At 63.6% G+C, this 123235-nt stretch overlaps 5 protein-coding genes across 6 annotated transcripts; 2 read left to right on the top strand and 3 right to left on the bottom strand.

Annotated features, from left to right (window-relative positions):
• Positions 1–11740: 11740 nt before the first annotated feature.
• SLC6A19 (solute carrier family 6 member 19) lies at positions 11741–27341 on the top strand. Its single transcript, XM_045565686.1, is given in 14 exon segments — positions 11741–12008; positions 17883–18023; positions 19525–19662; positions 20580–20629; positions 20631–20762; positions 21935–22045; positions 22223–22335; positions 22691–22796; positions 22798–22820; positions 22907–23063; positions 24253–24457; positions 24540–24699; positions 26323–26485; positions 26978–27341. Coding segments are annotated over 14 exon segments (1905 nt in total). The 5' UTR covers positions 11741–11806; the 3' UTR covers positions 27182–27341.
• Positions 27342–28153: 812 nt separating this feature from the next.
• On the bottom strand, positions 28154–79277 carry TERT (telomerase reverse transcriptase). The gene is made up of 18 exons (XM_045565940.1): positions 79059–79277; positions 77590–78928; positions 73843–74035; positions 70086–70266; positions 69409–69588; positions 68812–68970; positions 65876–65971; positions 64993–65078; positions 62826–62939; positions 61625–61696; positions 61123–61311; positions 57412–57538; positions 56436–56497; positions 54181–54305; positions 53233–53370; positions 52674–52800; positions 30061–30259; positions 28154–28473 (listed from the first exon to the last, which is right to left on the bottom strand). Exons 1-16 carry the CDS (start codon positions 79275–79277, stop codon positions 52697–52699), a joined length of 3384 nt encoding a protein of 1127 aa, XP_045421896.1. The 3' UTR covers positions 28154–28473; positions 30061–30259; positions 52674–52696.
• Positions 30561–46006, top strand: SLC6A18 (solute carrier family 6 member 18). Its single transcript, XM_045565941.1, has 12 exons — positions 30561–30803; positions 35898–36038; positions 36344–36481; positions 37918–38099; positions 39827–39937; positions 40726–40838; positions 41741–41869; positions 43749–43905; positions 44400–44604; positions 44924–45083; positions 45268–45430; positions 45681–46006. Exons 1-12 carry the CDS (start codon positions 30620–30622, stop codon positions 45873–45875), a joined length of 1878 nt encoding a protein of 625 aa, XP_045421897.1. The 5' UTR covers positions 30561–30619; the 3' UTR covers positions 45876–46006.
• Positions 79278–86945: 7668 nt separating the features above from the next.
• LOC123648543 lies at positions 86946–89117 on the bottom strand. Its single transcript, XM_045566394.1, has 5 exons — positions 89097–89117; positions 88577–88766; positions 88343–88401; positions 87370–87980; positions 86946–87168 (listed from the first exon to the last, which is right to left on the bottom strand). Exons 1-5 carry the CDS (start codon positions 89115–89117, stop codon positions 87129–87131), a joined length of 921 nt encoding a protein of 306 aa, XP_045422350.1. The 3' UTR covers positions 86946–87128.
• Positions 89118–90913: 1796 nt separating this feature from the next.
• Positions 90914–111616, bottom strand: CLPTM1L (CLPTM1 like). Of its 2 annotated transcripts, none has more exons than XM_045565732.1 (17): positions 111242–111616; positions 110829–110929; positions 108752–108941; positions 107196–107344; positions 106181–106259; positions 103480–103597; positions 103157–103251; positions 101576–101660; positions 100351–100454; positions 99330–99395; positions 98224–98274; positions 95919–96001; positions 95245–95279; positions 94253–94308; positions 94131–94175; positions 93283–93398; positions 90914–91499 (listed from the first exon to the last, which is right to left on the bottom strand). In XM_045565732.1, exons 1-17 carry the CDS (start codon positions 111401–111403, stop codon positions 91415–91417), a joined length of 1620 nt encoding a protein of 539 aa, XP_045421688.1. In that variant the 5' UTR covers positions 111404–111616; the 3' UTR covers positions 90914–91414. The 2 variants fall into 2 exon arrangements, with proteins under 2 accessions (XP_045421688.1, XP_045421689.1); XM_045565733.1 differs by having other exon boundaries at positions 107196–107341; positions 111242–111580.
• Between the last annotated feature and the right edge of the window lie 11619 nt (positions 111617–123235).

Below are 123235 nucleotides of genomic sequence, written 5' to 3' on the forward strand. Positions count from 1 at the left end.
CTGGCATGTGGCCCCCGGGACCTTCTGCACCGGGACTTCATCCTCTGGACCTTGGCCCCAATCCCAGGAACACACCCGACCTCCTCCCTCACGTGGGGGCAGCCACGCCTGCTGTGGAGGGACATCCCGGCCCCCAGCCCCCAGCCCGCCCATCAGCGCCCGGCTGAGAACGCGGCGGCTCCACAGCTGACAGACTCGACTGTGGGAGGCGTTTCCTAGTCTACGAGGAGCATCAGTACAATGCAGTTCACCTTTGATCCTGCTCTGTTTGTGAGGACACAGCACGGAGGGGTCATCCAGCGTCGCGATAACGCGGGGCTCCCGCAGGGAACCTGCACTCGGGGCGGGGCTCCCGGGAAGTCGGTCTAAGGAAGGCCGCGCCAGGCAGGAAACGTTCCCAAACTGATGCTGGGCGCGGTGGCCCACGCCTGCAATCCCAGCACCCTGAGAGACCGAGGCGGGAGGCTCTCCTGTGGGCAGGAGTTGCAGACCAGCCTGGGCAATGTAGCAAGACCTCACCTCTACAAAAATAAAAAATGACTGTTATTGGTGAACTCCGGATTTTGTTCATGTGATAAGTGTCCCCCCAACTGTATTTCCTTCCAAACGCATGCATTTCAAAGCCCAGCTGCACGGTCACCTCGAGTGGCTTTAATACCAGCCTGCACTCTGCAGCTGCGAGGCTCTGAGCACAACCAGGCCACGTCCTGCAGGGCACGGGTGGGCATGGTAATCACATGGGCAGCTCCAAGGTCGCATCCCTAGTGGACTGGGGCGGCAGGGAGGGCAGCAAGCTCCTTCCGCCCCTCGGTTTCCAACGCTGCTGCCAGAGCTGCTGGGAGGCCCCTCAGGGCCACCAGGACGTGCGGGAGGGGTGTGGGGCAGGAACAGGGCAGCTTGGCCCCACCCTGGCGGGCTCTGCATCGTCTTTGTCCATCCACGGCCCCCAGACTGGCAGCCCTCAGATGGGGCCCAGCCCACGCAGGGCTCCTCGCCGGGACGGGGGGGCTGGGGGCCGCCTGGGAGGGCTCTGCGTGTCACAGAGCTGGGCCGACGTGTTGGGCTGGGTAGGTGGCCCGCAGAGGTGCTGGGGCTGGTCGCAGGCCACCCTGGGGGTGGAGGAGGATGGAAGGTCGTCCCAGGAGCCTGGACTGGCAGGAGCTGGGCCCGGGGCCGCGGGCAGAAGGCAGGAGGCCCTGAGGGCAGGCCCCCTGGAGGGGCTCCTGGACAGCCGGAGGCCCTGGCTGCGCTGCCCGGGGTTATCTACGCGGACGCTCAGCTGGGGGTCAGGCTCCTCTTGGAAAAGTACCGGCCGGGGAGTCCACTGGGAAGATGATTCTCGGTTGATGGTTAATCAGGAGACTCTGCTTGAAAACAATTTTACAAGCGTCTGAAACTGCCCTGAGCAGGAGGAGCTAAGTGACAACTGGGGGTGCAGCGGGGTCACGCTGTGACCTGTGACGCCTCCCTCGGTCCAGTCCATGAACACGGTGCCCAGGAGGGCGGACTCTGGGTGAGACGCAGACGGGAGGCCCCCAGGGCCCCGTCCCGGGGTCAGCCGCTGACCAGGCCCCCCTCATGCCAGCAGGCCTGGCGGGCGCTGGCCCCCAGGTGGAAGGCGGACGGGTCCTCGTCCTGGGTGGGCTCCGGGAGGGGCCGCAGGGAGGGAGGAGCCCTGGGTCTGGTGACTCCCGGCCTCCAGCCTGAGTGGTCTCGGCACCACGGACTCAGTTTCCTTCCTCGCAGGGGCGCAGAGTGCCTGGAGGGCCTGTGTGCATGGCCCCACCCCGCCCGCCCCATCCTCTCACAGCCTCTGGCAAACCCACGTGCGTCCACCGGAGGCTGAGCCTCCTCTCAAAGCTTCCTTCGCACAGAGAGCTGCAAACTCACTTAAGATGTCGCGGGAACCCAGAGACACGCGACTCTGGCCACGCCGGCCCCTAGTTGTAGAAGCCCTGACATGGGTCCGGCCCACTGTGGCGTCCTGGCCTCCCCGGGTGCTGGCTTCATCCGGCTGATTTAGCGTCTTTAGTCCAGCGGCTCCCCACGGGGACACACGGGGACACACGCGGGATCCATCCCCACTGCGCCCTCAGCCCCAGCCCTGGCTTCCCTCCCTCGCACCGGAGCCTCCAGCCCCAGGCTCGGCTCAAGGCCGGCAGCAGCCCGGCTCCCGTCCGTCCCAGTCCCGGCCGGCTCTGAGGACAGTGTCTCTCAGGTGCACAGTCAGTGCCACCAAGGCGGCCGTGTGGGGCTGCGCCCCCGGGCTCCGGCCACAGGCCCAGTTGCGCTCACAGGACCTCAGTTCCGTGTTCTACCGCATGAAAACCCGCTGTCGCGGGCAGGCCAGAGCTGCTGGGCAGGCGACCTCCTGCCGGTGGGCCCGTCCCCCCGGGCCAGGGGCTCCCGGGTGCACTGACCGTCCCCTAAGCTCAGCTGGTGGGGGGTCCCTGCGCAGCTGCGGGCTTGGCACTGGCGCTTCCGGAAGGATGTTCAGACTCTTTACCCAGCCCTGACCGGTCCCTCACCCTCTGCCTCAGAGACGAGTCCCCGGGAGCTGGCCCTGGGGGCTGGACTGGAACCGGCACCGTGCCTGCCGCAGGACGTTGGCCGTGTGCGTCCCAGAAGAAACAGCGCCGGCTGGCTGTGCCCGTCGTGAGGGGTGAAATGAGGAAAGTTGTCACCTGTCTCCTTGTGTGTGTCTGCATTTCCAACGACATTACAAAAACATATTATTTTCATAATCACCAAAGTCATGAAAATATAAATTTATGCCATTATTATTTATCTGAAAAAACTACCGTATGACCCCTTGCCAGGTGAAGGCCGTTCATCTCCTGTCCCCGACTGTGGAGGCTGCGCTGGACGCGGGCGCCCGGAGGGAGGGGCCGCCCCAGGGTGGCCAGAGCCTGGGACCAAACCGTGGGGTGGGGGCGGCTCCCTGGACGGCCATTCAGGGCAGCGAGGGCCCCAGAGGCCACCTTGGGGACTGGGGACGCCAGTCATGGTGCTTCCTGCGGCTCAGCTGTTATCTAACCCCGAGCCAGGCAGGCGCTTCCTGTCCCGTCCCGTCTGGGTGCTGTCCTTGACAGTTAGGAACCCCCAGTGTCCTTGACAGCTCAGCAGGGACAAACACGGCAGGAACGTGACTGGAGGGAGAGGGAGCCACAAAGCCAGCATCTCTGGGAGTCCCCATCCTTGGAGGGCGTTGGGGACAACACTGCTGGGTGCAGACTCTCCCCTCCCCTCCCCTCTCTTCCTCCCTCCTGTCTCTCTCTGTCTCTCTCTGTGTCTCTCTGTCTCTTTCTGTCTCTCTATCTCTCTCTCTCTGTGTCTGTCTCTGTCTCTGCTTTTCTCTCTGTCTCTGTCTCTCTGTGTCTCTGTCTCTGTCTCTCTGTATCTGTGTCTCTGTTGCTCTGTGTCTCTCTCTCTCTTTCCGCTTCTCTCTCTCTCACTCCACCCCACCCTGGCCCTGCCCTGGCTGTGTGTCCTTTCGGCCCTGCAGGGACAGGAAGTGCACACAGAGCCACTGTCCACAGAGGTGACGCTAATCCTGGGAGTCTCCTCTGGGCCCAGGAGTCAACAGTCCCAGCTTGGGCGGGGGAGGCCCAGGGTCTTGTGACTTCGGGGGCAGCTGCTCAGGGCTGCAGGAAGCAACGCGGTTCCCCCGCGGAAACAAACCACGCGTTCCAAGCAAAGGTTAATGATCCTCCGATCATGAGATTCCCGCCCGGCCGCCTGGACTCAGAGGGTGTCGGAGGCGTCCCCCATAACCAAGTCACATCCTCTGTGCCTCACTGTGGTGGGGCTTGGGGGCACCTGTGTTTTTAGGATGCCTCTGCCCGGTCCCGGGGGATCCCCAGGATCGGGGAACCTGCCTGTCTCCCCGCTTTCCTCTCTGGGGCCCAGCACGGAGCACATTGGGGTCCCTCGTGCCTCCTCGGGGGGCCTGTGCTTGACTGTGGTCACTCCAGCCCAGAGCTGCTCAGACCCCAGTGCTTACGGGGCACACTGGTTGGCACCTTGCCCAGGTGGCTGCTGTCATCTTCCCGGGGCCATCTGCAGGGACCGTCCCTCTGCAGGGAGCAGCCAGCCGTGTGGGAGGCTTCCGGCTTCCAGCTACAGCCGCCTCCCTGCCAAGCGCCAGGGGTCCTGGGGGGCGGAGGGAGCCTGGCACTGGTTCCCCCGTCCCCCTGGCAGGCCCCCCGACAATTCCTCTGGCCCCCAGCACCCTGGTGGGCCGGCAGCTCCGCATGTGCCTCCTGAGGCCACCCGAGCCAGGCAGGCGCCCTGAGCACACTGGGACTCCCGTGGTCCCCTCCAGGACGTTGCCACACGACACAGGCTGCATCCTCTGCGAGGAGGGAGGCCGCCCCCTGGGGAGGGACGGGCTGGGACCCGTGGCCAAGAGTGGCGCTGGCCCGTGTGGGGCTGTGGTGACTGCAGGCTGGCCGCGTCACGCCTGGCTACTGGCCACCCAGCCCGGCAGCTGTGGGGAGCTCTCACGGCCGCCTCGCTCGGGCCCCCCCGCCCCCGGGCCTCAGTGGGACTCGCCTCTCGCCTCCTTGGGGGAGCAGGTGCGGACGTCAGACGCGCTTTGGGTGGTGGAATGTGGCAGAAACGGCTCGTGCCCGGTCCCGCTGCTCCCTCCTCAGCCTCAGCCGCCGTGGACACGCAGCTGCCTGGGGGTCACCGGCCGCAGGACATTGTCCTGGACAGTTGGGGGTGTTGGTGACTGAAGCACAACCCAGCTCATGCGAGCAAAACGCCGTCTTTTCCAGATGGTTGAAAGGTGGGGCCTCTCACACCTCTGCTATGCGGAACAGCTGAAGCTGAGAACCCCAGTCAAATAGTCTCACAGGCAAAAACACTAACTTGATTAAGGATCAGGCCCCTCCTAAGGGAGTCAGTGAGCTCTCTGATGCACTTTAACTGCGTGTGTTTAAACTTATGAAACTAGCCACGGTTTCAGAGTGAAAACAACATCTACTGCTAGTGAAAGCCCAGCGAGGAGGGTGTTCTCAGCTCCTGCTGGTGGGGGCACAGCTCCTGTCTCACGGGGCGGTGCTGGGGTGTGCGTTCCCACCGTGTGCCTTCCCACCGTGAACACGGGGTCGCCTGTGCCTCCCTCATGGCAGCCTCTGCCCAGGGGAACCCTCGGAACCGTGGCTTGGGCCACACAGCCAAGGAACGTAAACGTAAAAACTCTGAATGAATTTGTGGCCAGTGAGTGGCATAAAAATTGTGCGTCACGGACAGGCTGGGATCATTGCAGGCACGCGAAGTTGGTTCCACATCCCAGTCGAACTGCAACCCCCACACCAAGAGAGCAAGGGAACAATCTTTAGTAAACTCCGTAATGTAGGAAGAACTTCGTAAGACTTATCCCCGATTTGTGATAAAAAAAAAAATGCAGCCTCACGGAGGGAGGTTGGGGGTTGGGGGGGTGTCTCTTTTTCGGGTGATGAGAATGTTCTAGAATTGATCGTAGTGATGTGGCACAGCCACGCGGAGGTGCTGAGAGCCACGGAACTGTGCACTTAGAATGAGTGAGTTGTACGGTGTGCGAGTCGATAAAGCTGTCACAAGAAATTAAGAGAACCTTTGAGTGAGCCAAGAGCAGAAGGGAGATGGCTGGATCCGACAAGCGTTTGCACAGAGCTGTCCCCCGCGCTCCGCGAGACGCTGACGGCCCACAGACGGGGACGCGAAGACGCCGCCGTGAGCACGGTCCCACACTGTGCGGGACACAGCGCGGTCAGACAAGGAAAACTACAGGGTAACAGGGTGAGGGGGGAGAGGAGTCAACAGAACTGTCATTCCTGTTGGCTTAACCTCGTCTTAAAAATACAGAAAAAGATCAGTGGGTAAAAGTATTAGGAAAAGGTTTTGGTATAAGGTCAACGTACAAAAAGTAATCATATTATTACTGTCAAACCCAAATAACAGAGACTCCCTAAAAGAAAATGACATTTATCCAGGAACAGGCACATATGGGAGCCTGCGTGAACCCCCTCAGGGCGGCAGAGGAAGACAAAGGTTTTCTAGGAAAAATGAGGCGGCTCCGTGAGTCGCTCTGAAGCGATTATCCTTGGCCGCGGATGGGTGACGAGGCTGGCGCCAGCCCAAGGCCAAACAGGCGGTTTCTGGGCAGAGGTCCTTGGAGAGCGTTTTTGTGGAAGGCTGTGTGTTCTGCAGTCTTTTGTGATCATTCTTGCTTCGGACATTTGTGCGTGAGACCCCCCTTCACGGTCTTCCCGGGCTGCCCCGTGACAAGGCTGGACACGGGTGACTCGTGTTGATTCTGACACTTTCACATTAGTGCACCAGCAACACACCAGTAACAGGTGAACATCTAAAAAGCAATACCATTCACCATACATCAAAAAGTAAGCACCTACGAATAAATGTAACAAAAGATCTTTAAGACTTTTACAGGAAAAGCTATAAAACATTACAGAGAAAAAGAAAGCCCAAATTAATGAAGGAATATACTATGCCTGCAAAACTTAATATCACAAATATTTCCATCCAAATTGACTTATAGATCTGTAGATTTAAAGCACTTTGGTCAAAACCTCAGGAGGCTTTCTGGGGAAACTCACAAGCTTGCTGTACAATGTGTATGTTTTTTTTTTTTTTCTTTTTTTTTTTGAGACAGAGTGTCTCTTTGTTGCCCTGGCTAGAGTGAGTGCCGTGGTGTCAGCCTAGCTCACAGCAACCTCAGATGCCTTGGCTTAAGCGATCCTACTGCCTCAGCCTCTCCAGTAGCTGGGACTACAGGCATGCGCCACCATGCCCGGCTAATTTTTTCTATATATATTTTAGTTGGCCAGATAGTTTCTTTCTATTTTTAGTAGAGACGGGGTCTCGCTCTTGCTCAGGCTGGTCTTGAACTCCTGACCTTGAGCGATCCACCTGCCTCAGCCTCCCAGAGTGCTAGGATTACAGGCGTGAGCCACCGCGCCCAGCCTGTTCTTTTTATTTATTTTTATTTATTTATTTTTTCTGAGACAGAGTCTCACTCTGTTGCCAGGGCTACAGTGCTGTGGCGTCAGCCTAGCTCACAGCAACCTCAAACTCCTGGGCTCAAGCGATCCTCCTGCCTCAGCCTCCTGAGTAGCTGGGACTACAGGCATGTGCCACCATGCCCGGCTAATTTTTTCTATATATATTTTTAGTTGGCCAGATAATTTCTTTCTATTTTTAGTAGAGATGGGGTCTCGCTCTTGCTCAGGCTGGTCTCAAACTCCTGACCTTGAGCCATCCTCCCGCCTCGGCCTCCCAGAGTGCTGGGATTATAGGCGTGAGCCACCGCGCCCGGCCAAGTGTGTATGTTCTTGAAGAACAGTGACGTTGAAGGACTTCGGCATCAGATATCAAGGCTTACAAAGCTCCAGGAACGAGACAACGCCCGGCCACTGCAACAGGAGACAGAACGGCCAAGGGAAGGGACTAGAAGGCGGGAAACAGACCACACAGACGCCGGCCGCAGGTGCCCGGCCCAGGCTGCGCTGCAGCAGGCGGGGATGGGCGGTGAGAGGCTGTCGGGGACCCCGCGGCACGCAGGGGTGTCTCTGAAGTGCAGGGGATCAGGCTGCTCACACCTGGCAGCTTCTCTCCATCGGAAGATGTCGCAGGGGGGAGGGAGGGCAGCAGAGTGGGAAGAGGTTTGCGAAGCATCTTTTCCAGAACACAGGAAAATGTCCTGAGAATCAACAGGTGTTCCACGGAGGACAGAGAATGATGCTCAGCCTCAGTGGCCGCTAGGGAGGCACAAGTCAAACCACAGCAATTCTGCCACGTGCTTGCCCTGTGGGTAAAATGTGGACAGGCTGGACACTGGCCGCGGGTACGGAGGGCGTGGAAGGTGCACAATTCCAGGGCGGCCGGGGGAAGGTGCCTCAGCTGTTCCGGGGAACCGACGGGCGGCTCTGTCAGGCTGACACGTGCTCGCCCCAGGTGGCAGCCGCAGTCGTGGTGTACCCCGAAGAACTAGGCACGTGTGTGCAGGAGGCAGGAATGGACGATCACGGCGGCTTCCTTACTACGGCGCAAACCGCATGCCTGCCCCGCAGCAACGGAACGCGGAACCGCTGCGGCCCCTCAGCCAGGAACATGGCACAGCGCTGGCAGGGAGGGGGTGCTATGTGTGCCGTAGTGGCACCCCCAGGGCTGCACCCCACCCCCTGGCACTCCCCAGGGCTGCACCCCACCCGGCGGCACTCCCAGGGCTGCACCCCACCCCGCGGCACCCCCAGGGCTGCACCCCACCCCGCGGCACCCCCAGGGCTGCACCCCACCCCCTGGCACCCCCATGGCTGCACCCCACCCCCTGGCACCCCCAGGGCTGCACCCCACCCCCTGGCACCCCCAGGGCTGCACCCCACCCCAGGGCACCCCCAGGGCTACACCCCACCTGTGGCACCCCCAGGGCTGCAGCCCACCCCACGGCATCCCCAGGGCTGCACCCCACCCCGCGGCACCCCCAGGGCTGCACCCCACCTGTCGCACCCCCAGGGCTGCACCCCACCTGTCGCACCCCCAGGGCTGCACCCCACCCCGTGGCACCCCCAGGGCTGCACCCCACTCCGTGGCACCCGCAGGGCTGCACCCCACGCAGCGCTGAGCCCCAGCACACGATGGCCTCTCGGGATGCTCCAGGTCTGCGGGGCGGAGCTGTGGCCTCAGAGCTGGAGACAGTGGTTTCTTTACGGAAGGAAGCAGGAGCGCTTGGCAGGGGGCAGGGCCTCGGGGGTCTGGAACATTTTGTGTCTTGATGTGGTGATTGTTGCATGGATGCTTGATTTGTGAAAATTCATCAGCGCGCTGCACTTTCGATGTCACACATCAAAAAATTGAATGAAAAATTTGAAAGAAAAATTTAATAAAAACTTAATTTAAATATTAATTACAAAAAATTTAATCAAACAATTAAAAATGTAATAAAAGGGAAATTTTTAAGACGTAATGTTAGTTACAGTCACGCACAGGCGGCAGCGTTTCACGTAGCCAGAGTGTCTCTCACACGTCTGTGCAAGCCACAGAAGGACGAGAGGCGTCACCTGTTTTTGTCCAGCGGTGGGAAAACTCCGTCCACTTTGCTGAGCGTCTTGCTCTTGCGTTACGTCGCTGCGGTGAACGGTCCTCCAGTCCCTCGCGGGCCGCGGTGGGCGGCGCAGGCTGGAGGGCCCGGCCGGGACAGGCCCCCTCTGCTGCTCGGCGGTCTGCCCAGGGGACCTCTCCAAGGGGCGCAGGGGGGCGATGTCACGGGCCCCGGCGTTTCCAGACACAATTCTAGTAAAAGCAAAAGGCTCAAGTAGGGCCGGCCATGCCCTGAGCTGCCCCGGATGTTGGAAGGGAACTTGAGCCTCGTCAGAGCGCGGTGGCCCCATGGTCCCCCCATGGTCCCCCAGCGCATTGGCTGGTCTGACACCCGCAGGCTCGGGGCTTTTCTGGGAGCAGAGGAGACAGAGCCCCCTGCCGGACCACCCCGTGTCCTGGTGGGGAAGAGAGAGAGCTAACCGTAACCCCAAAGCGAGCCCTATTGGGCGGCGTGTCAGGAAGGAACAGTTTCGAGAGCGAAGGGGGGATGACGGGGGACAGTGGCTTGGCAGCGTCACTTGTCCACGAGGGCAATGGGGCAGCGTCATGGCCAAGGGGGCAGGGGCAGGCCAGGCATGTGCCAGGACCCCCGGGGGCCTCGTGCTGCGGGGCGAGGAGGTCAGTGGCCACAGACGGGCAGGGCTGGGGGGACCCTGCTGGCCACCCGGGGGGTGAGGGCCTTTGCCCCACAGACGGGAGGCTCTGCGCAGGGGCTTGGCCACACCACCCGGGGGACACAAATGCTCCGCTCTGGCCTCCTTGGCCCCCGTCCGGCCTCAGAGCCCGGGAGAGAGTTCTCTGGGTACCCCTGGCAGAGCTGTATCTGTCCCTGCATCTGAGGAATGCTGCGATCACAGGGGCCGCCTCCAGCCCACAGGGAACTTGGCAGATGGCCCATGAGACCACGGCAGCGTCACGGAACCGCGCCCAGAGCTCCCTTCACTCCCGGCGAGAGGGCTGGCATGAACACGGAGGCTGGGTGGGCTCCGCGGCAGGAGGCCGGGCCCGACTCCCAGCAGACCGTGGCAGGGCCCGCTGGGGCTGAGAGTTGGGGGCGGTGGCGCTGCCGGGACCCTCCCCGGGGCTCCGGCACAGGAGCAGAGCAAAGGCTGCCCCTGGAGTCCCTGTCGCGAGGCTCAGGCTTGGCGGCGGGCACGGGGGCTCTCTGCCAGGGCTGTTTACAGATGCTTCTGCAGGAAACAACCGTGCAGTGAGAGCTCACGTTTGTGTTTTACAAGGGAGAGTCCCGGCCTTAAGGCTGTAAGATCCCTGGAGCCTCAGTCGGGGATGCGGGTCCAAGTCCGGTCCGTGCCACTCCCTGGCTTCTTGGGCAGAAGCTCCCAGAGGGTTTGGGGGAGGAGAAAGTGCAGGGGCCACAGTCAAGGCCTGACTCGGTGGAACCTGGGGTGCCTGGGGGCCTTGCATGGGCAGTGACCCTCCCCCGACACCCGGCCCCAGAGCACTCTCCCTGGCTGGCCCCGGGGGTCCGGCAACCCCTCCTCCCCATGCCCTCCCTGTCCTGCCCTCCCTGTCCCGGGTGCCCAGCACGACCCTCCCCTCGTCCTGTCCCCTCTGTCTCTGTCTCTGTCTCTGTGTGTGTCTCTCTCCCCATCTCCCTCGCACTTTGTCTCTCCCTCCTCCGTCTCTGTCTCTGTCTCTCTTCTTCCTGCCCCCCCCATGCTCCCAATCTGTGCTCCCCCCAGAAGCCAGATGTTCCTAACCGCAAACCTGATCTCTTCCTTCCGGCCTCTACCCTTTCTGAGTTTCGGCTGTGTCCTGAGGACAAAGGTCAGGCTCCTGAACCTGCCCATGGGGGGTGGGAGCAGCTCCCTGCAGGTGGGACCACCCAGATAACAGGCGGAGAGGCCTGAAGGACAGTGGGGGGGGGCTCTGGGCAGGTGCTGCCACTCAGGAGGGCCAGACTGTCCTTGTCCCTGTTCCTCCTGGGCCCCTGTGTCAGCCCACGGTTCCCTGTGTCTCCCGCCAGCCCCCAGCCCAGGGCTGCCCCCACAGTGCTCTGTGGAAGGACGGGAGTCCTGCTGTCACCCGGAAGGCAAGGGGTCTGGGGTGGCTTCAGGTCCAAGGGGTCTGGGGACCCAGAGGTGGCCAGGGTGGTTCTGGGCCCTGTGATGAGTCCGGGGCCTCCGTGCCCAGCCTGGAGAGCCCCCCTGTGGGCACCCTGGGTCCTGGCGGGAACCCCTGGCCCTTCGAGCAGCTATTTAGTGCCCAGGGCCCGGCGGGCTGGGCTGCGAGGGGCGATGCCACCCCCAGGCCACAGCCCCACCAGGGCCCCAGCGGGAGAACTTCCTGCAGGTGAGCCTGTGCGGCCAGGGGCTGGCGGCAGGGGCTGGGGTCCCGCTGAGCCAGGCGGGTCGACAGATAGAGCCTATTTGCCTGGGATCCTTCCCCAGGGGAGTGTCCACGGGGTCACCGTGGCCGGGAGGGCGGCTCACCTGCGCGTTTGCACAGGGGGAGGGGCGGCCAGCGCCCGCACAGCGGCCGAGGGCGGGCGCCCCGCAGATAAGGCATTAACAGTCCCGCTGGACGCGCCCTGCAGATCTGCTGACGCCTCCTTTCTGCCCAGGTGCCTGGGCTGAGGTGCCAAAGGTTCTCTATAAAGTGCTGGGGCTCTCAGCCCACGGCCACTCGCCCTCTGCTCCCGTCTGCCCACACGGTGCGAGGGACCGGACCCGTGACCACCATGGTGAGGCTCGTGCTGCCCAACCCCGGCCTGGAGGAGCGGATCCCCTCGCTGGACCAGCTGGAGACCCTGGAGCGCGAGGAGGCCAGCTCGCGGCCCCAGTGGGACAACAAGATGCAGTACATGCTGACCTGCGTGGGCTTCTGCGTGGGCCTGGGCAACGTGTGGCGCTTCCCCTACCTGTGCCAGAGCCACGGAGGAGGTAGGCCGGGCGGCGGGCGGGCAGGGGCGGGCGGCGTGCCGGAGTTCACGGGAGACGGTGCCACGCCGTTCCCACCCCGGCTCTCTGGCCGTGGCTGAGGCAGCAGAACCCTGCGGGGCTGCAGGGGGGGCCTGTGCCACCCCGAGAGCGAAACCTGCCCTGAGGGCGGGAGGCGGGACCAGCGGCCCCCCAGGCAGAGGGAGCAAGGCCAGCCCCTGGGCACACACCTGGTGAGGCACCTGTGCATCCTCCTGCCCCCTAGCCATGGGGGGGTGCCCTGTGGCCCCTGGGACAGAGGCGAGAGCTGGGCTGGGGCAGGTGACCCGGATGGACGGGCGGGTGGCCAGAGCCTGTGCTGCGGGACTCCAGGCCCAGAGCAGGGGGGCCGCTGAGGGCCCCGCTCTCCCCAGCTGATCCCCCGCCACCCCAGCTGCAGGACGTCCCTCTGTCCAGCCTCCTGGTGGCCCCTTGGGGGCACGGGGGGCACCTGAGTGTTTCCCTCGGGTGCCCTCGTGCGTCTGACAGATGCTTCCAGGCCTGTGAGACCCCTGGCCCCTGCCCTGAGGTGCTGCCCCTGGGACCCGGTGGCAGAGGTGGCCTTGGGCCCGGCGGGCACAGCTGCTGCCCCGTGTGTGGGTGGCCAGTCTGGGGTGTGTGCACAGAGGGTGGCCTCCTGCGGGTTTGTAAGGGTCTTCTTTTAAATGACGTGCACTCGATAGTGGTGGCCGTATCTTTCCTAACCTTGAAGGACTCTCACACGGGGTTTGTGACGTCAAAGTCCCCGACGAAGAGCAGAGAGGGTCGTCCTGAATCGGTCCTGCCTCCTGCTGGGTCAGGGGGTCGGGTTTGCGTGTTGGGGTGTGTGCCGTCCTTCTCTGAGCCGGCGGGGGTCAGCCTGGCTCCCAGGAGCGTGGCGTGCTCGCCCTGACCCCAAGGTTGTGCTGTGGGGGGTGTCGCCGCAGAGCCACACTCGGAGCCTCTCGAGGACAGATGCAGCAGGGCAAGGACAGACGCGGCAGGGTGTCCGGGGCCCTGGTTCTCGGGGCGGGGCCTGGCAGGGCTGGGCCTGGGTGCACAGGGTGGGCCCACCTCCCCCCTGCGGGCCATTCTCCCCGGCCCAGACAAGCAGCACCTGCACCGGCCTCTCGCCTGCTGGGACACTAGGTCCCCTGCTGGACTTTGAGGGCCACTCGTCACTGGGTCCCCAGCTGCGGTGATGGCAGGTGGCACCCAGGGTCAGGCCACCCCTCTGGCCTGGCGGAACACAGGTTGCTCTGCTGTGTGCTGGCCAGGATCCCCCAACCCAGACCCTGCAAGGACTGAGGCCCCCGAGGGGCAGGACGGGGACACTGTCCGAGGGCTGGTCTGTGCTGCTTGGGGACTATCCCCAGCGCACCTGTGTAGTGACGAGGGTGACCCGGGTGTGGCTCTGGCCGGAGCAGGCAGCTTCGTCCTGTTTGGTCCTTCGGGATTGGAAAATCCCCACACAGGTTTCCAGTCTCCACAGCCTGACAGCTTTGCCTTCCCAGGCGAGCACAGGTGGCCCGGGACCCCCTTTCCCAGGGCGGAGCCTCTCCAGAGCCCGCTGCGCCCACCCGCCCCGGGGCTCACCTGGAAACAGGCATTGGGGTGTGGGGTGTGGGGGCGGCAGCAGGAGGTCTCGGGACGCGCCCACTTGCCCCCCCTACCCCCGGTCAACTCCGCCCTACGTGCTGGTCCGGTCACCCACGGTGCCCGAGAGAGCGGCACAGGTGGCATCACCTCCACCGTTCTCCACCAGCGTCCCCGACGCAGGCCTCACGCTCAGGCACGCAGAGCCCACCGCAGTGGGGCCCAAAGCGCCGCCCAGCGGGAGAGGCGGCATGTGGGGGGCCCGGGGCCTCCCCTGCGAGGACCCCGCCTGCCCCGCCTCACCCGTTCCCGCTGCCTCCTTGCTCCCCAGAGCCCGGCTGCCCAGCCCCCACCCAGGGCTGCTGTCCTCTGGTCCTGGCCCCACGTCTCTGTGCTCAGCAAACCATCCCGCGTTCACCGGGCGCCCCAGACACCACCTGCTGACAGAGGAGGGGACAGCTTGGTCCCCGCTCTCAGAACCTGCAGCTGCCCCTCTCCCTGCTCCTTCCCCTCCTCTTCCCTCTTCCTCCTCCTCTTCTCTCCTCCCCCTTCTCCCCCTCCCCCTCCCCTCCCTCCTCCTCCTCTCTTCCCTCCCCTCCCCTCCTCCTTATCTTTCCCTCCTCCCCTCCAGTTCTCCTCCACCACACCCTCTTCCTCTTTTTCTTCTCCTCCTCATTTCCTAATTTTTCAAGAAAAGAATGAACTATGTTTCTGTGCCGAGTGTCTTTTTTCTTCCGGGCACTGTCTCTTGTCCCCGTCCTACCGTTATCTCTGCCATTTGCTTCCAGCTGTGAAAGACAAAGACCAAAGAGGCGGTGACAGGAGGTCCTGGTCTCCGGGGACCTTTGGAACCACCGCCCGCCTGGCAAAGCCTCCAGCTCCCGGGGACACCGATGGGCAGCTCCGCGGCACCTGCCCCACAGTGGGAGGAGTAGGGCTTTACGGAGAAAATCTGTCCCCCTCGGGACTTAGTCACTCAACATCCTTGAGTTTCTGGAGGGAGACTCACTCCCGGGGCTGAGTCCCTCGTCCCAAAGGGGAGCGCTGCCCCCAGGGGCCCCAGCCGAGCCAGCAGCTGCCTGACTCCCAGGCCAGGCTCCGTGTGGGCGCGAGGGAGGGCCTGGCACACATTAGGGTGCAGTGGGCGTGTGTCAGCCCGTCCTTTCGTTCACTGCTCTGTTCCCAGCCTGACCCACAGAGGTCAGAGATGGGGCCCTCTTGTCCCAAGGAACTTTCAGCAGGGAGGACCGTCGGGAGCAAGGGGCCCCAGCCAAGGCATCCCAGAAGAGGGGGCATCGAGTAGGGTTTTCATGGATGAGTAGGAGTTTTCCCAACAAGTGTTTAGGGTTGGGTCCTGGAGGGCAGGGGATGGAAGGACATTAGGGAACCAGGCACTTGTTTCTTCCTGGTAGTTTTGCCCAAAAGAGTTGCAAATCTAGCCCCTGGCGCTGTTGCTGGGATCTCAGGTGTCCCTGCGGGTGAGCCTGCAGCTGCGGCCCCACCCCTGGGGCCTGGCTCGTGGGTCTGTCCTGGACCCTGTCACTGCTCTCTGCTTCTACCTCGCGGACGAGCCCAACGTCCGGCCAGCATGTTCTGCTCCCCTTGCCCCTCTGGGGTCCCCGAAGGAGCCGGTCACTGGAGCCCAGGTCAGAGAGGGGCTGTGGTCGCTGGCCTGGGGCCAGGACACTGCAGTGACAGGTGATGGAGGGAGGAGGAGAGAGAGGACAGAGAGGAGACAGAGGTAACCTGGGAGAGGGAGGATGAGAAGGGATGGCAAGGCCACATGGGAAAGTCCCTGAGCACCTGGGCTCCCCCCTCCCCCGTCCCGGGGAGAGCACCAGCTCAGGGTCAGACGGGGGGGGGGGGGGGGGGAGGGGGACAGGATGGGGGGACGGGGGCTAGGGATTGAAGAGATTTGGCGGGACACAAGCAAACAAGTTGGCGGGGATGAAGTGCTGGCTCTGCCAAGAGGGTCCAGGCTGCACAAAGTGGCACGTCGGGGGTGTCCCTTCTATGACAGCGGGGTGAGGAGGGACCCCTACTGTGGGAGCACGTTCTCAGCCCTGCCCTCTCTGGGCCGGTCACCCCGGCACCAAAGGGTGGTCCTAGCAGAGAGCCCCAGGTGCCAGGGGAGAACCCAGCCGCGGGCTGGGCTGTGCTCTGAAGGTGGCGGCTCAGCCTCAGCTCCCGCTGTCCTGGCCGAGTACTGGTGACCTCCGACCTCCCTAACCACAGCGCTGCTGTCTCTGGATTGTGCTCTGAGCCTGCACCTGTGGCCACCCCGCCGGGGTCGGGCGCACGGGACCAGCATCTCCCTGTGGCCGGCACCTTCCTGCCCTGAAGCCACAGGATCCCTGAGGCGGGGGAGGGCTTGCCGCATGCGGCTTTCATCCTGCGTGGAGACGGTGGCATGCACGTGGTGGCACCGTGTCCCCGTCCCCCACTTGTCCACTCCTGCCATGGCCGGTTGGCCAGTGCTCCGCTAGGGCCTGGGTGCTGCGGGGCCCACGGGCCTGCTCGCCGCCAAGGGGCTCGCGGACGAGCCCAGCCCCTGCAGCTGCCCGGTGACTGCAGCTCTGACAGGAAGCTGACCCTCTTCCCAGCTGGGGTCTTTCCAAAGAGACGGAATTTAAAGGGGCGGGCAAGCGTGCGCGTGAAGCCCTTGCAGACCTTACGATGCTTTGCGACTCTCACCCGCGTCAGCGGTCCTTGCGCCGGCTTTCCTAAGGACGCGTCCAGAGCAGCACGCCCGATTGTCACAGAAATGGAGCATTTCCCCTAGGGTTAGCGGATCTCTATCTTTCATGTATTTCAAAGCAGTCCCCGAGCAGCTTTCCAGCCCACGTAGACACCCACGTGGACCTCGGCGTGGCCAGGAGGGTGGGGTCCTGCCACGTGCTTCCCCTGGGCTGTTCCATCTCCTCTCGCCGGTCACCAGATCCCAACACAACCCAAACGTCACCACCGGTCAGTGTTTGCTCCTTGACAGTGCCACGTTAGAGCCCACGGTGACGGCCACGTCTCCTGCGGGACAGAGCCCGTGTCGGGATGGAGGCAGACGTGTCTGAACACGGTTCTTCTTTTCAGTTTTCTGTTGTCATGCCCAGAACACACATGACATACAACTTGCCTCTGTAATCACCGTCACACGCCTGGCCCGGGGTCCTACACCCAGAGCCACAGGCCCGTCCACCAGCCTCCTGCAGACGCTTTATCTTGTCCACTGTGGTCCCCGTGTCCACCTGTGCCCCTGAGCACCCCACCTGTCCGAAGCCACCGTGGAGGGGCCCATACCATGTCTGTGTTCTGTGGCGGGCAGATCCACTCAGCGTAGGGGCCGCAAGGCTCACCCGTGTGGTGGCAAATGACAGGGCCGCCCTCCTGGAGGCTGACCGTGCACCGTGCGTGGATGGGCCACGCCGCACTCACGTGTCTGTCGGTGGACGGTCGCGTGGCCTCAGCTACACGGAAAGCGCTGCTCTGAACACGGGGATCTGCTTTCAGTTCCCCGGGGACAGCCCCAGAGGGCACTGCCGTGTCCTGCGGTCATCCAGTTTTTACTTTCCGAGGAGTCACCATGCAGGTTTCCACGGTGGCTGCACCGTGGACCTCCCCGTGTGGCGCCATGCCAGCTCCTCCACGCTCTGCCAGCCCTGTTACCGTCTGTTTGCATGACGGCAGCCGTCCCAGCGGGTGTGAGGTGGCCCCGCACTGTGGTTTGATTTGCACTTTAAGATAAAGGACATTTGGTGTCACAGACGAGCCACTGCAAGCTCAGGGATGATCCTTGTGACAAAAAGAGGACGGGTCTCCTTCCAGGCACGTAGTGTCGCCAGGGAGCAGCCCCTTTCCCGGGTGAACTGCCTGGCAGAATGCTCTTGGGCAAGAAGGGGCCGGGGTGCGGCTGGCACGGCGGGTGGGCGCGGCCCTCTGCCGTAGGGCTGGCCGGCTCGCAGGCCAGCTGCTCCCGGGCAGCAAGGGGACCGGCGAGTGTCGATTCGGTGTTACCACGAGGGCGCCCGCTGCGCTGTGCTGTTCAGTGCATGGGGATGTTGGTGGAGCCTTGGCGAATGGCCACAGCTCCCCAGGGTCCCACAAGTGGTCTCAGCCCGTTGGATGGCTGGGACTGTCCGGCTGAGCCGTCCTTCCGGGACGTGAGTCAGCTCTGACCTAGTGCAGTGGACGGGCCCTCACGCCCCAGCTCTGTCCAAGCCTTGGGGGGCCGCTGCCGACCCAGACCGAGCTCCCACGCCCCTCCCCCAGGTGCCTTCATAATCCCCTTCCTCATCCTGCTGGTCCTGGAGGGCATCCCCCTGCTGCACCTGGAGTTCGCCATCGGGCAGAGGCTGCGCCAGGGCAGCGTGGGCGTGTGGAGCTCCATCCACCCGGCCATGAAGGGCGTAGGTGAGTCGCGGGCCCCCACCGGGGCTGCAGAGCCTGACTGGGCGCCCTCCCCGTCTGCCCGTCTGCCCGGGGAGCGGAACATCCCGGGTCCGTCCCCACCCCAGGCCTCTGGGAGCCTCGTTAGAATCTACGGGCGGGCACTTGGCAGTGTCTGGGCCGGGCCACTCCTGGTCTCCAGGAAACAGCCAGGGCAGCAGACGCCACTCGAGGCCCTGGCGGCACAGGCACAGGGCACTGGGGGACAGCAGAGAGACCACTGCCGGCCCAGAGCAGGCTCCACCAGGGCCCGGCACCGGTTGGGCGCTGGCCGCCTGGTCTCCCTGCCCCCATCCCCTGCCCAGACTCAGGGAGGAGGCCCCCGCAGTGACCCTGACCCCAGCTGTGGTCACTCACTCAAGCCCTGTGACCTGGGGGTGGCCCAATATGGCTCACTGAGACCTCAGGATACCCATAAAAGAGCTCCAGCTGGAGGAGGGAGCAGGGTCCCCCAAAAGGGATTCTGAGCCCAGGAGGCATCGGCCCTTTGGAAGCCTGGACGCCCACGCCCACCTCCTCCCACGCCCACCTCCTCCCCACGCCCGCCTCCTCCCCACGGCCACCTGCTCCCCATGCCCACCTCATCCCCATGCCCACCTGCTCCCCACGCCAGCCTGCTCCCACGCCCGCCCGCTCCCCGCACCCGCCCCCTCCCCACGCCCACCCGCTCCCCACGCCCGCCTCCTCCCCACGCCCCCCTCCCCGTGCCCACCCGCTCCCACGCCCACCTGCTCCCCACGCCCACCCGCTCCCCACGCCCACCGGCTCCCCACGCCCGCCTCCTCCCCACGCCCTCCCGCTCCCCACGCCTGCCGGCTCCCCGCGCCCGCCTCCTCCCCACGCCCACCCGCTCCCCACACCCGCCTCCTCCCCGCGCCCGCCCCCTCCCCACGCCCACCCGCTCCCACGCCCACCTGCTCCCCACGCCCGCCTGCTCCCCACGGGCACCCGCTCCCATGTCCACGCCCACCTCCTCCCCATGCCCACCTCCTCCCCACACCCACCCGCTCCCATGTCCATGCCCACCTCCTCCCCATGCCCAGCTGCCCTGGCCTCCCGTTCAGTTTTCAAGGCCTCCTCACTCTGTTTCTCCCTCTTTTGTCCTTCCCCATCTCAGACTCTCACATTCACACACGCGCGCGCGTGCACACACACACACACACACACACACACACACACACACACACACTTGGTTTTCAATTTAAAATGTGAAGACAACATGGAGCAGCTGGATGGCTCTTTGCAAAGGCCCTGTGGCCACCTGCCCGCACCTGCTCAGTGGAGGTGGCAGGAGCCCCGGGGCTCTGGGGGGTCAGGTGCGCGTGTCTGCTCATCCCGGCCACCTGGCTTTGCTGCTCAGACTCGGGAGCAGCTCCCTGACTGCCGGCCCTGGCTCCCAGGGCTGCCGGGGTGGGCAGGGGTGGTGTCCTCGGGGCCACTCTGCAGCAGCCGTGCCCTCCCACAGGCGTCGCGTCCATGTTCGTGTCCTTCATCGTGGGCCTGTACTACAACACCATCATCGCCTGGGTCATGTGGTACTTCTTCAACTCCTTCCAGGACCCGCTGCCCTGGAGCCAGTGCCCGGTCAACGAGAACCAGACAGGTGAGCCCGCCCCCCGCCGCACCCACTCGACGGGCAGACGCGCACCCCTGAAGGGTCACCTCTAGTTTTCTGAAGCGCAGACGGTCACGGATCAGATCTGTCACCTCCCAGAGCACCGTCATGGCAGTCGGGCGTCCCTGGCAGCCACAGTGCGGGAGAGAAGCCCTCAGAAATGGTGGCTGCTATGTGGGGTGGCACAGTGTGTCGTCGGGACGCCACTGTGGGACCCGGTGTGCGGGCTCCGCCACGCCCCGCCGCTCGCCTCCTGCCCAGGCATCCCGAGGGTCTCTGCCCACGCGTGTCTCCCGAGTCGCCCAGCCACCCGTCCTGGTCCTCCGAGCCCCGTGCCCTGCCTGTGGCTCTGCCGGGCCTGGGGCACGTGCTCGGCCCCCCGCAGTCACTCGTCACACCAGCGCCCGGGCCGCCACTTTGGCAACCTCTGGGGCCGGGGCTGTCACCAGGGCCCCAGTTGGGAACAGGCAGGGCCTCTGTCCCCTGCCCCAGCTGCCCTCGGGCTGTCAGGGCCCCGTCCCACCCTGGCGGGGGGCTCAGCGATTAGACGCCTTCCCCGAGAAGGCTCTCAGGGTGGGCCACGACCTGGAGAGGCCCACGGTGCCACGGACGCGTGGGGCTGGGCAGGGGCCCAAACACGCTGGAACCTGCTGTGTTGCTGACGGCCGGCCGGGGTCAGGCAGGCGGGAGGGACCTGCTGGGACAGGCGTGTTGGCGTGTGTGGACGTGCATGTGTGTGGGGTGTGCATGCGTGCCTGCATTCCCGTGCACTCGTGTGCATGTGCTTGGTGTCCGTGCCTCTGGAGCGTGGCTGGCACTTCCTCCAGCTCAGGGCCCCGTGGCGCCTGCTCCCCCCGTGCTCCCCTGGGACACCTCCCTGAGGTGCGTGCACGCCGTCTCCGCAGGCTACGTGGACGAGTGCGCCAGGAGCTCCTCCGTGGACTACTTCTGGTACCCGCGAGACCCTCAACACCTCCACCTCCATCAGCGACTCGGGCTCCATCCAGTGGTGGATCCTGCTGTGCCTCACGTGTGCTTGGGGCGTGCTCTACGTGTGCGTCATCCGCGGCATCGAGACCACCGGGAAGGTACTGTGGGCGGGCCAGGCCACCAAGGCCAGCCCCGAGGGTCCCAGAGCCCCCCATGCCGCTGTCTCTGGCCTGGCACACGCCCGGCTGGGAGGGCCCTGTGCTGCCCCCAGACCCAGCAGGGACCTGGTGCTGGCCTGGCGCTTCCAGACACACGGAAAGCTCTGTGCAAGAGCGACCCACACACCCAGCTGGGCACAAGGGTCCCCATGGGGACGACAGGGAAGTGGGGAGGGAGCGGGGCTCCGACTGCCCAACACCGCAGAGAAGGGAGCCGGGAGTCCCCCTGGGAGCCCCTTCCCCTGGGGCTGCTCTGCCTGAGGGGCCTGGGCTCCGTGTCCCCTGTGGACACCTGCCCCACACACCTGCCCCCACACACAGCCCCACACACCTGTCCCCACACACCTGCCCCACACACCTGCCCCCACACACAGCCCCACACACCTGCCCCCACACACCTGTCCCACACACCTACCCCCACACACCTGCCCCCACACCTGTCCCACACACCTGTCCCCACACACCTGCCCCACACCTGCCCCACACACAGCCCCACACACCTGCCCCCACACACCTGCCCCACACCTGCCCCACACACCTGTCCCCACACAGCCCCACACACAGCCCCACACACCTGCCCCCACACACCTGCCCCCACACACCTGCCCCCCACACCTGTCCCCACACACAGCCCCACACACCTGCCCCCCCCACAGCCCCACACACCTGCCCCCCCCACAGCCCCACACACCTGCCCCCCCACACCTGCCCCCCCACACCTGCCCCCCCACAGCCCCCCCCACAGCCCCACACACCTGCCCCCCCACACCTGCCCCCCCCACACCTGCCCCCCCCACAGCCCCCCCCACAGCCCCACACACCTGCCCCCACACACAGCCCCACACACCTGCCCACACACCTGCCCCACACACCTGCCCCACACCTGCCACACACCTGTCCCACACACCTGCCCCCCCACACCTGCCCCCCCACAGCCCCACACACCTGCCCCCACACACCTGCCCCCACACACCTGCCCCCCCACAGCCCCACACACCTGCCCCCACACCTGTCCCACACACCTGCCCCACACACAGCCCCACACCTGCCCCACACCTGCCCCACACACAGCCCCACACCTGCCCCACACCTGCCCCACACCTGCCCTGCAGGCTGTGTACGTCACCTCCACGCTGCCCTACGTTGTGCTGACCATCTTCCTCGTCCGGGGCCTGACGCTGAAGGGCGCCAGCAACGGCATCGTCTTCCTCTTCACGCCCAACGTGAGTCCCGCCGTGCGCTCTGCTCCGACCCCCGTCCTGGGGCCCCCGCGGCCGGCCTGCTCCCCTGCCCCGCGCCGGGCTGAGGGCTCAACCCATGCCGCGCCCGCAAGGCTCAGGGCTCCCCGCGAGCCACGGCCGGTCCTCGCAGCGCACGGCTGAGGCCTGTGTCTGGTGCAGGTGGCGGAGCTGGCCGACCCGGTCACCTGGCTGGACGCGGGTGCGCAGGTCTTCTACTCCTTCTCGCTGGCCTTCGGGGGCCTCATCTCCTTCTCCAGCTACAATTCCGTGCAGTGAGTGCGGGGCAGCGGGCATGGGGGGCTCCCAGGAGGGTTATGGTGCCGTGCCTCGGTTTCCCCGTCAGACTGCGGGATTCTATTGCGAGGATACAAAGAGGGGAAAGGCAGCGGCACTCGCTGTGCCGCGACCAGTGACCGGCTGCCAGGCCGGGGTCCAGCCGGGCCACCCGCAGCTCCGGCCGCGCCCGGTCCTTGAGCAGCCGGGGCCTGGCCCGGGCGCTGCCTCCGGGGCCTCCTCAGTCCCGGGGACCAGCTCGGGGCCGTGCGCGCCATTTCTGCCGCACCGTGTCCAGCGCGGGGCTGGCGTCCACACGGACGAGGCGCGCGGTGACGCTGCCGTCCTCTGCAGCAACAACTGCGAGATGGACGCGCTGGTCGTGGCCGTCATCAACGGCTTCACGTCGGTGTACGCGGCCACTGTGGTCTACTCCGTCATCGGCTTCCGCGCCACCCGCGCGCTACGACGACTGCTTCAGCACGTGAGTCTCCCCTCGGGCCCAGGCCGGCGCCTGGGGTAGCCTGAGGGCCCGGCCCGCGGGGCCGGCTCAGCCTCGCTCCTCCCCAGGAACATCCTGACCCTCACCAACGGGTTCGACCTGCCGGAAGACAGCGTGACCCCGGAGAACTTCCTGGAGATGCAGAGCTGGTGCAACGCCAGTGACCCCGCGGCCTACGCCCAGCTGCAGTTCGAGACCTGCGACATGGACTCCTTCCTCTCAGAAGTAAGTGCTCTGGGCCTCCGGGTGTGACTCGGGGCCCGCAGCCAGGGAAGGCGGCACCTCGCAGGCGCCCAAGGGTGAGGGTATCGACGGTGGCCCTGCTACGGTAGCTGTGCCGGCCGCGGGACAGCCCGGCGCCAGCTGGAGCCGGGGGCAGCGGGATCGCGGGCTCTCTCAGCCCTGTTTCCCAGGGATGTCAGAGGGCGCCGCGTGCCGGATGCAAAGGCAGGACGGGCCAGACGGGTGCAGGGTCTCAGCTTCCTTCCTTTTTTTAAAAACAACTTTATCGAGGCGAAATTGTGCACAGTTGTGTGTGTCACTGAGACCCGTCACCCTGAAGGCTTCCGTCCGCAGTGGCCCCGCCCCCAGCCCCAGGGCCCCCTCCGCTGCTTCTGTCTAGAAGTTCCACAGACAGGGAACGCGGTAACACGGCTGTCTTCCCCGGGCGGACACTCGGGGACTCGCCGGGGCTGCGGCATCCGCACTCTCTCGGCCACCTGCACGCCCCCTTCACACTCTAAAGCCGTCCACAGGGCAGCGTCGCTGGGGGCCACGTGTCAGCACCCTGTCCCTGGAACTCACACAGATGCCACTAAGTTGCCTCAGGGCCCCTGAGACCCCCACCAACTCCTGGAGCGACTCCCTGCGGGGAGCCCTCCCGAGACACACAGCCAGGGCCCCCGCCCGGCCACCAGGCCCGGGGCGAGCCGGTGCTGGTTCCGCTGACGGTCCGGGGTCCCTGCGGTGCCAGATGCTGACACACCCGCGAGGCTGTGTGCACTTGGGCGCCCTGACCCCGGCTGACGGCCGCCTGAGCGTGGCCCCCTGGGCATGTGCTTAGGTGACTCTCTCAGGTGACGTCTCTGAAGCTTCCTGCGTGGGGAGCCCGCCAGGGTCAGAGGGCCCATCTCCGCCCCGGCGTGGCGTGGTGTGGTGACGCGTGGCACGGGTCCCAGCGCTCGGGCTCCCCCACTGCTGGGGGATGGGGCCACTCGCTGCTTGTAACTCACAGCTCAGCTTCGCCAAGTCCACTCGGGCCTAAGACACACGATCTAGTCGCTTTGCAGACGGCTCAGACCCACGCGTCCTTGCCCCGGGCGTGGCGGGCAGATCCGTCGGGGGCGGTCACACGGCCAGCACAGGGTGGGGGGCGCAGCGGTGCCAGGCGGCCCCGTGACTGTGCCCCCCGCAGGGTGTGGAGGGCACGGGCCTGGCCTTCATCGTCTTCACTGAGGCCATCACCAACATGCCCGTGTCCCCGCTGTGGTCGGTGCTGTTCTTTGTCATGCTCTTCTGCCTGGGCCTGTCCTCCATGTTTGGGAACATGGAGGGCGTCATCGTGCCCCTGCAGGACCTCAGGATCGTCCCCCTGAAGTGGCCCAAGGAGCTGCTCACAGGTGGGTGTGCGGCCAGGTGGGCGGGGCCTGGTGGCGGTGTGGCCCCCGTGGCGGGTGACCCGGCTCTGCCTGTGGCCCGCAGGCTTCATCTGCCTGGGGACCTACCTCCTGGCCTTCATCTTCACGCTGAACTCGGGCCAGTACTGGCTGTCCCTGCTGGACAGCTACGCCGGCTCCATCCCCCTGTTCGTCATCGCCTTCTGCGAGATGTTCTCTGTGGTCTACCTGTACGGTGTGGACAGGTAGGGAGGCGGCTGGCGGTGGGGGTTCCCCAGGGGCTTCCAGGCGGGACCTCCAGGGCCCCGGAGCTGCGGGGGTCCTGCCCCAGGGGAGCAGCAGCCCCCGGCACCGAGGTAGCGAGGCGGGGGTGGGGCCAAACCTGGGGCCCCAGGCTGGCGGATGGGGACCCCAGCTCCCAGCCAGCCTGGCCGGACGCCGTCCAGGAGCCATGCAAGCCGCCCCGCCCCTCCAGGTGCGGCCAGACCTGTGTGTGTGCAGAGGGACATACTAATGGTGTGTTAGCAGACGGGGCAGATCACCTGGGGTGGAGGGGAAAGAAAGCAACCACGAATTAAACTGTGTAGCCAAAGTACACTGAGTCAGCGAAGGGCAGGAATGAGCCAGAAACACGGCTGGACCCACACAGAGAGAAGCCAGGGGCCCTGGGGGTGCAGGAGGGGCAAGGACAGACACGCGGGACCATGAGCGCCAGGGGCGGCTGGGGCATGTAGAAGCTGGCTCAGTCCAGGCCCTCGGAGCAGCCCCCAGGGCTCAGGGCAGGTGGGAGAGCAGAGGGGCAGGGAGGGGCCTCCTGCTGCTGGGACCATGACGCACGGGGCTCCTGGCCTCGGTGTTGCCCCGCCCAGGGAGGGCACCGGTGCCCTGCACCCCCAGGGTCCCTGGGCAGGAGCCCTCCTTGCTCCCTGGCACTCCAGGCCTCACTGGGGGACACAGGGCTCCCGCAGGCAACGGGAGGCAGGCAGTGTGGACGCATCAGCCGGCCGCTCCCCCAGACGTCATGCACGGCTGCTGGGCGAGCCGCGAGACAGGCACTCTTGGTAGGCGCTGGGTTGGAGACGCCTTTAGACATAATCTGGCAGCGTCTATGAAAATCAAACAGGGCAGGCCACGCCGGCTCCTCCTTGGGGAGACCCGCCCTGAGTCCGAAGGCAGGAGCAGGCGGGTCTGTGGACGGCACGCGGGTTGGCCGTGGTGCGTGGGGACAAAAGTCAAACCTGCCCAGGACAGTGGCGGGGGGTTAGGGACGCAGGGGCCACATACTCTGACATCACATGGATATCCACAAAGAGCGTTCAGGTCCGCGTGCGGCGTCAGCCCCAGGCAGCACCGCTCGGCCGTGAGGCTCGTGCACGGTGGGCTGAGAGTCCCTGGGAGGGAGACCGAGGGACCAGCTCCGTCAGCACAGGCGTCCGGGGGCTGGCGTGGGTGAGAATCCCACAGTGTCCGCTCGGGTCCCTGGAGGCCACAGGCCAGCGCAGGTTACGCGGCGCCTGTTCCTCCCTGACTTCCACGGTGCGTCCCTCTGTGCAGAAATCGGCATCGGCCCTAGGCCGGGGGAGGGCGGGGGCTCCGCTGGCAGAGCCGAGGCAGGTGTCTGAGGCCCCCTCTCCATCCCCCCTTCCTCTGTCAGTGACCGCCCCGGGACGGGGTGGGGACAGGGACACCGCGGTTGACAGCCTCCCGTCAGGGCACTGGGAGGGCGTTGCTGAGGAGGCGCAGCCGGGCCTGGACGGGGGCCAGGGCGGCATGAGTGTCTGGCGGCAGAGGCGGGACCGTCCTTTGCTGGAGGAGACTGGAGTCCCGGCGGTGCCGCCAGTGACGGGTCCCTCTGGCCTTGCCTGCAGGTTCAACAGGGACATCGAGTTCATGATTGGCCACAGGCCCAACATCTTCTGGCAGGTCACGTGGAGGGTGGTCAGCCCGCTGATCATGCTGGTCATCTTCTTCTTCTTCCTCGTCATGAAGGTCAACGAGGAGATGACATACAACGTCTGGGACCCCAGCTACGTGAGTGCACGGGGGGCTCTGTGACTGTACGGGGGGGCTACGCGAGTGCATGGGGGTGGGGGCATGGGGGTGCTACATGAGTGCACGGGGGCTCTGTGACTGTACGGGGGGCTCTGTGAGTGCACGGGGGGGCTATTTGAGTGCACAGGGCAGGAGGGTGAGTGCATGGGGGGCTCCGTGAGCACATGGGGGGGGCTCCGTGCGTGCATGGGGGGCTCCGTGACCGTACAGGAGGCTATGTGACCGTACAGGGGGCTACGTGAGTGCACAGGGCAGGAGGGGTATGTGAATGCATGGGGGGCTCCGTGACCGTACAGGGTGGCTATGTGAGCACATGGGGGTGGGGGCACAGGGTGGCTATGTGAGTGCATGGGGGTGGGGGCAGGGGAGGCTGGAAGAGCCTCGGGCTGCCCGCCCCACCCCCGCAAGCCCTTTGCCCCGGACAGACCGCGGCTCCTGACGCGCCTGTTCCCCATGTGGCTCTCTCCCCAGGAGGAATTTCCCAAGTCCAAGACGGTCTTGTACCCAGACTGGGTGTACGCTGTGGTGGTGGTCGTGGCCGGGCTGCCCTGCCTCAGCATCCCCGGCTTTGCCATCTACAAGCTCATCAGGAACCGCTGCCAGGGGCCAGGGGAGCGCCAGGGGCTGGTCAGCACGCTGTCCACGGCCTCCATGAACGGGGAGATCAAGTGCTGAGGGGCCCAGCCACAGTGCGCCGTGGACTGTCGGGAGGGGAGCCGGCAGGCCCCTTGGGGTGGTGGCTGGGCTGCACATGCGTGTGTGAGCGCATGAGTGTACACTCATGTACGTGTGTATGTCATATGCACATGTATATTGTGTATGCATGTGTATACATGTATTACATGTGTGTACGTGTTTGTGCACGTGTGTATACATATTTATATGCGTGAATGTGTATGTGTGAGCACACATATATGTATGCATCAGTGTACTGTGCATGTGTGTGCATGTGTTCCATGTGTTTGTGTCTGTGTACATGTGTTTATGCATGCTAGTGTGTGTATACACACATGTGTGCATAGGTGTCTGAGTGTGTGAATGTGTATGTGTGAGAGCACATGCATGTATGTTTGCACTGTCCATGTGTATATGGGCACACACGTGTTTGCATGTGTATGTGTATACATACACATGTGTGAGCATGAACACATGTGTCTGTGTGCATGTGTACACATGTTTACATGCATGTATACATTCATGCATGTGTATACATGTTCCTGGTGCACACACATCCCAGGGCCCAGCCTCCCTCTGTGCTTGTGTTTGCCAGTGACATGGCGTGGACTGAGTCCACGGGGGCAGACCCGGTTGGACTTGCCATGCCCTGCACACGCCACACGGGGAGTCAGAAGCTGCAGGTGGAGAGAGGCACCTGCTGGGCCTCACCTGCGTGCACAGCGGGGACTGCAGCGTGACGGCCACCGTGGCTCCTGGGGCCAGTGCTTGTGCCCGCCTGCCCTGGCTCCTTCCCCTCGCTGGCACTGACCTGGGGACTCCCAAGGCGCAGTCAGGCCCGGCAGCACCCGAGGAGCCCTGCAGAGCAGCGAGTTTGGGAGGACTCGGCCGCGTCCTCCGGGGTCCTGCCCTCAGTCATTGCCCTGGCGCCACAAATCGATGAGCAGTTAAATAAAACTCCACTTGGCATAATTTAAGGCAGAAACCAGGGTTTGTGTTTTCTTAAAAGGATATTAACCATGTGAATTTTTAGCCAGGTGTTGGAAAAGGCCGGTTACAGGGTAACTCAGCTTGGCCGCCATCCCTGAGCGCCCCGGCCGTCCTGGGCACCAGCAGCGAAGCCCCCGAGGCCCCCGACCCACCAGGCCACGGGCTGGAGCCCCACTGGGGTCTTCTCTCCGCCATCATGGGATGAATCTCTTCGGGGATTTGGCATCCAGGGTCAGGCCAAAGGCACTGCACACAAGGTGTTCCCTCAATGAGCTGGTCACCTCTGCTTTTCATGGAAAAATCTGGAAGTTTAAAGTTTAAATTAAGCTGGACTTTAAGAATTTTCAGAGGCAGGACAGAGAGATTTGTGGGTCCTGGTGCCACATTCCTCCCCGGCAGACACTCGGCCACTCTCGCCCCTTCCTGGCACCTCAGTCCCGCCCACAGGCTCCAGCCCTGAAGCTCCCTAGAGCTGTGCAAGGTCCCACGGAGGCGGGGCTGGGAGGTGACCCCCGGCCCCACCCAGCCCGCGTGCTCCTGGGGACACAGCCGGGCAAGGCCAGGTGCCCACCTCGTCCTTTCCCAGAGCTTCTGGCTCGTGGCTGGGAAACGCTGACCACACCCTGTCCGGCCTGTCTGCCGGGGAGGCCCCGCGGGCGAGGGCGCGGCTGCCACAGTGACCGAGTGGGGACCCCTCACACCCGCCCGGCGGGCTGTTTCCCAGGCGTGGGCCTCTTTGCACGTGTGGGAGACGCAGAGCGTCGTGGGCGCACAGTGGCCTGTCTAGGCCGTCACCGCCACCCACTCCTCTTCCTCGTGCTCAGGTGCAGCGGTCCAGACGCAGGAGGGAGAGCCACGGGCGACCCGGTGCCCCGGAGGGAGCGGTACGGGTGGCGGGCCGGCTCCTCCCAGGTCTGATGTCGGGGTCTCCAGTGAGGAGGCCTCACGTGGCCCCACAGGGGACATTGCCCCCATCCTCAGCCAATTTCGTACTGTGTCCTGACTCCTCCCTCATGCTGGAAGAGCCGTTGTAAGATGGGCCTGCCTGGGCCTCAGGACTCGGGACCGTGGCCATGTGGCAGGGGGACGCGCTGCCAGGGGGCGTGTGTGGCAGGGCATCACGGTGCCGAGGGCCGTGCGGCAGGGGGACACGGTGCCCGGGGGCGTGTGCAGCAGGGCGTCGCGGTGCCCAGGGGCACGTGCGGCAAGGGGACACGGTGCCCGGGGGCATGTGCGGCAGGGCGTCACGGTGCCGAGGGCTGTGCGGCAGGGGGACGCGGTGCCAGGCGCGTGTGGGCTTCGTCTGGGCCCTGGGAGGAGCGCTGGGGGGAGGCCCAGAGTCCAGGGGTGCCCAGCGGGCTGCTCAGAGCTGAACTTGCCCAGCCTGGGCTCACGGCCTGTCCACCCACGGCCCTGCTGTGCACAGCGGGTCTGTCACCCGTCCTGCCAGTGGCCCAGGGTGGCAGTGGGCGGGGGTGGGAGGGAAGCCCTGGCCTCCCGAGAGCAGCCCCGGCCAAGGGGACCAAGCTCCTGTCCATGGCAGATGGCCTCGCACCCAGAGGGGTTCCTCAGCCCCTGAATGGAGACGTGGCACCCTAGGGTGCTGGCCATGCCCCCCTGGGCACTTAGCCCAAGACACCAAGTCCACGGGCACAGCAGAGCCTGCACCCGGCTCCTCATGGCCGCTTTTCCCTGACAGCCAAGCCCTGCAAGCAGCCCGGATGTGCTCCCGGGGCGACTGGGCTGGACAAGCAGTGCACGGCCTCGTCCCAGCCCACGGCCCACAAGCCCAGGAAACACGCCACTCGCGCTGGGGCCACCTGCCAGGTCCCCAGACGGTGCCCCGTGGAAACCAACCCAGGAAGGCTTCTAGCCACAAGTCTACTCACGCAGCTGTCAGGCAATGACGAGGCTGAGGAGGGAGGGCCTCGGCTGATAGAATGTTCTGGATCTTGTGCCAATGCCTGCATCCTGCCGTGAGGCGGTCCCAGAGCTTTGTGAGACGTCACCATCACAGGAAAGTGGGTAACAGGTGCGTGGGGTCTTCTCTGTGCTGTTTCTTACGGCGTTACATGAGTCTACAATTACCTCAAGATCACAAAGTTAAATAAAAATAAGCAATTTTTAAAAACAACTGAATGTGCCCCAGCCTTGGGAGTGCTAGGTGGCCCCGGCAGGGAACACAAGGCTGTCACTGAAATGGCTCTCATGGTGGTGGCACCAGGCTGGGTGGGCGCATCGGACACAGAGCGGGGGAGATGGCAGGATGCGGGCACCGGGCGGGCCGCTGGATAGAGCGAGGCCCGGCCCCGAGTTACCAATTAACTGGATCCACTGGTTTTCCTTTAAATGCACGAGAGAACGCGACGGAGGGGAGGCTGCCCGTGGCTCCCACACTCCACGGAGGTCCGGGAGGCTGCCTGGCGCCCCCTCTGCACCCCGACCCCCATGCCCTGGGGTGACACGGACGGCATGGCCCAGGCCCTGGGACCGGACTCGCGGGGGGACCACCCTGAGGACGGGAGGCCCAAGTGGGACAACAAGTGCCAGTACTTCCTGAGCTGCCTCGGGTTTGCCGTGGGGCTGGGCAACGTGTGGCGGTTCCCGTACCTGTGCCAGACCCACGGGGGAGGTAAGCCTGCCGCCTGCGCCCCGGTGCGCCCTCGGGGACTGTCCCTCGCCCTGTCCCTGGGCGGGAGGCGCCTCTGCAGCAGATTGTGCTGCCGTCACCCAAGGAGCCCCGTCCCTGCGAGGCCCGCCCCATGGCCTTCTGGGGTCGCCGGGGGCTCCCAGACAGGTGTCAGGGTGAGACGGAGCCCACCCCCATGACCCTCCCCCCCCACAGGTGCTCTTTGACCTTGCGTGTGGGGGTCCCTGTGGGAGTCCAGCCACAGGCGGCGGCGGTCCGCCCTGCCGTTGCCTTGGCACGTCCAGGGTGCACCAAGTTTCTCCCAGGCTCTGCGCGGTGCCGGCCTCACCCCCCCGCTTGCCTGGCGAGGACGTTCCAGACGGAGCTTCCCCGCGGGAGTGGGAACCGCGGTGGTTCCGTGGGTGGCAGGAACGGCTCCCACGCGTGCTCGCGCAGCCTTCCTCCCCGGAGGCGCCTGCGTCTCCTGCAGCCACACGGGGTGGCCACGCTCGTGCCGGGGACCCGGGAGGGGAGGGACACTGGTTCTCTCCTTGCTTGCCGGGCTGCCCAGGGTGCCCCCGGGGGGCCGCGGGCCGCAGGGCTCCCGAGAGCCCCCACCATGCCTCCCAGCTCAGCGTGGCCTCCGCCGCGCGTCACTGAAGACGTTTCTCTAGCTGGAAACGAGGGGAGGTGACTCTGGCCTCTCCACCCAGGGCACGGGGTAGAGGCACGGACGGACGCGGGGCCCGGCGCTCCTGCTCAGGGAGTGGTCCTGCCCCGGGGCAAGCCGGTTGCCCCCCGGGTCTGGTGTAGCTGGGAGAGTGGGGGGCTTCGTGGGGTCTGGTGCTGGCACAGCCACTGTGGAGCCAGAGGAGATAAAAGCACTTTCTGCTGCCACTTCCCTTGTCCCTTGTTGTAAGGACACTGCTGCTTGAGAGTTTATTTTTTTCTGATTTGAAAAAGGTTCAGGCTGGATGTGGTGGCAGGTGCCTGTGGTCCCAGCTACTCCGGTGGCCGAGGTGGGGACGACAATGACCAGGAGTCTGAGGGTGCAGTGAGCTGCGATTGCACCGTGGCACCCAGCCTGGGCCACAGAGCCAGACCCTGTCTCCAAAAAAGAATTAAAATTAAAATTAAATTTTAACAGGTTCCCTGGCCAGGCGCGGTGGCTCATGCCTGTAATCCTAGCACTCTGGGAGGCTGAGGCAGGAGGATCACTCGAGGTCAGGAGTTCGAGACCAGCCTGAGCAAGAGCGAGACTCTGTCTCTACTAAAAATAGAAAGAAATTACCTGGACAACTAAAAATATGTAGAAAAAATGAGCCAGGCATGGTGGCGCATGCCTGTAGTCCCAGCTACTCGGGAGGCTGAGGCAGGAGGATCGCTTGAGCCCAGGAGTGTGAGGTTGCTGTGAGCGAGGCTGACGCCACGGCACTGTAGCCCGGGCGACAGAGCGAGACTCTGCCTCAAAAAAATAAATAAATAAAAGCTTCCCCGCATGTAGCAAATTTTGCAAACGTTCACAAGTGGAAAGAATAAAAACAGTCTCCTGTAACTGCCGCCCCAGGGGCAGGGGGTCTCTGGGGCTCTGGGGTGTGACGGGGCATGTCGGGCCTCGGACCTGCGCACCGCGGTGCCGTCCCCGCGCCGGCCCTTCTGGAGGCACAACAAGCCTTGAGGCGGAGGCTGGGGGTCCCCGCGTCACTCCTGGGCCCCTGCAGCGGCTCTGTCCGCACAGCGCTGGGAAGGGCGGCCGTGGTGCCCCGGCCACGCCTTGCCGACCAGCCCTGAGGGGCGGAGTGTTCTGGGCCTCGCAGCCGCAGCCGGCGGGGTCTGAGCGCCCCCACTGCGCGGAGGGGCGGCACGAGCCCGCCCGGGAGCTGCCGAGGGAGGACAGCCGCCGGTGGCCACTGCGTCTGGGGCCTTCGTGGGGGCCCCTCCGCCCGTGAAGCGCCTTAGCGGCTGTTCCCAGGTGTGAGATCGCCGGGTCAAATGTCATGAGATATTTGTTTAACTCCTGTTTCCCCAGGGGTTGCCTGGCTGGCGACCCCGCCCTCCGTGTGAGACGCCCGCGTCCGACCTCACCTTGACAGCCGTAAATTATTTTGAAAATAAGACACGCTTGAGAGGTGGACACCGTGTGGCATCTTAAATGTGCATGAACCGGTCACTCAGAGGTAGATGTCATTTTCTCTCCGGTTCGTAACTATTTGGCTTCATAGGTTTTCTCTTCAAAGGTAAGACCGTGGAGCACCTCTGTCCCAGGGTGCAGGACACACCTGCAGACTCAGGGCGAGCGGGTCCACGGGCAGCAGCACCTTTAAAACAGGGACACGGACCGCAGACTCCCAGTGGGACTGAGGCCGCCGCCTGGGACGCGCTTCACACGCTCGCAGGGGTTCAAGTCTCGGCCCAGGAAGCCTTTGCGGCCCCGCCCAGCCCAGCCCACGCACACGCACACGCACACGCACACGTGCCTCCCTCTGCGCCGGGAGGTCTGTGGACTCTGGCACCAGAATCGCACAGCACTGGTTGCTGTGGTTTCATGACACGCCTCGACACACGGTGGAACACGCCTCCCTGCCCCTTCTTTGAAATTCACCGGCTGTTACTTTCCAAATGAGCCTCATGGCCAGGAGGCCAATTTCCAGCAGAGATTCTGAGCGTGTCTGCGTGGATGTGGGGACTTCCCACTGTGACAGGCTGGCCACGCGCCCACAGGCAGTGGTGGCAGCTGTGGGCCCACAGCCGGGGGCGCCGTCTTCCTTCTGCCCCGGGTGCGGTTCTCTCCGCGAGGCCACGGTGACGTGCGGGTTCCCCCAGACCCTCCGCGTGGACAGCTGCAAACCCAGTCAGCCGTTCACGGCCACTTCGCCACGGTCGGCAGATACCCACAAGCGTCCCCCTGGCTGTCGGTGCCTGAGGGACGCACTGAACTTGCCCCGGTTGGTTATAAACAGGAGACACACGGATCTTCCCTTCCCACCGTGCAAATCGGCCCCGCCTTTCTTCAACTTCAGCTGAATCGCGTGTTCTCACGACCCTCCCGAGCCTGCAGCACGCAAGCAGCACGGGGCCCTGTGCCCATGCCGCCCCAACCGCAGGACCCACACGACTGCCACGTGGCATCCAAACAAGGCTTAAAACGCACCCGGTGTGCCTCGGCATCAGCGCTTCTGTTTCATCCTGTAGTTAGATCCTAACTACACGCCCAACCTTGCCATTGAAAAAGAGCTTCTCATTTCCCCTCTCCCTACACGGGGCAGGCCCAGCTGCACCAAGTCGGCTACGGAGAGCAGCTCCCCGCCCCCCGGGGCTTCCGAGCTGTGCCGACCTCGGCCTGGGCACCGGAGGCCGCCCCGGAGCCGGCCCTCCACTCCGGGCGGTGGAGGACACACCTGGGCCCACAGCTGCTCTAATGGCCTGGCGCCCACACAGCCCAGGCCCCTCCACATGGCAGGCGTGTGCCCCGGGGCAGGCGAGTGTCCGAGCGCGGCTGTGCGGCTGGGAGGCCCGCACCCCTGCCATGGGACCTCACCGTGCCGGGGGGTGGGGTGGGGGAAGAGGGGCTGCTGGGGGCGGCCCCCACTCGTACCAGCCCCTGCCCCTGCCCACGGCAGCTGCAGCGCCTCTCCCTGCCGGAGCACCCTGGGGGCCCTGGGCTCTGCTCACCGCGGTCGCTCCACGCCCCGGGCCACGCTGCCCTCACCCTCCCAGGAGGCGTCTTGGGGTGTCTGGTGCCTCCATTCGAGGCTGAACCCCTAGATTTCAACTCTGCTCTTCGACACTTTGTTTCACTTTTGCTTCTGTGTGAACGACACCAACAAGAGCCATGTTGCCCCCGAGCGCTGGGCCTGGAGCCTGCCCAGAAGCCACCAAGGGCCGGGGCTCAGTGGCGACCTGCCCTCTCTAGGGTCTGCTGTTCCCATGTCAGTGACAAAACATCTGATGGTGACACAAAAAGCCAGAGTGAGGCTGTGCTGACGAATTCTGCAGGCACAAGCCTGTGGCACACAGCTCTTGGGAGCAGAGCTAAGAGGGACGGCTCAGGGCACCAGCTGCCCCTGTGCTCAGAGCCCTGGGCCACAAGGCCCAAAGCCAGGGCCACCCTGCAGCCTGGCCTGGCACCTGTGTGTGCGTGGGGAGCCGAGGGCCCGGGGCACAGAGACACAGAGACCCGACCTCGCCCGCAGGCTGCAGTTAACCGGAGGGAAGATGGCAGCTGCCAACCCCTCACAGCCCCCAGGTGGGCGAGATGGGGCCCCCTCGGGGGACACGGTCTCCGCCTCGGCAGCTGAGGACGGCCACAGCGCCCAGGGGTCAGGGAACCAGCCCCTTCCCAGCAGGTCCCCGGGCGGGGGCTGAACGTCGAGGTCAGGCTGCAGGTACCGTCGGGGCCACGAGGGCCTGTGGCTGTGCCCGCCGCCCGCTCACCCCGCAGAAAGGCCACCAGGCTCTGCTCGCGGCTCCCACTGGCTGGGGACTTGAGCTGGGTGTGTCCTCCCTGCGGGGACCCGCGGGCCCTCGTCTGGCCGTTTCTGTAGCATCAGCCTCGAAGCACCAGACGGTGCACAGAGGCCATTCGGCACGGGACAGGGCACGGGTTCAGCCTGACTCGGTTCTCGGGGCCTGAGACGTTTTCTGCGACACTCTGTACACACAGAGGCTCTCCGGGTCCCTGCGTAGCCGTGGCAGGGTCCCGGGGTCCCCGCACGGACAAAGCCACGTGTCTCAGGAAACCCGCAACAAAAGCGTCACAGACTGGGGGGGTCACTGGGTGACAGAGAACAGAAGCAAACCGGACCCTTCCCAGGTAGCAAGGGCAGTAAAAATGGTGCGTGTGCCACCAGATGACACCAAAAACATCCTCAGTTAACGCGTGTTCTCACTGCAAATTCACGATTTCGGGAAAATCATGTCACGGGAGGCTCCCCCCGAGGGCGCAGGGCCTGGAGCCCACGTGACAGCCCCCCGGGGATCTCCGGACACAGGGGCCCCGCTCAGGCCCCACGCCAGGGCCCAGACCACGGAGACTCAGGTCCCCCGGCCCCGCGTCCCGGCCCTGTCCTGAGAGTGCTGACCCCCGTGTCCTCGCAGGGGCCTTCCTCGTCCCCTACGCGGTGGCCCTGGTCTTCGAGGGCATCCCCCTCTTCCTCCTCGAGCTCGCCATCGGCCAGCGGCTGCAGCGGGGCTCCATGGGGGTGTGGACGGCCATCTCCCCCTACCTCAGCGGAGTAGGTACGTGACCTCCGACCCCTGTGTGGCTGCGGGGACAACCTGGGGGTGCGGAGCTGGGGGCACACACCCAAGGGCGGAACATGGCAGGCACGGGCTGGGGGGCAGCAGAGCCCTTGGGTGTGCAACTCGGGAGTCAGAAAGGGGGAGCGTGTGCAGAAGGACATTCCGGAAGGTCATGGAAACTGGCACTGCAGCTCCGGCATGAAGGCCGGGCCCTTTGACACACGTGGTTGTATTTTACTGTTTCCTTCTGGCTGGTTCTACAGAGGGGGCCGGGGGCGGGGCTGACGCTGCCGTGTCCGCAGGGCTGGGCTGTTTCGCGGTGTCCTTCCTGGTCAGCCTGTACTACAACACCATCCTCACCTGGGTGCTGTGGTACCTGCTCAACTCCTTCCAGCAGCCGCTGCCCTGGAGCTCCTGCCCGCCGGACCTCAACGGGACAGGTGAGCTGCACCCCGGCCCGGGACAGCCGCGGGGGCAGGTGCTCGCCGGCCGGAGGTGGCCAGGGGACTTGGACGCTGGGTGTCCACAGGGGCACGCGCCTCCCAGACCCTCCCAGAAGCACACGTGCCGTCCGGGCCTCTCGGCCTCACTGCCGGCCTGTGCTCACCTGCTGTGCCCGGGGCACCGAGTCCCGGCTTGTTTGCGGGCATGACCGGGTCGCTGTCTAGGTCCAGACTCTGTCAGGGGCTCCATCTGGGGACAGCTTGGAGACGAAAGTGACAGCCGTCTTTTCCACGGCTGCTCGTTGACACTGTTTTCCTTCCTCCTCTGACCGACACGAAAATCATGTCGGCACACGCTAAACAAGGGTGGCCCCGCGGGGCTGGGCAGTGAGTCCGCACCTGGACGCCCCCACAGGCCCGGGCCGGCAGACACCTAAGGGGACAGAGGGCGCTGGCCACGGTGGTCAGCCTGCCGGGCCCTGGCTGAGGGGGCTGGTCCTGCCCGCTTGCCCCCAGCCACGCTCTGGTGGCTGCCCCAGCACGGTTACCTGCAGCCCTCGCTCCTGGGTGGCGGCTTGTGTGTCCCGAACCCCTTCTGCCCTGCCCACGGGTTCACTTGCGGGCAGGTCCAGCGGCCCAGAAGGGCTCAGTCCCCTCTCGAGGTGCACAGTGGGGCCATCACTGCATCCCGGACACCTGCCCTCGCTCCACTGAAGGAAGGTTTCCAGGAAGCTGCCCGCAAAGGCCAGCTCTGCCCGGGCAGCGCCTGTGCTCCTCCTTCCTGTTCCCAGGCCGCGCCCGGCGTGGCAGCGTCCGCACAGGGCCAGGCTGTGAGTGCCGGGTCCCAGCTGGGGCCTCCGAAGGGGCCCAGGGCCAGAGGACGGCATGGAGGGAGGTGCCCGTGACGGGGGCAGTGGTCCTGTTGGGGTATTTGTGGTCCCAAAACTTCGCCAGAAGGGACCCCTACATTTCCACATCGGGTACCCGGGGAATCCGCTGCTGTGGGTCCCGAGAGGTGTCACAGGACCTTGCTGGCATCAGATGCCATCCCCAGCTCCGTGTCAGCCCAGGACCCCATGGGGAAGGGAGTGGAACGTGCCAGACAACCACACATCGGACACATGCAGCTGCCGCCCTTGGGGGGTTCTGTGCCATCCTTGGGGGTCTTGGGCGGGGGTGTCGGGAGGAAGTGAGGGGGTCCACAGCCAGCATAAATGCTGGCTTGACACAATGACAGTGACACCTAGAGGCTGCCAGCCCCCTGGGCCCACACGGCTCATAAACCTTGAGAAAGTGGAACTTCCCAGCGAGGTTCTCGCACTCTGCCTCTGCCCTCAGCGGGGCCCACAGCGGGGCGGAAAGGGCTGGAGAGCAGCTGCGGGGCGGGCGCCCCAAGCTCCGTGCCAGCCCGTGACGGGCCCTCCCGGTTCCAGGGCTCGTGGAGGAGTGCCAGGGCAGCAGTGCCGTGAGTTACTTCTGGTACCGGCAGACGCTGAACATCACGGCTGACATTAAAGACAGCGGCTCCGTCCAGTGGCGGCTGCTGGCCTGCTTGGCCACCTGCTGGGCCATTGTGTACATGTGCGTCATCAGAGGCATTGAGACCACCGGGAAGGTGAGTCGCGCCCCCACCCCCAGCTTCCTGCAGCCTCAAGGACCCCTCCCCGCCTGCGCGTGTTTGCTGTGTGTGCCTGTGAGCTCTGCGGTGAGGGGCACACGCATTCAGGACAACCATGTCTTCTTAGAGCATCGATCCCTTCATCACTGTGAAACAATCTTTTTAATCCTCGTGATGTTCTTTCCTCTGAAATTGACTTTGTATTAAAATGGCCATTCCAGCTTTCTTCTATGTCAACAGAGTGTATGCTGGAAGCGCGTTCCCTACAGACAGCATATAATTGAGTCTTGGGTTTTTTTTTCAATCCAATCTGAAAATCTCTGCCTTTTATTTGGAGTGTAAATCATTTACATGTAATGTGATTATTGATATACTTGAGCTTAGCTCTGGCATTGGATTTATTGTCCACTGGTTCCATCTGTTCTTTGTTCCTGTTTCTCTCTTTCTTTAGTATTTTTTGTGATTCCACTCTATCTCCTTGATTGGCTTACTACGCTAACTCTTTGTGTTATTATTTTAGTGGCTGCTTTAGGGGCTACAGCGTGTGTTTCTAACTCAACACGGTCTGTCATCATGTGACTCTGTGCCGCTTTATGTGTAGTTTAAGAACCTCATCACATTTATTTCCGTTCCTCCCAGGCTTCGTGCTTTGGTTGTCACATATTTTACTTATGATATGTTGTAAAGAGCAAATACACAGTGATCAGTTTTGTTGTAAACAGGTAATCATCTTTTAAAGAGCCATCAACAATGTGGAGCTCTGTACCGGTGCCCCCGTGTGGCTCCACATGGGCAACAGAAAGGACGACTGGCCCAGGGGCCTTCAGGAGCCAGAGGCCCCTCCCCGGCCTCTCTCTGGGGCGTCACTGGTCCAATGTCGTGCACACGTGGACCCTTCTTAGGTGACGGCACTCAGTCCCCACACCCTGGACGGCACCTCCCAGCCTGTAGGCCCCAGAGCTTCTGTGCAGGATCCAATGCCCTGTGCCCTGTGCATTTTCTCAGTGAGCTGAAATCAAAATTCCTCCCATGGGAGGGTCTTCATGCTTGAGAGGATTGGAGTTACTGAATTAGAACAAGCAGCCACGTAGACCCAACAAGCCAGCCAGAAATTCCAAATCATCCTATTATGAAAGTCCCTTAAGAATGAATTCCAGGTGATTCTGCAAAGTTGGTCTGAACTAGAGGACCCAGGGCAGGACAGGGAGGGCAGAGTGTCCACTTGCAGAGTTTTTACGTGGACACCTCGTGTGCAGACTTGCACACCCCGACTGAGCACTGGGGACTGGCTCTGCGGGGGAGGAGGGGTGCGGGCAGGTGTGGCCAGTTGGCGGGGGCCTGGGGCAGCGCAGCAAGGGCTGGGAGAGCCTGAGGGTGGACAGAGGGAGGGGGTGGAGGCCAGAGCTGCTGGGGGCCTGGAGGAGACACAGCCTGGGGCCCCCCAGCTCACGGGCGGCCTGCCTGCCCCTGTGGGCAATGCCCACCTCAGCCGACTCCATGGGGCACAGATGTGTTAAGCTGGTGACAGTGTGACTGTTGCTGGTGAGCCCCACGCCCTCCAAACTCGTGCCCATGACCCCCAAAGTGCCCAGCCCATCCATGCAGACCCCAGACAGGGTGGGCAGCTCTGCCCACAAGGCTCTCACCGGCCCTGCCTGCTTCTCTAAGGCCCGTCTGCGGAGCAGGTGCCGTTTCGAGCCTGATCCTGTGGTCCTTGTCCCCAGGCGATCTACTTCACGGCCCTGTTCCCCTACCTGGTGCTGACGGCCTTTCTCGTCAGGGGGCTCACCCTGCCCGGCGCGGTGCACGGACTCACCTACCTGTTCACGCCCAACGTAAGCGGGTCCTGCAGCTGAGCCCAGGGCCACGGGGGTCTGTCCCATCCCCGCGAGGGGCAAGCAGCTCAGGGCAGTGTGAGGGAGGGGAGGAGGGCCTCGGGGTCACAGGAAGGTCACGCTTGGGGCGAACCTGGGACCTGTGGACTCTGGCACCTGCAGCACACCTGGGTGGAGACTGGTGTCAGGGTCAGGGAGAGGCCAGTTGGGGACGTGCTGCCCCTGCCCTGGACCCCACACCACCGAGGGCCTAGTCCAGCTGCACACACCCACCTGGGAGCCACAGGACCCAAGGGCCTGCACCCTGCTAGAACATTCCACAGCACCCAGCATGCAGCACTCCCTGCCCAGCACCCAAGGGAAGTACCAGGGCTGGCATGTGGGTGGGCAGCTGCGTGCCGGCTCGTCTGCCCAGAGACCCGGCTGAACCACAGGTCTGTGGGCTTCCCCAGGCACCCCCAGAGGTAGAAACACGCAGCACAGTGTGCGGTGACCCCTACCCCGGGGGCCCCTGGTCTGAGAGCAGAGTGGACGTGCCCAGTGTGAGCAGACTCCGACCCACTCGGCTCTCACGGGGCACAGCCCAGGCAGGAGAGCCGGCGTGTGCCGTGTCAGAGCGGCCACTGCACGCCTGCATGCTCCCGAGCGGTCCTAAACTGTTCCTGGTGTCTGAGCAGGTCACATCCAGAATGTCCCAAAGGAGGCCTTGGGAACATTCTGGAACAGTCAGAGCCACCGGCTGGTGTGGTTTGCCTGCAGTGAGAGACGGTCTCCCCGACTCGTTCCAGATGCAAACTCTCCAAAACCCCCGAGTGTGGCTGGACGCGGCCACCCAAATATTCTTCTCTCTGTCCCTCGCCTTTGGAGGACATATCACCTTTGCAAGCTACAACCCGCCCAGGTGGGCATCACACTCGGTGTGACCCCTGTGTGGCCACGGCGCCCAGCCAGGGAAGCTTGGGGGACGCACCAAGTGCCTCTTGACCTCGGCATCGAGGGACCAAGGGAGTGGACCTGAGAGAGAACCTCAGGCCACACTGTGGGCTCCCAAAGACCTCTGGGTTCTGCAGTCACTGAGACACACGTCCCCAGAGGGCAGGGTCAGGGCCGTGTCAGCTTCCTGGGGCTGCCGCAGGAGGACAGCTCAGGACCCGGGCTGTGACTGGGCACAGTCCACCTGAGATGTGTGTGACGCACGAGGCCGTAAAAGCATAAAACACACTGTGTGGACCTCGACAGCCACCCAAGGTAGGCTCAAGGCCACACAGGTGCAGATGTGAGCAGACGTCGCGTCCGAGAGGCGCCAGTGCAGCCCCACCAATCACAAAGTAGAGCCGGGTGCCCCCGACAGGCTTGAGCAAACCTGATTTCCTGCAGTTGCCGGTGTTTCTGCCCCTCGGAGGTGGGGAGGCACAGGCCGGGAGTGTCGGAGTGGTCCCCGGGCGGCTCTGCCACTAGCAGCCTCTGGGGCAGGAAGTGTGAGCCGGGACCCCAGCGTGCTTCGCCGTGCGTGACTGACACATTTCTGCCTTGAACGCACATGCAAGTGTGCCCTGTGCACTTCTCCTTCAGAGATAATCTCAGGAAATCTGCACGCCAGGCCCTCCACGAGTGCCCTGCCCTCAGCTCCCTGTCGCCCCAAAAGCCTCGAGGGGGTTCTGGGTCTGCGTGGAGGGCCCGGGGCAGGGTCTCGCCCGTCCTGAGACCACAGGGCCGGCGCCAGGTTCTGTGGGGGCGCAGGAGGGAAGCCCCTCCTCCCTTACTCCCTGGATGCAGCCCATGCTTGGGTATGTCTGTCCCCAGGAACAACTGCAAGACGGACGCCGTGGCCATCGCCCTGGTCAACAGCATGACCTCCCTGTACGCGTCCCTCACCGTGTTCTCCGTCCTGGGGTTCAAGGCCACCAACGACCACGGGCACTGCCTGGACAGGTGAGCGTAGGTGCCACGAGGGGCTTTGGGGACTTGGCTGCACTGGGAATCCTGCGTTGCTGATGCAGGCGGCGTGGGGTATGTTCCATTCCTGCAAGCCAGTGGGGGACGGTGTCCCCCAAACGTTCACGCCCACCTGGGACCTCAGAACAGGCTCTGGTTGGAAAATGGTCCGTGCGGACGAAACTTCAGAGTTGAGATGAGTCATCCTGGAGGGGATGGGCCCTGCGTCCTTGTCAGGAGACACAGGACACGGGAGAGAGACACACGGCAGAAGGTGCTCGGAGACAGGCGGGGACGGGAGCGATACGGGCACAAGCCGAGGGACGCCTGGAACCTCGGGAAGGCGCATGGCCCTGAGGCGCTTTGACTTCAGACATCGCTGTTCTCCAGCACTGGGGGGAACAAAAGGCACCATCTGTGTCACCTGTCGGGGCCCCAGGAGCCGCTGCAGCCAGGCCCCCACATCTGGGGCTGCGGCGTCGGGGGACGACAGTTAAGCACCTGACTGCGTGTCGGGTTGGCTGGGGCAGACCCACAGGTCCCGCTAACATGGGGCAACTCTGGACGTTCGGCCGGGCGGAGAGGGGTGCTCCTGGCCCTCGGCACTGCTGCGCCCCCTGCAGCGCCAGGACGGCCCCGCCCCAGAGAGCGACCCGGCCCTGTGTGTCCCCGGTGTCCCCAGTGACGCGCGCACCAGCACAGACGGAAGTGGAGAGACCAGGGCAGCTGCTGCACCTGCGGCCTGAACGCCCGTGCTCCAGCTGGGTGTGCTCTTCGAGGAAAGTTCCGGAGAGGCCGCCGTGCCCGCGCCCCAGCAAACAGCAGGACCCGCGAGCAAGAGCAGAGGGGACGGCTCTTCCGGCTTCCTCAGGGGGGAAATCAAGACCCAGTGCAGTTAGGGCACCTTTGTCTTCCCGCGGGACATCAGCCAAGTGGCTGCGTCCTGCCGGGGCCTGTCGCACTGTGTGAGCCCAAGCCAGTGACCCAGACTACGGCACAGTCAGGTCTCGTCACTCCCGGCTCTTCTGTCCTGCGAAGGCTCCCCAAACCCCGAGTAGCGCGTGCTGCACCCCTGCCCCTGGGAAACGCAGGGTTAGGCTCTGGCCACGCGTCCGTCAATGGTCAACACACAACCTCGCGTGTGTGTTTCTGCGTCATCTGCACTGTCCACTCACTGACATGGAACTCACAACAACGGCATGAGCTCAGCCGACACGGTTGCTCCGCGAGGCGCGTTAGGGCCTCTTGTGCTTAGACTCGCTGAGCAGCACCTCGGCACCGCCCGGCCGGGGCTCTGCAGACAGCGCAACCACCAGCAAAGGGCACGAAACCGCGGAAAGCATGACATGCACCCCCTGCCGACTCTGGAGCCCCCACGCCGGCCATGCAAGGGTGGGGGTGGGTGGACGGATGGAGGGAGGGCCGCTGTCCCCAGGACCGCTCCGGGCAGAGCCGCAGCCATGAGAGGGTGTCTGCCGGGCCCGGGTCTGCTCCCCGGGGTGTCTGTGCCGGAACCTCGAGCCCAGCACAGGACGACCTACGCCGGCGGGGCTGGGGGGCCAGCTGGGGCCTCGTCCGCAAAGCCCCGGCCCCAGCCTGGACACAGGGCCTCTGAGCCTGCGGGGCGAGGACGCTGCCACCCCCCACTGTACCCGGGGGGGCATCCCCCTCCCAGGCCCAGGAGGCTGAGACCAGCACACTCCCCCGTGAACATGGCGTAAACAGGGTCCCCACCACGGGCCGGCCCCACAGGAGCCCGTGCCACCCCAGCAGGGGCCAGAAGGGACCAAGCCATCCAGGACACACAACCAAGGGGCGACTCCAGACATCCGGGGCCGGGCCAAGAGTCGGCGCTTAGCAGCCCCTCTGCCCACAGAAACATCCTCAGCCTCCTCAACGAGTTTGATCTCCCAGAGCAGAGCATCTCCAGGGACGGCTACCTCGCCGCCCTCGCACACCTGAACACCACCCAGCCGAAGAGGGTGGCCCGGCTCTCGCTGAAGGCCTGCCGCCTGGAAGACTTTCTGGACAAGGTACCCAGCACCCCGGCAAGGGCACACGGCGATGCCTTGCTGCAAACGGCTGCAGGCATTTCCCACAGACCCGCCCCAAGCCGGGCCCAAAGGCCACAAACCACGACCCCAGCCCGTCTCTGTGCCTCAGTTCGCCCGGCCTCGTAGGCAGCTGTCTGGCAGCAGCCCTGCCCAGCAGGCCCGGGGGCCGGGCCGACCCGAGAGAGTGGGCACTGCTGGTGCCCAGAGCCTGGGGGACGGGGCAGCCGGCAGCGGTCACCTGGCCCAGTCGTGGCCTGAGTCTGGCTGCGCTCAGGGCCAGCCGATGCCTGGACCCAGGGCCACAGGTTGGGGACGTGCAGCCACAGCTCGGAGGCTGGAGCCAGGGTGGCGGTGCAGGGCGCCGGACCCAGGCCCCAGGCCCCCTTGCTTGCTGTGGGTGCACCTTCCGCCTGTCTTCCCAGCCGCCCCTGCGTGTGCACCCACGTCCCACGCTGGGGCTCTGTGTGCTGCAGAGCGCGGCGGGCCCGGGCCTGGCCTTCATCATCTTCACGGAGGCCATCGTCCACATGCCTGGGGCGCCCGCCTGGGCCGTTCTCTTCTTCGGGATGCTGTTCACCTTGGGTCTGTCGTCCATGTTTGGGAACATGGAGGCCATCATCTCGCCACTGCTGGACATGGGAGTCGTGCCCAGATGGGTCCCCAAGGAGGCCCTGACTGGTGAGTGGGTGGCTCAGCCACCCTGCAGGGCCCATCGCCACTGTCCTGCTGCCATGCCCACCTGCTGTCCAGACGGCCCTCCTCGGCGGGGAGCGTGAGGGCCACGTCTGGGTCCCAGGGGAAGGCGGCCAGGCTCTTCCTCACCGGAGACCCTCACAGGGGGCCACAGTCGAGGGAGGGGAGCGCTTCCCCTCCCCCACAGCCCCTCCTGAACGGGTCCTTCCTGCTCTGGGCACACATGGGAAAGACGCTGGGGCAGGGACCGGGTCTCCTGCTCAGACGCTGGGAGCCTGACCCTGCCCCGCCCGCCCGGCCCCAGGGCTGGCCTGCCTGGTTTGCTTCCTCCTGGCCACCTGCTTCACGCTGCAGTCTGGAAACTACTGGCTCGAGATTTTCGACAGTTTTGCGGCTTCCCTGAACCTGATCGTCCTGGCCTTCCTTGAGGTCATCGGTGTGATTTATGTCTACGGGATGAAGCGGTGAGCTGTCTCCTCTGGGGCCCTGCCAGGATGGGACCCGGCCAGGGGCTGGTGGGCGAAGGCACAGCCCATAGCTGCCCGGGGTGCCCGGGCCCCCCAACCAGGCTGGGGTCCAGGCCTGTGCTGTCCAGCCCCGAGCGGGTCACGCTGGCTGCTGCGGAGCCCGAGCCCCACGTCTGTGCAGGTTCTGCGACGACATCCAGTGGATGACCGGGAGGCGGCCCGGCCTCTACTGGAGGCTGTCCTGGGCGCTGGCCAGCCCCCTGCTCCTGCTGACCATCTTTGTGGCCTACATCGCGTTCCTAGCCCAGAAGCCACCGAGCTACAGGGCCTGGAACCCCCAACACGTAGGTCCTGGTGGGAACCCCTCCGGCCCCAGAGCAGACCCAGGCCTCTCTCACGTTCCCACACCCAGGAGATCCAGGCCCAGGGCAGCCTGGCCCCCGGCGCCGGTTGGGGTCTTCTTCTCCCACGGGCTGCGCCCGGCGCTGTCCCCACTCCACGCGGACGGGACGAGGCGCGGCCTCCCGCTGCAGGGGCGGGTCCGCCCGTGGTCCGGCCGCGCCCCCGGCGCCCGCTGACCGCGCTGCCCCGCAGGAGCGGTTCCCCGCGCGGCAGGAGAAGCGCTACCCGGGCTGGGTGCTGGCCGCCTGCGCGCTGCTGACCCTCGTGCCCACGCTGTGCGTCCTGGTGGCCGCGCTGGCCCAGCTGCTGGCCCGGCGCACACGGAGGTGGAGGCCCAGGGACGCGCGACCAGACGCGGACGCCGACAGGGACACGGACGCGCGCTGACGCCACGGACGGGCCTGCGGGGGCTGTGGGGACCCGGCCCTGCCCCGCCCGCCGAGCGCGCTTCAATACACACGCATGCGCACTGCCCGCCGAGCGCGCTTCAATACACACGCATGCGCACTGCCCGCCGAGCGCGCCTCAATACACACGCATGCGCACTGCCCGCCGAGTGCGCTTAAATACACACGCATGCGCACTGCCCACTGAGCACGCCTGGTTTCTTCCCCGAAGTCCGCGTGGGGACCGAGAGAACCGGTCCCTGGGCCTGGGCTGCGCCTGCGTTTGTGTCGCCCCCAGGTCCCACTTGGCCCCCAACGACTGGGCTGTCAGAGCGTCTCGGTACAGCGGCTGGGGGTCCCGGCTGCCTGGGAGGACGGCCCAGGGGTCTGCGCAGGCGCGGGGCCTCGGTGCCTTGGAAGTCGCCGAAGAGCCTCGTGGCCGTGTTGGCTTGGGTCCCGGGGGGCAGGTGTCGCCCCCACACACGGCTTGCAGGCGGCAGGGACCCAGGTCTTCGGCTGAGACCCCAGGACAGACGCTCCCAGGAAGCACCAGCCACCGACCAGCGTCCCGGGTGTGGGGTCCCGGGCGTGGGGTCGGCGTCCGAGGGTCTGGGGTGCACGGTGCAGGGTGTAGGGTCTGGAGTGCGGAGTGCAGGGTGTGGGATCCGGGGTATGGGGTCCAGGGTGCGGGGTTGGCGTCCGGGGGTCTGGGGTGCAGGGTGCGAGATCTGGGATGTGGGGTCTAGTTTGCGGGGTTGGTGTCTGGGGGTCTGGGGTGCAGGGTCGGGGTGCAGGGTGTAGGGTCTGGAGGGCGGAGTTCAGGGTGTGGGATCCGGGGTATGGGGTCCAGGGTGCAGGGTTGGCGTCTGGGGGTCTGGGGTGCAGGGTGTGAGATCTGGGATGTGGGGTCTAGGGTGCGGGGTTGGTGTCTGGGGGCCTGGGGTGCAGGGTCGGGGTGCAGGGTGTAGGGTCTGGAGTGCGGAGTGCAGGGTGCGAGATCTGGGATGTGGGGTCCAGGGTATGGGGTTGGTGTCTGGGGGTCTGGGATGCAGGGTCTGGGGTGCAGGGTCTGGGGTCTGGCTGGAGCCGGGACGGAGGGAGTCAACAGGGTCAGCTGACTCTCCCTGATACTATTTCTCAGAAACATTGCATTTTGCCATTTTAATTTTCCCAAAGTGTCAAATTTGTGTTTGTTAAGAAGGTACAAAAAGGCTCATATTGAACGTTCCTGCTCTCCCAGGGGTCAGGCACTCACTCATTCATTCGCTTTCGCTCCGAGTCACGCCGGCCACCGCACTGCGTGGCACTGGGGGGTAAACTCGGCCCCAGGCCCTCGCTCACCGCACTCCCATCTGCACGCTCCTCGGGCAGCACCAGGGTCAGGTCCAGAATGCCGGCTCTGGACACAGGTTTGCTTGTGACTTGCCACAGGGCCGCGGGGACCCTTGGCTTCGCTGCCAGGATCAGCCTCCACGAAGACCCAGACCCTCCGTCTTGGCCTTTTAAAGACGTGCCGGGCTGGGCATCGCTGTCCGTGGTGCTGAAAGCCACAGCCACACGCATCCTACAGAATTATCAGTCGTGGTGACAGGTTTGTGCCTACATGACTTTGCCCACGGCCAGCTCAGACCCCACAGCCACTGTGGCCTGCCTACAGAGACCTGGGTGCTCCACGCAGAATCAGCGCCAGCGTGTCCCCACCTGAAGTGCATCCCGGCCCACTGCAGGGCTGAGCCCTGCACCTTGCCCTTCCATCCTGCGATCACGATGCGTCCCACACCTGTCGTGAGGCAGGAACACGCCACACAGTCCCTGGGTGTTGGAGCTACTGCAGAGGCCACCAGGGCACCCTGGGCTCAGCCTCCCGGTCCTGCCTCCTGGGAGCGTCACCGCAGCCCAGTGCCTTCCCTTGCCGGCCAGTCCTCTCCCCACTGTAACCGGCACAAAGTGGACTCAAGCAAAGGGCATCTGCTGGCTCTCGGAAGTCACCGAGTCCCAGGGTGGGCTTCAGGCCCTGCTGGATCCAGGAGCTCACAGGACCCACGGACTCTTCCCACTGTTCAGCTCTGCCCTTTGGCGTCTTTCTTAAGTAGGGCAGCTCCCTGGATGCTGCACGTCCTTTTGGTTCACAATTCTGGCGAGATGCTTCCCTCTCAAAGCGCAGGACTGGCTGGGCCTGGAGTGTGGGAGGCAGGCCCGGGGGGGTCTCCAAGGGAGAACCTCCAAGTGGGGAAGGCTCCAGGCAACAGGTGTCCTCCGCGGTGGCATCTTCCACGGCAGTGTCTCCAGCTCCCAGAGCAGAGGTGGGGGGCCTGCTCCCGGGACGCCCTCCCAAGCTCAGCACAGGGACTAGGAATCCGGCCGTCGGCCCTGAGCACGGAGAACGATGGCCGCTGGGAAGCAGGGAGGCCCACAAGCAACTCAGACATATCTGAGGTCACGTTTTACATCAAGACCACATTTTGGAAATAACTAGGGTGCTTTGTGGGCGGTTCTTGCTGCCACCCCAGAGCAGACTTTGGGGTGTGGGGCATTGCACGAGGGCTGGGGGGAGCGCCTTGTGTGTGGGGGGCTGGACCCCTGCCCTGGAGCTTTGGGGTCCCTGTGCAGCTACCAAGAGAGGAAGGGGTGACGGTGGGACGGAGAGGGCCGATGGATGCTCACTTCTCCAGAAAGCTGCACTGCCCGCGTGCTCGACACAGCTGTGGGCACGGATGGGTGGAGAGGACAGATGGGGTGGCCCAGCAGGTGGACGGAAGGTGCAGAGACGGTGGCCCCACCTGCCCCCGTCAGACACCCCGAGAGTGTTCGGGGCTGGGGAGGCGGGGGTGGCCAAGGGCCAGGCTGCAAGAGCACACCGGCCAGGCTCACCTTGCGTGATCACACCCCACACAAGCACCTTCAGTTTGTCCCCTGCCCTTGGGAAAGACCTCCTAGGGCTGGTCCCTCAGACTGGCTGGGGTTGGGACAGGAACAGAGTGCTCTGCCGGCTGACCAGAAGTGGCTGGCATAGAGCACTGGCAGCCCCCCAGGAACTCTCCCCTTCTTGGGGACAGCAGTGTTGACCCGGAAATAAAGCCAGCCGCAAACAAGGCCAGCCGACCCCAGAGATGGACACAGCCCCCACGAAGCCCCACCCAGGCGTGCCCTCCCGACCCCAGGCACTTCCCTCCCGGCTGTTGCTTCCGGGCCTGAGGCTAGGGCTGTCCTCAGAGCTGACCCTCGGGTGGCGACGCCCAGGGAGACCAGCGCAGAGCCCGGCGGGCGTCTTCGCCCGGGCACACGGAGAAGCAGCGAGCCAAGCGGAGGGTGAGCCCAGGGCTGAGTCAGCCGGTCACTGACCCCTAGGGCAGTCCATGGAAACCCGCTGGGCTCAGCCACAGAGGACCTGGGCGTCCACACCCAGGGAGGAGGCGGGAAGAGTGTGGAAGCCACAAGGGAGGCAGCCCCCCCAGCACGCATGGGCCTGGCCCTGAGCCTGAGCCTGAGCCTCCAGTCCCAGCCAGGGTGGGGACCGGCTCCAGATGACAGGCCAAGGGCTCTGTGCCATGTCCCCGAAGAAAGAGCAGGCCCCCCCCCCCGGGCCCTGCTCTGTGCAGCCTGCAGTGAGGCTGAGGCGGCGGGACCCAGCCCTGCCCTGACTCCCTCCTGAGCTGCAGCAGGGCAGACCTCGGATGCACGGCCGGACGGCATCGTGGCGACGCGTGTGCCCCTCCTCTGGGCCACGGAACGCCGATGCAGGCTTCACACACGGTGTACCTGTGCTCACCGGGGCCGGGCTGAGGAGGCTCCAGCCCCGCCTCAGCACAAGGGCCACGCCGGCCTCAGGCCACCCAGGAGCTCGCCGGGGCTGCAGAAGCCCCTGCCCCAGGCCTCTGCCTCGGCACCCGCACCCCAGCGGACCCCCAGGTGACCGGCAGGAGGGAGGGGCCCTGCTGCTCCGGGCACAGCTGCGGCTGGGCTGCAGGTGCGGGAGCCGAGGTCTCGCCCTGGCACGAGCCTGTGCTCACCCTCTGCACACTGGCACAGGTCACCAGGACTCAGTGGCTGAGCACAAACGATGCAGCTCACCGTTCTGGAGGCCGACGTCTGCCTCGGTGTCCCCGGGCTGACACCCGGGCAGCGGCAGGCTGCGCCCTCAGGATGCTCCAGGGGACCGGCTGCTTCTCCTGCTTGGAGCGGCTGCCCCGGTGCTTGGCTTGGGGCCCCTCCTCCACCTCAGGCCAGCAGTGGCCGAGGACTCTCTTCCGCCTCCCCGACCCCACCACCTCCAGGGACCTTGTGCTTCCCTCGGCCCCCCAGACCCCAGGATTACCTCCCTGTCTTAGGTCAGCTGACTGGCAGGCTCGGTTCCATCTGCGCCCTCAACATCCCTTTGCCACGTCAGGTGACACGTTCCCAGGTTGCGGGGACTAGGACGTGCCCATGGAGGGTAGTTACTCTGCCTGCCCCAGGCGCCGGGCTCTGCAGCTCAAGCCGGATGCCGCCTGCCCCCAGCACCCTTCCAGGGGCGTCCAGGTGACTGGGCGTGGCGCCAGCACCAAGGGTCGGGGGCTGCAGGGCCCTGGCCAGCTTCACCCACATCCTCCGGTTGCTTCCGACTCCCTCGCGACGGGGACCCGCCCTGCTCCACAAACGCGGGTGTGTGGGACACCCGCGAATGAGCTTCACACGAAGTTTAGGTCTAGGGAAGCCCAGAGAACTAGGATTTTTCTCCCCTTTTAAAATTTTGTTATTTTCATTTTGCCCCGAGATGTGACAGTCTACACGGTGGTTTCAGAGAGAGAGAAGCCAGACAGAGGCGCTCAGCTGAGCCACAGCAGAGCACACGCCTTTCGAGGCTTTGACACCTCAGTGCACACACAGCCGACCCTCGACAGACCGGCAACCAGCCACTTAGAGACGGAGTCTGGAGCCGCGTAGAAGACGGGTAACCGGACAGGGGCCTGACTGGTCTGTGACCTGTGCAAGCCGCGCCAGGGCAGGTAAGCTTGGCCCACGCCCCGCGGTGCCCGTTCCGTCCTGTCTTTGGCCAAGTGACCTCTGCCCAGAGTGGCCACGGCAGCTCCTCTCGTGTTTATGGCGGGAAAGGGCCGGCAGGGCCGGGGCCCCTCATCACTCGCTGACCTGCGTGGGGGCGCCAGGCCCGTCCGACGCGCCCCGTGGACCTGAGCCCACCACAAACCTGTCAGGCTCAGCCACTCGGACGCTCCGCGAGGCCACAGCAGCAGACACGGCAACAGCCCAGCCACACGGGAACCCGTCCCAGCACACCCAGCGGGACACGGGACGTGACCAAGGATGCCAGGGACATGCTGGGTGTCCCTGAAGGGCTCACTGTGCGCCTCTGCGGCGGCTCAGCCGGGCTTCTCGCCGCCCAGGCCAACCCGTAGGGGCTGCTCCTTCGCACACGACCACACCTGTGAGCTGCCCCTCCTGTCCCGTGGTCCTTCTGGCTCTTTCCGTCTGTTGAAAGGCATTTGTCCAGCCCCACCGCGTGCTCAGGGCCCACCCAGGGGCCAGGTGTCCGGAGGCAGAGCAGGACAAACAGGCGGTGGGCTCGCCACCCTCGCAGCCCTGCCGTGTCCACGGCCCTCCGCTGCCCCGCCCGACGGGACCCTCCGGAAGGATCGAGACTGCCTGGTCCACTCAGAAGGCGGTGGCCGCAGAACTGCGACTGTCAACCTGAGCCAGGTGTGATAGGCATCGTCCCGGGTTTGTGAGGGATGGTGCCCCCACCCCGAGGGCCTCGCAAGGGTCCACAGCTGCCGGCAGGCGGGGGCTGGGCCAAGCCCTCCTGCTCCCCCGGGACCCCCCATCCCCTCCCGCCTCGCACTGCAAACCCCTGCATGCCAGCCAGGCCGCGGCTCGCGCACCCCACCCCACGCGTCGGTTTCTGGGACTGCAGGCGACGGTGCCTCCGTGGCCTGCCTTGGGGTTCACACCCCAGATGCCGCTCAAAGCCCAGAAAGCCAGAGGCGCGATGTTTTCTCCCCATAGCCGCGCACTGCAGGCACCCACGGAGCCCCCACCAGGTGCAGGGTCCCCCTGTGCACAGAGCCCCCCTGGTCACCTCCACGGCCCCAGAGCCCCAGGGTCCTGATCTGCGTCTCTGCTGGGGTCGCCGGGGCAGGCTGGACGGGAACGGGGCTGGCAGGCGACAGGAACACCGGCCAGTCCAGTGGGGGTTGGGCGGGGGGTGGGCGCTTCAGCAGCAGGTGACAAGGGTGACAGGAGTGACCCAGCCGGGAGCAGCGGATAGCAAGTGACCCGAGGGCAGGTGTGCCCAAGGCTGGGTGGAGCCGGTGGGGTCACAGCTGTGCTTTCAAGGAAAGCTCAATTACGAGCGGACTTTGGATGCAGCTTTGGGGGAGGGGCGCTGCCCTGGGGCGAATGTGGGCCGAGGACGGAGCTGCGCCCACGTCCACGCCGGCCCGCGTGGCTCCAGCCCTGGCGGTGTAGCCAGTGCACAGGCGCAGGGGCCTCCCGGACAGCCCCGGCTCTGAGGTGGCGACGGGGGTCCCAACACTCCGGGCAGGTGGATCCTCCCACCCCACACGACAGGCCCAATGCCCACTTTCCTCCTCCTGGCGGCCACTGCACCAGGGGGTCTCAGTGGGCAGGCTCTGCTCCTCTGGGGACACCAGGAGGGGCTGGACACCCCACAGGAAGGAGAACACCAGGACGAGTCCCTGCCCTGCAAGCGGCGCAGACTGGGGTCAGGGGAGGCACCGTGGGGTGCAGGCAGCCCCTCCGGACGCGCAGCTGGGCACGGCGGCTGCTGGTGCCGTCCCCTCACCTCCGTGGCAGGCGGGGCCACCGTCAGTCCAAGATGGTCTTAAAGTCTGTGGTCAGGGCCGGGTTGGCCGCGGCCTCCAGGGTGGCCAGCATCGCCCTGGGGAGTTTCCGCTGCACTCGAGCCTGGGCTGCGGGGGAAAGACCGCGGTCACACTCTGCTCCGGCAGGTGACCCGGCAGGCGACCTGGCAAATGACCCGGCAAGTGACCTGGCAGGCAGTCTGTGCCTCACGCGGCCCAGGCAGGGAGCCTAGTGAGAGGCAGAGACAATCAGGTCGGTAGCAGTCGGGGGCAGGCATGGGGGGACTTGGCACAGACTTGCAGAGCCGCGGACCCATGCGGGAGTCAAGGGTCCGAGAGCCCTGCAGGTGGGGAGGCGTCACTCTGAGACGGGGGCCCTGGAGTTGGGAGGTCGGGGCCCAACCTGGCAAGAAGTGGGAGCTGCCCCTGGGGACACCCACGCCCGGTCCCCTGGGGCTGCCGCGGGGTCTGCATGCAGCGGCCGACACTGCTGGCGCAGGACGGGGTGCCACGGGCCGGCACGCGCTCTGCCCACCTTACCTGTCCTGAGCGTGCCCAGGAGACACCTGTAGGTGACACGGTGCCGAGCCAGCTTGCACAGGAAGGCACACTGGCAGAGCCACTGCACGGCCTCACGGGGGAGGGGGCCAGAGGCTCCTTTGTCCCCCAGCAGCGTCCCTGGAGGCAAATGCAGGCTGAGGGCTCCGCCCTGCCCGAGCCCAGCTCCCCCGGGAGACACCTCTGTGCCGTCCACGTCCCAACAGCCTGGCCCGGGGACGGGGCGACACCCACTCGGGGCTGCCCCAGCACAGGCCCCAGGGCTCTGGCGACGAGGGGGTTTCCACGGCTTCCCCAGGTGGAATTCCCACAACATGGAAACAACTGAACAAAGCGTAAAATGCCACACTCAGGACCACGGAGACGTGGCTGGCCTGACTCTCAGACCGATGGGAAACACTGCGACATGGATGAGATGCCGGAGCCAGGGGACAGAGACCCAGGGCAGAGAAGGGCCGGCGGCTCCGCGGTGGCCCTGGTGGCTTCCGCTCCTGAGACGGCGGCGCGGCTCCCCGACCCCTGGGTCTGTGCAGAGGCCCCAGAGCACCGTGGAGCAGAGACACGATCCCCGCGGGAATGAACAGGACGAGGCCCACGGGGCGTCCCCGCTGCGGTTCAGAGCGGGAGGGGAGGACGGCTGCCCGGTGCTGGGTGCCCGCCCATGGGACGGTCCACCCACACCTCGAGGGCCGGCAGTTACCAGTTAAGTGGCTGCCGGATGTGGCGAACGGTGAGAATTCTAAGCCCGACTCCCCCTGCCGCTGTGCCAGGAAGCGGATCTGCTCCGCCCAGGGCTACGGGGCGCCGGCGGGTTGCACCAGAAGCCCCTGCGGGAGCAGATGGCAGCACCCCGTACGGGGGCCGCCCGCGTGTCCCTGGGCACCCTGCGCTCTGGCAGCCCTCACTGAGCCTCGCGCCCGCTGCCCGTACCTGCGTTCTTGGCCCTCAGGATGGAGTGGCAGCAGGAGGCCGTGTCGGAGATGATGCGCAGGAAGAACGTGGGATTCTTCCCAACGTGCTGGTTAAACGGAAGCTGCAGCACGCAGGCGTGGAACCTGCGGGCAGGGAGGCCTTCTGATTGGAATGGGCTCACGTGTGTGGTGTGTGCATCTGCGTGTGCAGGCATGTGTGCACCGTGTGTGCATGTGCGTGCACACTTATGTACAAATGTGCATGAGCATGTCTGCATGCATGTGCACACGTGTGTTGCGTGTGCATGTGGCCACATGACAAGCTCCTCCCCAGGCGCCACGGGCACTGGCCTCACTCCCCACTGGAGAAACGGCAGAGCGTGTCCACCGAGGCTGCGATCTGACTTCTGCTCATGACGTTTCTGTGTAGGCGGAAGTATTTTCCCACTTACCAATGAGAAAATTCAGGCCCACAGATATTTTTTAAAGACATACAACATGGCCAAGGTCCCAGGGTCAGGGGTCAGGGGTCGGGGCCACACCACTGACCCATGAGGGAAACGCCTTGTGTGGAAGGACCGGCTCCCAACGGGAAACAGCTGCTTGCTAACGGTCTGGGGGCCCTGGTGGGACCGTGCCTGGCGCCCCACAGATGAGCACAGCCCCGCCTGCCACGCCCAGGCTGCCTGTCAGGGTCAGTGTCACCTGACACTGTGGCCCGCGAGGCAGTGGGGTGCTTGGGCCTCCCCCGGGCCTGACGCTCCCACACTTGGAAGCAGCTGACATCTGCCCGGGACGGGGCAGGCTGCGGCTGTCGCGTCTGTCATCCTGGGGCCGTGCGCCGGCCCTAACCAAGGGGCTACGAGGCCCGGGGCCGGCGGGCAGCCCTCCCTGAAGCCAGGCCCCGTATGGCGGCTGGGCATGAGGGGCTGGGGAAATGCAGGTGAGGCTGAGCCGGATGCAGGAGCAGTAGCTGGTGACTCGTGGCCACCGGGACTCCAAAGGGCACCCACCTGCGCCTGGGCACATGGTCGGCCTGAGCTCATCACACAGGAAGCCCCAGCCAGCTGGGCCCTGGGTTCAAAGTCACTTTGTCACAGCTGCCACCGCCCCTTGGCTGTGCCCACAGAGAGAGGCAGACACAGAATGGGCAAGAAAGCGGCCCGAGCTGAGCCAGAGCCCAGACACGGCGGCCGCACCTCGGGGCTGTGCCACAGCCCTTGCTCGCGTGCGGGGTGCAGGCGCTCTGGGACCAGCACCACAATGGGAGCCTCCCTGGGACCCCCCCAGGCTAAACTGAGGACTCTGGGCATCAGCAGGGACAGCCAGCCCCGCGCAGCGGCCCAGCAACCCCACCCCCGCACTGCTCCTGGTCTGCGGCAAAGGCTTCTCCCGCTGCCACTCGGCTGCCTTCTGCTCACGCGGAGGCCACGGCACAGGAGGCTGGGCCTGCGGAGGCCGGCAGCCCCTCGTCCAGCCCAGAGGCTCCCGCCCCCGCCTGCCCCGACGGGGCCACCGCAGACCAGCCCCTCGTTGCGTGACAAAGCCGTCAGCGAGTCAGTGCCCGTGCCTGATTCCGTGTCTGTGCCGGAATCGCCCAGAGCAAAGTCCCACTCTGCGTCCCTGCGGCCGGGCCAAGGGGCCAGTTAATGAACAACAGTGTCGGCTTCCCAGGGACACGCACAGCCTGAGGTGGCAACATTCCCCTTGAAGGATGGGGAAGCGCAAACACCGCACAGACCCCACACGACGACCAACGCACCTCGTCCCTGGTCCTCGGCAGGGTGCCCTCAGGACCATGCAGGGCAGGGAACGTTCCGGAAGCACTGTCAGGCCTGAGCAAAGAGGATGGCTGGGCTGTCCTGAGAGCCCCACAGCCCTGCCACACTTTGCTGGGTGGGGACCAGCACTGCTCACCTGTGCCAGCCTCACCCTCTGCCGGCCGGCGGGGATCCCAAACCCGGACACAGCGCTGCCGGCCCCGCCCACTCAGGAGGCCTCCCTGAGACTCACCCACGGCGCCCCCTGACTGCCCACCCCCCACGCCAGGACGGGCCCAGGTCCCAGGGTCGGCACACAGGGACGCGGGGACCACCCCTGCCTGGGGACGGAGGCAGGGACTCCCACACACGGACAAGAACGTGGAGCTGTGCAAAGAGAACACAAGCAGGTGCCGCTCTCGCCCAAACCCCAGCTCCAGTGCGGCCCAGACACAGGAGACCAAAGGCTGCAGGCGGGGCGTTCCCGGCCCCGCGCCTCCCTCTGGTGGCTCACCTGTAGGCCTGCAGCAGGAGTATCTTGTAGACGTTTATGCAAACCGTCTGGAGGCTGTTCACCTGCAGTCGCCAAGGGAGGAAGAGGAAGGTCAGAAACATCTCTGGGATTTTAAACTTTTGATTTTGCTTTATCACCCAGTCGAATGGAACAAGAAAGGACAGTGATGAGAAGCTGCCCCTCGGCCCCAGGGAGACACAGCCAGGCCCCCAGGCAGGATGGAGCGTGGCAAGTGCCCCCAAGGGCCTGGCCCGCTCTGCAGGGATGCCGTCCGCAGGGGCTGCAGCTTGAGCCTAAGCCGCCAGGCCTGGGGCCCCCACCCTGCAAGGAAGGTGCCAGGCCAAGGAGGGCGGGTGGGGACTGAGTGGGGGGAACAAGAGGGGTCCTCAATACATGTGAGCATGTGTGCACACCCACATGCACGTATATACCTGTCATGAATGTGTGCACACGCACCTGCTCACTCATGCACAGGTGAGCACACATGCACGTACATACCTATGAATGCACACACATGCACACACCTGCTCACTCATGCACAGGTGAGCACACATGCAGGTACACAGTTATCATGAATGCACACACATGCACATCTGCTTACACATGCACAGGTGAGCACACATGCACATACATACCTATCATGAATGCATGCACACACCTGCTCACTTATGCACACATGAGCACACATGTGTGCCTGGGGTCAGGGTGCATTCACACATACACATACTCTCACATGCATGCACTTGTGCACATGTACACATGCATGCACTTGCACACACGCAGGCACAACACACCTCTGTGGGCATGTGTGCTCGGACACGTACACGCTTGCATGTGCATGTGCACCCACGTGGACACCCACACATGCACACGCACACACATGATAACGGACTTGGACGTCACAGGCTCCAGACTCGGATGCTCAGGCCAGCACCTCCCAACTCTGAACCCGCGCCGGCCGCAGTGGGCTGCTCACCTGCAAGTCCAGGAAGAGGCTGTGGCACTTCAGCCGCAGGACCCCGAAGAGTTTCCGGCGCATGTTCCTGCCGGCCTTGAGGCCAGGGCTGAAGGTGAGACTGGCTCTGATGGACGTCCGGGCGAAGCTGAGACACAAGGCGGGTGTCACATTCGTGTACCCGTCCCCCACCCCCCTGCCAGCTCCACAGTCTCCCCCACCTGGCCCCCCACTGCCTGAGGCGTGTGCAGCCGGGCATGGGGGTGCAGGTAGCTCACTCAACAAACACAACACGCCTCTGGTGCTCTGTGTGCGCTCACGGCACGGCTGGACCGCTGTGCAGCCACACGGCACGAGAACGTGGTCACTGTCTGTGTTCATTCACCATCTGCCCTAATAAAGTCTGCCCACGAGCCAGCCTGAAGCCTTGATCGCTGACAGACCGCAAAGCCGGCGGCCCTGAGCCTCCCTGCAGTGGATGGTGCCTGGCCCAGTGCCTTCCCCGGAGCTCCTTGCGAGTGGAGCACAGGGAACCGCAGCGTGCGTCCGGGGCACGCGGAGCACAGGGAACTGCAGCGTGTGTCCGGAGCGGGCAGAGCACAGGGAACTGGAGCGTGCGTTCTGGGCGGGCGGAGCACAGGGAACCGGAGCGTGTGTCCAGGGCCCGTGGAACACAGGGAACAGGAGTGTGCGTCCAGGGCAGGCGGAGCACAGGGAACCGGAGCGTGCGTCCAGGGCCCGTGGAACACAGGGAACCGGAGCGTGCGTCCAGGGCCCGTGGAACACAGGGAACCGGAGCGTGCGTCCGGGGTGCACGGAGGCCCAGGCAGCTCTAGCTAAACATGGCACCTGCACCGTGCACGGTGTCCTCGCCGAGGCTGATGCGCAGTCCCGCGGTGGGACACATGGGAGCCCCAGGAAGCTGAGGGGAGCCCCAGCCTGGCTGCCCCGCCCGCCCTGCAGCGTCAGTGTCCCCGCCGCACGCAGGTGGCCCGTGTGGCCCACACCCGGGATGCACACGCTCTCACAGCCGGCCTCTGGGCGCTCTCAGGGTGAAGTGAGTTTTGCACGTTGTAAGACGTTCTCAGAGAACACGACTTTCATGGCAGAACGAGGTTTCCTCTTCGATACCGAACATGCGCTTAGCCATCGTTGCTCGCCGTGCAGGAGTGCCGCCCTGAGCACCGGAACACGGTCAGATCGCATGTCCGATGGTGTCTCCCGTCGTTTCTTCAGGAGAGACGTCCACGAGTGGGACTACCCGGAAAACACAGGCACGCGGTGAGGCTTTAGCAAGCTGCTTTCCAGAGAACAAGCTGCTTTCCCAGCGGCCACCCTGACCCCCGCGCCGGGCGGCAGAGAGGGACGGGGCCGCGTGCTGCTCGAGACGTTTTGCTGACGGCTGGTGGCTGACACCTTTCCACACGTGTTCCTCGGTCCGCAGCCGTCCACTCACAGCTGCTCCCCGCGGGCTCGGCCCAGCCTGCGCCAGCCTCTGAGTCCGACCTGCGCAGAGACCCGTGGGCACAGCAAGAGTCCCAGCGCCAGGAGCCTGGGTTCAAATCCCGCTGCGCCCTGAGCCAGCTGGGTGCCCGAGGGCGAGCCACTTCTGTGTCACCTGGAGCCGTTTCGTCACCTGCCTCTCACAGGCGTTGAGAACTGAGGCGGCGTGCGGCACCCGGCACAGCACCGCGAGCTGCTGCGGGGACACGCTCAGAGGCAGGGACCACGGCCGCTCCGGCACAGGGAAGTTTCGAGTTTTATGCAGTCGAGACCAGCCATCGGTTCTCCACCGACTCGATCTGCCGCCATCCGTCCTCATGCCAAATGGCGAGTGTTCACCTCCGTTTCCTCCGAGGCTGTTCTGTGGTTTCTGACGTCCTTGCTGCTGCCTGCGTCTAACTCCTTCCTACCTGGCAGTGGTCCGCGCGTATGTTGGAAGGTGAAGCTGCTCCTTTTTTTCCTTCTAGTCAGTTTTCTCAGAAAAAAATCAGTCAATCTCTTCTCCGTCGGCTGCACCACATGCCAAGTTAACGGACACCTTCGAGAGACGGGGCCGTTTGGTTCAGTGGTTGTTGACAGATTCCCGCCATGGTCTGGGGCAGACTAAAGTCTGGACAGGAACTTCCCACCTCGTCCCTCTTCCTTTTTAGACATTTCTTGATCATTTTGCCTGTTTTCTTCTCTTATATGCCCTTAGAGTCGTTTGCTGTGTGCTTCAAACTTGGAGGAAGGTTCTGGGAGTCCCCCCAAGAGTTTGTCCCATTGCCCGCAGCTGAGCTGCCGGAGCCGCCGCCACCTGCAGCCGCCTCTGACCGAGTGGCCCCTGGTGTGCACCAGCACCAGGCCCACAGGTGGTTCCCGACCCCCCTGTGCTGTGCCAGCCCCTGCCTGGCGTCTGGGCTCTCGTGCAGAGTCCGTGGCTCGACATTCACCACTGCTGTGCTGGAGGCTGGCATGGGTGCCCACGCTCGGCAAGGCCACAGCTCCGTGGGGAGCGGCACAGTGGGAGGACGGACCACGGCCACTGCTGTGGTCAGTGCTGGGGACGTGCCCGCAGGGGCAAGGAGTTGGGAGGTAACAGCGAGCTGGAGCCCAGGAAACCTGGGAATCACCCAACGCTGGAGACTGGGGTGGGCACGGGCACGGAAGGAGCCGGGCCGGCGTGGAGGTCGGCGGCCGCAGAGGCGGCTGAGGGCCAGGGACGCGCCCGGCACTGGCACGGGGAGTGTCTGTACCTGCCCCGCCCCCCACGCAGCGAATTCCCGAGAACAAGGCCCAGATCTGCACCGTCCAAGTTGTAGCAACTGGAACTACCGAGGTGAGGAACACGAAAACGCCACCTTCCGCCACATCTTAGGATTTTCATACCTTTTATTCATAAAGGAAACAGGATGGACTCTGGCGCCTGCCTTCCCCAGTTCGTCTGTGTTTGCGCCGAGCCCGCGGCGGGGCTGTGAGCGCACGGGCTCTGGAGAAACGAGCCCCGTGCAGAGAGCTGCACATGCTACAGCCCTGGCTGCGCGAGGGGCCAGCCGAGACCAGGGACCCGCGACGCCAGCGAGGCCACGTGTGTTGCAGCGTGGGCCGCCCAGCAAGGAGACACGAGCCAAAGGGGCCGTGTCTCTGGCTCCAGATCCCGGCTGCCCTGAGCACACGCCGTGCTCGCATCTGTCCCCCGGGGTCCCTTTCCCACACGCCGTGCTCGCGTCTGTCCCCCGGGTCCCTTTCCCACACGCCGTGCTCGCGTCTGTCCCCCCGGGTCCCTTTCCCACACGCCGTGCTCGCGTCTGTCCCCCGGGTCCCTTTCCCACACGCCGTGCTCGCGTCTGTCCCCCGGGTCCCTTTCCCACACGCCGTGCTCGCGTCTGCCCCCCGGGTCCCTTTCCCACACGCCGTGCTCGCGTCTGTCCCCCGGGTCCCTTTCCCACACGCCGTGCTCGCGTCTGTCCCCCGGGTCCCTTTCCCACACGCCGTGCTCGCGTCTGTCCGCCGGGTCCCTTTCCCACACGCCGTGCTCGCGTCTGTCCCCCGGGTCCCTTTCCCCAACACCGCGCAGAAATTGCTCACCCGGTCGGTCCCTCATTCCTGTCTCTGCCCCCGGGGAGGAGGACGCAGCCTGTGGCCCGACCCTCCAGGGTCAGTGGTCGCCTGCCCCCACGAAAGCGGGAACGGGATGGGCCAACCGTGGCACCGTCCGCGAGAAGGCTCCGCACCTGCCAGGCGCCCTACCTGGCGTAGTCGCCGAACACCTCCAGGGTGCGGGTGTCCAGCAGCAGGCCGCACCAGGGGAACAGGCAGTGGGCCGGCAGCTGCGCGCAGGCCGCGCCCCGCAGGGTGTCGTCGTCCACGGGGAAGTTCACCACCGTCTTCTCCAGGTTCACCGCGCAGCCGTACTCAGGGACACCTCCGACCAGCGTCCTACGGCAGAGGGGCCGTGTCAGCCAGCCACGAGGGGCTCCGCCCAGGAGGGGCTCCGATGGCCTCGTAAGTGCTCCTGGAACCCCGCAGGTGGCCCAGGGAGCAGAGAGGACGTGGCCTTGCCGGGACCTGTGGACGCCCGTCCCGGCCCGCGGGAGACACAGGGCGGGTGGGAGTCCGGCTTGGAGCCTGGACACTGTGCAGGGTGGCAGCGCACGGGCTCTTGGTGCAGAGCGCAACCGCCCGTCACACGGACACGCCGTCACACGCAGGCCACCAAGGCACCCGCAGGGACGCACGGCGCGGACCTCACCTGAGGAAGGCTTTGGCGTGGGCCAGGTGAGGCGTGACCAGCAGGAAGTCGTCGACCAAGCGCAGGAGCAGCCTGTGGGCAGGGGACAGGGACAGGCTCACTGTCGCTCTTCACCGAATGTCCACGAGGGACGGAACGTCCCAGATGGTTAGATATTGGCATTTACACCAGCAAGAACAAAGCAATTTTCCAAATCAGTTAAACAAAAACGTAGATTTCTAAGAGAAATGCCCTTCCTGCATCTAACGGTAAAGCAGCCCGTTACCCGGAACAGGTGCGAGGACCCGCGGGGACCTGGGCCGGGATGAAGCCGGGGCGCTGGGCGGGCTCCTGGGGGAAAGGACCAGAAAGGGCAGTGTCGGGCCAGGTGCCTCGTGCCCCTCTGAGCTGCGGGGTCCCTTTCCCGGGACAGCCGGGCCCTCGGCCCTGCCGGTCACAGCGCACCAGGTACAGCTGCAGCGAGGCCCCCGTCCCCCAGGGCCGACCTCCGTGTGAGTCCCAGAGCGCAGGGAGGTGGCAAAGCTTAGTGTGTGTCTCTTTTACATAAAGTTATTCTGACCTGGATCTTGAACCTTGACTGAGAACAGCCTTGATCAGCTGCACATGCTAGAATCGAAACCAGACTTCTAGAAGATGCCCAAGAAGAAAACCCAGAGGCACCAAATAAGCAGCTGTGCAGCGTGGGGGGGGTCTGTGCGCAAGGCCGCTGTCCACGTCTGCCCGTCTGCCTGTCCTTGTCTCAGACAATGTCACCGGCAGAGCAAAAAGGCACTGAGCGCCGCGCGGCATTAGGCCGGCCCCACACTCAGGAGCTGCCGGTGCCACCGAGCCCAGGCCCAGCTCAGGGCAGCATGGGCCGGACGGGCTCAGCCCGGGCTGCCGGCGAGGGGTCCCGGGCGACGCGGGGCCTCCACCTGCACAGCCAATTCCCTAAGGACCCCAGAGGGGACCCCGGTGGACGAGAAGGAACTGGGGCACCTTCCCTCGACCTCTGTGCCGTGGCACAGCCTCCCTTCTCGTCCCTGCCTGGCCGTGAGCCGGGCACATGGTTCTGCCGGGGCTGCAGTGTGAAGCAGGATTCGACCCCGCCTGGCGCTTTCAGACGAAGCGACCGGAACATCTGGAGCCCCGGAAACACCGGGGGGGCTGAAAGCAAAGCAACAGCCACGTGAAGAAAACCCGCAGGAAGCGAGGGGCTCACCCGTCCCGCTGGATCCCGGAGAACAGCCGCTGCTCCATGTCCCCGTAGCACAGGCTGCACAGCAGCGTGGAGAGCACAGAGCCCTGCGGGATGCCCTGGCACTGCACGTAGCACCTGCGGGCGGGATGTGGTCAGGGCGCCCGCGTGCCCACTCGGACACGCACGCACACGTGAACGCCCGCGTGCACCGTCAGCTTGCAAAGCCCGGACCGTGCCCAAGTTAACGGGCACCCTCCCCCCGCTCTCCAGCTGCCCCCGTGGCCGGGACGGTTGAGAGCAGACCAGGTTCCAGTGTGACCACGGCCTGTTCTCTGCTTGACTTTTTATTAACCAAGAAGTTTCTCTAAACAACCGGACGCTTGAACTGACAGGAAGGTTTACTTTAAAGTAATTCGTCCACACTTGAAGACAGGTCACCCATGTGTCCTGGCCACGTGCACAAGTCGGCACCTTTTCCTCGGTCGAGCCACGAGCGACGACAGGTGGGAACGCTCCGGTCAACCCAGGGCCAGGTCTTCGTGCAGAGCGAGAGCGAAACGGCCCCGTCCCACGAAGGTGGGGGCAGAAGGCGCAGCCCCCTCGGCCCCGCCAGGCCCCGGGCACTCGGGACTCAGCTCCCGTGGGTGACACGGAGCTCGCCTGCCCCAGACGCCAGCGACGTCGTTTCTTCACCTGCCCCAGAGACGCCAGTGACATTTCTTCACCTGCCGCAGAGACGCCAGAGATGCCAGCGACGTCATTTCTTCACCTGCTGCAGAGACGCCAGTGACGTCATTTCTTCACCTGCCCCAGAGATGCCAGCGATGGCGTTTCTTCACCTGCCCCAGAGATGCCAGTGACATTTCTTCACCTGCCACAGAGATGCCAGCGACGTCATTTCTTCACCTGCCCCAGAAGCCAGCGACGTCATTTCTTCACCTGCCGCAGGGATGCCAGCGACATCATTTCTTCACCTGCCGCAGGGATGCCAGCGACGTCATTTCTTCACCTGCCGCAGGGATGCCAGCGACATCATTTCTTCACCTGCTGCAGAGGCGCCGGGAGGTGGGCACACCACTCTCCAGCGTAAGTGTTATGTCTGCGCGTGAGGACCTGGTTTTACTCGCACAGCGACAAATGCACCAACTCCAGGAGTCGGGCCCGGGAGCCACGCGAAGCCAACACGGTCCCGCAGGTTCGCTTAGATCGAGACGGGGAAACGCGACTCACTCTCAGCTTCTGCAGCCACACAAGCTTGGAACACACTTTGTTTACTCAGAGGCCAGACGGGGCCGTGGTGGGACTGGAGCCTGGGCCTGTCCACGTCCCGGGCCGGGCGACGCGGTCACCACCCCAGGGAAGGCGGAAGCCCGGCCGTGCAGCCGCCAACCCGCAGCACGATCCCCTTAATGACATCCACGACCAGGCAAAGAAGTGTGGCGGCTTCCCTGGGGGAGGGGACTTTGTCGGTGGCTTCTGCAAAGTCCTCTCTGGACCTGGGTGCAGCTCACACGCGTGCACAGGCGTGTTCCTGTCAAAGCCGACTCTGCTGGGCACGTGCAGTCTGCACTTTTCCAGGATGTACCTGTTTCTCCGCATTTCTCATTATACTTTAATAAGTACCACTGTAACAAAATGTTAATGATTACTTATAACATAACAATGACTAGTTATTTTCTTTAATGAAAATTTCCAAAGCTCAGCACACGGCCGTCTGCATCTGCTGAGAACCCCCCAGAGAGGCTCCCACACCCCACCCGACTTGGCGCCCGTGGCTCCTCCCGGCACCGTGTCCCCAGACTCGTGCCGGGGTGCGTGTGCAGACACTCGCCCAGAGGCGACTGGTTTTGCTGCAGGGATTTAAGGGAGTCCTCTGCAGGCAGGTAAATGCCGCAGGACGTGACGTGGCCTGGGGGCGGCTCCCAGCACGGGAACGCGAGGAGCAGCATGAGGTCGGCACTTCACGTCCACACGGGGAATCTGCGCTGGCCAGAGGTCGCGGAACAGGCGTGAACTGACGCTGGAGGAAACTCTCTTGTCTGCAAGACCTAGGTGTTCGGCGGCGGCAGCACACGGTGCTCACAGACCAAGGGCCCAGACCCGCGACCGCACACACGTCTGCCCCCACTCCCGTTTCCGAGCCGGGTGGAGCCCTGGCTGGCGGGGCCCCCGCTGAGACCCGACTCACCTGCCCCCGACCCTGAGGACGCTGCTGCGCACAAAGAGCAGGAAGAAATCGAACAGGCTGCGGCCGGCCTCGTTCAGGGAGGAGCCCTGGGGACGCAAACAGGAGATGCTGGATGGGGACCGTGCCAGTGGACATGAGGACGGCCCGCTCGTGGTGTGGGCAGCAGCCCCACGTCCCTTCTGGGGTTCGCTTCCTGGGGGACTGTGAGGGCCGGGTGTCGGCTCACAGACCCACGGTGGTGGGACAGTTTCTCAATGCCGAACGTCCTCTGGGCCACCTGTGCATCCGGCCGGGCCAGATGTCCTCGGCCCAGATGGCATGACACACACGCCAGGCCACCGGCCTCCCGGGTCCCTGCGGCCCACGCCACACCCATGGAAGCCCGTCTGGAGGCCTCAGCATGTCATCTGCAGACGCGATTGTCCCCTAGACTGGAACACGCATGAGGATCCTGCAAGAGCCACAGAGACGCCCGAGCAGAGGGCCACCGATGCCGGCTGAGGGACACAGTCCCTGCTTGGCAGGTAAGTGACTTTTACCCTCAACCGGCGGTTCAAGGGAGTCTTTGGGTCAAATCCAACTTGTCCTCCTAAAGGTGACACACTGAAGGGGGGACTCGCCGACAGCAAGCGGAGAACAGGAGGGAGCCAGGCGAGGCGGTGACAAGAGGGAGACGCGGCCACACGCAGCAGCAGCCTGGGCCTGGTGTGGCTGAGCGCTGAGACGTGGCGGGGATTCTTCCAAGGAATGACGGTCACACCCCCACCCGTTCCTCCCCTCCCCCAACATCACAGCCCGTCAGCGATGAGCCATGTGACCCTCCCACCAGGCGTGGACCTGTCACTAGGAACCGTGGCCCGACCCCCACAGGCAGCCCAGGGACCTGCTCGATGACCACGGCGTCCCTCAGCGAGCCTGTCTCCTGCAGGTGCTCCACGAACTGTCGCATGTACGGCAGGAGGTCCTCGAAGGTGGAGACCTGGCGGCAGAGGAGAAGGTGTGAGCAGGCGAACACCGTCATCCCCACCACGAGCCGGGCATGTGGTTTCTGTAACGTGGACGCTGACGCAGGGACGGGTGGCACCTGCGACCAAGCGATGACAGGAGCAGAGCCAGGTAGAGGGGGACGGGGTGCTGCAGGGACCCCAGGCCTGCACCGCAGCCACCTCAGACCAGCTCCCCATGACCAACCTGACCCACAGCACAAGCACCCTGACATCTATGAGGCCTTCCCGATCCACGTGCAGCCCGGACACCCAGATAGAAGGGTCTGGAGGCCGCGGGAGGCAGACGGGTGCCTTCCTCTCCTGACCCCCGGGCTCTCCCAGCCGCCTGCTGTCACCTCCAGAACCGCGTCGTGCCTGAGGCGGGACGGCAGCAGCAGCACATGCCCTGGTGGACCCTGACGACCTCCCGCTCGTGGGCTTCCGAGACACGGGTACAGCGAGGTGACATTTTCACGTGTTCCCAGGGCCCCGTGGGTTAGCTGCGGTGCTGCGGGTTAAAGCCACACGCAGCACGACCTCACCGTCAGAACTGACCCGGAAAGCAGCAACCAGATGACAGAAAATCCCTGCGTTTCTCATAATTAAGCAACAAGCAACACACAAGTCACCCGCGGGCGAACAAAAGTCATTATAAAAACCAGGAAATACTACAAATTGAATAATAAAGAAAATACATCAAAATTCGTGAGGCTCTGCTGAAGCCGTTCTTAGGCAGAAATCTACAACTTCAAATGATTATGTAAGAAAAGTTCAAATATCCATAATCAAAGCTTGCACCTCAAGGAGCTGGGAAAACAATAAATCAAACCTAAAGAAAACAGAAGAAACTAAATAAAGAGCAGAAATCAACTAAATGGAAAACAAATGGCAGAGAAAAACCAACAAACTCAAAAACTCGTTCTTTGGAAAGATTAATCAGATTGAAACCCCCGACCAGGCCGACGGAGGAGGAGCGGACCGAGAGCGTCAGGATCCAGGCGTGGAAAGGGGCGTCGCCACAGACCCCACGCAGTCGGAAGACAGCAGACCCACGAGTCGCTCCCGGGACATTCCCAGGATGGGGAGCACGGCGGGGGCTGGCAAGTCCTGCCCGGCAGCCGCGCGGGTGCCCGACACCCGGCTGGCACAGCAAGGGAGCCCGACGGCCGCGCACGCCTGAGCTACCCCGGCAGCACCCACCGCCACTCGGGGGACATGTGGCCTTTCCTACGGGGTGTGGGGCAGCCGCACCCCACTCGGGGCAAAGTTCACCTTGACCCAAACGGATCCTGCCCTAACCGTGAAAGCTGAAACACTCAACGTTGTCCAAAAAGAAAATACAGAAGCACATTGTCACGACCCCGGGGGCAGGCACATTCTCACAGAGAACACGGTTCTGGCCACGAACAACCGATAACGGGGACTTGGTTAAAACGAAAAGCTTCTATTCCTCAAAAGACCCCACTCAAGAGCAGAAAAGCAAGACCGAGACACAGATGGAGAAGATGCTCACGGCACACGCGTCGGTGGCAGACTTGCCCCGTGACATACAACCGCACCGCCAGTCGCACAAAAGGCCGCCCGGCTGCAAAACGGGGAGGGAAGCGGCTGGAACAGGCAGCTCACAGGGAGACGCCCAAACGCCGACCGTCAGGAAAACGCTCAATAAAACCTCCAGGCTGGCCCTGGACACCCGGCACGGTGGCCAACGCCTGGAGAGCCGGCACCGCCACGACTGACCCCGCGGCCCTCGCATGGGGGCAGCTGGGAACACGCTCCGGCGGTGCCGTAAAACTGAAGGAGCCTGCGGCCCGGCAGTCCCACCGGAAACGAGAGCCTCTGCCCGCCAAGAACACGTCCAAGACGTGCACAGTGACGTCCCTCAGAGCAGTCCACGCCCAGGGGCCACCGAAAAGTCCACCACGGCAGAAAGGACAAGTCCGTATGGCACATTCACGCAACGAACAGCTGCCACGAGGACACGCGGTGCAGCCCCGTCTCGGACACTTAAAGCCACTGCCCGGCTGACTCCACTCCGTGGACGAGGCATCTGCCCAACAGAGGTCAGGGCTGGGCCGCTGTGGGGGCGGCGGCTCTGCAGGGGCACCGGGGAGTCTCCAGCGCTGGGAGCTACACCTGGATGCAGGTGTGGCCACCAGGTGTCCACAAGAGTCGAATTCTGAGAGCCGTACACGAGATTTGCAAACGACACTGGGACAGGCCAGGCCCCCATAAAACAGCTCAGAGACACATCCCTACGGGGTCTTCAGACCTGTGGTGCCCCTGGACCTGAGGCTCTGGGGAGACCTTCCCGCCTGCACGCCCCACCTCCCCTCCCGGCAGCACCGCTTTGGGACCGAGTCCCCACAACCCAGCACACTAACGACCACTGGTCAGGAACCCGACTCGAGGGCCCTGTCCTGCCCCCCGAGGTTCCCGGGGGGCCAGGCCCTGCCACCGCCCTTTCTCAGAGCCGGCGCAGCACGCTCAGCCCCTCGGCACACGTGGGCCAGGTCTGGGCTCCTGGCGGAGGCCCTGGGGCATATGAGGCTCAGCTGCCACCGCATCCCTCCTGCCACCCACGAGTCCCCAAGGCCCAGCCCTGTGATGGGACAGGGCACCGGCCCCTGAAGAGAGGACCCCAAATGCGCAACTCACCAAACCAAACACGAGTGTGTGACGGGCGGTGGGGGGGGCTCCCAGCAGAGGAAGCTCCACTTAGTGCCCACGGAGGGAGGCCACGGCCGCACACGCTCACACCACAGACACGCCTGGACACAGGTGCACACGCGGCCTGGGCATGCCCGAATCACTCGCCCACCGAGAGCCTCACATGTCTCTTGAAGGACTTGCGGATGTGCCCGTGGGCCGCCCTCTGGACCACGGCGTAGCGGCGCACATAGTAGGTGTTCTCCTGGGGCCTGAGGACGTTGGCGACCACCTCTGCGAGCCTGTCCTGGGGGATGGCGTCGTAGGCCCCCGTCACGTCCACCTGTGACACCACGAGGACGCTGGCACCGGGCTCTGGCCTCAGCAGCCCCACGGCACCTGCACCCCCAGGCCTGGCCCTGCCCCCGCCAGCACCCCCCCCAGTTGTGTCCCACCTGGGCTCCGGCTGCCCGAGGACCCCAGGGCAGGGCAGGCCTGCGCCCCCTCCCTGACACACAGGCCGCATGGCCGGGTTGTACGGTCCCTTCTGGAAGGGGACCGGCATCCAGGGGGACCCTCCCTGGGAGCAGGAGCCCCCCAGGAGCCGGGGTGCAGGGTCGGGGAGGCCACGTGCTGCGGGGGAGGGCCAAAGCCTCTGCCCTGCGGCTCCACCGTGGGACACAGCCCTCCACCCACGCGGGGCTAAGCGGGCGACCACGGGCTGGCCTGGCAGGGCCCGCAGGGCCTGGCTGCTACACGGAGGAGGCGTGGCGGGGCCCACCTTGACGAAGTACAGCCCGGGCGCCGCGCCCTGGGCCCGCACGCGCAGCGCGAAGGCCAGCCAGGCCCTGTAGATGTCGTCCATGCCCAGCACGGAGGCCCCCAGCAGGCGGGGGCGCCGCGTGCGCTCGTAGTTGAGCACGCTGAACAGGGTCTTGATGCTCACGTTGAGAGGCTGAGCCTGCGCAGGGGACGCGAGGGAGGGTCAGGAGGGGCCTGGCCAGGCCGCCCCAGCTACCATGGCACCCAGTGGCTACATGCATGATCCTCACGTGACCCCTGCCCACCCCCACAGAGGCACTGAGGCGTCAGAGCTGTTGGAGACTCAGCGGCCACAGGGCGTGCGGGTGGGGCAGGCACCGCGGGGCAGGGTCCAGGGTCCCCTCTGCCCCGGTGTGTGGAAGCGCATGGTGCCCACGGCACCACTGCAGGACTCCCCGGCCACGTCCCCGCCTGGACCAGCTGCTCCCTGGGGTCCCGGGCCTGGCCCTGACCCTGCTGGGACCTCCCCACAGGCTGCTCTTCCAGACCCAGGAACCACGGGCTTCTGGTCCGGCTCGCTGCCCACCCACGGCTCAGGACGTGCCGTGGCCCTCCTCCGGCCCCTGTCCTAACGACACCAAGGGTGGCACTCAAACGCACAGCCTTCCGAAAAGGAAATGGAACAGAAGCAGTCACCCTTGTTGCTTTGCAGAATGTTCTGGCGCCCACGACATAGTCCATGTTCACGATGGGCCGCAGCCCGCCGGGCTTGGGGATGAAGCGGAGTTTGCACGTGGGCAGGGCCGGCCCAGCTTCCCGACGCTGCCTGAGCTCCGCTCCGGACAGCTCCCGCAGCCGCACCCGCTCCAGGTGCTGCCTGTGGCAGAGAGCCCCTCAGGACGCGCCAGGCACCCACGGACACGAGTGCGTGGACTGGGCGGCGCCCGCGCCTGCTGCAGGGCTGAGCCCTCCGCTCGGGACACCGGCCCCTCGGGCACGGCCACAGGGCAGACAGGCTGGGGCCGGACGGGGCGGTCAGCCGAGGCTCCGCATCTGCTCCCACGAGACCTGCCGGCTCCAGGCTCCCGTGTCCTTCGGCCGTGTCCCCAAAACCACCCCCAGGGGCGCTGAGCCTGCACACCTGCCGCAGACAGCCGGCCCTCGTGGCCACCGGCCCTGCCCCATGCCACAGGCCGGGTCGGCGTGGCCACCCAGCCGGTGAGGGATGAGCGCGTGGAGCCCACGCGGGCAGAGCGACCGCTCCCCACAGGCGTGACAAGAGCGTCATCTGCTCCCTCTTGTCAGCTCAACTAAATCCTTTCCAAAATTACAGCCAAAAAGGCTGCTTTGGGTCACACTCTGTCAAATGTGTTCAGTGACTAAGCACTGACTCAGACCACAGGGAAAGCCCTGAGCCTCCCAGATACGGGAGGGGACGTCCCCAGCACCACGTGCGTCTCCAGCCAGCTGTGGGTCTCAAGAGGTCTGCTGCCAGCTCCTCTGCAGACTCGGGGCTCAGGGACGGGGTGAGTAAAGGCCCCCAGGGCAGCTCCCTCTGCAGAAGAACTCAGGGACAGGGTGAGGAAAGCCCCCCAGGGCAGCTCCCTCTGCAGAGGGGCTCAGAGATAGGGTGAGGAAAACCCCCCAGGGCAGCTCCCTCTGCAGAGGGACTCAGGGACAGGGTGAGGAAAGCCCCCCAGGGCAGCTCCCTCTGCAGAGGGACTCAGGGACAGGGTGAGGAAAGCCCCCCAGGGCAGCTCCCTCTGCAGAGGGACTCAGGGACAGGGTGAGGAAAACCCCCCAGGGCAGCTCCTCTGCAGACAGACTCAGGGACAGGGTGAGGAAAGGCCCCCCGGGCAGCTCCTCTGCAGAGGGACTCAGGGTACAGGGTGAGGAAAACCCCCCAGGGCAGCTCCCTCTGCAGAGGGGCTCAGGGACGGGGTGAGGAAAACCCCCCAGGGCAGCTCCTCTGCAGAGGGACTCAGGGACGGGGTGAGGAAAACCCCCCAGGGCAGCTCCCTCTGCAGAGGGGCTCAGGGATAGGGTGAGGAAAACCCCCCAGGGCAGCTCTTCTGCAGAGGGACTCAGGGATAGGGTGAGGAAAACCCCCCAGGGCAGCTCCCTCTGCAGAGGGGCTCAGGGATAGGGTGAGGAAAGCCCCCCAGGGCAGCTCCCTCTGCAGAGGGGCTCAGGGACAGGGTGAGGAAAGCCCCCCAGGGCAGCTCCTCTGCAGAGGGACTCAGGGTGCAGGGTGAGGAAAACCCCCCAGGGCAGCTCCCTCTGCAGAGGGACTCAGGGTACAGGGTGAGGAAAAGCCCCCAGGGCAGCTCCCTCTGCAGAGGGGCTCAGGGACAGGGTGAGGAAAACCCCCCAGGGCAGCTCCCTCTGCAGAGGGACTCAGGGTACAGGGTGAGGAAAAGCCCCCAGGGCAGCTCCCTCTGCAGAGGGGCTCAGGGACAGGGTGAGGAAAGCCCCCCAGGGCAGCTCCCTCTGCAGAGGGGCTCAGGGACGGGGTGAGGAAAGCCCCCCAGGGCAGCTCCCTCTGCAGAGGGGCTCAGGGACGGGGTGAGGAAAGCCCCCCAGGGCAGCTCCCTCTGCAGAGGGACTCAGGGACAGGGTGAGGAAAACCCCCCAGGGCAGCTCCCTCTGCAGAGGGACTCAGGGACAGGGTGAGGAAAGCCCCCCAGGGCAGCTCCCTCTGCAGAGGGACTCAGGGTGCAGGGTGAGGAAAACCCCCCAGGGCAGCTCCCTCTGCAGAGGGACTCAGGGTGCAGGGTGAGGAAAGCCCCCCAGGGCAGCTCCCTCTGCAGAGGGGCTCAGGGATAGGGTGAGGAAAGCCCCCAGGGCAGCTCCCTCTGCAGAGGGACTCAGGGACGGGGTGAGGAAAGCCCCCCAGGGCAGCTCCCTCTGCAGAGGGGCTCAGGGACGGGGTGAGGAAAGCCCCCCAGGGCAGCTCCCTCTGCAGAGGGACTCAGGGTGCAGGGTGAGGAAAGCCCCCCAGGGCAGCTCCCTCTGCAGAGGGACTCAGGGACGGGGTGAGGAAAACCCCCCAGGGCAGCTCCCTCTGCAGAGGGGCTCAGGGTGCAGGGTGAGGAAAGCCCCCCAGGGCAGCTCCCTCTGCAGAGGGGCTCAGGGACGGGGTGAGGAAAAGCCCCCAGGGCAGCTCCCTCTGCAGAGGGACTCAGGGACGGGGTGAGGAAAGCCCCCCAGGGCAGCTCCCTCTGCAGAGGGGCTCAGGGACGGGGTGAGGAAAAGCCCCCAGGGCAGCTCCCTCTGCAGAGGGACTCAGGGATAGGGTGAGGAAAGCCCCCCAGGGCAGCTCCCTCTGCAGAGGGGCTCAGGGATAGGGTGAGGAAAGCCCCCCAGGGCAGCTCTTCTGCAGAGGGACTCAGGGACGGGGTGAGGAAAGCCCCCCAGGGCAGCTCTTCTGCAGAGGGGCTCAGGGATAGGGTGAGGAAAGCCCCCCAGGGCAGCTCTTCTGCAGAGGGGCTCAGGGATAGGGTGAGGAAAGCCCCCCAGGGCAGCTCCCTCTGCAGAGGGGCTCAGGGACGGGGTGAGGAAAAGCCCCCAGGGCAGCTCCCTCTGCAGAGGGGCTCAGGGATAGGGTGAGGAAAGCCCCCCAGGGCAGCTCCCTCTGCAGAGGGGCTCAGGGATAGGGTGAGGAAAGCCCCCCAGGGCAGCTCCCTCTGCAGAGGGGCTCAGGGACGGGGTGAGGAAAGCCCCCCAGGGCAGCTCCCTCTGCAGAGGGACTCAGGGACGGGGTGAGGAAAGCCCCCCAGGGGACTCCAATGTGCAGACCTCAGGGAGGCTGGTGAGGTCACCGCTGGGTCCTCCCGGACCCCCCAGGAAGGCCATCCTGATGCCCGGTCAGCAGGGCTGGACACGGGGCAGCAAGAGCCAGTCTGTGCGTAGTGGGGCCCCGTCTCCCAGCCACGGCCTCTGTGTCCTCGTGGCTGGGCACCCAGCTGGCCGCCGCGTCCTCCCCCGACACCGAGCACAGCCAACTCGCAGCCACTCAAGTCAGCCCTCTAAAGTTGGCTCCTCGGGTGTTTTCTCCTGTGGCGGACGCCCCATCCCAGATATTTCCAGCTCGAGCTGCCAAGAGGCAGGACGCTGTCCCCGCCTGACCGAGCCCCGCTAGAGCGGATGTCCCCACGGGCAGCGTGAGTGGCGTGGTCTGAGCCGCACCCCAGTGGGCAGTGCTGGCCGGTGCTGCCCCTTTTGCTGCAGGGACCCCAGAGGCCACTGGCCAGACCCCTGCTGCTCCAGGGAAGGAACCGGGCTCCAGGTGGCCAGGGCCCAGCGTGGGACCCCCATGGGCCAGGACAACGGCAGGGTCCCGGCTCCCGGCGCACGGCCACACGGCCCGGCAGCGCGCACTAGCAAAGCCTGGCTCGGGCTTCCATCTCGAGAACACGGAGAAACACGCCTGCTCGGCGTCTGAGCACCATACCTGACGCCGATGCTCTGCAACTGAGTCCAGACACTCTTCCTGTAGAAGAAGAGCCTGTTCTTCTGGAATGTGGTCTCCGTGACGTAGAAGAACGACCGGAGCAGCTCCACCACGTACACGCCCAGCAGCCAGATCAGGAACCTGGCCAGGACCTCCTCCCTCCGCCGGTGCTCCGCGGCCGGGACGCAGCCCCCTGCGCGAGAAAGACGCCCACGTGCACAGCTCAGCCCCGGTCCGCGCTGCCCGGGACGACAGCCACAGGCCGCTCCGACCAAGAGGGCTGCGTGCGGTCCCACGTGCCGGGTCCCGGGGACAGGGCACAGAAGGGACACACATGCCAGGTCCAGGGACAGGGCATGGAAGGGACACACACGCCAGGTCCAGGGACAGGGCACAGCAGAAAGTGTAAAGTGTCTGGTTGACGATGCTGCTATTGTGACGTCTCGAAACAATGATGTTTTGGACACGTTGGTCTTTGACAAAACACACCAGCAAGTTAGTTTCACCTTTCCTTTTTCACTTCTTTAACGCAGCTACTGTAAATTCAGAGACTACGCACGCAGCTCACGTCATGTTCCCGGCAGCCGTGGCGGCGTGGGCCTCACCGTGTGTACCCAGGACGGACAGCGGAGGCAGAAACGCTCCCGACGGCCACACACAGTTGATGCTGGGGACACATGACAGATTTGCACAATTCCAAACTCGTCACCACGGAGCAGCCTGTACCGCACGCTAAGGGATGAGGGACACGTGGGCTCTGGCATGCACCACGGGCCAAGGTGACTGTGCTCCCTGTGGTCCTCTGCACGGCCACGTGTGCATCGTGAGAAGAGGCCCACAGGTGTCACTGGACGGCACAGCACCCCGGCACAGACGGAGCCGGGTTTACCGCCAACGCCTGACGCGAAAGAGACTTGTTTAGGAGAAAGGGGACCCCGGAGGCAGGGCTGAGGCGGCAGGTGGAACGGCGGCCAGGAAGAGAGGGCGCGGGCGGGCAGGATGACTGAACCACGCTGACCGCAGGGAACGACCGACGCTGCTCAGTTGGGGGCAGGGGCCCAGGCGCAGCTGGGCAGGGAGGGCAGCTGCGGCCGAGCGGCGAAGAGGAGACGCCGCAGCCCTGCCCGGCTCGGCCACGGGAGCAGCGCTCACAGCCACTGCCCACGCCGAGGCAGCGTCGCGTGGTTTGCTGCCCCTCTTCAGCACAACGTGCCACACGAGGAACAAGGCTCGTGATGTCTACGAGGAGGCAAAAACACGACACACGCAGCAAACGGCACAAGAATCCAGACGGGAGAAGATGGGAATGAGTCACGGCAGCCGCAGGCAGATGAGAAAGGTGGTCAGACATCAGATCACGGAACACAAACGTTATTGGCTACCCCGGTAAGCAACACTGTCAGATTGGATTGGAAATAAATGAAAAGTTCTCCTGTCTTTTGTCTGTCAGACACACCTAAACTATAAGAGTATGAAAAAACTAAAAACAAAATTAAAAGCGGAAAACAGAGCAGGAAGACGCTAAGCAAAAGCAAGCCGGGCGCGGCTGCACTTGAGGGAAGAACCCCAGGGCCAGAGTCCCCGCGACAACGAATTCCTGCACCAGGAGGGGAGTTTTGCGAAGCCCTTGAAGAGCCAGACAGCGGCGGGGCAGCCCAGCGCCAGGATTCACACACACGGGGAGCAGGCGTGAGCACCGCCTACAAACCAGGTCATGAAACAGGTCTCCACAATTCCAAATCATTGGTAGTACATGGACCACTACACAACTCCGAAACCAACAACAAAAAGACAATTCAGGGCCGGGGGCAGTGGCCACCCTGCAACCCCGGCACTCTGGGAGGCTGAGGCAGGAGGATCACTTGAGCCCCGGAGTTGGAGGCTGCAGTGAGCTGTGATGACACCACCGCACTCCAACCTGGGCAAGAGCGAGACCTCGTCTCAAAAAAAAAAAAAAAAAAGAAGAAGATAATTTAAAATACCCCATACATTTGGAAACTAAAAAATGCTGAAATAACTCACTGATCAAAGAAGAAACCATACAATAAGTTAGAAAATACCTAAAAGTGATTGATACCAAAACTACTTCCCACAGAAACACGATGCGCCCGCGGCAGTGCTTGGCCACGCACAGCTGGGCCCCGTGTTCAGAAGGCAGAAGGACAGACAGGACAAACCAAGGCGAAGCACGCACAGCACAGACACACACACAAACGCCGGGAGAACCGGCGAGATTCCTGGTGACGACACAACAGAGAGCCCGGCAAGGCCCCACGGAGACACCGACTCCACTGCCAAGTCTGGCAGGGTTCCCGGGGCAGGTCAGGGACAGCTCCCCTGCGGTCTAGGAAGAGCGACTGTGAGGCTGATGTAGGGTCCACTCTCCGGCAGGGATGCCCGGAGGCAGAGCTGGCCTAGCAAGCAGCGGCAGGTGCCCGGAGTTGGGCGATGAGGGTGGTGGCCGCCGCCCAAGGGGGGCAAGAGGAGAACGCAGGACCAGCGAGGAGACTGCAGAACCCCACTGCCATCGGGCACAGAGAACCCTCTCTGGGTTGTCCTGGCAACCTGGTGGCGGACACAGGCAGCCCTGCAGTCCAGCCTCCGGGCCGGGGACGACAGAGCTGCCACACAGGGCAGGACCAGCGTGGAGCCCGCCGGACAGAGGCAATGTGGGCCTGACGCCGGGACGGGCTCTGGGCAGGGGGGAGACAGGGCCACGGAGCACAGGAGAAGGACATGTGGCCGAGGAGGGCCCCCCCCCCCCCCGGGAGAGCTGCACTCCAGACCCAAGCCGCGTCCTGCACCACTCATCCGGGCCACGGGCAAGCGGTGCGGCCGCGGCTACGCAAGAGCAAACGGCAGGGGCACAGCCCAAGCGAGCAAGGCAGGGCCAGGGGCTCCTGTGTCACATGGGAGCCGTGACCCCTCCGAAATCAGACAGAGGCAATGCCGGGAGGCAGATTCGTGATCACAGAATTCAAACTCTCTTTTACGAAGGAAGCTGGAGGCCAGAACCAAAGGTGAGTCACACGACTGGCTGATCTGACTTACAGTGCCATCTTTAAGGTCCCTGTGCCATGGCATGTGGCAGGCGGCTGCTGTCAACAGACACGGACTTTGAGTCACGCAAGATGGAAAAGTCCTAGGGTCTGTTGCCAACACCAGTGCAACTGACAGGTCGGTCCTGTACACGCAGGGCAGACATCATGTGACTTTTTACCACAGTAAAAGAACACGAGTCTCGGGCGGTCACCCGGGTCCTTCGCAGGCAAGTGCTGCCTGACCAGACGCTCCCGTGAGACCCAGGTGGCTCCCGCCCCCAGGAAGAGGGGCTCTCTCAGGTCCGCCTCCCGCTTCCATCAGCGGGGCACCATCTTCTGAGGAACCCTGGCACTGGGAAGGGGATCACGAATAACCTGCCAGCACCTTCACCGAAGCTTCTGGAAACCCCCTGCCAGTAGCCCCTTCCCACTGCGCATCCCGCCTGCTCGCTGCTGCGGGCCCAGTGCCTGCACCCTGCCTGTGTCCCAGAGCATGACTGAGCCCTGCAGGCTGTGCCAACTGGACGGAGGGACAGGGCACAGGCAGAGAGCAGATGGCACCAGCCCCGGGCACAGCGAGATGCCAGCGTGCCCGGCGAGGCCAAGGCGCACACAGGGCCAGGGCTCCAGCCCGCCCCGGGGCCCCCCTGTCTGAGCCCCACTGCACTTAGCACGGGCCGGACCGGGAAGGCCACCACCTCCTCACCTGGGCTGCTACTAAGCCAGGCACAGTCCTGCACCTTCATCTTCCAGGTCAGCTCCTGCCGGGAGAGCCTGGCGCGCTTCCCCAGAGAGAGGAGCTTCTTCGTGTTCCTCAAGAACCGGCGCTCGTTGTGCCTGGAGCCCCAGAGGCGGGCGGGCACCAGCCGGCGCAGACAGGCCCGCAGGAACCCGTACACCTGCCAGGGGCTGCTGTGCTGGCGAAGCAGCTGCGCCAGGGGCCGCGGGCCCGCGCTGTGCTTAGAGGCGCAGGCACCTGCAGCCGGGCTGGTGGCGGTGCGCACGGGGCAGTGCGTCCTGAGGAGCGCCGCGTAGGGGCACCGGGCGTGGTTCCCAAGCAGCTCGCGGAATAGGGGCCGCATCTGCCAATAGCGCGGGGACAGGCGGGGTGGCCTGCGGGGCGCCCCCGCCCGCCAGGGCCTCGAGCCTAGAAAGATGGTCTCCACAAGCGCGCGGGCACCGGTCAGGCTGGGCCGCAGGGAGCTAAGCAGGAAGGAGGGGCGCAGCCGCTCCCTGTCACCCGGGCAGTAGAGGAAGTCCTTGGTCTCCGCATACATTAGAGGACGAGGCGCACCCGCAGGCTGCGCTGTGGGTGGGGGGCCAGCCTGGCGCGCGGGGCCCACCGATGGGCAGGAGCCGCGTCTCCCCGACCGCTCGCCCTCCGAGGATGTGGCTTCCATGGCGGCTCTGGTGGGGGCCACGGCGCGGGGATCGTGGTCACTTGGCTCAAGCACACTGCCTGGGCGGGCCCTGGACGCCTGCTCGTCGGGCCCCGGTTGCAGCTTACGGCCCGGTTCACACCTGCGTCTCTTGGCGGAAGGAGGACTTCTGCCAGCGCTGCCAGGACGCCGCCTGGCACCCCGGTCCGGCAGGCGCAGGGATACCCAGGCCTCGCCATCGCTGCTGTTCCGGGTCTGGCGCGTTGATCCCGGGCCCGTTTGTGTCTGGCCCGAGCGTCGCGTGGGCCGATGTCTGGGGGACCTGCCAGGCCGGGCCTCCGAGGCAGCACAGAGCTCGTACAGAGGCTGCCCGCACACCTGGTAGGCACAGCTAGGAGCCACCAGTAAGTAGAGCGCGCAGCGCGCCAGCAGGTGAACAAGCACGTCGTCGCCCACGCGGCGCAGCAGCAGCCCCCACGCGCTGCTGCCACGCAGGGTCTCGGTCACGGTGTTGGACAGGTAGCTGCGCACGCTGGTCGTGAAGGCCACCGGCGGCCCGCCACAGGCCCCGTCCAGCAGCGCGAAGCCGAAGGCCAGCACGTTCCTGGCGCCGCGCTCGCAGAGTCTCTGCACAACCCTGGCCACCAGCTCCTTCAGGCAGGACACCTGCGGGGGCAAAGGAGTTCTGAGCCCAGGGAGAGGTGCCGGGAGCCCGGGGCGCGCTGCTCCGCATCCCGCCTCGTTCCCCGCGGCCGGCCCCACGCCCCCACCCAACGCGGATCCCTGGGCGGCCCACCTGGCGGAAGGAGGGCGCGGAGGGGGGCGGCCGCGCGCCCCAGGGCACGCACACCAGGCACTGGGCCACCAGCGCGCGAAAGGCCGCCGGGTCCCCGGGCTGCACCAGCCGCCGGCCCTCGGGCCCCAGGCGCCGCACGAATGTCGCCAGAGGCAGCACCTCGCGGTAGCGGCTGCGCAGCAGGGCGCGCACGGCTTTGCACCGGGGCGCGCGTGGCATGGCCTGGCCGGGGCCCCCCACGTGCCGGGGCACAGCGGCCCGGAGCGAGTAGGCGCGCACCTTAGCTCCTGCCATGCGCCCGCGCCGCGGAGAGAGGCCGGCCGGGGGCGGGGCCCGCGGGAGGAAGGGGCGGGGCTGGAAGGGGGTCGAGAGGCTGGGACCCGGAAAGGGCCGGGGGCTGGGGTTGGGCCGGGGGCCGAGGACGGGGGCGTCGCCAGGCGGCGCGGGGCGGAGTCGGCCCAGAGGAGGCGGGGCTGCAGGGGAAGGGGCGGGGTCGCCCCGGGGCCGGGGTCGCGGGAGGGTGGCGCCCAGACGGCCCCTGTGCCGCGGGGCCGCCGCGGTGCCGCGTGTCCGAGCCCGGCGTCACCAGGGACCCCGGGGCCCTGACCGCGCAGCTGCGCGGTGCGGACCCGCGCGCCGGGACCCGCCAGGGTGCAGGGGCCGCAGCGAGGGTCTCACAGCCGGGAGGGACTGAATCAGCAAGGGCTCCGGGGTAGCCCGAGGGAGGGACCTTAACGTGGGGTCGCAGGTGCGTTCCGCGCCCCTGGTCTGTCGCTTTATCAGACGCGCCGTGACGCCGGGGCCGAGGGCCGCCCTGGGGTCGGGACCCCGAGGGCGTTCGGAGAGGGTGTCCGCGGCGCGCACGCCCGGGGGCCCGGAGCTGCTCCCTGCGCGCGGCCCCGCAGGCTCTGCCTCTGCCTCGACTCCGGCCGAAGTTTCTTCTCGAAGGTTCTTAGGCTTCTGTTGTGGGCCCCGCCGTGAGCGAACCAGCCCAGACAGTTCCCTGTTAATCACCGCCGGGGTCGGTCCCATCCAAGGAAGGGCGGAAAATCAGCCGCTGTTCGTGCCGTGATCGCGGGGCGCCGCGCACCTCCCGGGCTCCCTTCTTGCGTCCCACGGGTCCCACCGCGCCGGGGGAAGGCCTGGCGCACGGGGACCTGCCACAGCCTCGGGCGGCCCCAACTTCCAGCCCAGCGGCAGAGACCCCTCAGCCTTTCAGCCCGCAGCCCTAGGACGGCGGTTGAGAGGAAGACTCGAGCGCACGAGACAGCGGCGGAGCTGCCGCAGTCAGACTTCGCCTGAGCCCGGGCGGGGATGCTGCAGTTGGAATCGCTGGGAAATGCTAACACGTACCCAACCTTTGGTGCGTTAAGAACTCGGGTGGAAATTGCTTTTATTCGCGGAGGTGGCATTTGAACAGGCCTCTGCACCCTCCCGGGCGGGCGGATTTTCATTCTTTTTTTTTTTTTTTGAGACAGAGTCTCACTTTGTTGCCTGGGCTAGAGTGAGTGCCATGGCGTCAGCCTAGCTCACAGCAACCTCAAACTCCTGGGCTTAAACGATCCTCCTGCCTCAGCCTCCCAAGTAGCTGGGACTACAGGCATGCGCCACCATGCCCGGCTAATTTTTTCTATATATACTTTTAGTTGTCCAGATAATTTATTTCTATTTTTAGTAGAGACGGGGTCTCGCTCAGGCTGGTCTCGAACTCCTGACCTTGAGTGATCCACCCGCCTCGGCCTCCCAGAGGGCTAGGATTACAGGCGTGAGCCACCACGCCCGGCCCGGATTTTCATTCTTACCAGGTTGCGGCTGGAGGTCGGCCTTGTCTTGCAAGGCTCAGGCTGCACCCGAGAGGTCACAGTGAGGCCCGAAGCCCTGACGGGCGAGCTGGAGACCTGCCCATGTCCGCCACAGGCATGAGGGACTGGTCTGGGAAATGTGTCCCATGGTGAAGTCCGGTTGTGGCTCACCCCGGTGTCCCCCAGAGAAACCAGCACGGGAAACGTAATTTAAAAAAAGAACAGAAGGAACTGGGGCAGAAAACTGCTCTGGTGTGGCTGAGACCACCTCACGGAGAGGAAGCCCCCAGCTCGCAGCGCAGGGGGTCTCCAGATGCTCAGCGTTGCCCGTGCGCTGCTCTGTCTCCATCTCACATCGCAAAATGTGAAAAAGGTCCCAAGAAATAAACTTACATTGCTGGCTTAAAATAAAATACAAAAAATGCTGTTCTTGGTCCGCGGTACAGGGAAGCGGGGCTCCTACTGCGTTCCCGGTGTCAGGTCCCTGCTGTAGGGACCTGCAGACCTGTCAAGGGACAGCTCCTCCCCAGCCTGGGGGGAACCAGAATGTGCTGATGAAGAGTAAATTCTGAGTAAAGAGGGAGAAGTTGAATTCCATCCACTCCGGACCAGTGAGTGGGACTTGAGTCCAGGGGAATTTTTAAACAGATGGAGTCGGTTCCAGAGCAGTGGGACAGGCATGCCGCTTCCTGCACTTCCTGGGCTCGTGCCCGGGACTGTGCACCCAGGGCCGCGGCCAGCTGGGTCATCTCAGGCTGCCCTTGTGCGCAGAGCCAGAGCCACTCGGGACGGCGGTGGGGCTGGGCTGTGCGTGGGGCCTCATGCCAGCCCCCCACAGGCATCCTGGACAGACCGTGGTGTTCGCAGGAGAGAGGCCATCGGGAAGCCGAGTCAGGACTCAGCAGGTTGGCAGCCAGAATAAACACAGCAGCTTGAGAAGATGCGCCCAGATTTCTGTCTTGGCGAAAGCTAAGCACGAAAGCAGGGTAAGGCAAGACTGGGCTCCACACGCGTGGTTGCCGAAGAAACGCCCGCACAGTCCCAGTGGCAGCTGGGAGACACCACGCCTGGGAGAAGGAGCCTCGTTCCTGCCCCTGGCCGACCTCAGTCCTGTCCTGGCTGGTGTGTTTCTTTTACCTTTGTTGTGAAATAATTTTAGATCCACAGTGTGCGCGTTTCCTGCGGCTGCGGTCGCAAATCCAGTCAGTGCCTTCCAGCTCCTGGGTCTCTCTCTCAGCTCCGGGGTCCTCAAGGGCCCAGGCTGGGGGACCCGCTCCTCCCTTTTCTGTCCTGCACTCCTGGGCTGTCCTCAAGTCAGCAGGGGGCGTCTTTAGTCCCTGCGACTCTGCTGCCATCGCTCAGGGACCCTCCTGCCTCCCTGCAGGACCCCGAGGATGATGGCAGGGCACTGGGTGACCCAGGGTGGTCCCCACAGCAAGATCCTTAATGAAATCACACCGCAGGGCCCTTGTGCCGGGTCAGGTTCTGCTCACAGGTGTGAGGACGCGGACCTGGACGGTGCTCTGCTAGGACGAGCGGCTCTCCGGGGCGGCATCTGCCCCCAGGTACCCTTCGTACACGTCCCCCGAGCTCGGAACTGAGCGGTTCTCAGTCGAAACCAGGGCTGGGGGCCCCACCCCTCCTGCATCCTAACCCTCGGGACCGCCAACCTCCCTGGGGTTGAAATCTTGTCACCTGAGAATGTCACATACAGGAATCACGTCATGTAACCGTTGAGAGTGCATTTTTCATGCGGCATTGGATGGCTGTGCACGGGCTGCTCCTGACTGAGGGGTCCGTTCAGGGATGGACGCGCCAGCTTGTTCGAGGACAGCTGGGTGTTTCCCCACTGTGGAGCTGTCACGTATAAAGCTGGACATTCACGGACACGATTTTGTATGTAATGTGCACAATTACATCAATTCCCATCGTTCTGGGGAAAATGCCCAGGAGTGCAACTGTGGGTTGTAGGGTACAAGTGTGTCTAGTTTTTAGAAACTGCCACACTGTTTCCGGAGGGCTGTGCGCTTGCATTCGCACCAGCGAAGATCCTGTTTCTCCGTACCCGTGCCAGCATCGGGGGGGTCTCCGTGCTGCTGTGCCACCCTGGTCAGGGTGAGAGGCCTGGAGAACTGCAGGGCTTCCCAGGAAGGAGGGACCGCCTGGGAACCATGGCTCAGGGCGCGTGGCCCGGCACCAGGTGCAGGCTCAGAGGAGCCGTGTGGTTAGGAGCAGGCACCTCTTCCTTCTGTGCTGCGTGGGGCGCAGGGGAAAGGCAGACGCCGTGCGGAGCAGCTGGGCCACGTCAACACCAGACGGTGAGAAGCGACAGGCTGGGCAGCGTCTGGAGAAGCCAGGGCTGGAGCAGAGGGCGTGAGGGCGGGCGCCCAGGGGGAGCCCAGGCAGGGGACACGGAAGCTGTCCCACGGCAGCGGGAGCCACCCACGTGGGAAGCAGCGGGTCTGTCCCTCCGAGGCCCTGAGTCAGGACTGCGGGGACAGCCCCGGGCCCTGCGACCCACAGGGTCTGCAAATCTGTCGGGGCAGAGTTCCAGCTGCGGCCGTGACCCCAGCCTGGTGGCTGTGGCGGTGTGTTCTCTCTCCCGGATCCCGTCCCTCGCATCCGGGCAGGGCTCCCCGGCGCAATACAATAGGTTTTGTTTGTCACACCTGAAGAGGTTACTAGAACGGTTGTTTAATCCTTAGTGGTGAAAAAGATAACATGAACAACGCCTTCCTGTTAGGTTTGTGCTTTACGCGGCAGTTTCATGCAATCACCTCGTTGTCACCGGACAGCCATGAAGCTGAGGCGAGTGTCACTGCACAGGCTCCGAGGTGGGGCCCTCTGAAGAGCGTGTCCTACACGGGAGCTGCACTGGGGCGGGCTGGGCCTCGGGAGCCCGGCCTGAAGGTCCCTCGGCCACAGCCTGCCGTCCCCTCACCGCGCCCAGGCTGGCAGGTTCCAGGGAAAACAATCGCGTGACCCTGTGTTCTCAGCCGACGGGCTCCAGCCTGTCCTTTGTGGCCTGGCGCCGTCACGCGCCCGACCCACCGTTTGTTTACTTTCTCTCGCTCCTTAAACCGCTTTATGAAACCAATAAAAAGTGCTTAGGGCAAAAGGTCCCTCCGAATGTGCTTCTTTAATCCCCATACCTTGGCAAACAAGGCGCGGTTCCTGTTTCACGTCTTTGGATTTCTGCACTCTCAAATGGTATTTGATGAAATTTAAGAAAACGGTGAGATACAATTACCCATTTGGACGTGGAAAGGTTGAATTTACTCATGGAATTAAGTCTTTCCACCCCACCTCCCCGTGGGGACTGGGGCTCTGGGAGGCCTGCAGGAGAGGGGTCGGTCCCCGCCGGGGTCTTGAGAAGCTGGGGCTGGGCCGGTCAGCGACCGTGGGGTCCTCCGTCCCCGTCAGGTGAGACGGGAGGAGAGGGGGATGATGTCACCTGACAAGTGCCTCCGGAGCCGTGTTAGGCTCTTACCTTGAACTTGCTGAGGGTCAGCGCGGTCACTGCGCAAGGCAAAGCTTTGAGCTGCAATCCCAGGAGATGCCCTCGACCCTCACATGCCACAGCCGGCCACCGTCACCTCTCGCTTGGGTTTGTGCAACAAGCTCCTGGCTCCCTCCGCTCGTGCTGGCCGCATTTTCGAGGCGGAACCCAGAATGACCTTGGAAAAGCACAGGAAGAGCACCTGCGGCAGCCTCACTGCCCCGAGAGTGAAACCCAAAGGTTCCACGCTGGCCGTCCCCCGGCAGGCCTCTGCCAGCGCACGGTGTCAGGCCATGACCCCCGGAGGGGCTGAAGCTGCTGGGACCACAGAGCCACCGGTTCCTGCCAGATGCTCAGATTCTCCCTGGAAGAAATCAAGGAACGTTGCTTTCAGGGCTCCAGGATTTTGGGTCTCAGGATTCATGGAAATTAAGTTTAGCCAACTATGAACACAGACCCAGAAACCTGCACACACACCAGAAAACAAGCACCGGGAATGGGTAGGAAGAAACACACAGAACACGGCACAGTCAGACACGCACATCCTGAGCCTGTAGAAAAGATTTGCTTCAGAACATAATACAAACCTGTTTTATACATTTAGAAGACAAAAGAGGGAAGGTAAAGCATAACTGAAGAGCAAGAGTGTTAGAATAGACCAGGACAGGCTGGGCGCGGTGGCTCACACCTGTAATCCTAGTACTCTGGGAGGCCGAGGCGGGTGGATTGCTTGAGCTCAGGAGTTCGAGACCAACCTGAGCAAAAGCGAGACCCCGTCTCTACCAAAAATAGAAAGAAATTATATGGACAACTAAAAAATATATAGAAAAAATTAGCCGGGCATGGTGGCGCATGCCTGTAGTCCCAGCTACTTGGGAGGCTGAGGCAGGAGGATCGCTTGAGCCCAGGAGTCTGAGGTTGCTGTGAGCTAGGCTGACGCCACGGCACTCTAGCCTGGGCAACAGAGCGAGACTCTGTCTTAAAATAAAATAAAATAAAATAAAATAGAATAGACCAGGACGGCTTAAAGAGAATCAAAACAAACTTCTAGAAATAAAAAAGGTGTCTTTCTCTGAAGCAGGTTAGAGACATTTTGAAAAAATAGAAATAAAAATGATGAATAAAAATTAAGTATTAGATCAAATTAGCTTAAAAGAAAATTAGCAATATGGAAAATAAGTTTATCTAAAGAAATTACACAAACCAGCGTCTAGACGAGGAGACTGAACGTGAAGAGGCCAAGCAGCGAGAACGACACAGACTCCCAGGGAAGGGGGACGGAGGCGTTGGAGAGAAAACGGGCCAAGTTTTTCTACTCTTGGTGAGGGACGCAAGTAGCTATTAAGACAGCTCGACGCACCAGAGAATGAGGACGGGAACTGCAGGAGGACGGGAAGGAGGCCTGGCACGTGGGCGGGTCACCCGCTGGGCTTGACCCCAGGGCGGCCTGACAGCCCGGGAGCCGCAGGCAGAACACACCGAGGGGGCGGAAAGAAAATTACCACCCGCCCACCTGGCTGTGTGTGCCCAGAAAAGCCACTATCTGTCAAGAATGAGGGTAAAATAAAGACGGTTTAATTTAAATTGGTTCAAAAATAGAATTACTTTACTCAAGTAATTTTTGCAATGGTGAAAGAGCCGTTCGCTTGCTCGGGCGCCTCTGGGTGTGACTTGTGGGTGACGGACGCAGGCCTTGCGGAGTGAGTGGGATGTGCCCCGCCCTCTCCGCTTTCTGGAAGGGTTTGGGAACGTCTCTGTCGCTGTCCTTAAGCGCCAGGAGCGTCCCCAGTGAGGACACCGTCCTGCAGTTTTCTTTGTGGGAAGGTTTCCAAATACAAGGTTATTTTCTTTAAATAGAAGACTGTTCCCTCCCCAGCGTCACCTTCGGTGAGCCCTGGTAGTGTGTGTCTCTCCAGGGCTTTGTGCACTTTGTCTGAATTGTTGACCATGTTGGTATAAGGCTATTTGTAGGACTCCCGCAGTATTTTCAGAAACCTGTAGAGTCTGCAGTGACATCACTTCTCTCGCTTCTGACGGTGGCTGTCACTGCGGCCCACTCACCTCTGCACCAGCGCTCGTTCTGGGGTCCGCGCTGCTGCTTTCGCTCACCCTGCCTGCCTTCCGTCCATGCCTAGCACGCAGGTGGCGTGGGAGCCCGGCTGGGCACTCGGTGCCCCCCGCCCTGTGCCACGGCTGCACGGCCCACTCCCGCTCCAGCTGGAATCCCCACAACACGTTGCCTTTATTTCAGCACCTCAGGACGTGGCCCTCTCAGAAGCAGGACTTTGCAGATGTCATTAGTGAAGACCAGGTCTTCAGGGGGCCCTCACCCAGAACGACTCGTGTCCTCGTGAGGAGGAGTGTGGACACAGGGACAGACACACATGGGAGAAGGTGATGCAGAGATCCCGGGGGACGCCGGCCAGACCCCCCCAGCCAGCCTGGCGGCTCCCGGTCCAGAACTTCTGGGCCCCAGACGGAGGCGGGAAGGGGCCGTTCAGCTGCCCAGCCGTGCAGGATGTCATGAACAGCTTTATCCACAGCATCTGAAATTCTAGATCAAATGAACAAATTCTTTAAATAAACAAAATAACAAACCTGCCAGGGGAAGTAGCAAGCCCGTGTGGCAGTGTAACCACAGAAGTCACAGCACTGGAATCAGAGTAAACAAACGCCCACACAGGAAACCTCAGGCCCAGGTGGCCTCGCCAGGCGCGTTGCCGGTCCTGGGCAGGTGGCTCGGCAGGGACGGAGGAAGTGCTTTCACCCTCACTGCTCGTGGCTCCGGCAGCCTTGCCCAGGTGAGATTCTGGAAGAAAGAGAAACGTGAAAACGTAGGCGCTTCACAGTAACAGGATGCCGTGGCGGCCCCCACGGCTACAGAAAGGTGTTCAGCACCATCAGTCATCGGGAAAATGCAAATTAAAGCCTCAAAAAGGTGCCACCTCACACAGCAGAACGGCCACGTCACGTGGACGGCACCACCGGCTGGTGCGAACTGAGCTCTCACCCTCGACTGGGGGATGTGCAGGCTGGCACCGTCCTTGCGGGAAACTGTGACATCAGTTTTCTGAAGCTCCACGGCACTGTGTCCCTCCGGAGTCCAGGCCCCACAGACAGGCACAGACGTGCCCGGTGGCCTGCTCCCTCGCAGCCGCGGCGGAGCACGCCTGCGGGGATGCGCTGTGGTCTGTTGGCGCCACGGGACGCCGCACACAGGAAACGAACGCTGCAGATCAGGCACCAAGCAGCCGCCTGGACGCACGTCAGAGGAACTCGGAGCCAAGATGCCGGGCTCCCGGGTCCGGCATGAGGCTCTGTCCACGAGTGCGGCCCGGCCACGGTGGGTGGCGATGGCATCACCGAGTGGTTCCCCTGGGAGCCCAGGGTGACGTGGTTGGTGGCCGAGTGTGGACACAGGGGAGCTGCTGGCTGCGCAGGGCACAGCTGCCGAGGACAGGCTTGGAGAAGGGCTCGCTCCTGCGTGTGGGTTGTGTCAACAGGACACAGTCTGGATGTCACAGCGCTGAAGGTCCAGTGAGGGCACCCGGCAGGACGTGGCAGGTGGGCGTGTGGCCCCCAAGACGTCCGGGCCCCAGCCCCGGCCCCTGCACGTGTTGCCTGGTGTGGCAGGACGGGCTCTCAGGCCAAGAGTGGACCTCGGGCCAGTGACCCCCAGAGGGGAGAGAGCAGAGGGCACGACCAGGGCAGCGGGGCTGGAGCTCCCGGGCGCCTCTCGGTGACGGGCATGGGCACTGCCACGCCCAGCCTGGCCTGTGGCCTCCACACTGTGAGTGTCCGTCCGTGTGGTTGAGCCACGTCGTTGTGGAGAGTGGTGGTGGCATCGCAGGATGCTCGCTCGCCTGTGGACCTGGCAGCCCGGCCTCACGTCCCCGTGGGCTGTGCATGGTCTTCAGGACAGGGGTGCGTTCTGGCCTGGGGCACCAAGACCTGCTTGCTCAGCTGTCACTCTCGGCACACACCCGCTTTGCCAGGCTCCCAGCAGCACCCGTCCGGGCACCCTCCTTCCTGGGACCCTGGCCTGCAGGGCACACCTGGGCTGAGCCCAGCGGACAGAGCCCGGTGCCTTTCCAGAGACCTGACAACCACCGAATCGGCTTCCACGGGCCACACGTGGGCAGAGACCTCACGAGGGCGGCTGGTATTTGTCCTCGTTTTTGAGCTTTCACGTTAACTCTGAGGAAAGTCTCTCCTACAACGCGAGTGGCCGGCACTGGGGTGTGGGGACGCCCCTGCTTGCTCCAGGCGATGGCGGCCTGGAGCAGGGCCCATCCCGCGGGGGACCAGGACGTGGAAATCCCACGAGGGTGTGGCTCTGGGTCCTTGCCGACTGGCAGGCTTCCGCCTACACATGAAAACCTGTTTCACAGACATTGACCGCAGCTTCTAGGGGGTTCCACACACTGAGACTGACACTTGGAGGGGTTTTCTCCAGGTCGCACCTGTAATCACCACGAGACGTGGCCTTGATGTGAGGAAACAGTAGCGGATTCGGAAGAAAGCGTGTGGAGCACTCAGCTCCGCACCAGAAGGGCGTCGGTCGGGCAGGGCAGGCCAGGACGCCTGTGTCTCCAGGGGTGCCCGGCGGGGCCACGTGCGTGCGAGAGCTCCGTCCGTCCACGGAGCGTCAGCCCACGAGGGAGGAGGCCAAGGCCATCAGAACAAACGCCGAGTCCTGGCGTGGAAGGACTTTACAGGTCTCTGTCTTCAACTCACTTGACTTAAACCATTGCTCATCTTAAGAAAAGGGAGAGGCCGGTGCCCGAGCGCCTCCCGTGGGTAACTTGTTAACACACGGGACTGGCTGCACCTCACAAAGGAACAGCCTGTAACTTGGCGTTGAGTAACCACTTCTCTGAAAAAGAGCGTGACTTTAACAGCTGCAAACAGCAGCTGCTCCGTGCGTGACGCCCCTCGTGCCGCTGGCAGCCAGTGCTGGGGACGTCACGATGGAGGCCCCCGCAGCGCAGACGGTGCAGGGCCTCCCGGCCGGGCCACCCTCCCACTCTGCCCTCAGTTTACAGGCTCCTGTGATCCCCTTTCTAGAACACGTCAGCTAAAGCGGCAGCAGGTGTTACGGCAAAACTGACAGTCCTTGCAACAACTACTTTTGATGTTGAAACTGAAAAACCAGAGTAGCAAAGTACTGCAGAGAGCCGAGGCTGACGGTTTCAGGCTTCTAATCCGACGAAGTGGGTCCTACGGCAGCAGGTCGTTTTCAGGGGAGCTGGGCCACGCGCTGACCTGCCTGGGCAGAGAAACGACGGCCAACGCCGGGGACTGCCAGGGCCCCGCAGGCAAAGCGGGTGCCGTCTGCTCAGCAGTGCAGCTTGGTAGGTCCTTGTCCTTGTGTGCGTAGTCACTGGTGTGTCGGGATGTGCTGGGGGAACCCTGACAGTGCACAGCCAGCTGCGTTACGAAGCTGCCTCCCTTCCTCCAAAGACAATCCCGGGTGTGGAAAGAACCCACTGGAAGCCGGTGCTTGGGAGCCCCCGGGCAAAGGCACTGGGTACGTGGGCACGAAGCCCAGTGTGAGTTTTAAAAACGCCCCATTTTCCTGATGTCCCACTGTGCCCACACACAGGCTGCAAGCAGCCACCCAGGGGACCAGGTGCACCGTGCAAGGCTGGTTCCCAACCTGCCCACGCCCCCGTCTCTGCACCTGTGTCCCTTGGTCCCAGGACCTGCGAGTGACAAGCCCTGAGCCTTCTCACGCTTTCTGCGTGGGCCTTAAAGGCCACTGACAACACACAATTCTAAGTGCCTGATTATAAGACCATGTGTTTGTATTAGCATTTTAATTAATATAACTAAAAAATGGCAACTTGAAACCAATATGTTTCTCTTTCAAATCACCGACATTTACAGCACACCTGTCATCTAGGGATTCCCTGACAGGCACCTGGACTTGGTTTTCAGTTTGAACACCTGGAATCGTGCATCTTGTCCACGTGAGCGTGGCCCAGTATGTGTGTCGCCGTGGCCCACGGGGGACAGGCCTCCCGCGGCCCCCAGGCTCGGTGCCCCACACAGGGCCCCACACAGGGCGCGGCCCGCGGAGGAGAGGGGCTCCGAAGGCCGGGTTCTGGGGGGCAGAGCCACAAGCCCGTGTGGAGACACAGCCGTGTTCCACAGACATGTGTTCGAGCTGATGGAGGCACACGCGGAAAATCGCGCTCAGGAATGTAATCTCACTGAACACGATTAAACTTCACTGCCCACCAAATCTTGGCATTCTCCACTCGTCTTTGAAAACACACCTTTTTGTTCCACCTCTTTCTCTGCTTCCGCCCAGGGCATTTCTCTTCACAGAGATATAATTAATCTGATCAGTCACAATTCTGTGTAATTCAGGCTTGAGTGAGCGAGGCCTAAGAGTTAAGGGCATTCACGATTCAAGGCTTGGAGCAGCCTCTGTAACTTTTCTTTTTAATGCATAAATAAGTCTACATTAAGTGTTAATTCCTAGAAAAAGATCAAACTTAAATAAATATCTGATGTACTTTCCATATCCTACCAGGTCAAGAAAACTGTCACAGCCAGAAAAATTTATTTTAAAATAGAAACATACATAAAGCTTTAAAACAATCAAACTCTAAACAGAAGGGGAAAAGCCATCCAATCCCAGAGTCATATGGAATGAATTTCCATATGCATTTGAAATTCACGTAAGGAGCACTTAAAAAACAACTTGAAATGGAAACCCCACTCTCCCCATCTCCCGGCAGGTGCTGGCTGCAGGGACAGGGCACAGCCCACCCCCACACTCCAGCGCTGGGAGCTGCCACCCAGCCCAGGTGACCACCGGCACTCGGCTCCGTGGCCGAGACAGATGTTCACACGTGGCATCGCGACACTACCAGCACCTTCCAGATCCAACAGGATGGGAGCCCGGGAGACGCACGAGAAACGTTCAAAGGGATTTTGGCAACGCAGAAGACGTGACGTCCAGGAGATTCCACCAAAAGCTTCCAGAAATACTCAGTCAACAGCACAAGCTCTGCTTGGCCCGGCAGCCCGGCCTCCAGCGGCGTTCAGTCCGCGTGCGGCTTCTGCACGGGCTCTTCCCCGTAGGATTCCCCGAACTCGTTCACTCTGCTCTTATCCACGGGATAAAGCCTGCAAGGACAGACAGGGCAAGTGACAGCCCACCCAACCGGAGCTGTGACCACCTGTGGGAGAAGACTGAGTCCTGACTCACTTTCAACAGCGGCACCGTAACAAGTCAGTAGGAAAAAGGCGAGGCGGCAGGGTCTGCTGCCTCCATGGGGCTGAGCAGCCCGGTCCCGTGTTTGCCGGACGGGCAGGCTGGTGCCGGCTCTCAGCAGAGCAACCTGGCACCACAGAGGGCGGGAGCCTCACCTCAGGGAACCGTAAAACTACAGGGGTTTGCACGACAGCACAGCGACAGCTCATGCTCATGGGGCTTCCCAGGCCGCAGTCCGGCCGTGAGCACAAGTGACTGCTCCCTTCAACCCCGAAAGACGCCCCAGAGGGCCTTGCCGATGCCATCCTGGTCACCGGCTTGGAAACTAAGGCATGACGGACACGTGCAGCAGGGAGCTCTACGTAGCCACAGACGAGAAAGTGAGGTTTCAGCTTTAAAAACGGACCCGTCTCCCACCATGAGCCCCAGGTGCCTGCCCAGCAGCGTCCACAGGTCTGGAATGGGACGCACGTCACCGACACCTCAGAGAACACCAAGGTTTCCGGGACTTCCGGGCGTGGGAGGACTCAGGCCTGAGAGGGGGCCCTGCAGAACGGCTGCACCAGGCCAGCTGCGGCAGCTCACCTGGGCGCAGGGGGACCCAGGGACTGCGGGGGTTCCCCAGCCGGTGCTCACGGAGGGCAGGGCTGAGCCGGGGCGCTGTGCTCACGGGAAAGCAGCCCCTCCCTTTCAGAGACAAAGGCTGCCCCTAAAACCACACAGGCTGTGGCAGGGGAACCCAGAGTGGGCCACACGGACGTGCAAATTGCCCGGAATAAAGAGTCAGAGACGCACAGAATGGTGCCAGCGTGACGGGGACAGAGGTTCTGGACGGGCTGCAGGGCCTGAGGCTGCACATGGGAGGGCACAGCTACTCCGAGGCAGCCCACCCGGGACCTAGGCAGGGCCCCCCAGGAGGGGCTGTGGGGAAAAGACCCCTCAAGGCAGGCACCGGGGCTTACCATGGCAGGGAGAAGCCCCTCCCTCCACCCCAGGAGCCGGGACCTGGGCTGGGCCGAGTGAGCGGCAGCTTGTGTCCTTGCTGGTCCTTGCGGTTGGTGGCCTGGGCCACAGGGAACCCCCACCGGCCCCCCACACACAGCGCAAAGGGGAGGCCAGACACCCCACTGGAGGAGATGCAGCTAGAAAACTCTCTCGAAGGCTTTTCCTTGGCTGACGGTCCTCACTCCAAGGACCGAGCTGGGAGGGCGTCGGGATTTGGTCTCGAGGCCCTGGAGATTGGCTCGTGAGGGCAGCTGGGGCTCAGGTGGGCGCACTCTTCACAGGCTGCCCCTGCAGGGGCCGGGGGCCCAGAGGCTGCTCCCATCGCTGGAGACCCGAGCCAGGGTCCGCCGGCGGGACACGCAGGGCAAGGCTGAGCCCTTTGGGCTCCCCTGTCTCTGCTACAGCAATGACTGCGAACGTGTGGACACTTCGGGGACAGAAACTGCTTGTGCTGGAGAACAGTGCAGATGGAAACGGGCAGGTCTAAAGGTCTAAAGTACAACAGCGAGACGGGGACGATTTCTCGCCACGTCACAGCCCTGGCAACTGCAACCCAAGTTCCAGGCAACAAAGGAAAAGCACCCGCCAGATGTCCTTCTGCCCAACGGATAAACCGGCGCAGGCGTCTGTGAAACCCAGCAGCGCCACGCTCAGACGCAGCCCGCGGCAGGCACGGATGCCCGCACTCACCAGCGCTGGTAAAGGTAGACCAGGAACACCACGTCGTCCCGGAAGCAGGCCAGCCGGTGCGACGTGGGCATGGTGATGATGAAGGCGAAGACGTCGTCGATGAAGGTGTTGAACGCCTGCAGGGCCGGGGGAGGGAGGTGAGCCCTGCCCAGGGCTGGACCTACCTGTTTTGCACGCAGAGCGAGCCAAGTGCGTGACAGCAACACGCAGCCCTTGTCCCTGGCTCCCCACAGTGGCAGGAAGTGCCAGGTGCTCTGCTGTCCCCGCCGGGCCCCACGGGCTGGCCTGGGCTCTCCACATGCGCAGAACCCAAAGGGCACCGTCCCGAAACCCAAGCCCAGAGCAGAACCACCCCAGTGTTGCTCTTTCCTCTTGGAGCCCACAATTTTATTCCATAAAACTGCCACCGCGTCGCAGTTTACCTCAGCCCCCCCCCACAGCACTGAGGCACCTCCAGCTCCACACGGAGTCAGGGCGCCGCCCCGAGCTCTGCAGGCCGGGGCTCCCTGTACCACTGGGGGGCCGGAGCCAGCCGGACTCCGGGTTACGGGGCCAAGGGGGCTCTGGTTTTTGACACAGGTTGCCAAGAAGGAACACGGCTTCTAACTCAAAATACCTTGTCACTACCAAAGTCAGAGAACTGTAGTCTTTTGCTGCTTTTTCAGTTTCTCTATGGCTTTCACATTTCTTAAAAGAGATCCCTGAACATTTTTCAAACGTTTAACAAAATCATGGGCTACCAGAAGCGTTCTGGGTGGAGACGACCGCTGCAGTGGTGTTCCCTGGACGGCGTCTCCCAGCCCCCGTGCTCACGAGGAAACCCGAGCCTCGCCGGGTGGAGCACTCACCTTGTAGGTGAAGGCCTTCCAGGGCAGATGCGCCACCGACTTCATCTGGGACCAGGAGAGAGCAGAGGTCAGGCGCGGCGGAGGGCACACGCGCCACCGTCCGACGGAGCTGCGAGCCTTACCTTGTAGTTCACGAAGAGCTGGGGCAGCATGAAGAGGAAGCCGAAGGCGTAGACTCCTACGGAGGGAGAGGGCACACGTGGAGGGCGGCCCCGTGCTCACGGCCCGCGCCCGTGCCCGCCGGGCAGCAGCCCACATCCAGACAACTCCGGAGAGTCTGCCTTGGTGTGACGGAGCTTTCCGGCTGGTAAATTTGCGAAGAGTCAACAACAACTTGGAGGGCAAAACTCTTAGGACTCAGCGTAACCCCTGCCCACAGGGTTCAAGTGTGTGCCAGGCACTGGAACCTTCTGGGCTGTGTCCGGGGGACACAGGGGCCAGTGTGGGACTCACACCCAGGGGCACGGCAGTCGGGGAGCTGCAGTGCCGCGTGAGACGGACGATGGCCCCAGGGCTTGTGGGCTGTTTCCCAAGGACATCTCGAAGCTGTGGCCAGGCGGCAGCCCAGCGGGGCAGGGGCTGCACACGGCCCCTCGCAGCCCAGCACAGCCCAGGACGCCAGCGCCAGGCGCAGGGGCCCCGACCTCCTGCACGAGTGCTGGGGGGTCTCTGGGGCATCTGCGGGAGGCAGGACGCCAGGTACGACGCCTTGCTCAGCGGTGGACCAGCCACACCACGGCGGCTCTGCACACAGCACAGGTACACCGGGGGCCGCCCCACCTGGGTGTGAGTTCACCCGGTGACGTTCACACCACGACACAATCGCCTCATGGTGCACTCTCAGACCGTAACTGCGTCGTTAGGTGACACCTGCCTGGGCCTGCTCTCGGCTCCAAGCCCAGGGGAGCCGCTGTGTCGGACTCGGGCAGACCCGGCACCGGCAGCCCAGGCGGGCGCCCTGTGGTGCGCGTAGGGCCCCAGGGGGGTGGCTGGACGGGGGCGTATGGGGATCAGCCTCGAGTCACAGGGTGCCGCTGCGCGGGGTCACGAGGCAGGAATGATACAGGCAGCATCGCTCCCAACGCTGTCACTGAGACGGGACACGGGGACTCACCGTTGACAAAGCTGTTGATCAGCCAGGAATACCAGCTGCAACAGAAGAATAGCTGTGAGCACTACAAAAGCCCAGCCTCCCAAACCATTTAATACCTGTGTTAAACTGACGAAACTCTAGTTAAACATCCTCTTATAACACCCCCGCACTCTCGCGGGGCGGGGGAGCCTGTGTTTCTCGGGCTGGAAGACCTCCTGCACCTCTCTGCCTGGGACACTGAGCCACCGCCCACCCTCCACTGCCCAGGGCTGTGCCTCCAGCCTCACGCAGACTCCTGAGAGCGCACGGCCCCGGGGCCAGAGCCGGTCCCTGTCCCACCGCAGGGAGGAGACGGGGCCAGAGCCGGGTCCCCTGTCCCACCGCAGGGAGGAGACGGGGCCAGAGCCGGTCCCCTGTCCCACTACAGAGAGGAGACGGGGCCAGAGCAGGGTCCCCTGTCCCACCGCAGGGAGGAGATGGGGCCAGAGCCGGTCCCCTGTCCCACCGCAGGGAGGAGACGGGGACACAGAGCCGCCGTGCACAGCAGCAGGGAGGGGCTGGGGGAAGCCGGGGTGGCGTCCCCACCTGCACGCAGCACTTGCCCCGGCGCCTTGGCACGGTTTGCTCTGAGCTCAGTTACCAAGTGGATTTTTCAGGTGAACAGTGGAAAGGTGTGAGGTGTGCGGGCGCCCTACCTTTTATACTTGATGTTCAGGAGCGAGTAGACGGCGCCTCCGACGCAAAGAGGGTACAACAGGTAGGACAGGTACTTCATGGCCTGCCAAGGGATAGATGCCCAGTGAGACACGCCCACCTCAGACCCTGCAGGGTTTTCACAGAACGTGGTGACAACATTGAGAGAGAGGAAGGCAGGAAGCCCCTGGGGCAGTGGAGCCACTCGGGGCAGCACAGTGCTGGTGGCTCCGTCTCACCACGCGCGGGCTAGACCACAGAGCACACAGAGGGCACCTGCTAGGTGTCCCCCCAAACAGCTTCCCCACCGAGTGTCACAGTGAGGACGGCACCTGCTAGGAGTCCTATCAGCTTCCCCACCGAGTGTCACAGCGAGGATGGCACCTGCTAGGTGTCCCCCCAAACAGCTTCCCCACCGAGTGTCACAGCGAGGACGGCACCTGCTAGGTGTCCCCCCAAACAGCTTCCCCACCGAGTGTCACAGCGAGGATGGCACCTGTTAGGTGTCCCCCCAAACAGCTTCCCCACCGAGTGTCACAGCGAGGACAGCACCTGCTAGGAGTCCTATCAGCTTCCCCACCGAGTGTCACAGCGAGGACGGCACCTGCTAGGTGTCCCCCCAAAACAGCTTCCCCACCGAGTGTCACAGTGAGGACAGCACCTTCTAGGAGTCCTATCAGCTTCCCCACCGAGTGACACAGCGAGGACGGTACCTGCTAGGAGTCCTATCAGCTTCCCCACCGAGTGTCACAGCGAGGACGGCACCTGCTAGGTGTCCCCCCAAAACAGCTTCCCCACCGAGTGTCACAGTGAGGACAGCACCTTCTAGGAGTCCTATCAGCTTCCCCACCGAGTGTCACAGCGAGGACAGCACCTGCTAGGTGTCCCCCCAAACAGCTTCCCCACCGAGTGTCACAGCAAGGACAGCACCTGCTAGGAGTCCTATCAGCTTCCCCACCGAGTGTCACAGCGAGGATGGCACCTGCTAGGTGTCCCCCCAAACAGCTTCCCCACCGAGTGTCACAGTGAGGACAGCACCTTCTAGGAGTCCTATCAGCTTCCCCACCGAGTGTCACAGCGAGGACAGCACCTGCTAGGAGTCCTATCAGCTTCCCCACCGAGTGTCACAGCGAGGACGGCACCTGCTAGGTGTCCCCCCAAAACAGCTTCCCCACCGAGTGTCACAGTGAGGACAGCACCTTCTAGGAGTCCTATCAGCTTCCCCACCGAGTGTCACAGCGAGGACAGCACCTGCTAGGTGTCCCCCCAAACAGCTTCCCCACCGAGTGTCACAGCAAGGACAGCACCTGCTAGGAGTCCTATCAGCTTCCCCACCGAGTGTCACAGCGAGGATGGCACCTGCTAGGTGTCCCCCCAAACAGCTTCCCCACCGAGTGTCACAGCGAGGACAGCACCTGCTAGGAGTCCTATCAGCTTCCCCACCGAGTGACACAGCGAGGATGGCACCTGCTAGGTGTCCTATCAGCTTCCCCACCGAGTGTCACAGCGAGGACGGCACCTGCTAGGTGTCCTATCAGCTTCCCCACCGAGTGACACAGCGAGGACGGCACCTGCTAGGTGTCCTATCAGCTTCCCCACCGAGTGTCACAGCGAGGACGGCACCTGCTAGGTGTCCTATCAGCTTCCCCACCGAGTGACACAGCGAGGACGGCACCTGCTAGGTGTCCTATCAGCTTCCCCACCGAGTGTCACAGCGAGGACGGCACCTGCTAGGTGTCCTATCAGCTTCCCCACCGAGTGACACAGCGAGGACGGCACCTGCTAGGTGTCCTATCAGCTTCCCCACCGAGTGTCACAGCGAGGATGGCACCTGCTAGGTGTCCTATCAGCTTCCCCACCGAGTGACACAGCGAGGACGGCACCTGCTAGGTGTCCCCCCAAACAGCTTCCCCACCGAGTGTCACAGCGAGGACGGCACCTGCTAGGTGTCCTATCAGCTTCCCCACCGAGTGTCACAGCGAGGACGGCACCTGCTAGGTGTCCTATCAGCTTCCCCACCGAGTGTCACAGCGAGGACGGCACCTGCTAGGTGTCCTATCAGCTTCCCCACCGAGTGTCACAGCGAGGACGGCACCTGCTAGGTGTCCTATCAGCTTCCCCACCGAGTGTCACAGCGAGGATGGCACCTGCTAGGTGTCCCCCCAAACAGCTTCCCCACCGAGTGACACAGCGAGGACGGCACCTGCTAGGAGTCCTATGAGCTTCCGCGCTGAGTGACAGCCCTGCAGACCGTGCCACTCGGGTCTCCCTCGCCCTGTGTGCACACCCAAACCACCTGTCACTCACCTGGGTGTCGTACTCCTCAGTTTTCCTCTCGGATTCACTGTAACTGCCGAACTGTTGTGAAATTCAACACAGTAACGTTAATCGACTCAGGAAGGGGATCCCAGCACAGCTCAGCTGACCGGGGAGGGTCGCACGCGGCTGTGAAGCCGACAGCACCACGCCCAGCTGCCCTGGCCCGGCTCCCCGTGTGGGAGCGAGACCCAGGCAGGAGCCTGCGGCCAACCCACCGCAGGCCTCCCTCCTGCCCCGCAGGGTCCCTTCCCGGGTGCGAGAGGGTCTTACAGACTCCCTGCTGCCTCCCCCAGCCCCAGGCCCCCACCACACAAGGGCTGTCTGCAGCCGGAAGTGTCCCGCCTGTTCCGCTTGTGGGGGCTGCAGGTGTACACGGTGAAAATACTTCCTCGTACGGAATGTTTCTGACACTGCTCCAACGCCAGCAAGGGGGTGGAGTCGTGGGGCTGGTGCTAAACTACAAGATGTTGGGATGCGCCCACTGACCCTTCTGTCCCCAATCTCACAGCCTAGAACAGTGGGCACCGCAACTTCTCAGGGTCCCACCTCAGCCCAGGTCCTCCCACGGGACAGTAGCCCCACGAGCGTAAACTGCCAGCTCCGGCGTCCAACCCCAGCCCCGATCTGCCCAGGAGACTTATCGATAGGTGGAGACTGGGAACAACTGCCCTCAGCAGCAGCAGCCACTGTGTGTGGAACCGGCTGGACTGCTGCCCCCACAGTCCCCGACAGTCCCCACCACCCTGGGGCCTGGCAGAGCCGGGCAGCCCCGCACTTCTCAGCGGGCTGTGGTAGGATGGGGCTGGGGGCTCTGCTTTGAACGGCCTCGGAGCCAGGCCCACGACTGGGGCACCCTCAGGAGGATGAAGAATCGCCCTGCCGAGGACGTCCACGAGGACCTGCGGTGCCCGCAGTGTGCCCCCCCAGATAGACAGCAGGATTACGGGGCCACCTGCCCTCGGAGGTCAGCACTCAACCAGGGTGCGACACCCGGTGGGCGTGAACATGCTGGCCAGGAAACAGGACACGGACCAGGGCAGGGGTGGGAAGATGACAGCGTCCCAGAGGCGGCTCGGGCCACGGCAGGAGCCTACCTGCAGCCCGGGTCTCAGGCCCCTCCAGACCACAGTCATCTTCAGGGTCTTCTTCACCTTCCACAGCTGGGGAGAAACAGGGGTCGCGCGTTTCAGATCCCAGGGCTGAGGGGAGCCAGGGGGAGCTGCTTGGACAGCAAGGGCAGGTCTCGAGCCCGGGCGCAGACCACTCGGGCCACCTTGTACGCCCCGCTTGGCCGCCTCTGCCCTCTGCCCCGACCCTCAGCAGGCCGTCTGCTCTGAGCCACCCTGCCTGCCCCCACACGGCCCCACCTCCTTCCTGGGGTACCTGGCAGGTCCCAAGCCTGTTTCTGAACCTCTCTGGGATCCACCCCACTTCCCCCTCCCCACACCCTCGGCCGGCATCACCTGCTGCGCGCAGGACTGGGTCTGCCTGAACTTGGGACTGTGGAGGGTCACACCTACCGAGCTCCCCCAGATAAGCACTGACAGCCACAGGGCCAGCACCCACAGGTGGGACACGCAGAGCCTCTGGCTCTGACTTGGGCTCCCGTTCGCGGGCGGTGGGTGCACAGAGAACCGGAGAGAGGCTGGGATCCCGCCCTGATCTGTGCTCCCACGCCCACCCCCAGCAGGCCCCCGAAGGCCTGGCTCCCACGCCCGCCCTGCCCCACGAGGCTCCCTTTCTTTGTGAGTCCCCAAACCACCAGGGCCAGACCAAGGGCACCAAGTGGCCTTAGCTGCTGTGCCTCAGTCTCCAGCAAAGCACCAGCTCCTTGAAGGCCACGGTGGCCGCGACGTGGCTCTGCTCTGCCGCAGCAGTCTGCCGAGTGCGTGAGGACACCTGGCTGGAGGGTGACCTTATCTGCAGACCATCGGAAAGGCCACCTCCGCCTCCCTCTGCAGAAGCTCTGGACAGCAGCCACCTCCTGTCCCTCAGTGCTTCCAGAACACGGAGGCCACCGGGAGAGCACCGCCACTCCCGCGCACAGCTCTGGGGCTCCGAGCACCAAGGTCCCCAGGTCCCCTGCCTGGCGCCAGGGCCGTGCCCGGGACTCACCTCGATGGCGGCTCCGACGCCCGCGGGCACCAGCACCAGCAGGCTCGTCTGCTCGTCCAGCAGGAACAGGAAGATGACCACCGTGCTGAAGCAGCGCCAGAGAACTGCGGCGGGAGGCCAGGCTTGGGGGGAGGTGCAGGCACCCCCGCCGCCCGGGAAGCTTGGAGCCCCCCAGTCCTCATCACCCCATTTGAGAAAGAACAGTCTGGACCCTCACGCAGCTAAGAAAACGTTCTCACAAGATCATCAAAGGCCACAGAGCCGACCAGACGGTCGCGGGCGGCCCCGTGAGGTGCGTCTGACCACGCTACAAGCACACAAGCAGGCAGGGGACACGGAGGGGACCGGCTGGCGGGGACTGCGAGGCTTCCCCGTCCTCACCGCACCCCGTCCTGCTTTCCCACTGGCTCTGGGGTAAACGCTTCTTCTAAAGCTGCGCTTCAAAGACCACTCCCGCTTTTTAAGGTCTTCCTCCCTCAAGGGCTACGTGCAGGCAGGGGCAGCAGAGCCCGGAGCCAGGGACAAGCTGGTCACAGCCATACCACTGTCTGCTGCCCACCCCACCTAGGATGCCCGAAAGGCCGGGGGCAGGGGATTCGGGAGGGAGGCCCTTTCCCCTCCCAGGACAGTAGCACAGGACAGAGCCCCTGAGCCCTGGTGACACTGTGGGGTCACCTGAATAGCCAGGACCACCTGGGACCACCCACTTAGGCATGTCTTTTCCATGTGACAGAAAGAACTTTTCTTGTTGGAGACACTTGCTTGGGGCTGGGCTGACAGCTGCCTTCCCCCCACGTGCCGCCTGCTCTGCCCGGCACAGCGTCCGTATGCTCAGCACCTGTGACCACCCACGGGATGCACCTGGGGCCTCAGTGCGCGGAGCACAGCCAGCCTGGAGGTGCCAGGGACGCCGGCAGGCGCACGGGCCCAGCCCTACCTTGGGCCCACGAGTGCCCAGAAAGGTAGGAGAGGTGCAGGCACCTGGCTTCCCACTGCGCAAGCCCAGAGCCCCCACTCACTGAGGGTGGTGACCAAGCCCCGGGCCGTGTGGCCGCCGGCAGTCGCGCCAGGATCACTGCAAGGTCTCGGGACGCCTGACCTAAGAGGCTTCCCCACAGCTGACCCAGGGTGGCGTCTGCAGCGCTTGTCACGACAGTCACAAACCACAGCTTCATCTAACTCCCGAGACCGGCCCGTCAGCAGCAGAGTGCGGTCTGGCCCCTACCTGCCTTCGTGGACATGCCGATCATGCTCTTCTTTTTCTTCCAGAAACTGATGTCGTTTTTAAAGGCCAGGAAATCGAAGAGCAGCTGGAGGAGCAGACGGGAAGGCGGCTCGTATCTCAACGTGTTCTTAGCGCCGCGACCGCAGGGGCGCACCCAGGCAGATGCGCACACCTGAATCCACGCCTCCACGGGCCCCGCGCCCCACCAGCCAGGTCAGAACCGTGGAACTCCAAGGTGGCCTTTTGCCGGGGCCCATCTTTGCCTGGGACGGTGGGGAGGAGCGCCCGCAGGGACGCCGGGATGTTCACCGTCCACCCTGATCCGCTCCCCGCCCCGCCCTGCCCTCGAGCCCCGGCTACGCAGGAGGGCAGCCGCCCGCCCGCCCGCAGCCTTGCGTCCTCACAGACACTTCTCTTTCCTTTAAAGAGACAGGGTCTCGCTCTGCGGCCCAGGCTGGAGTGCAGTGGTGTCATCATAGCTCACGCCAGCCTCCAACCCCTGGACTCCAGAGGTCCTCCTGCCTCAGCCTCCCGAGTAGCTGGGACGACAGGCGCGCACCACCACGCCCGGTGGAGACACCGCCCTTTTCATACAAATCGTGACTTGATTCCCCAGTATGGTTTTGCAAAGTTTTAGCTTGACTGGCAGCCAGACTCCCAGGCGCTCAGAACCAGCGCTGACGGCATGGCCTGGCGCCTTCGCACCTTCCCACCCTGGTCAGGAACCCAGCCTGACAGCCGTGACAGCTTCCTCCTAGCAGCTCCAGATTCCGTGTACATAAGTGAGGGCACGCCAGCCCCCACCTGCACACGTATGAAGTGAGGGCACGCCAGCCCCCACCTGCACACGTATGAAGTGAGGGCACGCCAGCCCCCACCTGCACACGTATGAAGTGAGGGCACGCCAGGCCCCACCTGCAGTTCTGTTGTCTGTGGCTTCAGTTACCCACGGCACAGTACAATAAGGTATTCTGAGAGTGAGACAACAATCGTGTAACCGTCATTACAATGTACGGCTAAAATTGTTCTATTGCCAGTATCGCTGTTCATCTCTTACTGTGCATGGTTTATAAGTTAAGCTTTATCCCACGTATGCACATGTAGAGAACACATAGCGTACACAGAGTTTCATACCGTGCAGGTTTCAGGTACCCGCCAGGGCTCTTAGAACATATCCCCAGAGGATAAGGGGACCATGGGATATACACAGAACTGATTTTTCAAATCTTGAAGTCATCCAGAATTTATACAATGAAATAATTTAGTGGACACATTCATTGTTCTCACTGACAGGGATGCTGCTCAAAGCATTTTTGATCTTCTTTCCGAAACCACCCCAAAGCCAGCCAAGGCCAAAGTCCTGGAGGCAGTGGACACGCTCTGTGGCCCTGGGAGCCAGGAGAGAGGGCAGGACTGCTGTGCCCACACTGCTGGGCGGTGGGAGGGTGGTGGGAGGGCGCAGGGCGGCGGGGCAGCCCGCGCGAACCCCAGGCCCAGTGACCCAGCCCGTGCAGGTGCCCAGGGAGCCTCCCCACCGCCCGCGCCTCCCACGCCCTGACCAGGGCACAGGGGACAACTCACGTGGAAGGCGGCGACAAAGAAGGTCAAGGCCAAGAAGTACAAGTTGGTGTCCACGAAAATGCCTTTGACTTCATCGGCGTCCTTCTCTGAAAACCCTGCAGGACGAGACGCACCGTGAGGGGCAACTCCAACCGCCCCACGTCACAGACGGTTCCCGACGCAGAACACGCAAAGCTCAGCAGCAGCAAAGCTTCCCTTGACCAAAATGTGGCATTTCAAACATCACATGCTTAATAAACCAAATTTCCACGTCATCAACCAGGTCATTTCCAAACAGACAGACGGGAGAGGAAGCGCGGGCGAGCCTGGGAGCCGGCACGCACCGAACTGCTGCAGCGAGTACACGGCATCCTGCATGTGGATCCAGAAGCGCAGCCGCCCCAGCGAGACCTTGTCGTAGGACACCGTGAGGGGCAGCTCCGTGGTGGAGCGGTTTATCACCTGCGTGAGGAAAGCCACACGTGAGAGCACGCCAGACACACGGATGGGGTCGCGGCTGCCACCGTCTCACTGAGAGAGTCCAGTCACCCTCAGTGTCCCCGCCCAGCCCGGGACACTGCGCCTCTTCCTGCTGCCCAGGCCACCCCAGGGCCAGGCCGGGCTGGTGACTCCCACCGCCCCCTCTCCCGTCACACAGAGTCCTGTGGGGAGAGGACGGGGCAGATTCCTCTCTCCACCCACCTGAACCCCACGTCCCTTCTGACCGCATCCCCCTGAGGTCAGGGACACGAGCAGCACCCCGCCCGTCCGTGTGCCCCTCCACTCTCCAGGCCACACGAACCCACTGGCACCTCGCTGAGCAGAGGGCAGGGGCAGAGCACGGCCTGCAGAGCCGCGGCACCTGTCCTGGGAACCAGACCACGCAGGGGACACCCACAGCCACAGGGCACACGGGCCAAGTGCCCTCGGAGCCTGAGGGATGGAGCACAGGCAGGGGTGGATGTGGGGACACCAGAGAGCTCCAGGAAGAGGCAGCACTTGGGCCTGGCTCCTGAGGACGCACAGACTGAACGTGGGGTCGGGGGGCTTCAGGAGCAAGTGCTCAGTCTGGCAGCGCACGGGGCCAGGCCCCAGGGCAGCAAGGTGGGAGGGCGTGGGACAGGGTGCACAAAGGCGAGCCCACGCCCTACAGCACACGGCGGTGACCACCCCCAGGGGCCAACACACGCACAAGGGCCACGTTTCACGTGCTGGAACCTCCAGCAAAGCTGCACTGTCCAATCCGCCTGCCCTGACTCACACCCTCGACCCTGGTGGAGTCGGCAGCCAGCATCACGCCAGGGTTGACCAGATGCCAGGCCTGGGCATCCTGGGCACCGCAGCCTACGCTGGGGTGCCCCACGTAGCACACTGGTATTGGTGCAGGGGGCATTAGGCCTCTGGCAGCCCTCAGGCCACCAGGCCCGTTGGAGGCCCCCAGCAGGCTGTGCCCCGCTTCCTGCTGGCACTCGGCGGCTTGGCTGTTCTGCAAAGACAGCATCCCCCGAAAACCGGCTCCAAATGAGACAAAGCACCAGTGCCACAGAAGAACGTGGCCGGGGAAAAGCCGGCCACCTGCACGCTCGTCCCTGCGTCTGTGAATGGGACTCTCCCCAAACCACACAACGTGGGCTGCAACTGGGAGGTGCTCTGCAGACATTGCCCCGGAGCCTCCAGCCAGACAGATCTGCAGGCAGACTCCCAGGACGTCGACCCGCGGCCATCCTCTCGCGACCCAGCGTTGCCCGACTGCCCGCAGGGAGCCAGCACCACGAGGCCTTACCAAGGGTGACCCGGGTGGGCGCACTGAGGTTCACAAAGCACCATCTCGTGCGTTTCAGCAGAACCTGGAATGACCTGAGGTTTGCAAATAGCACCAGGTAGGCTCCAAAAACAGAGAAAGGAACCAGGGCTGCAACGAGGCAGCTGAGGGAGGCTGAGCGCCAGCCAGACCTGCTCGCCGGCCGCCGACTGCCCCGGCCCCAGCCTGCAGGCTGCGTAGGGGCAGGCGGAGCTCCAAAAGCAGAGGACCCCGTGTGAGGGAGCTCTGTCAGCAGCGGTGCCAGGGCTGTGGCTCCTGCTCACCGGTGTCAGCTGGAGGTGGGGAGTCTGCGCAGGCATGAAAGCAGCCAGATGCCCAGCGCTGCTCACCAGCTGCACACCCTGGCAAGCTCCCCGCTCCCCCTGAGGCTGTTTTCTCACCTATGAAATGGGGATGCATCTGCTTCAGCTACCAGTAGCCGTGAGAGAAAGGACACACGGCCTGGCTTCCAGAGAGGGCTCCCAACGGACAGCAACGGCTTGGGGAGGTGAGAACCCAGCTCTTTGCTCCTACATGACCCGAGCCCGGGAGGTCACCTCCTAACCCCAAACCACCTCACCTGTGAAATGACAGCACCACCGCTCCTCACACGACTGCTGAAACATTCACAATGCGCTTAGCACAGTGCCTGGTGCACAGTGACATGAAGATTGACCACTTTCATTACTCTATCAGCCAAAGGTCGGCCACACTCCAGCTACTCTCAAAGCAACCCTGGGGGAAATGGGCGCCGTCGCTGCCTGAAGCCACGAGGGCACCAGAGTCCGCAGGGTGGCCGCTGCCCACAGGCCTCTCAGCCTCCGGGGCACCAGGAGCCACAGCTCCAAGTCAGGGCCTGGGTGCGCGACCAGCCCTGCGGGCGCAGTCTGCCCAAGATGCTTTCCAAACTGACCCGCGCCTCGCATCAGAACACACACGCGGACGCCATCTCGCACGGCACTCGGGCACCTGCACTTCACAGGCTGTCTTTTGAGAGCCTTTCACTCGGGGGAGGGAGGGTGTGGGGAAGACCCCTCACTGGCCGGCGGCAAACCCAGAGCAGGACCAGGTCCCAAGATCCGCGATAAAGACTCACGGGTCTAAGGGCGGCACTGCCCACCACGGGCAGAGCTCAGTGCCAAGCTTTGGAAACTGTCCCAGCGACGCTGAAGGCCGAGGCAAGGGGACAGCCACCGACTTGCCGCGGGCAGGGCCGGGGCCTGGGCAGGCAGGGAGCTGCTCACCATCAGATCCTTCACACGGTTGCTCAGCTGGTCGATGAACAGGATGGGCAGGTAATGCACGGTCTTCCCCAGCTGGACCCTGCGGCAGAGCACGATTCCCCACAGTCAGCAGGATGCCTCTCACCCGGGGGTGAGCTCAACACATCCAGAAGCCGGGCCTCCCCCAGAGAAAGCCCACCCAGCACCGTGTCCAGCAGCTTCCTGGTCACAGCAGTCCCAGGATACAGCCTCCCAAACAGAAGAATCCAGCCACAGGCAGGACAGGCCCCCATGGCCACTGGGCTGTGGGGGGACGATGACAGAGCCCGGGGCCTCTGCGCGTGGACTCAGGGGTCCCATAATGCAGAGGCAGACCACGAGCGACCACCCGCCACCCGTGCCTGGCGTGCCAGGGCTGGAGAAGGGCAGGGCAGCTTTTCACTGAGTGACCCTTTTTGCACCTTTGACGTTTAGCCACGTGTATCACATATTCAAAAATTAAAATTTTTAGAAAGAACACAAAAACCTTGTGACAACACCACGGGCATTACTGATGGTGCAGAAAGGCGGTTCTGGGTGTGGCATTTCCAGAGGTTGCGCGGTGGGCGGCGGACAGAGCTCCCCTGGGATGCCCCGAGGGCACCGACACAAGGTAATTGAGGTGGCCACACACGTTAATTTTAATAGCTACATTTAACTAATAATGGCAATTGATACTAAAGGAATGATCTAACAGTGAATTTTAAGTAAATTTACACGAGTCGAGGTAAAGAAGTGAGGTGACAAGGTGCACGGCGCCCTCCTCTTGCCAACAGAAGGCCACCCAGGAGCAGAGGGCAAGAGGGACGTGTTCGAATGCCCTTCGTCTCCCTCTGATCCCTGGTGGGAACCTCAGTTGGCACAACCTCCGAGAGGCGGGGGAGGAGCCGGGCCCAGGTGCTGGTGGGGTGCGGGCTTGCCTGGGCCCGTGGCTCCCACCCCTGCCGCCGCGCCACCCCCTCCACCCGCCCTGCGTGGGCCCGGCAGCGGCACTCACATCTTCATGTACCGGTGCACGTCGGCCGGCAGGGAGGACCCGTCGAAGACGAAGTTGTCCACCATCACGTTCAGCGTTAGCCTCGGTCTCCAGTGAGAAACCGGCTCGTCCAGGGCGCTCGACGGCTTCTTCTCTGCCTCGATCTGCTGCTGAAGGGGGAAGACAGAGGCGGTGCTCGGGAGGAAGGTCGTGCCCGGGGGGACCCTCACTGTGCAGACTGGCCACCCCGACGACCGCAGGCGGGGAAGGAGCCCACCGGGAGGCCACAGGGACCCTGCGGCTGCCAGCTCCCCCAACCCTCACCGCAACCTGCCTTCCTCCTCTCCTCAGGAGCCAGGGGCAGCCGTCTTGCAACATGTGGTCATGGATGGCACCAATCCCTTTTCCAGGGTGCCAACCTCAGCAGGCCCTCCTCTGGGACCCTGAGGAGAGCGAGAGCCCCGTGATCCTGGCAGCAGAGCGAGTCTGGAGCTAATTCAGCCCTGCGGTGCCAAGGAGACCAAAGAGCAGACGGCGTGCAAACCAAACGTGTGAGGGTGTGTGGGAAGGGTGGCGTGGAGGGTTAGGCATCCATCTCAATAACATTAAATTTAGAAAAGAAACTCTGACAGGGAATCCTTATTCCAGACCTGACAAATTCTATGAAACAGTATTATTTCCTAAAGACACACTATGATAATTTAATTAGCTGTGATAATTTACACTGAAGGCGGTTCTCCAAACAGCGCAGCAGCTCACGCTTATTCACACCAGCTACGTTCCAGAGAGGGCACTACACGTCCACTCCTCATGGCCTCCTCAGCATGCCTGGGAGGAGGGCCACGTCCCCATGCAAAGGGACACGGAAGCAGGCACCAGGTGCTCTTCCCACGGAGACACGGCAGGCGTGCAACCCCTGGGACAGGCCAGAGCTGGCGCTGGCAGGGTCTTCAAAACCTGCCCTCAACCCCAAGGTGTTTGAAACAATCTCACAGCCGAGTCCTGAAAAGCTGCCATCTTCCTTCTTTTGTAAATTATCTCAACTTCCAGTCAATACACTAGTTGGAATTTCCTTGTTTCACCCACGGCCCCATTAATGATCAATTACGTGATGTCCAGTTTTTCTTTGCACATATAGCTCTCTACAGAAGTATAAAACGTAACTTCTACATATACCTTTTCAATCATTCTGGATTATATCCTGAGAGCAAACATCCAACAGGAGTCCAGTGCCACACACAGTGCAGTCTGAGCCCCCTCTAAGTGACAGCTCCAGGTGAGAAGGGTGTCGTGAGCTCTGCGGGACCCAGTGGGAGGGGACAGGTGCTCCCCAGGGACTGGGAAGGCCCAAGGCCTGAGACGGAATCTAGACAAAGAATACTAGTCACCACTTAAATTGTCCCCAATTTGATGTAAAATTGACCTGCAAACCTTTGGGAAATTACTCAGCTGCAAGGGAGAAATGCATGCCAGTAAAGTCACTGCAGCCCTCGACCTCGGCTGCCTGTGTGGAGAAACACGTAGCGACTCTCAGTGGGAGCACAGGCTCCGCTGCCAGCAACAGGGAAGACCCTCACCTGCGCGGCAGGCTCCCCCGTGAGCAGGTTGATCTCTTCTGGCTTGGGGACCATGTAGGTGGTCAGAGGACTGACGAGGTGCACCTGCTTCCCGTCGTGCCACGGCAGGAGCCCGGCATGGTGGAGGAAGATGTAGGCGTACAGCGTGCCATTGTTTCTTGTTTTCTTTGGTACAGAAACATTAACTGTCCTAAAACAAAACAAATTATCATCTCACCCATACACACATCATATTCTATGTCTACACACACAGAAACCACTCAAACAGCTTCATAAATAATGCTGTTTCAAGTAAACTAACTTTAGTTCAGAAGTACTAAAAGTGAAACCCACCTGCCTGTGACTTTACTACTACTAATCCTGAACACAGATGTGTCCCAAGCGTGGGCAGCTCTAACTGAAAGAAGGAGCCAGCGCTTCCTGCCTCCACTTCATGAGGCTCAGAGAGGTCCTAACTTGCCCGAGGTCACAGGACTAAAGTGGCCAGGGGGAAACTGGCATCCGGGCCTGGCCAGGACACTGGCTGGTTTCCACTAAACAACACAACGTCAAAGTCACAGCGGGAAAGTTCAGACCCAAGTCTCACAAACTAAGTTCAGCCACATGTGCTACATGAGCTTCTTTCACACTACTGGAAACGATCAGAAATTTAATGTGGGTAGTTTCTGGGGTTATAACTTTAAAGAAAGATGGCAGACTCTCAGCCACAAAAGACCAACTTTCAGGCCTCTGGCTGGCCCTGACCCTGCCAATATCCTACAGTCACACCGGGTAGAGGCGCCACGCGCTGCTGCGTCTCCAGGCCTCAGCCCAGGTGCCCGGCCACTCACTCGCACTGCCCGGCTCCGTCTCCATGCTGCACTAAACACACGCCTCCGCTGCTTAGGATTCGTCCTTCCTCTTCCTCCCTTTATAATCTCATGGCCGAAGTTCTAAGTAATTCCCACTGCAGTGGGACACAAAGGAATATGGACACCCCAGCACCAAATAAAAAGAGCGTGGCTTGGGTACCACGACGTCTCACGGCTCTGCTCAGCAGCGGTGTGAGGCTTTGCCCACTTCCCTGGGGGCGCTCCTGGCAAGATGCACCCTGGGCCGGCCAGGGCAGCTGCACAGGGGCCGGGCCAAGAGCACTCACCCCTCTCCTCATCCCGCCAATCTGTCCTCGCTGACTAGCACAGGGCCTGACACAGAGGAGGCAGCATTCACACCTGTGAAACGCAACCCAACACAGACGTGTCCTCAGCATTTTTTAAAAATGTGGCTGCTGTAAGTGGAAGCTGGAGGAGCTGCACTTCCTGCCTCCAGGTCACAGGGCTCAGCAGCCATAACTCGCCCGAGGGCTCAGGGCCAGGGTGGCCAGGCAGAAACTGGCACCCGACGGCCATCCTGCTTCCCCTCCCCAAGTACCGCCTCCAGCTGTCCCACCGGGGCTGCCCCACAAGGGGCATTTACTCCAGTACAAAGTCTTGCAGTTTCATCACTCTCACCTGACACTCCCTAGGCATGAAGAGGAAAAAAGTAGAACTGCAAGAAGCAAATGTTTAAAATTATACTTGAGTTTAAAAAATTGGAGCCATATGTTAGACGTAATTTTTAAAAAATTTTAAAAAGTTACCCTACATATTTGCACATTGTCTGATCTGCTCTAACATCACGTCACTAACGATTTTCTGCAAAATTGTTTCCTCCATCTCATCCCTTTTCCTGTACAAGCAACTTACATAAACTACTTCCACCAGGACAAGACAAGTTGTCCACGGCTGTGACAGCTTAGTTCTGTAGCACAGCATCCGAGTGTGACACCTGCTTCCACTGGAACCACCCCCGGCCCCGGCTGCTGTGCATCACACTGCCATCAGACACTGGTGTACGCTACTTCCGAAATTACACCAGCACCATCTACTTTCAAGTCTGAGTGTTTACGTGCCAAGTACAGATCTCCAGTTAAAACATTCCACCACTTTCAAGACATTAGTAAGACTGCTTCTCCAAGGCAGACTTAACACTAACGCTTAAGCAGTCCAAACATTAATAACATTTACCCTGTCGCTGGCTCTCTGTCCTACACACATACCTTTCAAATTTGGACTCCACGTCAAAGTCTTCCACATTCAAGACTAGGTCGATGTTGTTCTCAGCACCAAGGTTGGACCGCGTGGTGGTGTACACACTCAGCTGGAAAGGGGCGTCAAGAAAGTCAGCGCGGCAAGGCTCCAGGCAGAACACACCCGCCAGAACGGCCAGGCCTGGGAGCCGGCGGCCGCACGGCTGCGGGACGGGGTCAGGTTCCACCCCAGATCCACGCAGCTCGGGCCTGGACAGGGCGGCGGGTCTGCTGTGCCTACTGCAAAGGAAGAGCTGCTAAAGCGTGAAGCCGGCAGGGGAGCGACAGGGCAGCAGCTAGACCGAGCCGGGGCGCCTCCCACCCGGGGGGACCAGCCTGGGCGCAGCGCCTGCAGCCGGAAGCGAGGACCGCCCGGCGCTCACCTGCAGCTTGGGCCGCCGCGCCAGGTACGGCTGGATGCAGTTGGCGTCGCCGGCGCACGGTCGGGTGTAGACGATGCCGTACATGACCCAGCAGGTGTGCACCACGTACACCACGAACACGCCCACCACCAGGCTGGTGAAGGAGCTGCGGCCGCTCCACATGGCGCCGCCCGCCCGGTCCGCCCCGCGCCCAGCCGGCGGCTCCGGCTGCCGCCGATCACGGGAGAGCCGCCGCGCGCCGCCGCCACCGCCGCGGGGGGACGAACGCGCTGCGCGCCGTGGGCCGCCGGCCGCCCCGCATGCTCCGGCCGCCACCCGACCTGGCGCCTCGGGATTCGCCGGCCGGAGCGCCGCTTCCGGGCCCCGCCGCCCGCCGGAAGTGGACGCGCCGCGCGGCCCCCTGGGAAGCGGCGGTCCGGCTGCGCACGCGCACGTCCAGTGTGCGGCGCGGCCATGACGTCACCGCCCGCGCCGCCCTCCCAGCGTGCCCTGCGGGAGGTGAAGCACCACCCCTGCCCAAGAACTCCGGGACTCCCAAGTGGGGTGAAATGTTAACATTTGGGTGTTAACGAGAAAAAACCCAGGCTGTAAAGTAATTCAAAGAGGTTAATTTTTTTTTTTGCCGTCAACAAGAAATTTACTTGTTTTAAAAAAATCCAAATGCTGGTATTGTCCAGAAAAATTTAACAGGTTTATTTATAATTGTTATAAAGTTGAACTGCTGAAACTTGTTTGCTGTAACTTGTTCACTGAAACCTTTGACTTGCATTAATGCTTCACATCCCCGCATTTATATTAAAAATTCACACACAAATGAAAATGGAAAAACTGCCGGATAATATATTCTGTAAAATTTTTTATAGAGACGGGGTCTTGCTGTGTTGCCCAGACTGGTCTCAAATTCCTGGGCTCAATTGATCCTCCTGCCTCAGCCTCCCGAAGTGCTGCGATTGCAGGCGTGAGCCCCACGCCCGTCCGGTCTCTGTAGTTTCCAGCTTCAGGGGAATGAGGGTTCGAGGGGGTGGGTGGAGGGCAGGAAGGCAGGGAGCAGTGTTCTCCTGCTTGGGACTCAGGCACCCCTGCATCTCTGGTCCCACCTGGGCGGTGCTGAGATTCGGGGCTGCAAGCCAACCTCGCCTAACCGGGAGGGTGTCAGTAAGAGAGGGGAGTGCCCTGAGAGCCCAGGTGGGGTCTCCAGCACCCAGATTTGGACCTTTGGTCTCCTGCCTGAATGCTGAGTGCAGCAAGTGTCACTGGCCGACCACGGCCCTCACCCTCATCGACGGCCCAGTTTCCCAGGAGGAAAATCGATGAGATTGCGGGTTTTGGCCCTAGAGCACACAGGCCCTGTTATTATCTTACACAAAGCCGGGCCAGCCTCCCACAGAGCTTTCAACATGACTTAGCGTCAATATTGGGGCTTTTGTAGTCACCTCAGGAAACCTATCTTTGAAGGAACAATAGATTGCATTCTCTAGAACACGTGGGGAGATAAACAGCTTTTGACAGCCAACATGCTCATGAAAATGGCTGTTTTAGTGGCAGGAAGAGACAGTTCAGCGCCGCTTTCTCGAGCTAACGTGAGTTCTGCACTGCTGCCTCCCCGGCCTGCAGCCCTTAGCTCTGACCATCCCTACAATTGCCCCTTGGACCAAGTACAACGATGACAATCATGACAGCTCTGGGGTCTGTCACCTCGAAACCCAAGTGCAAGGGCAGAGAGCCGTCCCTGGAGCGAGGGAACACCACTGCAACTGAGAGGACCCGGGCTCCTGCCGGTACATCGGTGCCTCAGACGCTTGTGCAGGTGCAGGCAGGAGCCCCCACCCGCCCAGGTGCATGCAGGGAGCAGGCAGGAGCCCCCACCCGCCCAGGTGCATGCAGGGAGCAGGTGCAGGCAGGAGCCCCCACCTGCCCAGGTGCATGTAGGGAGCAGGTGCAGGCAGGAGCCCCCACCCGCCCAGGTGCATGCAGGGAGCAGGCAGGAGCCCCCACCCGCCCAGGTGCATGCGGGGAGCAGGCAGGAGCCCCCACCCGCCCAGGTGCATGCGGGGAGCAGGCAGGAGCCCCCACCTGCCCAGGTGCATGCAGGGAGCAGGTGCAGGCAGGAGCCCCCACCCGCCCAGGTGCATGCAGGGAGCAGGCAGGAGCCCCGACCCGCCAGGTGCATGCGGGGAGCAGGCAGGAGCCCCCACCCGCCCAGGTGCATGCGGGGAGCAGGCAGGAGCCCCCACTCGCCCAGGTGCATGCAGGGAACAGGTGCAGGCAGGAGCCCCCACCCGCCCAGGTGCATGTAGGGAGCAGGTGCAGGCAGGAGCCCCCACCTGCCCGGTGCATGCAGGGAGCAGGTGCAGGCAGGAGCCCCCACCCGCCCAGGTGCATGCAGGGAACAGGTGCAGGCAGGAGCCCCCACCCGCCCAGGTGCATGTAGGGAGCAGGTGCAGGCAGGAGCCCCCACCCACCCAGGTGCATGTAGGGAGCAGGTGCAGGCAGGAGCCCCCACCCACCCAGGTGCATGTAGGGAGCAGGTGCAGGCAGGAGCCCCCACCCACCCAGGTGCATGTAGGGAGCAGGTGCAGGCAGGAGCCCCCACCCACCCAGGTGCAGGTAGGGAGCAGGTGCAGGCAGGAGCCCCCACCCACCCAGGTGCATGCAGGGAGCAGACAGGAGCCCCCACCCACCCAGGTGCATGCAGGGAGCAGACAGGAGCCCCGACCCGCCCAGGTGCATGCAGGGAGTGGGAGGCCCCAAGTCACAGAGACGTGGCTTCAACACCAGGGACAGCCCAGAAGGCACCTGACAGGACGAGCTGTCGGGTGACTTAAAAGAATAACCCTGCAAGAAGGCGCCACCCTGAGACCTGCTGTGTCTTCATTGAGTTCAATACCCCCCCTCCCCCAGGCAGGAGAGATGGTCCCGCCCACTGCAGGGATGAGGCAAGAGGGTTTTCCCCAGATGCCTGGGGCTGGGGTCAGGGCTGTGGCTGCCCCCGCAGGTGTGCACGGGCTGGATGGTGGGGCGGAGGAAGGAGGTGGGGAGACACTTCTTGGGGGGTTGCTGATGCCTCACCTTGAGGGGGGGCAGGGGCCGCTGTGGGCTCTGTCTGTGTGCCCTGCCCTCTGGAGGAGGCATCTGTGGCAGGGGAGAGGAGTGTGGGTCACGGGAAGGGCTGCAGCCCCCACCCAGGGGGTCACAGCAGGAGCATCGGGCCATCTCAGGTCTTGTCTGCCCGGGGCAGGGGGCCCTGCCACTGGAGCTAGGCGGGACCCCTGCATCCCACAGGGTTGGCACCGCGCGCCCATGGAGACAGGACCAGGCCCTCTGGGAGCGGCACCGTGAGCTGCCCCGCCAGGCCAGCCCTCAGAGGCAGAGGCCTGACGCGTGTGCACACAAACACGTGATTGATTTGCCCGGGAATTCCACCATAACGTGCATCGCGGGTGGTGTCTGGCTTTGTCGGAACATTCTGGCAGCTGGTCATCATCCCACGGAGGGCAGTGCAGTCAGGCACCGCCTGCACCCACGGCCACAGTCACGCGCAACCACCGGGTCTCGGAGAGCAAAGTGACGCAGGCCGTGGGGACAGGTGGACGGCTTCTCACCAAACCAAACACACTCTGGTCGCACAATCCAGCAGCCGCACTCCTCGGCATTCGCCCAAAGGAGTCGCAAAGTCGTGTCCACACAAAAGCTTGCTCCCAGATGGTAACAGCAGCTTCGTTCAGAATTCCAAAACTTGGTCTTGAATTCTTGAGCTCAAGTGATCCTCCCACCTCGGCCTCCCAGAGCGCTGGGATCGCAGGCCTGAGCCACCGCGCCCGGCCTCTCAATTGCCAAGACCTGGAAGCAACCAAGGTGTCTCCGGTGGGAGAACAGAGGGATAAACGTGGCCTGTCGGGCAGTGGAGCGCCGTTCAGCACGGAAACAATGAAAAGACAGGAGGGACCTTCAATGCTCATTGCCAAGGGAAATAAGCCAGTCGGAAAAGGGTGCACACTGTGATTCCGACCACACGACATGCTCTAAAATATGAAACTTTATATTTAGGAATGAAGTGTAAACTTTGTCATGAGCAAAGTCAAAGGCACACGGCACACAGGGGCCTGACTGCCACGAACCACAGCGGCTTCCAACACTTGAGGCAAAAAGACCGACTTTACCCACTGGGGAGACGGGGGAGAGGGTGGCGCAGAGAAAGAGCCCTGGGCCCTCGGCCGCACTCAGCGGGGCGCACATTCTGGGCCCCCACGGGGCGGGTCCCATGCGTCAGACAGGCAGAGACGCCCTGGGTGGGCGTCCTGCGAGGGCAGGTGGCTCACGAGAACCGCCATCCTGGGGGCAGGAAGCTGGCCACAGCTGCGAAGGGCGCCCCGCCCCTGACCTGCAAGGCGGCGGCGTCCCAGGGCAGGCGGACAGGGTGGGCTCAGGGGCGCTCACGCCGCGCCGTGGGCAGTGGCCAAAGGTTGGAAACAGCCAGCTATCAAAGAGGAGAAGATTGACTGAGTGGCAGGGAAGGGCTAACCCGCTCGCCGAGGTCTGGTTTTGGGGAACGAGGTTGGGCGGAAGCAGAACCAACGTCTCATAAAATGGTCACCGGGATGGCGAGGCAGGAGGACAGGCCCGGCCACTGGACGGTCCAGAGGGATCCACTTTGTGTGCGATTTCTCCACGCGGGCAAAGTGATGTCATTACAGCAAAGGAAAGAAAAGGGCCGTCGCCGAAGTGGAGAAAGTGAGCTTATCCGTGGCGTGGGGGGCCGTGGTGCCGCAGCAGTGGGAGCGTGTCCTCGCTCTTGCTGGGGGAGAAGTCGGAGATCGGAGTGTGGGCAGGGTTGGCTGCTCCTGGGGGTTCTGGGGAGGTCTGTCCCCTGCCTTGGTGGCCTTGGCTCATGGCTGCTTCATCTTCCTCTGAGCTTGTCTGTGGCTCTTAGTACGAGGCCACCAGCCATGGGACACCACCCGTGGGATGTCGGGCCCCGCTCCGACCCAGCATGACCTCATCTCAACTAAGTCCATCTGGTATTTCCAAACAAGGGCACCCTGTGAGGTTCCGGGTGAGCACGTATTTGGGGGTACACTCTTCCCCCAGAACCACCGGATGTCACAGTCATGGTGACGTGGCCCGGGGCACTGACCGGGGGCTGTCAGCTCAGAGGCCCCGCCAAGGCAGGGGGGCTGGCTGGGTTGTGGGTGCAGGGCAGGAGAGGGAAGGGTGCGGGGGGGGGGCGGTGTGGTGGCCCAGGCGCTGAGGACATCGGAGAGCTGGCCCACCTGCGGGCACAGCGGCAAGGCGCCTTCTTGGCCCCAGAGACCCCAGATCTGACAGCGCCTGGACCTTGGGCCTGCAGACGGCAGACTGAGCAGTGAGTTTCTGTTTAGAAATTGCCCCGTCTCGTGTGTTCTGTGACAGGACCCCAGGGGACTGAGGCAGCCGGGCAGCCCACGCCTGCAGTTTATGCGTGAACACGCCCCGCCCTCCTCCCCAGGTGTGTGGTGCGGGGTCTGTGAGGCCCCACGGACCGGCTCTGCCCAGCCAGCGGGAAGGGGCTGCCGTGCGCTGAGTCGGAGCTGCCTCCCAGGGGGTGAGCCCCGGTCTGGCTGCGTCTCGGTCCCCCAGCTGGGTGCAGCGAGCATGACCTGGGCACGCCGGTGCCACACCGACAGCTGTGTGACCTGGGCACGGTGGCACCTGTTGACCGGTGCGTAAAGTGGGACACAGGGCGCGGGGCACCTGGCCTGGGCGTGGCAGAGCCTCAGTGCCGGACCCCGCCCGTCCGGTGAGCCCTACCCTCACCCACCTCCGTCGGTTCCTCCCGAAACAGCCACAGTGCCTGACCCCGGGTGGGGTAAAGTGAAGGTGGCCGCCGGCCGCTGGCAGCGTCCCCAGGAGAGCAGGCCCGGGGGACCGGGAGTCCGCACAGGCACACCTGGTCTGCCGTCTCCGGCTTTTCTTTCTAAGCTTTTAAAATGACCATTTTGTGGCGTGATAGGACTTTTTAGAATTTCAGATATAGTTTCTCTGTGTGAAGAGGACTTAGAGGTATCAGAATGTTTAACAGCCGATGGGTCAGGATACTAGCTTTGAACACACGCGCCGAAGCTCCCCAGACATCGACCTTTGATTCCGAACCTGGAGTGGGCTCGACCGGGACGGGCGGGCTGGGCGGCGGGAGCGTGTGGCCGGCTGTGGCCGAGGCGCAGCTTGGCGTGGGGGGGGCACTTCCGTCCCACTGGCGCTGTGTCGATAGGTGCCCGTCCACCATTGAATCAAATAATGTTCTGTCTATACACAAATAATTTTAAGGGAAGCGGAGCTTAGCTCTCAGAGTAAGAAAATTATTTAAATTCTACACGAATAGATTCAGTGCTTGATACGTTGAGACATTCAATACTGGTTTGATTCGAGAAGTTCAGTTATATAAACGGAAGCTTTGCACTTAGAAGGGGGATGTTTCTCAGCAAACAGAGTTTGCCGCACTTTCTTTCCCAGCCGTCCACCCGTCTGCATCCGGCCCTGCGTCCTCAGAGGACATCTGTAGCTGGTGTCCCTCCAGGCCGTGTGGCACCGACCGAGGGCGGGGGGCTGGGGCCTGCGGGGGCTTCTCGTGTCATGAGGAGCCCCCGACGCATTCAAGCCCTTTGAGACAGGCAGGGGCTGGGCCTGGGCGGGCAGAGGAGTGTCCATGGCCTGAGTCGCACCCAGGTGTGCTCTGAGCATCTGAGAGCCAGGCGTGGCTGTGATGATCCACCCGTGGATTCTGAAACCTGTAACCCACCCACGCTGTCTTTCCAGCATGGCCTGTGCCACCGAAGGCGTGAGAAAGTGAGCCCAGACCCCTGGGCCCCGAGACGGGGCCGCCCGGCACTTGCCGCCAGGTGCCCCAAGGCTCTCAGCCCAGGCAGTGGGCTCGCCGGGACTGGCCCCTGGTGCACACGGGCCCGCATCAGCACGGAGCCCACACAGGCGGGGTGCAGCCAGGCACTCGCCTTCCCGAGGGCTGCTGGGTGCGGCCGTTACCTGCCAGGCTCCGTGTCCACGGCCTGCACCCCACCACCTCGGTGTGGCCAGGGCTCCAGCCTGGCGTGTGCAAGGGACAGGCTGCAGTGTCCCCTGCTGTGGTCGGCGTGTGGGGCTGGCGGGGCGCAGGGCTGCCCTCCCAGGCTGGCTCCCGCTGGCCCCTGCCTGTTCCCTGGGGGCCTTCATGAGCGTCCCCACGTCCCCTGTCCGTGTGGCCTCTGCTGGGCCAGGTAGCTGTGGGCGCCAGGTCACAAAACCAGAGCTGCTGCTGTTGCCACCAAAAATCCGAGACAACACAGCAGCCAACACCTGAATGTATCACGCAAGTGCGAAGGTCTAAATTTCTGCCTTCTCAAAAAATGAAAACACAAGAAAAAATCGGATGTGGCAAGTGAGATGTGGGCACCCGGGGTTGCGTTTCCACATGATTTGATTCTCCGGAACCGTCTGCACTCTGCTGCCTGGCCACACGTCCTCGTGCCTCCTCTCCTGGCTGTGCCTTCGCTCCTGCCGTGGAGACTTGCTGCGTCAGGACATCCTGCACGGGCAGCCGTGACTGCACCACGCTCCCCACCCCGGCTCGCCCCACGCCGCCCTCCTGTTTGCACCTGGCGCTGCCACGTGGGGAGAAGCTGATCCGAGCCTGCCCGTCCTGCTTTCCTCAGACACCCCTGCCCGTGCCCGGCCTGGGGCCTCTCCCCTGCCCAGCTCAGGGCAGAGGGGCCAGCCAGGACCAAGAACCAGGGTGACCAAGGTCCCCGGAAGTCCCAAATCCCAGGAAAGCCCTAGTCCTGCACAGACCAGGAAGGCTGGTCACCTGCCGGGAGTGTCACCCTGCCTGGGGAGGGGTGCCTGCCTGGGGGTGTCACCCTGCCTGGGGAGGGGTCCCCTGCCTGGGGTTGTCACCCTGCCTGGGGGCCACCCGGATCTTTGGCCCTGGCCTCACTTTCCATTGCTGCGAAGCTCCCTGTCTCACACCCTGAAGCTCCCTCCACACGGCAGGGTATGCCCCTGGCTGTCAGGTGTGCGGCGCGCTGGCATTTCCCATCCGTGGTGGTGGCTGGCGTGGGGGTCTCACGCTTGGCTGTGGGGACCCACTGGGAGCTGCAGGTCAGGCCCCGGCCCAGCCCTGGCCGGGAAGCAAGGGGCGGCGGGGGAGGCTGGTTCGCTTTTGCTTCCCCCACCCCCGTGGGTGGGCGCCCGTGCGCTGGTGGGTTGGTCTGTGGGCCCTGACTGTGGGGGCACGAGGCTCCTGAGCTCCATCGTCTGGGAATTGAGGGTCCCGGCGCCAGTGTGGGGCCAGCTGTGTCTGGGACCCAGCGCCTCCTGTTTGCCGGGGGCTGGGAGCACGGCCTTGCCGAGGAGCCGCGTCTCAGATACGGCGGCCGTGCTCTGGGTCGGCAGCCAGGAAGCAGGTGAGGGCTGCGACCTCTGGGCTGCTCGGAGGGATCTGCGGAGATTAAAGGAGGATTGCGCAGCAAAAGCGAAACAGCCAAATATAGAGGAATCTGTTTACCCTTTAGACCACATTCTTCACTGTTGCTGAACCTTTATTAAAATGCTTCCCTCAAAGGGAAAGTCGTGCAGCTTCTCCAGGCTTTGGCACCCAGACGTCGCGTCTAAAGGTCACCCGGCAAAGGGCACAATCCGATGGTGAGCTGCAGCGTGGCAGGGCTGCCGCTCCCCCTGCGCACGTGGTCTCGGCACCGCGGGAGGGTGGCAGAGGACCCTTGCTCAGATGTTTGAAAATTCGTGTGTTGCGTTTGTGCGCACGAGCCCAGCCTCCCCTTGGAGAACAAATGCCAAATATGGCGTGCCCACGTCTAGCCCCACAGGGGAATCTGGGATTGGACCAGAGTGGCAGACTAGCACACGTGACACGGGACCTTCCCTACCTACCCCGCTGCCCTCCCCCCCCAACTGCCCAGCCACCCACCCCCCAGTCATCATCCAACCATCATCATTTCCTCCATCTGCTCACCCCTCCTTCCCTCTCCCTCCCTTTTCCTCTCTCTCCCTCCTTGTGTCCAGCCCCCCATTCATCCGTCTGGAAACGTCGTGTATTAAGTGCCACTGTCACCACGTCCCAGGCCTGTTCATCACACTGGCAGAGGTGAACGAGACCAGCTCAGTCCCTCGTCCCAGCCTCACTGGGAAGAGTGACACCTGCCGGGGCCTGGGGCCTGGGGGCTCAGGGCACACTGACAGAGGCCAGGCCCCAGAGGCTGGGGTGGCAGCAGACGTCCCCAAGGGATGCCTACAGGAACCCAGAGTGGCCGTGGGAGCCAGCGGGCGAAGGCTGGACGGTGGGTGGTGGGGGTAGGGAGACTGTTCCAGGCAGAGGGAGCAGCGGAGGTCGCAGTGTGGGAAGGAGAGTGCAGGGCCTGGGCAGGGTCCTTAGGGCCTGGGGTGTGGCCTCAGGGCCCCCGAGTCCCCACTCTGGGTGGGTCTGCTCTCTCACACCTGGGTAAGCCCACCGCCTGCCCACCCCCTGTGGCTGGCCGTGCTTGGTGTGCCTCAGTTTCCAGACGGGTCACCCAATCTCTGCCGCGGTGCTCACGTGGCCCTCCCCTCCCTGTCTCTCTCAGTGTGTCTCTTCCTTCTGTGGACTCTGTCATATTGGATTTGGGGACCCCTACTCCAGTGTGACCTCAGCTATTGGCACCTGCAATGACCCTGTTTTCATAAGGTCACGTTCACAGGTGCCGGGGTTAGGACTTCATCATTCCCTTTCGGGGGACAGAGTTCAACCTATCACACCAACGGCCAAGGCCACCAGCTGCCTGCTTCTTCCTCATGTGAGCGGAAATGCATTTCGGCTGTTTCAGTCGGGCTTTTGTGAACACTCCTGGGCTTGCGTCTTGAGACGCTCACGTGCACGTTTGTTCGGGGGCCGTGGCTGGGGATGGAACTGTGGGCTTTGGGGCATCCATGTCTTTGGGGAATTCGGACTTAAGTACGTTCCCAGACCCCTGTGCCCTGACTCGCTGGGGGGGCTCTCGGGAGGGAGCTAGAAGACAGGGGAGGGGACAGGGAAGGAAGGGAGGGGCCGACAGCAGACGTGGCCCCTCCCAGTCCCACCAGGGACTCTGGAGCATGGGACACTCCTCAGATCCGGCGGGAGGCTCCAACGCAGTCAGTCTGTGTCTGGCCATGGGCCACCTCCGGCCGGCTTCAGTCCCCAGGCCCCTGCCTACGGGCCCCAGTCACCCCACACAGGCCCCGGGACACTCCCAGGTGTGAGCTGTTAGGGCGGCACCTGGAGCAGGTGTGAGGCCCCACCTGAGGGCAAAGGGCTCCCGGTGATGGGGCCGGGGCCCCCGCAGGGGCTGTCAGACAGCCGAGCACTTTCCCCGCGGCCATGCTGCCCCCTACCCGGAATGCCCCGGGCGGTTTGCTGCCCACACGCTCGCACGTGGGCGGCAGAACTTTCTGAGTTCAGCGGTACAGCAGGTGTGAGGTGGGTCACACCTGGTCCACGCCGCCTTTCCTCGGTAGCCCATGGGGCAGACGTGTTTCCCAGGCTGACCGCCCGCTTGGACGGCGCCCAGAGATGCCGTCCGTCTTCTGCTGGGCCGTCTGTCCCGTCCGTGTTGACCTGAGGGTCCCTTGTGTGCTCAGGTGCCAGCCTCCCTTCCCACCTCCCTCAGACATCTCGGGAACAAATCACCCAGAATGGGGACCCCACGTGGACCTGGGCCGTGTTGTTTTGGTGGCCTGTGGAGCCCGTGGGCTAAGGGCAGCCACGCCGCGGGGCGGGGGTGTGTGGTGGCTGCTCCCTCCGTGGGCGCCATCTGTGGCGCCTGCTCCCGAGAGGTACACACCTGTGCTCAGGACCCCCACCCCGGCCGCTGTGCCTCTGGCTTTGCTCGGGGCTGGTGGGGGCCCCTCAGCTGCCCAGCACCCCGTGGCCTCGGCTGGTTCTTTCCTAGCCCCTCGTCCCCGCAAGGCTGACCTGCCAATCGTGGCCACAGCACAGGTGCCCCTGAAGCTCAGTGTCCTCGGGGCTCAGCCCACAGAGTGACCCCAGACCCACAGGGCAAAGCAGTGATGTCCTTTTGGGGACCTGGGATAAGAGTTGTATAGGGGTGCAGTGTGCAGCCCTCAATATGGGGGTGCCAGAGGGACGTCCTGGTAGGGAGCAGGGCTGGGGGGTGGGGCTGTCCTGCCACGGGTCCCGTTATGGGCATTCATTAGGGCTTCCTGACCACAGGGTTTCCTGACCACGGGGGGGTCCTGACCACGGGGGTGTCCTGACCACGGGGTTTCCTGACCACGGGGGTCCTGACCACGGGGTTTCCTGACTATGGGGCGTCCTGACCACGGGGGTGTCCTGACCACGGGGGGTCCTGACCACGGGGGGTCCTGACTACAGGGGCGTCCTGACCACAGGACGTCCTGACCATGGGAGGTCCTGACCATGGGGCTTCCTGACCACGGGGCTTCCTGACTACAGGGGTGTCCTGACCATGAGGGGTCCTGACCACGGGGGTCCTGACCACGGGGCTTCCTGACCACGGGGCTTCCTGACCACAGGGTTTCCTGACTATGGGGGGTCCTGACCACGGGGCTTCCTGACTATGGGGGGTCCTGACCACGGGGCTTCCTGACCACGGGGCTTCCTGACCATGGGGCTTTCTGACCACGGGGGTCCTGACCATGGGGGGTCCTGACCATGGGGCTTCCTGACCACGAGGGGTCCTGACCACGGGGGCTTCCTGACCACGAGGGCTTCCTGACCACGGGGGCTTCCTGACCACGGGGCTTCCTGACCATGAGGGGTCCTGACCACGGGGGTCCTGACCACGGGGCTTCCTGACCACGAGGGGTCCTGACCACGGGGGGTCCTGACCACAGGGGTGTCCTCAGGCTGGGTCTGTTCTATGAGTGTCTCAAAGGACCCTTTGGCCCCAGAGTGGATGAGAGACCCTGGAGCCACCTGGGACTCTCTGGGCCAGGCAGTGACAGTGGTCGGGT

This window comes from Lemur catta, chromosome 12, assembly GCF_020740605.2.
Source record: "Lemur catta isolate mLemCat1 chromosome 12, mLemCat1.pri, whole genome shotgun sequence".
Lineage (NCBI taxonomy): Eukaryota > Metazoa > Chordata > Mammalia > Primates > Lemuridae > Lemur > Lemur catta.

Excerpts from the sequence above, each read along its gene's own strand:
- SLC6A18 (XM_045565941.1), top strand. The coding sequence starts at position 30,620 with ATGCCCTGGGGTGACACGGACGGCATGGCCCAGGCCCTGGGACCGGAC. Across the intron at positions 30,804-35,897 it reads GTGCCAGACCCACGGGGGAG|GGGCCTTCCTCGTCCCCTAC; the intron begins GTAAGCCTGCCG and ends GTGTCCTCGCAG. Across the intron at positions 39,938-40,725 it reads CCTACCTGTTCACGCCCAAC|ATGCAAACTCTCCAAAACCC; the intron begins GTAAGCGGGTCC and ends GACTCGTTCCAG.
- TERT (XM_045565940.1), bottom strand. The coding sequence starts at position 79,277 with ATGCCACGCGCGCCCCGGTGCAAAGCCGTGCGCGCCCTGCTGCGCAGC. Across the intron at positions 78,929-79,058 it reads CCGCGCCCTCCTTCCGCCAG|GTGTCCTGCCTGAAGGAGCT; the intron begins GTGGGCCGCCCA and ends TTGCCCCCGCAG. Across the intron at positions 57,539-61,122 it reads GTGTTCGGCGACTACGCCAG|CTTCGCCCGGACGTCCATCA; the intron begins GTAGGGCGCCTG and ends CTTGTGTCTCAG.
- LOC123648543 (XM_045566394.1), bottom strand. The coding sequence starts at position 89,117 with ATGAGCAATGGTTTAAGTCAA. Across the intron at positions 88,767-89,096 it reads TGAGCAATGGTTTAAGTCAA|AAGCTGCGGTCAATGTCTGT; the intron begins GTGAGTTGAAGA and ends GGAACCCCCTAG. Across the intron at positions 87,981-88,342 it reads CTGGGAGCCTGGCAAAGCGG|GCAACACGTGCAGGGGCCGG; the intron begins GTGTGTGCCGAG and ends CTGCCACACCAG.
- CLPTM1L (XM_045565732.1), bottom strand. The coding sequence starts at position 111,403 with ATGTGGAGCGGCCGCAGCTCCTTCACCAGCCTGGTGGTGGGCGTGTTC. Across the intron at positions 95,280-95,918 it reads CTGAACATCAAGTATAAAAG|CTGGTATTCCTGGCTGATCA; the intron begins GTAGGGCGCCCG and ends CTTCTGTTGCAG. Across the intron at positions 94,309-95,244 it reads GATCAACAGCTTTGTCAACG|GAGTCTACGCCTTCGGCTTC; the intron begins GTGAGTCCCCGT and ends CTCCCTCCGTAG.